Here is a 144,179-nt window from a genome sequence, read left to right on the forward strand (position 1 = left end):
AGCACTATATTAAATAACAATAATAATTCTTTATATTTGTATAGTGCTATTCTAACTACTCAAAATGCTTTACACAATGAGTGGAGAGCCACTTCATCCAGGTGGATGCAGCACATTGGTGGTGGTTGATGTCACGACAGCCACTTTGCACCAGTAAGCTGTTAGGTGGTGAAAGGTGTGAAATATTACATTAAAATTCACCTCTTATGATATGTAGTTCTTTTTTTTTCTTAACCATGGATTGTCCTTATTTTCTAAATATGTGATTTTCAATGACTGTGAAAATTAGTTGGTTTGTCTGTGATTTCTAAACAAACACTTTCTTTTACTTCTAAACACTGCAGGTTTTCACCAGGGTCCTAAAGTGCATAATTTATTATTTTATTTAAAAATGATTGTGTATTGAAGTCTGACAGAACAAGACATGCCATTTAGAGCTGGGATGCACAACCAACTTCTGTTATCATCAGTTTCTAGCATTGCAAGTTCCAATACTTTAAATTCAATACCAATTGTGCATTAGAGAGAATACACATAGCTTTCCTTTATTTGTATTCAACAGCTAGTATAGCTTAACATTTAATTAGCCTTTTTTGTGTTTCTGTAATAATACCAGGAGGACAAACAAAAATGTTATGTTAACATAATCTCTTAAGTACTTATCAAAAAGTGTTTCATGCAAATTAATATCACATACCTTGCAATGTAATTAATGTGCCTTTTACCTACATATAGCACTTTGTGCTAAACTGAAAACATCGCACGGCAACATGTTATTTTCATAATTTTAATCGTTTACCGGTACCTTAAAATAACTGGCAAGTGTGAAAAGAATATTTACAAAGCCCATGATGTATGTAACAAGGAAATGAAACAGAAGAAAAAAGCAGAGACACAGAGATACTAATACTATTTACCTGCACTTCTACAATATTTCTTTGTGATGAATCTGCTTATTGGACTCTTTAGATTCTTTCCATTTCACTTTTGGAATTTTTGATTTTACTGTTTCTCTGTAAACACCATTTTGTGTCCTGTTTGTTAGATGTTCACCTCATTTTGTGACTACAATAACCATATTTTTTATGACCATATTGTCAGGATTTCAATTGAACATTATCTGATTTAAGATGATGGCAGGATGTAACCGAATTCCAAGCATTTGGAATTAAAATTATAATAACATCTTGTGCAGTTAGAAGGAGATAAAACAAGTTAGTGTTAAGACCTTTTTGCTACATTTCTTTTGACTTTAGTTTTTTTATGATTTGGCATTGTTGATCGGTCCAGATGGCTTTCCTTACTTCTCCGACTGATGCTTGCGCTTTGACTACATTTCTGTTTGCCCCTTTTGACACCTCACATCTGTTGGTCATGTTTGTCTCTCTTTATATCATCTGGACACTTTAACTTTTCAGCCAAGTTTCTGTAGATGGGTAAATAAAAACATTTATAGACCTTAAATTTATATTTTCATATGTGACCAGATTTAGCAGTCACATAAAATGGTTAATCAGCAGGAGACAAAGAGTACAGATAAGTAGCAAATGCTCCATGTGAAGCAAGATCATTAGTTTAGTCCCCTCAGGGGTCTTTTACTGAAAAATTAATTTTTCTAATGTATACAACACTCACAGATTCTAGTAATCCAGGTACATTATAAATTTGCAGAGGATATTAAAATTGTAGTGATAGTAGATATTATGTAGCTAACAAAATCAATTTAAAAAGATCTGGATAATCTTTAAAACTGGTTGAGCACTTAGAAGGTGCAGTTTAATGTAGAAAAGTGCTATAAACAGGCAAAAGGCATATTTATTATAAATACAAAATGGGAGACAATGACTTACAGGTGGTAACCACTGAAAAGGATATATACATTTATGTTGACGCAACATTCTCATCACCTAGGACTTAAAATAAAGCAATTAAAAATGGCAAATAAAATGTTAGATAATATTATAAACACTGTACATAAATCAAGAAACATTATGCTCAAATTGTTATGAGGGACAGCCGGCATCCTTATGCAGCCGGGATACCCAAAAACTGGAAGGATGCGGGAAGGTAGCTTCTGTAAGGCACTAACTTCCCCAAACCACAAGGTGGTAGCCCCCCTAGTTTGCAATGGTGCCCCGGATTTCCACAGGGCATCATGGGACTTGGTGTTTGCCAGCTGCCAGGGGATGCTGCAGGAACTGGGGAACCCTATTTTGTTGGGCTCCCATTTCACCCAGAAGTCCTCCCCGGCCAATCTATTAAAACACCTGAAGTACTCCCAGGTGCTACAGAAAAGAGGCCAGCTGTCTCAGCTCCATGAGCCACAGTCAGGAAGAAGGAGGACAAAGCTCGCAAGGAGGAGTGGAGAAGGCAGTGACCAGTGGCAAAGAGAGCGAAAGTTGCAGAGTGCAGTATTGTGATTTATTGCTGTGCTTTGTGACTGTAGTTGTTAAACATGATTTAAAAGAAAACAAATTGAAATTAGGAAGAAATATTTTAAAACTATATATATATATATATATATATATATATATATATATAAGCAAAGCAGTAAAACAGCAGTAGACAGACAGACAGACAAACAAACAATCAGAGAACAGATGCTATCTAACCTCCCCTACCTAATGGTCTTATACTAAACCTTAATTGAAGTTAGTTGAGACCAATTGCTAACAATGAGTTCCCACCTGTTACAATCAGGTCAAGTCTGATTACAATAAATTATAAGCAAATAAGTAAATTAGTTAATATGATAGAGCCTGAAGTCATTAGAAAAGCTGAAGAGTTGATAGACTATGGATCAATTCCATAGTATCTGTCAACAATAGATTAAAAGACCATGAATGTAAATATATGAAACTGTAATCAAATCTCAACAAGAGAATACATTTCTAGCAAAAATAATGATGGATATTTCTCTAGTAAATTAGCTAACACTTAAGGATTTGGCAGTTAAAGTACATGAGGAAAGTTCAAAATATTCTGATCATTACATTACTTTTCAGGGTCAGACTGTAAGACAAAGTAAACAGCAAATGATACGGTACAGACAAGGTCTCTACATATCTTGAAAGCTAATTGTCTAAAGATTCTTGTGCAAAATAGGGCCTACTAAAACTACTGGAAGTTAGTTAACTGGTGTATTGCTTAGGCAAAACAAAATTGTCATTCTATATATCCATTCAACAAGAAATGCATGCTTAAAAAATACATGAGGGGCAGCTTAGAAAGGTAGAAGTGCAACAGAAGGGATTTTCTGTACTTGCAAAGAATCAATCTTGACGCACAAACAAAGAAAAATGTGAAGCACACCTCTAGTTTCAAAGCAAACAAAGGATCAAATAATCATTCCTAACCTGTCATTAGAACCAGCTGGTGTAGATTTGTTTAAATTTAACATCATTTTTTTTTACAATGGAAATTGATTAATCTATATAATTTTTTTATTTATTTTTGTTTTTATTTTATTGATTTTATTCAAAGAAAACAACATTCCATACACTCCAGTCATTTTTAACAAGCTAGAATTCAAATCCCGGCCTAGAGAATGAGAGGAGAGCCAACAGAATGAGTAATTTTTTTAACAACAAAAAAAGAAAGGAGGATATCTCTTTCCCTGATATAAATGCTTATTATAAGACTTCATTATTTAGATCTTGCCATATTTTTAAAAAGTTTTGAACAGATCCTCTAAATGAGATTTATTTTTTCTAATTTCTAATAGTATAGAACATCAGATACTTAATGAGCTCTATATTATTTTTAAATAGATGAACTACCCAGAAAAGAACTACATTAACAAATTTTATTATAAACCACATTAAATGTACCTTTGCTAGATATGAGATTTCAAAGTTTGTAACCAATGACAATGTTCAATGCTTTAGCCATAAAGAGTTACAGCACTCTGCAGAGCATTATAATTTTGAGCATATTACATCTAGCCCATGACATCTTAAATCAAATGGTTAAGCTAAGAAAGTTGTCCAAAACTTAAAACAACTTCCAAAGAAAACTTAAGGCTGTAATTTGGATGCCTACTTAGCTCTAAGGAGTTATTGAGCTAGTCCTATTGATTGTGGTAGATCTCCAGCTGAACCTTTAATGGAAAGAAAGCTATATGCTACTATTCCTTTTAATGCAGAAATCAGATCAATTAAAATTAAAGCAAAAGATCAATTGCAACGAATCAACAAGATACCTGCAACCCCTGCTGAAACATGATGCACTGAAGGTTGAATATGCTAATTTATGGAACAGTCACAGTTCGCTAAGAACTTAATCCAAAATTATACACAGTAAAAATTGAGCATGGACAGATAACCGACATGAAACTTAAAAACACAAGAGACATTCACAGAACAACAAAGCACATAAGAAATTTCAAACTCTAAACTGTGTGCACCAATACCATTATAGTCATCAATAGCGTGGCAAAGTACATGTTGCAAAGAAACTGAGATTCTTGCTCTACGGACATTTATAAGACTACATAAAAACAAACAGAATGAATCTGAAATGTTAGTTATATTAATAAATGAAGGGTATGATAACAGATAATATCGAAGATGTGTCTGTTATTTGGTAAAAAATGTGGTATCGCAAGTAAGGAGATATGATACTTAGAAATACATGTTAACTGTGGGCTGTCAATAAAGAAAAAGGGATCAAGTTGTGTTTAGAAAGACATTGTATCACAAGGTTGTTTGAGTTATCAAAGAAATGCCAGGAACCAGCTATTTTAAAAATCATTTTATGGACTAAACTATTAAAGAACCTTATAGACACCTGGCTTTAAATTTCTGAATTTCTTATTCAGTTGCTTTTTATGCAAACGAGTTTAGAAATGACATATCATAGAACTATCAGAAAATCAATATTTGGCTCCATTCACCTTCCATCCATGACATTTATTAAATAGTCTATAAATAGGTATAGATTACTGTAACTATCAAATTTTATTTTGGAGTTTTCCATTGATCGGTCACTAAAATTATTACATTCTGTGTTTGACACAGTACAAAACAGAATTGTTCCTCAGGGAGAACTTTAAAGAAAGTTCAATAGTTGAATAATGATAAGGTATATCATATCTAAAAATTTTTCTAATACTGATATAATATGAAAAATTTATAAAATATATACTTTATTTTTTATTTAAAGCTTTTAATAATGAAAAGTTAAATCTTGCAAATAACCTTTCTTTTGTAAGCTTTGTGTAACTTCTTGATGATCCCAAATTCTTTCTGAAGATAATGAGACACTCTCTGAATGTCTGTGAAATTCTGCCCTTTTTAGAGGAACAGTTCATTCAAATTGCAGAATTTTCTTAGACTAGAGCCATGAGGAATACATATTTACACAGTGCATGTAAATTCTTTTTTCAGTATTCTGTTAACTGGTTTTGATGTAGTTTAAATAGAATACCTTAGTTCTATGTAACCTGCACTGGAAAAAGAATTGCAAAATCTCATCTCAGCAGATTCAAATTTGAGCTGGCCAGCAGTATAAATTAGTGCAAGGATCTGCAGGTTAATAACAATTAATATTTTTTGTGTTGAAAGCATAAGTAATAATAATTTTTTTTACTCTGTCCACAACTTCCTTTGAAGTAGCAAAAAAGTATGCTTACAGTGCATGTAGTTTCAAACACTGAATTGACGAATAACAAAAAGTTTAAGTATCTAAAGAGCATAGAGATTCAAGAAAAACCAGGCACTGTATGTTCCAAATATAATTTCTTTTTATGCATTCTAGACATTGCATTTTTATATTTTAAGTGTGTTCTAGGTTTTGTTCTTTTCTCTTTTTAGCACTGTGTTTATTTGAGTTTGTTACAAGATATTCGTATATTTAGACGCATACATTAACAAAGTAAGAACATGGGCATCATGTATAATGCCTTGTGTAAAATATGGCATACAGACAAAAGTAGAAATGTGCATACATACAAAAAAATTCAGATGCACAAAACCATGCATAAGCCAACTTCCACGCACTTATGCTCCATAAATTCCAGTCAGCATGAAATGTAACACACGTGCCTATCACCCCACCCCAACTCCTCCCAGAGTTCCGCCCCTTTGAATATGCAAATCAATATAAATAGCCTCATATGTTCTGGTTTTGTGAAAAGACAAAGGCAAAAGCACAGGGAAAAAAGAAGAAAGGTAACTGATTGAGTGCATTTAAAGCTCTTGGGATGAAACTGTTTCTGAGCCTTGAGGTATGTGCAGGAAAGGCTCTGAAGTGTTTGCCGGTTAGGAGAAGTTCAAATAGTCTGTGCACATGGCTGAGTGGATTTCATGCAAATGCTGGTGGCTGTCCTCAGGCAACTTGTGCTATAAATGTCCTCCAGGGCTGGAACTTGTATTCCAATAATCCTCTCCACACAACCCCGCCATACAGCTTTACATATAATGGGTTAAAATACTCTGAGTGGTGCACTAAGAGTAACAATGCTAAAACAGCTATGATTTTTGGAATAGCTTGTCCATTCCATGCACCATTATATTGCTACAGGTTGATTACAATCAGGTGCCCTAAATTTATAAACACTATGGGGTTAATTTCATCGTATTTGATAAAGCCTGTATCATAAATGTGACTATAAGAAAGACGCTTGGTGCTGCCAAGCAGAAATGTGCATACGCTAGGGGGAAGGCTGCTGTGAAAATGTGTTTGGCTTTACGGCAAGTTTAGTTTTTATACATCGCAATGTGAGCAAGAAAACAGATGTACACAACATGTTTGTGTATACGCACCATTTATACATGAGGCCCCAGGTGAATTAAGTAAGTTTTTATGTGCTTAACCTATAAGGTCTCCACTAATATCTCTTTTTTCAGGCAAGCACTAAAATCTTTCCTGAAGTTTTTGTTTCTGTGAGGTTTTCTGTCAGTCTTCCAGTCACAGCATAAAACATAAATGAGCAATTTTGACAAATGCGAGCCAAAGTGAATTCAGTGGGGAAACTTATCACTATTGTAAATTTACCAGATATAGCTCATGGGGAATAAATCCTTTTCCACTTTTGCATAGTATTTTTCATAGCCATTTTTCTGTTATTCCTTGTTCTTGCTGAAGTGATCATTTTAAAGAAAAATACTAACTGCCCTATGGCAGCCACGGTAGTTTGGTACTGCCTCTTTTTCTGTCGTTTTGTGTTAAACTTGTTGTCACCAACAACATAAACACGGGAAGAGCTTTTAAATATTGGTCACAGTGTGCCTCCTGAAGTGACTCCAGACATCATAATTACATTTGTGGATCTTACAACTTTGTTGATCACAGGTGCTCATGCAGCTAAACAGGTAGCCTATTGGCAAAGAACCAGAGGGCGAAAGAGCTGGTGTTTTTGTTCGATTCAGGAAGGAAGGACTACAGCAAACTTTGCCTGGAATATGTTTATCGATAATGCTTTCACTGGCAAACAAAGTTGGTGAGCTGCAGCTGTTAATACGTACTTATACATATTATGTGTTTTGTGCTTCACTGAAACGTGGCTGAAGGACTATATTCCTGATTTTGCATTGGCGTTACCCAACAAACTTTAAAAAAAAAAGTGTGTTTCTACATTAATCAAAGAGGGTGTAACTATGTGACAGTTCTTTTGAAATCATGCTTTCTCAACTAAGAATTGCTTATTATAAACTGTAAGTCAGTTTATTTACTATGGCAGTCTCCACAGTGATTCTGGTCGGTGTTCACTTTTGCCCTTTTGGGTGATTTTTATCATGTCTGTTTTAACTAGGTACTTCCTAAATATCAACAGCATATAAAATGAAAATATTCTAGATTACTGCTATACAGATGTTAAGGGTGCTTATTGTGCCTTCTTCCATGTCCCCCTTGATAATTCTGACCATTCTATGATTCACCGTATTTCTGCTTACAAATAAAAAGCTGAAAACTGTAAAACCAGCCAAAGAACAGTTTACAATTTGATTAACAAGGCAATAAAGGCGCTTCAGGAATGCTAACCTCCAACAAACATGAATACAATGATGCTGTAACTTCATATATTAGTCTTTGTGAAGATGTTTGTATTACAATGAAAACAATTGTGAAGTTTAGCAATGATAAGCCTTGGTTTACCCCAGTGTTCAGACAGCTGTGCCAGGACAGAGTGTGCTTTCATATTTGACAATCGTAAAAAATACAAGAAACCTAAGTACTTGAATTTAATGGAGAAAGGGATTAAAGTGTGCCAAAAGAAAGTACTTTGATAAGTTGCAGGAACAATTGTCTGCAAATGACAGAGCATCAGTCTGCAAAGGCCTTAAACAGGTCACTAACTACAAGAAACAAAACATTATACAGTTCTGGTTATCCTAGTTTAGCTAATCAGTTAAATCAGTTGTATGGTCGTTTTGAAAGACAATGGGACCTACATCTTCCTGATGGTCTCACTGTTACTATTCTACATTTCTCTTTTTTTCAGCTTCCCTCTCCTGTCATCACTGCAAAAGGCATCTGCAACTTATTCAAAATGCAAACTATTAAAAAAGCTGCACACTCAGACCTTATTTGCCGATATTTTCAACCAATCTTTTGATCTGTTAACACTGTTTCAACCTGCTTCAAGACCTCCATCATCATTCCAGTAGCAAAAAAAAATCAAAGGCCACAAGACTGAACGACTATAGACCAGTAGCTTTAACCTGAATGGTCGGCAAAAGACTTCCTGGATCCATTTCAGTTTGCATACAGGGTCAACTGGTCTGTGGATAATGCAGTGAATTTAGGTCTGAGCTTTATTTACCAAAACCTTGATAAATCAGAGACATATATGAAGATCTTATTTGTGGACGTTAGCCCTGCTTTCAGTACAATCATCCCAGAGTTCCTAGATAAGACACTGCATGAAAAGAGCTGTATCTCGACAAATATGGTATGGGAAATCTCCGCTAAATTCTACGTTTGCCAGATGTACGAGGTAGAGTGCTTGGAAAGGTAGCATGCAAAAGGAAATTTTGTGAGACCACCAGATACTTTACGTATGTGGATGTATGCAGGAATCGGTGGAAGTTTCAAGGAATCCTCACAGCTAGCAATGAGGTGTGATGGCTGTGAGGTGTAAGAGCCTTTCATATGTTAATGACTATCAGGTAGAGGTGTTGTCTTTGTTATCATAGCCGGGTGGGGGGATTAGCAGTAGGCTGCATACTGCTCTTCCCGAAGAGGCTATCCAGCGTCATGATGCGCTTGAGCGCAAGTTCGGCGAGCAAAGACCGTAGGAAGAGTCAAGCCATGCGCTTAAAAGAGTCAAGAGGGAGCATAATGTGGGCATTGCGGTAAGTTGAGCTTTATGTTAGCCGACAATATAGTAGAAAATTATACCTCGCCAAGTTAGCCTAAGTTAGCACTTGGCTACACATCTCCTTTTGTTTCTTGCGTCTAGCTTATTTAACAGTTTGTCACGTCCGAATTATACAATGTTGTTTGAAAATTCTTTGTTTCCTATGCATGTATGCGTGTATCTACTAAAGCGTTTTAATTCAATGTTACAGGAAGCTGTAAGGCATCTCCATAATTCGGAAAACAGCCCGCATAAATATGATCCACAAACTGGGTAAGCAGTGTTTTTTTTTTTATATGCTATGTATGGGGTTTTATGTAATCATTTTAAATGTAATTAATGACACTACTCTCTTTCCACACAGAATAAGTTCACCTCATAACCAGGCAGTAATAACATATCTGCTGGAGGAAATGAAGACGACTTTTGCAGATGCAGACCCTGAGTGTATAAAGGGTAATTTATACACTTAATATTTGTATATAAAGGGGAATTGTTATTATAATTATGTTCATGTCCCCTTTATTGTTGTCCCTCTAATAATTTGAATTGGTTTTGTCACTTATATGAATTATTTTTTTATTCAGCATGCTGTAGGACTTACTATGAGACATTGCGGAGTAAATACTCTTTGTCTCAGCCAGGAAAGTCCCAGCTAAGAGACTCCATTAAGATAGGGGCTAAAAACCGACAAAGGAAAAGACAGTAAGTGTAAATTTATATATATATATATATATATATATATATATATATATATATATATATATATATATATATATATATATATATATATATATATATATAGAGAGAGAGAGAGAGAGAGAGAGAGAGAGAGAGAGAGATATAAAGTTTGGTACATCTCTGGGTGTTTTTAGGGGTTAACATATGGTGTGTTTTGCAGTTGCTGGAGTCCAGGTCTAGAGTCATCCAAATAGATGCAGATTCAGAACTGTGGCAGACTGCAATTCTGGACCTGATGTCCGATGAAGAGGATGCCATCGTTGATGGAAGACTGGTGTGGGTTGTGAGGTCTCCACCTCACAGGAGCCCACAATTGTCTGAGCTTTGCCAGCAGCTTCAGTCCAGATTGGAGGTGGATATGCACTATGCTCTTACGCTCTCAGCGTGTAAGAGCTGATGGAATCGGGCAAGAAGAAGATTCATTTTTGGAACTTTATTAAGCACTGGTGCATGTGTTTCTTTCAGTTTGTTTCATTGCTTTTAATTTACTTGCACTGTCATATTTGCACATTTTTTTCTCCATATTTTCAGTTTTTTCTTATTCTTACATTGTATATTTATTAGTGTTTGGTTTTATTTTAATAAAACATTTCTGAATCAATTTTATTCTCATTTTTTAAATGGTGCGGGGATGTATAGTACAGTGGGGGTGGGGTGGGAGTGTATATGGTCCGTCTACATACCTGCCCAATAACCAATCAAGTCACTAAGCTATGAGGGCTTGGGTTGGGCTAAATAAAAAGTCTGACCAATGGAAGTGTTTTTTTTCTTTTTTTTTTTTTAAATCAAGCAATCAATGTTGAGATAAAAGACCAATGTAGAACAGCAGAGTTGTGCAGAGGTGTAAAATGCAAATGGTTCTTGAGGTGTGAATGTCTCCTTGAAAGAGCCTTGAGTGGATTATTTGCCATGGCAACAAATGGCTGTACCATGGAAGAATCCCTCAGCAAGATACATCCAAATTGGTATCAATCCGGAAGTATCCTAGGTTGGTGGAATTTGATGTATACTCTCAGTGGTACTTGTAGATACTTCCAAAAATCAGTGGTGTATACAGGAGTTTCCTAGTACAGATACACCTCTTTTCATGCAGTGAGAAACTCACCCAGTTCAACCTGTCTGGTTCAATTTGTCTTTTGGATCACATACTTTCTTACAGATATTAAACAGTATGTGTGGTTGGGTATACATGTCTGACCCTTTAACCCTTAATAATGGTACAATGCAGGGATGTGTCCTTTCCCCACTACTCTTTTCACTTTATACAAATAACTGCACCTCTAGTGATTCATCTGTCAAACCTCTTAAATTTGCAGATGAAATCACACTAATAGGCCTCATTTCAAACAAGGATGAGTCCATATATAGACAAGGGGTGAAATTTTGACATTGTGGTGCAGTCATAATAATTTGAACCTTATCATTCAAAAAGCCCAGGGGATGATCATAGATTTCAGGAAAAAGTCATCTGCTCACCTATCACTTTCCATAAATGGCTAAGCTATTGGGATGACAGAGTCATTTAAGTTTCTGAGCAATGTGCTGTCACAAAACCTTAAGTAGGATAGTAACATTCAACATGTATTATTAAGAAAGAAAAAATGTTTTTTTTTCTTCAGCTGAGGTAATTCAACCTCCCTCAAGCAATATTGGTTCAATTCTACCTAGCCATCATCGAACTCATTCTGACTTCATCTCTAACTGTCTGGTTTGATGCTTCCTCTGCTCAGACTAAGGCCAATTTGCAGGCATTATCAGACCCTGTGAGAAAATCATAGGCTGTAACTTACCTCACATTCAAGTCCTATATGAGTCCAGGGTAAGGAAGAATGCCACAAAAATATTTGCTCACCCAGAGCATCACCTATTCCAAAACCTTCCCCTGGCATATGTCTTTGCGCAGTGAATGCTAAAACAACATTTCACTTAAACAATTTTTCCCATGTGTAGATACTCTGACTAATCAGGTCTGAGCTTCTACTCAGTATCTATGTATACCTGCACACTAAACTGCCTACACATTTTAATCCCACTGTATCTTTGTTTTTTTGTATTGTCCTAGTATGTTGCACCAATACAGTCAAGACAAATTTCTGTTACACAATAATGCACCTGGTCAATAAATAAATTCTGATTCTGAATTCCCAATTTATATTTAAGCAATTCTATCATATAACCACTTAATGGTTTTTGGTTAAGTTGAAAAGGTTCAAGTAATTGATTCTTTTCTTCATGATTTATACTCTGCGGTCCTGGAATCAATTTAACTCATTTCTAGACTTTGGTTGGCATACATATGCCAATTTTTGAAACCATGGACATTTTGGTCTTGTCTGTTGCAAGAGATGGACGTCTAAAATATTGCCCTTCTTGCAATCTGAGATATCCTGTATTTAGTCAACCCATGAGGATTTCATTAAAGGTATATCCAAAGCATGATCAGGAAAACAAGGGGTCAGAAAGAGAAGGGAAAGGTAGCTAAATGTATATCACAGTTTATGTTGGTTTCATGTTCATGTTATGGTCTGCAACAGACTGTTGGAAGAGACAGGTGAAGGGATGTATCAGCCAGGATCTCACACTGTAACGTCTGCTTTAGCCAACAGCAAATGTGGAAGCAAAACTTTGATTGAGGTGGGCAATGACAATTCTTCGATCTCAGATGGGACACCGGTACCAAGTATGGCCTCTTTATCCCCATTGTCAACAACTACCAACACCTATTGTGAGTCAACAGAATCTACTCCAGCAGGATATGTAACTCCGCATTCGGAAGAAGGAAGGAAGAAAATATGAGCTGAAGGTTACTTTTCCTTGCACATGTCATAATGAACATGCCATTTGAACTATTATTTTTATTCAGTTTTATTCTTGGATTCTTGAATCAAAAAAGTGATGTGAAGGTCTGTGGACGAGGAAAAGTAACATCCACCATAGACACTGCAATGTCTGTTTGCTGAATAAGACACGAAGATGAAATGACTGAGCTGTGTTTGAATGTCTGCTTTTATCCCTTCAGCGCTAACTTTTATAAGTTGTCAAGGATGCCAGCGGCCACGACCCGGCCGGGACGCCTTGGAGGACCGGAAGTGGGCATGTGCCCATCTGGGATCACGTGGGGGCCGCCTTCCTGATTGCTTTCGGGCCACGGGTTCAGGGCATGGAAGCCCCACCCTGTAGGGGCCCGTGGTCACCACCAGGAGGCGCCCCAATGCATTGGGGACCCTGGACCTCAGCACTTCCGCCACACCAGGAAGTGCTGGGGGGAAGAGAAGCAGGAACACCTGGAGAGCTTCCGGGAAAACAACCGGCACTTCCGCCACACTGGGGCGTGTCAGCGGGAGATTGCCGGGTAGCACCTGGAGCTCATCCAGGTGCGGATAAAAGGGGCCGCGCCTCCCTACATTCAGGGTGAGAGTCGGGAGCGGAGAGACTGAGCTTGCTGGAGGAGGCAAAGAGGTGGCCTGAAGGTGAAGAAGGCATTGTGTGGCCAGGACTTTTGGGGTTTTGTGGTGCACTTGTGTGATTTTATTAGTGTAAATAAACGTGTTGTGGGTGAAATTAATGTGTCCGCCTGTCTGTGTCCAGGTCAACTTCCACAAAGTATAACAAATTTACACCAGTCGTTACACACTCAAATTAGGCTATAACATTAAAAAAGTGTCTGTTTAATTATGTGTTCAACATTTCTTGCCTCACATTTCCTGTCATCCTACATTTACGCAGATTGTTGTAGACAGAGAACACACATGAAATGTATGTATTCTAAATAACAATATATTGTTTACCCTCTAAAATTCCAGACAGCTCACACCCAGATAAACAGACATGATCTAGGAGACACAGCTGTGTCGGTGGGGGATGGGATAGCAGGCTGCTTGCGCTGACTGACACATTTGCAAAGCATCAGTTTCGAGGAAATTCAAGGTGGCCCAGAATTACGACTTTTTTCGTAGGCTTCAGGGATTCTAGTGTTAAGGAAGAGAAGCTTTTATCTGTTGGACTTCTACAAAGTACATGATATTTCTAAATGTTTGGAAAACATCCAGGATTGTAACACTTACAGAACTGTATATATGCAATGTCCTTGTATCGTATGAACAATTATACTTCAAATTTAATTTCCTATCAACACAATTTTTCCACTACTTGAAAATCAGAAATATTGCTGCTAAACAGAACCTGCCCGATTTTCTCACTTACACTTATTTCTATTCCAAAAGAAATATTGATCAGTCTTGACGACTCAGATAGGATCTCCACATTTTAACATCCCTTCCTTTTAAAGATCCCAGAGCACAAGGGGGAAAGGATCTTTCACCTAATATTTCACAAAAGGACTGAAAGGTAGTCATTCACAGAATACACTGTAGTTCCATATGCATTAAGCATTCAATTATCAACTTAAAATATTTTATCAAACACATTTATCTAATTTAAAACTGTATCCAGGCCAAGATCCAACCTGCGAGAATTTCAGTTTAGCTCCAGCCTCACTGGGCCACAAGTTTTGGGTGTGCACCAAATTAACATCAACCTAGATAAAAATCTTTGAATGCCTATCAGACAACCTTGATGTCACAATCACTCACAGCCCATTAACAGCCATGTTTGGTGTACTCACAGATTGTAGTTCCTTTTAATGTCCTACTAGCACATATAAATCAAAGGGTAACTGATGTTCTATACTGTTTGAACTTGGAAAAAATGAAATTCTCACTTAGAGGAACTGTTTAAAATGTTTTAAAATATGGCAAGATCTAATTAAATAAATTAGAATACATATTAATATATGGGAAAAGGACAGTCTCTCTTCTTTGTTGTGTTTAAAGATTTGTTGTTGATGTTGGCTCTCCTCTCTTTCTGTTGGGTAGGGTTGAAATCTGGCTGTTAAGTTTAACTTGATTGTATGAAATGTTATTTTCTTTAAATAAAATCAATAAGTAAAAAATAAAGAAATTATGGGGACCAAAGCTGCACACAGTATTTCACAGGCCTTACAAGCATCATAAGTTTGCTTGACTTATACTTGACACAGTGGGCTATGTAAACCAGTATTGTAATAGACTTCTTAATTGATTCAGTATATTGCCTGATTATGGAAAATGACAAGTCCAGTAAGACTTATTAGTCTTTTTCACAATATGTATTTTCAAAGTTCCAGATCATTTATGTAGTTCCATTTGGTTGTTTATATTGTTTACTGTATGTAAGTCCTAACATTTATTTACATTAATCTTTAACTGACACATATTTACCCATGTCTGAATTATGTCCATTTCATTTGTAATGATTTTTATTAACTACAATGTAACCATAAATCATTCTGGTTTAGAATGAAATTCAGTGTTATCTTGCTTGTTAAATATATAATTTATATAAGTAAAAAACAATAGTGGCTAGGGATCACAGCACTATTTTTATTTATAATCCTTGTAACTCTCTTTCTGCAAAAAGATTATTTCATTTTTATTACCTATGTGGTATTATGACTTTGCTGTTCCTGTGTTATGCCCTTTGTTGGCTGGGATTGGCTCCAACAGAACCCCATGACACTGTGCTAGGATATAGTAGGTTGGAAAATGACTGACTGTGATTTCAATGTTTCAATATTTTTTCTTTGAATTTATTTTTTTTTACTTCAGAGAATATGTTGTTAAAGTTGTTTCCTTAAATTGAAGTTATTTTCATCTAGTAGTATTTTCTACCATCTTATTTTGTTCTTTACCATTGCGCCACATTTCTCCTGGATGCCACTATTTTGTGACCCAACTGCTAGCATGCCACCAAGAGCTGCTAGGGTCATGCTGGATGACATAGCCAACACAACAAATTAAAAGGAGCAACACAGAGACTCCAGTGTACAAGTCTTGTGGATACTTTACAAATTCCTGGTATAAAAATTAACTTAACTTAATTAACTTATTTAATTTATCCTTTGGTATGATAAAAGATTGGTTTAAATTGTTGTTTTTGACCAGTGCTTTGTTTGACTGTGTTTTCATTTCTGGAACTTTTCCATCTTAGCTTGTACCCCTTGCCGTTGGCTCAACACCTGGAATCTTTCTTTTCCCTATATTTCAATTTATGTTATACTTTTTATTTATTATAAACTAGTCAAGGCCATTTTGCTACTGCTAAAATACTGTTATATATGTAATATATATAATATATTATATATATAATTCACTAAGGCAAGACAACCATGAAAAGCACGCCGGAAGGGGCGTGGATTCACTAAGCCACCGACAAGTGAGACACCTATGGCGCACGAAGATAGGAGCCACGCCCACCAACTCCATTGGATACGACAACTCGCAAGGCCACGCCCACCAAGTCGGACGCGAGGACACAGAAAAAGTGGCGTCATTTATATTCGTCTGTCGTGGAGGCCACATGCGGTGCAAGGCAGGTTAATGTCATGCACCTCCGAGCTACGTTGACTGTTCATAGAGGCATGTTTCTCGCGGAGGTGAATCGCCATATGCAGCATATGAGGGGTATCTCATGGGATCTTTAAAACAATCCTTTACAACTGTGGTTAAAACACAATGAAGTAAGCAGTCTTTAAAAACCGAGTTTTCAGTTACAACGCATGACCGCTTGCACCATAGCAAACTGTTTTACACACTACATACAGCAATTCGCAACCGCGACAAACATGCGTCTTCTTAGACGCTCCTGCAGGAACACAGAAGACGTTTTCCTACCCACCAACACTCCTTTTCACCGCCCGCGTCTACCCTCGCTCTCTAGGCATTCACACTGCCTGCCCATGTGCCCGGACGCAAAAACTCACCGACCACCCAGTTAGCCCCTTTCGTCTGTGCTAGGAGTCCACATGCACGCCTAAGCCACGTTGACTTTTCATTATTCTTTTCGGTTTCGACACCCGACCGCGTCCACCATGAAAAACCATGCGAAAGGAACAACGAAGCCCGCCCAGAAACTCTACCTCCTCCCACGTGCTCAGGAACGCACCTCAGACCACTGCCCGCCAAATCAAACAGCTCATCAAACACATACTCACTCGCTTTGGTCTGTGCTGTGGTCCACGTTGACTATTCTTTTGCCCTCCATGGCTGCCGCTTCAAATGTATTTCATGGAAACAACAATTCTTTGAATGTTATGGAAATTCCTGCTTCAGGTAACTGTTTGTTTCTGTCAGTCGGGTTTTTTTTGGAGAAATGTCATTGAGAAACTGTTGCTCTCAAACTTCGTGACATGGCTCTTGGCTTTGTTTGCCAACATTGGGATAACCGGTGACGTGGTGTCCGTTGTTCTTAGTCACAGAGGCATTGTTATACAGTCTGCTCAACAATACGCTGATTACATGAATACGTCCGGACTCTATGGTGCAGCGTGTCAAACGGTTTGCGAGGGGTATCCCATGGGATCCTTAAAACAATCCTTTACAACTGAGGTTAAAACACAATGAAGTGAGCAGTCTTTAAAAACGGAGTTTTCTGTTACGACGCTCCACCACGTGCTCCATGGCAAACTGTTTTACACGCTACATAAAGCAATTCGCATCCGCGACAAACATGCGTCGTCTAGATGCTCCTGCACTTTGTTCACACCCCCTTACTACCGTGGTCAGGTGTCTTGGTGGATTATATATAGAAAGGCAGCCGAAACCGCACAGAGCAATGAAAAGTCTACAGTTCCATCTTTTCATTCACTTTCTGTTGTATCCTCAAACCCTCCCTTTGTAGATAACTGTGTCTTTCCAGAAGTGTTCAACCATCAATAAATAATTATGCATGACATTGACCGTGTGTCTACCCGGCGTGGGTAAGCCGTTGAGCCCATTCGGGCTGCAAACCGTGGAATTCCCACTAAGTGCGACTCATACGCTCCCCAGGGCCGATCCTGGCGACGGGCAAAAACGTGCCCCGCACGTGGGCGGCCAAACTCAAAGGCGGCCGTTGAGGAGACGGGCAGCAGCCGGCAACGCTGCGACCGGCGGCTGTCCGCCTTTGAATTTTAAAGTCTGAGGGCGGCCGACGACCATAGCAGCGGCGGCGTTTGCAGTGTGCAAAGTTTGACGAAGTTGCGTGTGGCGTGTATTGTAGTTGATGCCTATTAGGGACTCCCACACATAGCGATTTGCTCGCGAGCGGCGAAAACCTTTGATGGTCGCCGGCTCATCGCACGCTCTGTCTGAACGGTTCCATTGCTTACCATGTGTTTACGACACGCTCTCTAAATGTGTATAGTCCCTTAGTCAACGTTCAACTTGCATGTTTCATAGTTGCGTCGCGGGCGATAGATTTCATGTGAGATGCGACGTTCCTCAATGGGATTGCGAGTCAAGACAAGCGGCAAAAGACAGCGGGGCTGCGGCGATCTCTGAATTGACTGTCACTGTGTGCAGAGCTGCCTGTCGCTTAGAACGATTAAATAAACCGCTTTCTAATCTAGGCTGTTTTTTTCTATAAAATTAATCGTTTGAAATTAAATTTTATTTATACATCCCGACTCTAACCATAACACCGTCTTAATCCTGTTTGAAGTAGTACATGTAATAGTAATATCCGTCATATCATAATAGAAAATAGGTACGTAGGGCGGCGAAACCACATTCGCACAAAGGCGGCCGTCTACCCAGGATCGGCCCTGACGCTCCCACTGATTGCGTCGCGACAAACATGCGTCTTCTTGGATGCTCCTGCACTTTGTACACACCCTACCCCCCGCCACGGACGATTGTGTGTTGGTTCGTTCCGTGCATTGTTACAATGTTGCTTTTCTTGCCGATTTATTACATTACCGATTTTTCAAATGTTAATTTTCTCCCTGTGCTTAAAATTCATTAAAAAAAACCGGCCTGATTATGCGGCGTATGGTACGCCGCGGGTTGGCTAGTATTATATATAATAATAATATAATAATATATAATAATATAATATAATATATAATTATATGTAATGGCTCAGAGATGAGCAAGTTGCTCAGTAGTCCATGGTGGAAAAAATGAAAATTTGGCAATAAAAGGTGCCTGTGCAAAAATATGGTGCTTGTTGGGAGAGGCCTGATAGAGAGCACTTAATCTGCAGGCACTTTGTAGGTGTTTCTCCAATGCTTTGTTCATCGGTGTGTGGCTGTGGTGAGTCTCAGTCACAGACTTGCGGTAAATGATGTTGCCTCTGACCCCATATGAGCTTTGTGGGGTGCAGCCAACAATGTGATTGTTCAGGTTGTACTACAGGTAGCCAGGAGCATAAAGACCTGCATGGGAGGAGTTAAGGTAGATTGGGATGAAGGTGTTAGTGGCTGAGGAAGGAGGTGGTAGCTTTTGTTGAGGAATAATTAGTGGTCTATTTAAGGACCACCTACCACCAGTGTCTTAGTGCTGCATGCATTCCTGCATCTCCCACAGAGTTGTTACACTGGTATCAGTGATGTGATCTGAACTTTGCAGTTATTTGACTTGGTGGCATTTCACAGCTGTGCTTTCTTTCTTTCTTGTAATTTAGTTTGTCTGTTTAAGCTAAGCAGTAAATAACATACTCTACATTTACTATATTTACACATTTCATATAAGTATACCTTAATTCTTTTTCAAAACTGATATGATACAGGGACTTTCTCCTGATGTTTGAAATGTTTTCAGTGCACAACTGCGTAAAACATCTTTGTGAGTCTTTGTGCCAGAAAGATAATTGGCAAACATTTGTTTTTCCAAGCCATCTGCAATTTGACAGGATTTTTTTTAAACTACCACATGTGAAGCTAAAATTTTGCAGGAACAACATTTAAAATAATCTTATAATGTGTGTTTCTGGAACTTTCCTATAATAATTAATGGGTATAATGATATACTACATATATTTTGATAATTGTAAATAATATGATGTTTATTTCTAACAGGCAACTGATTAAATGTGTAAAAAATATGCTTTGTTTGTACTTAATGTAGTATTAAGTTTATTTTAAATTTATTCTACTCTGAAGATGAAGATCTGAGATGATGGAATTTAGGCAGATGTCTCAGCTGTCCACAAGACCAACTCCATCAAATCCCATCATGTGAATCATGAAATCTACGAGGTTTGATTAAGGAATAACTGTGTTAAGTAGAATATTTAGTGGGGGTTGGGCAGACAGACTATTGGCATTGGAACCCCTGCAGGTTTTTTTTTTCCAGCCCAAATTACGTTTTTTTTTTCTTTTTGGTTTTTATGTCCTCCTGGCCAGCTGACCTTACCTTGCTGTGTTGTTATTTATTCTTTTAATATTATTGCTTATTTTTATCTGTTTTCTTTTCATGTAACTTTCTTTTTGTCATCTTGTAAAGCACTTTGGTCTACATTGACCATGTGCTATATAAATAAATGTCATTGTTCTTATTATTCTTTACTGTTTTGTGGCAAAATTAATCAATTTTTTGTTTTGCTAATGCATTGTTTTTAATAGACAAATTATTTTGGAGTGGAAAGGTACATTTTCTTCTATGCTGAGTAGAAAAAATGTATTTTTGTTTTCTTCTAGGTTTAAAAGTCACATTTGAACAATATGGAGATGAAACTCAAAAAAGGAATTTTTGCTGTAATTAGCTTTGCAGAATAAAACTATTGTCTCTACACATCATTTACCACACTGAAGAAGTTTGGTTAACTTGTTTAATTCAGAAATTGAGAAATGGAAGTGTTAATCTAGAAGAAACATAAATAATACATAAAAGAGATAAATATTAAATCTGCTCATAGTATCCCTTACTGTTAGACAGTATACAGCACATGTCAGAGTAAAACCCTAAAATGAACATTACACATACAGACAATGCATTGAGAGTCTTGAACAGAAAACAGATGGATGAGCATTAAGCGGATAAAAACAACTTTGCATCTTCCTGCCAAGTTTCTTCTGACAACATCATCTGATCCTATTCACATATTTAAATCAACTGCAATACAACATAAGACCAACAGATGGCATACAGAAGTTAACTGATAACACAACCCCTTGACTTATGTAATGTGAGACTTTTTGCTTTGTGATCAAAAAGCAGGTGGGAGCTGTAGTTGAAATATGCAGCAGTGTAGCTGCATACTGAATACAATTTAAAGGCAAAGCTGGAAAATACTTAGGCGTGTACTGAATCTTTGCTTTCTTAAACTATTCTAAAAATACATTTAGAACAGTTATTAAGTGTTTTAAAACCTATATTATTACTTTGTATTATTTAGTAAACAGGAAAGACATTTTTCATAAATATTTTATTGTATTTTTCAAACAGGAAAGTAACAATGTATATAAAATCAAATTTCTAAACAAGAATAAGTTTGTATAACAGTATTTCAATTCTATCCCTAATCCTAAAATACCTCAAGCTTCCATGGAGGAAAAAGGAGAGGATTGAGAGTGGGGGCAAGTAAGGGGCCATAACTTTTAGTGATGTTACTTAAAAACTGAGATCTATGGTTTAAGGGAGTCTCTGCGTCTCAAAATGATCCAGAACAAGCAGCCAAGTTTAAGAAATTTAGCAGTTGATGCAATAACTATATATATATATATATATATATATATATATATATATATATATGGTTTAATCTAGCCACAGAAATTGTATCAAATCCCTGATACATTGAGAGACAGCTTGCTTTTGGTCCAGTAGAATAAGATGTCTTGCAGGAGGACATACAAATACCAGGCATTAAAATTGTGTTATTGATAAGGAGAGATGATATAAAGATACCTGCAAAAATGCCAGTTAGGGAAGGCAGACCCATAACTAAATGGAAAATGCAAAAATTCCCTAATTTAAATAATATAGCATGTTTGTGAGGGTAGGAAGTGCTAAGTCATATCTGTTGTATGTTCAGTCCATATGCCTTTAATTCCATGAAATCATTTGTGACACAATCGGAAGAAAAGATAACTCGAATGAGAATAAATTCTCATTAATCGTATTGACTTGGTGTTGCAACATCCAGCTACTACAACCCTTTAACTGCAGTATATACAGTGCAAGACAGTGGTAATGCCAAAAGTGATGAGTAAATCATATGTGGAACATCTTTTTAAAAAAAGTAAAATTCAACCACAACAATGAAGTCTGTATTTGATTTAGGAGGAAACAAAGGGAGCTGGATAAATTCTGAATATCGAATTTTCAGATATCTAAACCATTGTGTAATAAATAATGTTTCATTTTCAGTTGATCAAACGATAAACTGATACAAATGTATATAAAATTGTGGGTTTGTGCCAGTTCCTGAATGCTTGATTGCAAAGGGAATAAGGAAACAACTACAATTTAGAGGGGAAAATGAGAAGATGGACTTGAAGCCAAACTGTTTTCTAAACTAGATCCAGATATGATGTGGTACTGAACTATGGGGCTTGACATAAATTATGAGAAATTTATAAGTAAAAAGTAACTGAAGAAAGTTAGGAGATTGGCAGAAGTAAGATTAGTTTTTTAACCAAGCTAGATTTGACCCAAATGATTGTTTTGGGTGCCAGTACAGAAGATTCTTAGTGTTTACTGACCAATTAACTTGGAAAATATTAGAAATCTGAGCCAGAGGTTCTAGGGCCTCGTAGTCCAGCTCCAACCTTGAGTTTTGGCCCCAGAGTCAAGATCACATTACGTAAACGTATGCTCCCTGACAGTTCGTCAAAGACACTAGTGTCCACAGGGGAGATTTTATTAAAGGATTACTGCCAAGAGGAAGACAGGCCTGAGATCACAGAGCTTTGAGAGAGGAAAGGGGGGAAATCCAGGTGAAACAAAGAACGTTATGATTTTATTAGGAGATGGAATAATTAGGTGGAGAACCCCCTAACAGAATAAAACACCCGTGTTTTTGCAACAGGGACATTTGAATGAAAGTCAATCTATGTTGTGAACAAGAAATTTAGCCAAGAATAGTACTTGAAAAATGTCACAGTGTAGAACACTGTGTTGGTGTGTAATGCATAAACTTGTCATTCTACTTTAGTGGAAAAATATGTTTAAAGAACAGAACCTGTGGTCGACAAAGGTAATGGCTGTTCTGTTTAAGTGTAGTGTACAGTTTCCTGACATAACTTATGTCTACTGTTTTCCTTAGAGATTAAGGTAAGTGGAAATAAATCACAAAGCTAAGTCTGGCCCAACAGAGTTTACAGAGCTTTGAGACGGGAAAGGAGGGAGATTCAAGGTGAAACAAAGTACATCATATTGGTATTAGGAGGTGAAAGAGTGGGTAGATAACCATGCATAACAGAATAAAATGCCTGCCTATTTACAACAGGGACATGACAAGTAACTGTGTGTTTTGCTCAGCTGATGTACAGTAGTTTATTGTGTATTTATATTAAATAAAACATTTTTTGAAATCTTAACATTTCATTCAATCCCTTAGAGACCATCAGGTATCATTCTTTTCCTATCATAATAAATTTTGTACAGATATTGTCAGTGGGTGCTCATGTCTGGAAATATAGGCAGATATCCAACCAGGACAAAAACATTGATGTACACGGACAAGAGAAAAAGAATGTTAAATTACCTAAAGAAAATGAAATCCATACTTATTGGCTTGAATGGTGTAATGCTGTGAAGGAGTGCTCTTTATAGTGTCTAAGAAACACAACCCAAAGTAAATGACCAAATTGGGTTTTTCCTGGAGCCACAGTCTTATAAGGTTTATTCAGTGCTGTAGAATTTAAAGTCTTATTCTCTAAAGAGTTAGGTGGCATTATGGATTCCAAACAGAATGCTAGAGGGACACTTTTTTCACCTGTAAAGGAAAATTGGTTCAAAATTTTCCTTGACTGCCTGACCATTTAAGAGAATATCAGGATTCAGTTGTTTAGGAACACTTGGAGTCATTAGAGCTCTTTAATCTGTTAGCTCAAATCAATTTGAAGAGCTCCCTTTTCTTTTTCTGATTGTTTCTAAATAATACATGCAATAATAGAGTACAAATGTTGAAGGACCACTAGACTCGAGATACAACCCAGCCAGAATGACCTATATTTTTGTCTCTTTTGGGATTTGTCTGTAATGAATGGAGTGGTAGAACGTGAATTTCAGGAACAGTACATACCCCGACACGGAAAGTAGCAGTGTTCCTCAAGGCTGATCCCAATCGGGACACCTGCAGGGTTACATGGAATTGGAATGTGGAAGTGCGGTCCTGTTGGGGTCTTTGGGTGTTGCCAGAGGGTGGTGTTGGGGGAGGACAATTCTGGTTTCCCCATGACCCGGAAGTGCTCCCAACATGCAGTGCAGTGACACCTGAAGCAGTCCTGGGTCTTGCTTGAAAAGGAGCCCATCGCCTCACATTGTGGAGGCAGAGTCGGTAGGCAGCAGGCGACACTGTTGGAGGAAGGAGGAAAAAAATCAACAGAATTTTATATTGATTATTTATCTTTTGACAGGTGAAGTGGATAAATAAATATCTTTCATTTAAATCCAGAATTGTGTTGGGCATTACTGTGACCGCGGTTTGGGGCTCAGGAACACCCCCTGGTGGTTACAAGACAAGTAACTGGAAAGCACCAAGGCTGTTTGCTGTTGTCTGACCAATGCATAATTATAGTGTTGGAGTGCTGTTATGCCCTTTTATACATGTTCAAAAGTGTTTTTATTTTTGTATTATGGTCTCAGTTACTAATATTTTGTAGGTTTTGATATACAAATAAACTCACTCTTGTAATATATAATAAATTACAGTATTGTCACACAGTTCATAATTACAGAAGGATTGAAATAATGTCAGATAATTAAAGGGGTTTGAAGAAATATTAGTATATAATTGATCATTGATTGTAGATAAATGTAATTACTGTTTCACCATCTCATTATTGAAAAAACAATAATGCATAACTAAAAAGCAATATTTCAGTATTGAAATTCAAGATATGCATAGCCTAACTCTAGTACTGTGGAAGACAATGCGCTTAAAGAAAATATTCACACTAATCGACAGGCATGAATTCAGCAACATGTACAAGAATAAGCTCTTGATGAACTTGGATTTCACTCATAATTGTTTAGTGCGCCTCCAAGATGGGTTTTGTCTTAGAGCATCTTTTTATGAAAGAAATGGACAACTAGATAGATAGAAAAATGGATCAGGCCATTTAAAAATCTGTTCTTTTAAAATAGGTTACAGAGTGTGACCACTAGGGGCTGTCTCAGCTCATCAAAACTAAAGACAAAACAATAATTTGTGAATTTGCATGTTCCAAACAAGCAGATTGCCAGGAATCCTGCTCATTACACCAGTTGTATAAAAAACAAGTATGAAAATAAAGGGCCAGGATTTCAGGCTGAAAGACCTCTTTGTTTGCAAAATTCAGGCAAAAAGTAGAAGTTGTTGCAGTGTTTGCCACAAAGGTTGGTGGCTGAAATGACAGTACCTTTCTATTTTGGTGGAATTTAGAGAGCAGGATGCAGGGCTTCGCTGAGGTTAAACATACCTTTCCAATGGGGAGTCCTCAGAGCTGTGGGAGGAAGTGGAATTGTGTCATTAACTGTGTTACCATAATCTTATTACACTCAGTGCACCATGGGAAGAATCCCTGTAAGAGACTCACCAATCAGCCATGTGCAATGCTAGTGTTTTATTATTATATTCATGACGCTTGTGTTTATCATAAAGCTCAGTAGCTGATACATACTGAGGTTAAAAATAGGAAAATATGTTTTTCCATTTTCATTAAGTCAGTATTTTAAAGCTAAGAAAATTTGTCTTAAGACGTTTTCACATCCCTACTCTGTTTGCTTTTTTCCAAATCAGGGATGATTTGTTACTTTGTTTCAATTTCCAGTTTGTTTCATTGCATTTCACACTGCCAATTTTTAATGCAAGCTAAAGAGATCAATAACATCCCTTGGGTATGTCGTGGATCTCTTTCAAAGGGCAGAAACATTTAATGTCTGGGCAAAAAGTATCATGGAAGGTAGATGATACCTATTTTTGCAGACCTCAACTTTTTCCATAATTATTTATTTACTAAATATCTCTCTATGAAAATATTTAAAAGTTATGTTCTAAAACATATGGTACCAAATGGGCATGTTTGAAATAGATGAGTATACAAAGGAAGGCAAGTTCTGCTGAAGGTATACACTGATGTGCTTCAGTTTTATGATGGTTGATTTGTCAGGTTTCATTTAATTGTATGTTGTTGTTTATTTACTCTCCAGTAATATGAAAGTATCCATGATGTACACTAACCGGACACTTTATTAGGTACACTTGTTCAACTGCTTCTTAACGCAAATAACTAATCAGCCAATCACACAGTAGCAACTCAATACATTTAGACATGTAGACATTGTCAACAAACTTCAAAGTTGAAGTTCAAAGTGAGGATCAGAATGGTGAAGAAAAGTGATTTAAGTGACTTTGAACGTGACATTTTTCAGAAACTGGTGATCTCCTGGGATTTTCACACACAACCAACTCTATGGTTTATAGAGAATGGTCCAAATAGGGAAAATGACGTTCACTGGGCGAAAATACCTTGTTGATGCCAGAGTTCAGAGAAGAATAGCTGGACTGGTTTGAGCTGATGGAAAGGCAACAGTAACTCAAATAACCATTCATTACAAATGAGGTGTGCAGAACAGCTTGACTGAATGCACAACACATCGAACCTTGAATCAAATGGGCTGCAGCAGCAGGAGACCACACCAGGTGCCACTTAGCTAAGATCAGGCAACTGGGGCTACAATTCACACAGGCTCACCAAAATTGTACAATTGAAGAAAAATGTTGCCTGGCCCGATGGTAGGGTCAGAATTTGGTGTCAGCATCATGAAACCATGGATTCATACTGCACTGAATCAATGGTTCAGGCTGGTGGTGGTAGTGTAATGGTGCGGGAGATATTTTCTTGGCACATTTTGGGCCTCTTAGTACCAACTGAGCATTGTTTAACTGCTACAGCCTACCTGAGTATTGTTGTTGACCATGTTCATCCCTTTATTACCGCAGTGTACCCATCTTCTGATGGCTACTTCCAGCAGCATAATGCACCATGTCACAAAGCTCAGATCATCTCAAACTGGTTTCTTGAACATGACAATGAGTTCACTGTACTCAAATTGCCTCCACAGTCACCAAATCTTAATCCAGTAGAGCACCTTTGGGTTGTAGTGGAATGGGAGACTTGCATCTTGGATGTGCAGCCGACACATCTTCAGAAACTCCATGACACTTACATGTCAAGGTGGAACAAAATCTTTGAGGATTGTTTCCAACACCTTGTTGAATCTATGAAAAATTATGGCTGTTCTGAAGGCAAAAGTGAGTCCAACCAAGTACTAGCAAAGTTTACCTAATAAGATGGCCGGTGATTACAGGTTACCTCAAGGCACATGCCTACTGTCGTAACTCGTATAAGTATTTGTTAATAATGTTCATTTTAAATGTTTAATTAATATTTAGTACATGTGTCAAAGTTACTGTGTACACACCATGCCTGAAAAGTGATGTTATTGAGAGGACACCCCACTATAATTCGGTGGTTTGAACATTCATCTCATAGAGCACTTCTGTTCGTTTCTCCCCATCTCTATATGTGTTTTGATCACAAGTACCCAATTTACACTTTTTTTTCATTGATCGCACAAGCGTGAGGCATGTATCAGGTGCCAAGAATGCTCTGATTGCCTGGTAATTGTGTGAGTTGTTCTATGCGAATTGTGTCACATTTGCACCTTTGTACCATTTTCTTTATTTATTTTACCTTCTATTTTTTTAATGCTCCATGCTAGCCTTCGACCTACTTTAAATAAAATTTGATAATTTCAATAATTACTGACAGCAGACACTTAGCATAACTACTACCGCATGCACAATTTCACCTGGTGGTGTGTTGGATCATATTCATATCTCATATAAACCACTCCAGGGTTCGCTTGATACTGCACCTAGGCCACCATTTCCTCAGTTTTCAGGGTCTCTCAGTTGTTTTGCTCCACAACCAAGTGTGATTGACATGTTCATCTGCCTAAACGAACCAGACTTTCAGGAAAACCAAGGTACCAAACAAACTCAGTTTGAAAACATCTTAACTTAATGTATGTGCATTTTATTATTAGATATTATTGTTTTAAAAATACATTTTGAAATTGACGTAGTTTTTATTCCGTGTATGTCAGGGGTTTCTAATATGTGGGGAAGTGAATATGCAGTTTTTTAGAGGATGAGTTTAAAAGCTGCTCAAGAAGAACATGCAGTGAACATGGCTTGTGAGGTTTAGATACAAAGTGCTGATGGCAAGTGTAATACTGTGTTATTTCTTGTTGTTAATGCATCAGTTTACTCAGTCTCCAAGTTGATTTCAGGTGAGTTTGCCTCTGTATTTGTTTTTTTCTTGGTGTGGTTTTCTTCCAAGGAGTCCAGTTTCCTTCAATTGGTCAGTGGCATGCAGCAGGTTTGACTACTAAGTTCAAATGTATGTGTCTGTGTAGACTTGAAACTGCCAGAATGAGATGAAGCTCCACAAGACCACGCACTAGAGAATTTGAGGAAATAAATCAACGGTTATAAATATATGTTCTTGTTAATGTATTAAAGTTTGTGAAACACAAAAATCTTTTGCTTGTTGTTCTGAATAGTATTTAGTTTTTCCAACCAGACACCCTCACATCATTGCTTTATGCAAATGATGTTGCCCTCTTTGCCTCTTCTGATTGTGACCTTCACTACACACTTGAATTGTTCACTACCGAGTGTGAAGCTGCTGGGATGAGAATCATAACCTCCAAATCTGAGGTTATGGTTCTCTCTCAGAAAAGAGTGGATTGCTCTCTTCTGGTGAGAAGGGAACAACTGCTCTTAGTGGAGGAGTTCAAGTATCTTGGAATCTTGTTCATAAGTGACAGAAGAAAGGGGCGTGAGATCAACAAGAGGACTGCAGTGGCCACAGCTGTTCTGTAGGTGCTGTATTGGTCCATGGTGGTGAAACAGAAGTTGAGCCTAAAGGCAGAACTCCTACTTTTACAGGTCGATACACATCTCTGTCCTCACCTATGGTCATCAGCTGTGAGTAATGACCAAAAGATTGCATACAGCAAAATGGGGTTTCCTCGCAGGTTGGCTGGGCTGAAACTCCATGATAGAAAGAGAAAATCAGCAATTTTGGAACCTCTTCAGAGTACAGTCATTGCTTATATAGATCAAGAGGAGCCAGTTGAGGTCGTTTAGGTATGTCATTAGGATGCTTCTTGGATTGATCCCCCTAGAGCTGCTCTAGGTATGCCCAACTAGGTAGAGACCCTATGGCAGACTCAGGACACTGTTGAAGTGTTATATCTCTCGGCCGGGTTGGGAAAGTCTGAGAATTCCCCTGGAGGTGGATCTGTTGCCGGGGACAGGGAAGCCTGTGCTGACCTGCTTGGCCGGCTGCTGCAATGACCCTCACCAGGAAAACAGGTGAGAAGATGAGATAATATGAGATAAGATTTTTAAGTTTTATTAGGGAGCAATTCAAGTAGTTTTAGTTTCTAGTAGTATTATACTGTGGTGATTTTGTAAGTGTAGCAAAAATTAGTTTTGTGAAGTAAAAATATAAATGAAATAATTCTAGCATTTTTGATGTACATTGTATATTTCTTGTTTCAGAACCAGGTTAACGTCAGTGCGGAAAACTACAAAATAATGTATGAAGTTATAGTTGAATCTCTAATACAAGAAAACAATACACTTTTGGAGACTTTATTCTCCCTTAGTCAACATGTACCAGGATGCATATCCTTCATATGGTCTTAATTCCACCATTGTGGAAATTCTGAATTCCAAATATTGCCTTCATGGAGTTGGTCATTATATGGAATTGAATACTGATAGTGTGTGAGACAGAAGACTATGGTGATCAGTTAGGGGTCAGCTGAATTTATTTTTAATCAACCATTATACATGAGCTAGGTTTGAACATACTGGCTACCCAAAATAGCATGAAAAATGTTTAGTCCTGTTAATAACTGTAGACTCTTTGTAACTAATAATATAAAGAAGAGATAACTTACAAAGGCTCTGGTCACTAGGAGAGTTAAATAAATAGAAAAATGTTATGTCAGCATTAAGAAACATGGATTCAAGGTACGTTCTACAATTCAACTAAAGCAACAGTCTTATAGGTTTCATTTTACCATTTTTAAATTTCTGTTCAAAATGAGTGATTTAATTTAAAAAATAATATTGCACATCAACACCATTATTTTTCAATTAATGATCATGAATCATGAATTCAGAAATCCAAAAGTGCTCTTTAGTTTGAGTCACGTCTGTGATCTAGATCTATGACAAGGATTTCAATAATAAGCAGGAAAACTTCAACAGCAAAAGACTTGTCTACCAGACATTGTAAGCTGACAATCAGGCCTGTCAGCTTGGTAATTTGTTTTAACAAATCTGAATCTCATCATTCCTTGCAGAACAAGGCTAAAGCAATTTGAATCTATTTCACGGTAAGTACTTGTAATCAAAAACCGGAATACTTACTTTACTGAAAGGGTATCTTTTTTTTGTCTCGTGTGACTAGGAAGGCTGTTTTCTTGCTCCTCACACAGAATGCTTATTTTTAGGTAAGAATAATTTATGGCATCAGCTGTCTGAAATGAATTTTCTATTTTTTTAAAGCCCACTTTCATGCTTTGGAAAATTTTAATTTCCTTAAAGCATAGTTATCTATTACCTATAGCAATAAAGTGAAAAACCTGATCATTTGACAGGATGATGCAACTAAAGGCACAGTCCTGTTTAAACCATTTAGGACATTTGAAAGGACAGTATTGCAATAAAAATGTAAATAATACTCCTATCACACACATTATTTATACAATTAGAAACTGACAGGGTTAAAGTAGAAAATTAGGACAACTTCAAGTCAAAGTTAGGATGACTAGTGTCAATCTATATTAATTTAACTTCATGGATAAATGACTGTTATCATTACAAGCTCTCCCTAAATTTTCCACATTCCAAACAGGACTGTTTTCACACTGGACATAATCCCAGGTAATCTTTAATGGTACTTACATTGTCTGCAAATAAAATGTTTAATGAATTTTGCCTAAAGGGTGGTGTGATATAGATATTTTGGCCATGTTAACTGTTCACTTCAAACAACCATAGCCCCCCTATTAAAGAAGGGAAAGGGCAACAATGATCCAAGTTCCAAATAAAGCTGATTCCCAACTAAGGTACAACCTTTGATATCAGACCACTGTTCTTTAACAATGATTACAATTATATTTCTAGATGGTAATAGGATTTGCTGATAAAAGTAATTGGTGATTCTTATTATGGTTGCCTTTATGTCAGTATGATTGGACTATATTTAATGAAATCTCTTTTTAAACTAAGACTTCTAATAGAACAAAAGGGAGGAATTGTAAGGGGAAACAAAATGCTTGAAACTACCTGCATGTTAAACTGTGACATCCAGACTTTACTTGTGCCAGCACACTTTATATTAGAAAACAAGATCATATATAACATTTAACTGTGTTTGTTATTTTGCTTGACTTCTCACCGTTTTGTTCTTAGATAACAGTTTAAATATGAGTATTCTTATTTCTTGTACCTAGGACTTTTAATATGCTTAACTAATTTGGGACTTTACATAATACTTAATTCAGAGGTGTATTTCTGGGGTATACCATTTATCTAAGGCGATTGGTGAAAATTAAAATATATTGAAATGTGTTATGTAAATGAACCTTACTGATAAAGGAAACTTCTCTGTTAGGGTTCTTTAGTATGCCATGATGCTTTGAATTTCACATATAATGATGACATCAGACTCTTCTTTACTTAGTATTTTCTTCAACAATGATGGATAAAACACCCAGAAGATTTAGTGACACTTTCAACTCTCCACCACTTCTGATTTGGTCAGCTAAAGATGTGCTATGATAATCCACAACAGTGCATGTGATAGATGCTAATGTTAAAAAAGTTAACTGAAATTTAATGTTTTTTGTGCCACAACACTGTGACATCCCAGCTTGAGCCCCGTATTTTTTTCAGAGAAGAGCATGTCACAAAATTCTGCTACAGTAGCCAAACTGCCCTGTCTAACAGCAAATCACTGATGCCCCACACTATTGAACAAAAATAAACTATTTGATTCTGTGGCTTTTGTTGTCCAAAAGTATTCACAGCAATTATTTAGTTAGAAGGGCATTTATAATCAGTTAATCAAGCTTAATCAAAATTTAAAAAATAATTTTAAATCATGCATCATAGGAGGCCATCTAGCTTACTTTGATATTTGATTCACCCAGAACTAAAGGTTTCCCATGTGTGCCCTTTTTGTTTATGACATATATCTTGTTGTGAACACTGAGCAGATCTCCATGTTCACCATTGTGTACTTAGAGAAAGTGTTTGCACATTTTTCATAAAATTTAATTCCTATTATGCTGTCCTCCTTACTTTTACCTTATGTCAAAGTTTATAACTGGACAATTGTGCATCAACAATGTTACTAGGAGGGAATGCATAACACAGTAACACCAGATGACTTAGGGTAAAACTTAATCAATAATTTAAAACATTTTCAAGGATTGGCTATCAGGATAGGCTTAACAATGTCCATATCTAATACTAAAAGCAGATGCAAAATAATCATTTATCATTGATTGCCACAGATTATTACTCAGTCCATCTGAAAGGATTTGACGTACTTCATTTGTATAGATGGATAAGAAAATTCTCTCTAGGCGTGCACATGCAGGTTCTTACCACTATCCTGTCAGTACGTACAGTACCCTTTAAATGAGTTTATTTTTCTCCAATAAAATGCAAGTTCCTATTGTATTTCAAACCTATCTTATTTAAGGGCAGTGTTCTTATTTTCCCTAGACTAAGAGCTGAGAATCAACATAGGATAGGGATGTATTGATAAAATCTATCCATCCATCCATTATCCAACCTGCTATATCCTAACTACAGGGTCACAGGGGTCTGCTGGAGCCAATCCCAGCCAACACAGGGCGCAAGGCAGGAAACAAACCCCGTGCAGGGCGCCAGCCTATTGCAGTGATAGAATCTATTGACTGAAAAAACTGGACTAAGATACATTTTATCCCCCTATAACCTTGGCAAGATGGCAATAATTCTCCAAAATACAGCTATGTATAACTACATGTAAAGAATCTGATTCAATCATAAAATCCCTTGACACTACATACATATAATTGAATAGATTCAACTGATTGAAGGACTTTATAGACCATATGCTTTACTGTTAATGATATCTGATGTTTATTCACTTGTGTTGATTAATTCTTAACAAATACATTTTTAATTAAATTGTTGAGCAAATTTAATTCAGTTTGCTTAAGCGAACAGATATTTTCTAAGTCTCATGTAATTACAAAAGATTTTATTGACTGGAAAGGCAACATCATTGTCTATAAATAAATGAACTGCACACCAAAGCCTGAATGTAGCTAACTAATAATCAATGGAGCCTGGTAGTGAGCTTTGGGCTGCAATCAAAATATACTTTCATTTGATAGTACATCATTGAAAAAAATATCTTGACTAAAGTAGAATAAAAATACAGTGGCAAGGGTTTTGTATGCAACAGAGCATCTTAAATAACTAAAACAATCTCAATAACCCCAATAACTGATAAAAAATTTTCTTGTCTTTTAGTTTCACTTTATTAAAATGTGAAACTAAATTAAAATGAACTTTAAAAACATATTTTCTGCTCAGCCTTTATGCATTTGTATCTAAGATAAATATAAGTAATAAAATGTCACATGCCTTTTTTTTCTTTATGTTAGCATTTCAGATGTTCCTAGGCTGGTTAATTTTGTTTTTGCTTTGAAAAAGTACAGCCACACTGCCTCCTATATGTGGGTTACATGACATCTTTCCTCACATTTAATATTTATAGTATATGGAGGATAGAACTATCTCTGCATTTGTGTTTTTGGTATGTGCTAGCTATGCTTTAGATTACAGTAGATTTGCCAAATATGCTTGTAAATATTAAAGTTTTTTTTTTCTGGTAGTAATATTACATTTATAGAGCAGGTATTAAACATTGTTTTTGGTAGGTTCTATATAAATATAATTAATTATTATTATTATTATTTTTATTATTACAATACAGTAAGTGAGGTTTTCCCTCGTGATCTATTAGAGAGAAAATGTAGATATATTTCTTCCATGATCTTGACATTACACATTGTAGTGATTTAAGGGGGAAAATAGCTGTTTTACATCATATCAGGTTCAAGCAAACCATGGGAATTACTTTAGTTGAATAAGCAACATTTCCCTAATAAAAGTTGCATAAAACAATTTTATTTTTATACTCTTCTTGCACCCTACCAAAATTTGTTGATTTCAATCCCACATCTGCTTCACGCACTAGCCTCTGTATTAAGATACAAATATCTGATCTATTCGTTTTAAAATACGGGTTTTTATCAGCATATATTCTTATTATTACTTAGTATTAAGTGCAGCATTTGACACCATTGACCATTCTATTTTACTGCACAGGCTAGAAAATGATGTTGGGCTTACTGGCCCCGTACTCGCTTGGTTTAGTTCTTATTTATCAAATCGATTCCAGTATGTACAGAAATGTGCAGACAGTACTCCATCATTATACACAGAAGTTCAATTTGGTGTCCCGCAGGGCTCAGTACTGGGACCTTTACTGTTTTCAATTTACATGCTTCCACTGGGATCTCTCATTAGGAAACATAATGTTAATTTTCACTCGTATGCAGATGACACCCAGTTATACCTTTCATTTAAATCAAATGAAGTTTCTCCGATGTTGTCTTTAATTAGTTGTGTTAGTGAATTAAAGGAATGGATGAATGAGAACTACTTGTCTTTAAATACAGATAAAACAGAGATGTTAATTGTTGGAGGGAATGACGCTGATCACAGCAATATTTTGTCGTCATTTAACTCAGTTGGAATCCCAATTAATTTTACTGAATCAGCCCGCAATCTAGGAGTTATCTTTGACTCTAGCATGTCATTTAAAGCGCATATTACAAAGTCGTCCAAAACATGTTTTTCCATCTTAAAAATGTTAGGAAATTAACGCTTTCTAAATAAACAGGATTGTGAGAAATTAATTCATGCATTTATCTCTAGTAGGATTGACTACTGCAATGCGATGTTCACTGGCTGTTCAAACTGTTCTCTATACAGCCTCCAGTTAATCCAAAATGCTGCTGCAAGAATTATTACAAGAACAAGAAAATATGAACACATAACCCCAGTTCTTAAATCTTTACACTGGCTCCCAGTTAAGTTCAGGGCAGATTTCAAAATCCTCCTTTTAACATATAAAGCATTAAATGGCCAAGGTCCGCTTACTTGTCTGAACTTATCATGACATACAAACCTGCGCACATTAAGATCTCAAGATGCCGGTCTGCTTAGGATTCCAAGGATTAATAAAATAACAGTGGGAGGTCGTGCTTTTAGTTACAGGGCCCCTAAACTGTGGAATGGTCTTCCTGTTTCCATAAGAGATGCCCCTTCAGTCTCAGCCTTTAAATCCCGGCTGAAGACTCACTACTTCAGTTTAGCATATCCTGACTAGAGCTGCTGATTAACTGTACATACTGCATCTCTGTTGTTAGTCATTAGCACTATAACATAAGTAACATGATAATTACTGTATATTTGAATACTAACCCTCACCTATTCTGTTTCTTTTCTCGGTACTCAAATGTGGCAATTGGTGCCACGGCCCACCTGCCAAGTTGTTTGCCTGCCTATGGTAAAGTCATCCCTGATGGAGGATCACAGGAATCATGGGAAAGAGGGGTCCTTTCATCGGAGCAACGTTTCAGCCGTGGCATGGCCAAATGGGGAGGCAGCTAGATGGATGAGGTCTCCAGGACTCTAAAAATATCCAAACCTAATTATGTCATATCATCTACTGTTAAACCGTACTTCTAAAATTTTTATTATTATGCTGTCTTAAGGAATTGTTCTGTTCTGTATATTGTATTGTATTGACCCCCTACTTTTGACACCCACTGCACACCCAACCTACCTGGAAAGGGGTCTCTCTTTGAACTGCCTTTCCCGAGGTTTCTTCCATTTTCCTACAAGGTTTTTATTGGGAGTTTTTCCTTGTCTTCTCAGAGAGTCAAGGCTGGGGGGCTGTCAAAAGGCAGGGCCTGTTAAAGCCCATTGCGGCACTTCCTGTGTGATTTTGGGCTATACAAAAATAAACTGTAATGTAATGTAATGTATTACTAGGGCGCTATCTGTTTATGTTTTATTGTGCTTAATTATTCTTTTTTCTCTCTTTTTTTTCTTTTCTAATTATTTCATTTCTATCCTAAATGAGACTGTTCAATATCATACCCTTGGTTTATTGTTATTGCTATTACTGCATTAAGACTTGTTATGCTTATTCTGGACAAATTTTTAACACCATCCCCCGGGTTTATTATCTGGGTGTATTATCTTAATGCCCTAAGATTGCTGAAGACTATATATAATTTAAGTGCACAATTTTTTTAGTCTATATTGGTAATAGATATCTCTATCTTTTAACCCTGTCTCTGGGTATGTCAGAGGATTGGGACTGTGTGAAGTGGGTTTTAGCCTCACTTGGGGAGGCAAAAAGGGAGGGTGGGGGTTAAGGGGGGGGGGGAAGGAGAGCAGGCTTGATCTATACCTAATCTATCCTCTTAATCTTTATAATTATAACTACCAACGTAATACAGTTTTTCTCAAATGCTAAAACACAAAAGCCAATCCTCTAAACCAAATGACCAGTTGTCTAAACACATTTACTAAATCTAGCCATCATTTTCCAATATCATAAACACATTTCACATGAAGACACAATTCACAAAACACAATCCTCCGTTCTCATAAATCTAAACACATTTTTCCTTGCTAAAACACAAGTTGCAAAAGAACTCTGCTCATATTCTCAAATGAAAGCACATGTGATGCAAAATGCTTGCCACAGTCAACAATATTTGAACACAATGAACACACCTGGCGTCATTCATTACACACAATAACTCAAAATTGAAGACACTTGTTGCTAATGCTGTGACCACATGTATAAAAGCAAGTTCAGAGTGCACAGTTTGCTGGAGATTCCAGACAAACACAATGGATGAAGGCAGAGTCAGGGGAAGAGGAATTCGAGTCAGAGGAGGAAGAAGAGCTGGCCATGGAAGAAGAGGAGCAGGCCAACGAGGAAGAGGAGCTCAAATCAGAGGAGGAAGAGGAGCAGGTCAACGAGGAAGAGGAGGAGGCCAACAAGGGAGAGGAGAAGGTCCAGGAGGGAGAGCAAGACAACCTCGCACCATCATTACGGACGAGATGCGAGCAACAGTCATTGACCATGTCATTGTCCATGGCATGACAATGGCTGAAGCAGGACTAAGAGTCCGTCCAAACCTGAGTAGGTTCACCGTGGCCACCATTATCAGGGCATTCAGACAACACAACAGGTATTGTTGCTTTCTTTGTCACAATACAGTTTTACAAGCCTGTGAAAGTAGTCTATTGGTTTCAAATCAGTTGTTATTGTAAAACATGTCAATTGGCAACACATGTTTCTTTCTTTAGAGTTGAAAGAATGCCACATAGAGGTGGGAGGGTTGCCATATTTACAGCGGCACAAGAAGCCCTCATTGTAGATATGGTTCGTGAGAACAACCTCATCAGACTCCGGGAGATCAGAGTCAAAGTCATTGCCGATAATGCCAACTTTGAGAGCATTGATGATGTCAGCTTGGCCACAATAGACCGAGTTCTCCGGCGCCAAAAGATGCGGATGAAACAGGTCTATAGGGTTCCCTTTGAGCGCAACTCTGCGCGACACAAAGACCTACGTTACAGTATGTGCAAGTAAGTATACATCCATGTTCACAGTACAGTTAGTGGACATACTGTGTTGCTCAGTGGCCTACATTACTTCTGGACAATACTGTGCTACCTGATTGACTGTTGTTCTGAACACCTGTGCACTTTCACATTTTAACAGAGGATATTACAGTTGGACGCGATGGCCAGACCTCATGAGTACCTTTTCCTGGATGAGGCTGGCTTCAACCTGCAGAAACGAAGGCAAAGAGGCCGTAACATCATTGGTCAAAGAGCCATCACTGAGGTTCCTGGCCAACGGGGGGGGTAATATTACTCTTTGTGCGGCCATGGGTTCGGAGGGGCTTGTCCACCGGCATGCTGTCCTTGGGTTTACTACACCCAACGTCTCCTCACCTTCCTAGAGGAGCTAAAAGACATTCTCCTGGACCGCCAACAACACCATCCTGGGCCCGCACATCACATTTATGTGATCATTTGGGACAATGTCCGCTTCCACAGAACAAACCAAATCAGAGAGTGGTTCACCACCAACAGTAACCACTTTTTACAGTTTTTTCCAATTGCTAACACACTAAAATCTAATGTAAAGCTCAACTGCAAAAACTGACACTCAGAGAGCAAAATCTCTCCTCACATTTGTTATATTCAAAACACAAATCACACCTTTGAACACAAAAAGCAATTAACTTGACTTCTTTTGCATTAGAGTGTGCACACTTTCCTACAGAAAACACAGGAATCTGACAGCAATAAACTTTTAGCCATTTCTAAACACACCCATTCAAAAAGCCACACCCATGTACCAATTAGGCTAAAACAAGTGTCACCCGGTCAAGCACCTGACTGCTTATTAGTTAACTCAGCAATCAGAATGTGAGAACTATAAAACTCCACAGATTTACCAACGCTAAAGAACAATGGAAGCTGGAGGGAGAGGAAGAGATGGTAGAGGTAGAGGTAGAGGAAGAGGTAGGGGTGCACAGAGAGGTGAAAGAGGACAAAGACAAAGAAGACAAGCACTTTCAAATGAAATTCGGGCAACATTAGTCGACCATGTTATAAATCATGGATTGACAATGAGAGAGGCTGGACAGAGGGTCCAACCCAACCTGAGTCGATTTACTGTTGCCTCTGTCATCCGGACATTTCGGCTTGAGAACAGGTATGTTCTGTAACACCCACTCTGTACTGTATATATACAGCAATTCAAAGTATTCTTTACTTGTACAATACTACTGCATAATCCTCATTAGAAACAAGAAAGGCTACATACCAATATATACATTGTTGTCTTCTCCAAGGACTGAGAGACAAGTAGGACGTGGTGGAAGAGGTCGATGTTCACAGAGGCACAGGAGGTAGAAATCATAAACATGGTTTTGGCAAATAATGCCATAAGACTTAGGGAAATTCAAAGCCACATCATGAGGGACGACACAGTTTTGGCAACATTAGGCAAGTTGCCTTGTCTACCCTTGCTCGTGTTCTCCAGCGACACCAAGTACGAATGAAACAGATATACCGGGTTCCTTTTGAGAGGAACTCCGAAAGAGTCAAAGAACTGAGGCACAATTATGTGCAGGTAACTATTATCAATCAATCAATCAACATTTATTTATATAGCACATATTCATACAAAAATGTAGCTCAAAGTGCTTTACAAAATGAATAGAGAAATAGAAGACACAATAAAAGATAAACATAAGTCAACATTAAGTAACATAGAATAAGATTAAGGTCCGATGGCCAGGGTGGACAGAAAAACAAAAAAACTCCAAAGGCTGGAGAAAAAATAAAATCTGTAGGGGTTCCAGACCAAGAGACCGCCCAGTCCCCTCTGGGCAATCTACCTAACATAAATCAAACAGTCCTCTTTGTATTTAGCGTTTTCATGGAAGGACCTGATGATGATGGTCACGTAGACTTCTGGCTTTCAGTCCATCAATGTTGGTGCATCATGATGCTTTGAGTAGGTGGTGGTGGCGCAGGCCGCCACCACAAAGAAACCGGAAAAAGAAACAGAAGAGAGAGTAGGGGTCAGTACGGATTTTAGAGCCACCATGAATAGTTATTATGAAGAATTGAACATACAGAGTATCAGTATTAAGTTAAAGTGAAGTTATAAAAGGGCCATGTTAAAGTAATGTGTTTTCAGCAGTGTTTTAAAGTGCTCTACTGTATTTGCCTGGCGAATTCCTATTGGCAGGCTATTCCAGATTTTAGGTGCATAACAGCAGAAGGCCGCCTCACCACTTCTTTTAAGTTTAGCTTTTGGAATTATAAGGAGACACTCATTTGAAGATCTAAGGTTACGATTTGGAATATAACGTGTCAGGCATTCCGATATATAAGATGGAGCGAGATTATTTAAGGCTTTATAAACCATAAAGTCAATCCTGAATGACACAGGCAACCAGTGTAGTGACATCAAAACTGGAGAAATGTGTTCGGATTTTCTTTTCCCAGTTAGGATTCTAGCAGCTGCATTCTGCACTCGTTGCAAATGATTTATGTCTTTTTGGGTAGTCCTGAGAGGAGTGCGTTACAGTAATCTAGTCTACTGAAAACAAAAGCGTGAATTAATTTCTCAGCATCTTTCAATGATATAAGAGGTCTAACTTTAGCTATGTTTCTTAAGTGAAAAATGCTGTCCTAGTGGTCTGATGAATATGCGATTTAAAATTCAGATTACAGTCAACGGTTACCCCTAAATTTTTTACTTCCGTCTTAACTTTTAATCCTAGTGCATTAAGTTTATTTCTGATAACCTCGCTGAATCCATTATTGCCAATTACCAAAATTTCAGTTTTCTCTTTATTTAGTTTGAGAAAATTACTATTCATCCATTCAGAAATACCAGTAAGACATTGTGTTAGTGTATCGAGAGAGTCGGAGTCATCAGGTGCTATTGATAAGTACAGCTGTGTGTCATCAGCATAGCTGTGGTAGCTCACGTTGTAACCTGAGATAATCTGACCTAACGGAAGCATGTAGATTGAGAATAACAGCGGACCCAGGATAGAGCCTTGTGGAACACCATATCGGATATCATGTGTCTTTGAGATTTGATTACCACAACTCACAAAGAATTTTCTCCTGCCAGGTAGGATTCAAACCAATTTAAGACACTGCCAGAGAGGCCCACCCATTGACTAAGGCGATTTCTAAGAATATTATGATCAATGGTGTCAAATGCAGCACTCAGATCTAAGAGGATGAGAACAGATAAATGGCCTCTGTCTGCATTTACCCGCAAGTCATTTACTACTTTAACAAGTGCAGTTTCTGTACTGTGATTTGTTCTGAAGCCTGACTGAAAAGTATCAAGAATAGCATGTTTATTTAGGTGGTCATTTAACTGCATAATGACTGCCTTCTCTAGAATTTTACTTAAGAAGGGTAGGTTAGAAATGGGTCTAAAATTTTCAAAGGCAGAGGGGTCAAGATTATGTTTCTTAAGAAGGGGTTTAACTACAGCAGTCTTAAGACAGTCTGGAAAGACCCCCGTATCTAATGATGAATTTACTATGTCCAGAATATTGTCAATTAGAACGCCTGATATTTCTTTGAAAAACCTGGTTGGTATTGGATCAAGGACGCAGGTGGAGGGTTTCAGTTGAGAGATTATACTATGTAATTCAGGTAAATCTATCCTGGTGAAAGCATTTAATTTGTTTATAACGGAGTACCGGGGCTTTGGAGGTTCTGCAGTGTTGGGGAGATATACTATGTTATCTCTAATATCATTAATTTTTTGAGTGAAAAATACAGCAATGTTCTCACAGGTTTCACTGGAAGTATTCTGGGGGCATTCCTTTGTGTTACCTGGGTTTAACAGACGGTCAATTGTTGAAAATAAGACTCTGTGAGAGTCTGTTAGACTACAGGATGTTACATATAATGCTGCGTTTTTCCAGTACTAAACATAAACCTAAACCACTGCTTATGTAATCTTTTTTTGTTCTCAGACAGTGCTGGAAATGGATTCAAATGTGATCACACATGAGTTCATTTTTATCGATGAGGCTGGCTTCAACCTTACCAGAACCAGAAGAAGGGGAAGAAACAGAATAGGTCACAGAGCTATTGTGAATGTTCCTGGCGTACGTGGGGGAAACATCACAATGTATGCTGCCACCACAGGACATGGAGTTCTATACCACCATGCCATTCTTGGTCCATATAACACAGAGTTGATCCTGACATTTCTGGACAGAATGCGAGACATCTTACAACAGGCAAACCATACGGACGATGAAGGGCAGGAGCACAGATATGTTGTAGTGTGGGACAATGTGGCTTTTCATCGTGCAGCCATGGTGCAAAATTGGTTTGCCAACAACCCACATTTTATAGTGGCTTACCTTCCCCCTTATTCTCCATTTCTGAACCCCATAGAAGAGTTCTTTTTAGCATGGCGGTGGAAGGTCTATGATCGTCAACCCCATGTGCGTGAGGGGCTTCTACAAGCAATGGAGGAGGCATGTGAGGAAATTGACGTAGGAGCTATCCAGGGATGGATAAGACACTCCCGACGCTTCTTTCCTCGCTGTCTAGCAAGGGAAAACATTGCATGTGAAGTGGATGAGGTGCTGTGGCCAGATCCACTGAGACGACATGACCCTGCATAAATCTTGTTTTGTTGTTCATTTGTTTTTTCACTTGTGCATGTTTGGGTTTTTCTGTTGCAAATTGTAGCTAAATAAATTATTTCTTTGAACCTAATTTATTTCTGCACATATGTCTCTGTGTCCAATTCTCAGTATTTGCAGTTCTGACAGTCCCTAAAGATATAAAAGTGTTTTGGATTTTACAGAGTGGTGTTTGGTTGGTTGGAGGAAAAATTTAGGCATGGGACAAAAATGTTTACAATTTGGGGCAAAAGTTTGGTTTTGATAAGTGTTTATATAGTTTTGACTGCAGAGCTTCATTTTGCAGGATATGTGAGGTGTTTTGCTCTTTGGGTGAGGTGTTTTGTGAATTGTGCTAAATGATTTGCAAAAATGAGCCTTGTTGTCAAAATTGTGCTTCAGCAATTGGAAAAAACTGTAAACGTCTGTCTGCCACCCTACTCCCCTTTCCTGAACCCTATAGAGGAGTTCTTCTCATCATGGAGATGGGAGGTTTATGACAGACAACCATACACTAGAGAGAACCTTCTAAGGGCAATGGAGCTGGCCTGTGTTGACATCCCAGTGGAGGCCTTCCAAGGATGGATTCGCCATTCCAGGGTGTTTTTCCCGCGGTGCCTGGCAAGAGACAATATAGCCTGCAATGTGGATGAGGTGATGTGGCCCGATGCAGCTCAGTGACATGATGCCGGACAGTGATTGTGGTGTGTGTGTGGTGTGAATAAAGTAAATAAAAAAACTTCACACCCTGATCATGTTTTCAAGAGTACTGTTGTGTGCAATAGATTCTGTTTTTGCATTGAGTTGTGTTACAGTAGTGTACATGCAGAATTTTCTATAGATTTATACTCTTCATATGAAACTCACAAATCTAAATGCCTAATCCTCTGCAGAGATCTAAGAAGATTCGTTACTGTAAAGTTTCTAAAAATACAGTATGCATTGGCAGTTATGAAACAAAGAACCTTCTCACATATTGAGCATTGTGTTTTCAATTGTTTTGCTGTAGTGTGTAATGATGTGTATAGTGTTTACATTTTTGAAAGCTTCGAGCTGCTCTTTTGGTGTGAAAGTTTGAGTTTTGAAGTGAGAAGGTGTGGTTGTGTTTATGTAGCTTTAGAAAAGGGTGTTGTGTTTAGACATTGGAGAACATGGAGGAAACGTTTGTGAAATGTGTTTTAGCATTTGAGAAAAACTGTAATAAGCTGCATGGCAACAACTCTAGGGGAAATAGGAAATTAAGACTGAAGCTGTCTCACTTCCAGTTAAGACTATAAAATGACATCAAAAACTCAGAATCAGTGTCTCCATGATTGGACAGTTAACTTCGTAAGCTGGAATGTTAGAGGCCTGAATCACGAATTAAAGAGAAAGAAAGTACTCTCTCACCTAACAGGTCTAAATGCTAAAATAGTATTTTTACAGGAGACCCACTTACTAAGCAAGGATCAGTTCCGGCTGCAAAAAGACTGGACTGGCCAAATGTTCCATTCTAGTTTTACGAAGAAAACTAGAGGTGTGAATTCTCATACATAGAACAGTACCATTTGTAGCATCAGATGTAGTATTGGATCCTGAAGGGAGATATTTAATGGTCATGGGACACTTATCTAACTGTAAAATGATTTTGATAAATGTTTATGCACCTAATGTTGATGATACGGAATTTATACAAAATTTATTTGCATCCATTCCCAGTCTGAACATTCATAAAGTTATAATGGCTGGGAACTTTAATTGTGTTCTAAATCCACTTTTAGATAGGACTTCCTCCACAGGGGGAACGCATCTAACACCGCAAAGATAATTACAAAGTTTATAACTGATCACAACTTATCAGACCCCTGGAGGTTTTTAAACCCAAATTCAAGAACATATTCTTTCTACTCACCAGTACATCATTGCTCAAGGATTGATTACTTCTTTATAGACAATAACTTCTTGCCTAAGATTAAATCTTGCAAATACGATGCTATTGTTATTTCTGACCATGCACCTATGATCTTGGAGCTAAAATTACTAAGCCCCATACACTCATCCCGCAGATGACGCCTCAACCCGCTTCTATTAGCTGACGAGAATTGTACGGAATTTATATCCAAACAAATCAAATTCTTTCTAGAGACAAATACATCCCCCGAGATCTCTGCAGGAATACTCTGGGAAACTCTTAAGGCCTTCCTAAGAGGACAGATTATCTCATATCTTTCCCACAGAAATAAATCCGAAGCCAAGAAAGTAGCAGAGATAAAAAGCGAAATTACTAAAATAAATGAAGAACACGCCAGACTACCAAGCGAGAGTCTACATAGAAGAAGGCAGGCTGTACATTTGGAATTAAACCTCTTGACAATTAAAGAAACTGAACAACTAATCTACAAATGCAGACATTATTAACATTATCAAGGAGAGAAAGCTAATAAGCTTTTAGCTCAACAAATTCACAAGCAAGAAGTGCGCAACGCAATCTTGGTAATCACCAACACGAACGGAGATAAAATTGTCGAACACAAAAATATAATGCACACTTTCAGAGACTACTATAAATCCTATATACTACTGAGTTTAAAGAAGACAATACACAATCTAATGCATTTCTGGATACATTACAGATACCACAAATAGACGCTTTTAGTGTGGAGGAACTTGATAAACCTCTGGCGTTATCAGAATTACTAGATGCTATAAAGTTACTCCAAGGCGGGAAAGCAGCAGGCCCTGATGTCTACCCTGCAGAATTTTACAAGAAATTCTCCGCTCAGCTAGCTCCCCTCCTATTAGCAACATTTACAGAAGCCAGAGATAACCAATCTCTTCCTCAAACCTTTCGCCAAGCACTAATCACTGTTTTTCCAAAACAAAATAAGGACTTATTACAATGTGCATCATACAAATAAGTTCATAAAGCACAGAGAATTTATTAATTTAGGTATGTTTACAAGCCTTAAATTTTACGCCGTTTGGCTTGCTCTCTCTCTCAGGGGTGGGGATCGATCTGTTCTTAACTCAATTTTTCTTTTTGTAAAAACTTGATTGCTTTGTATGGATTGCAATAAAATTAATAAAAAAATATATAAAAAAAAAAGATACAAATGTTCTGTCATACATCAAGAAATCATTTAATCTTTGCTCTGATTAAACACTACAAAAAAACTGATTTGCTTGTGTGAAAGAAAATTTTATTGCTTACAAGCTACTAAGGATTAAAAGCTGTTTTAATATAACGGCAAGTTATTCATACAGGCGTCTGTCATAAGATAAGGTGAAGTAAGCTGAACTTGGGTAACTTCCTTTTTTAGGAACATGTCTGTTAGACACAGGAAAGATGACCTTTCCTTCTTTGGGGCCCCTCTCGACTCGTACACAAAAAAAAAAACAGTTGGCCAAGTTGATGAAATGCTTAGATGCTGCTTCATAAGTAAGGAGGTGGGAGGAAAATAAATATTAAAAGCTGAATAGAACCGGAAAACTTGGCTCTTCTGCTTTGCAAAGCATTAATCCATGTACTGATTGAATGAACTATTCTTGTCTTCCTCAGTGGTTACTTCCACACTTGACTCAAAATAAACTTTAATTTTCCTGTATCATATCTAGTACATTGATGTTTTTATGTGTATATTATTGATAAGTATCAATAAAAATCACTACTTATTATGGTGGTAACATTATAAATGTATTTTATGAATCTTAATATTTCATTTTTCTTAAACTTTAAATTATATGTAACCCTCTCAAACAAAGGCATATTACCACTCTTATAAGGAGCCCCAGTAGCGTTTCATGAGACAATTATGTTGAAACAAAATTTGGCTAAAAGTACTCATAGTGTGTCACAGAGGGGATGTGCAACATCGATATGACCATCTGTTTTGTCTTAATTCTCTTTTCTGCAACTTCTTCCAGGGGGTCGAGGAGTCATATTCTTACTTAGATTGTTGATTTGATGGGTCTGTCTTGAAGTGATACTGGTCCAGCACACTACAGCATAGGAACTTGCAACAAAACTTGCAGTGGCTTTCAAAGAGTTAAAGAATATGTAAAGATATTTCATTACCCACATTAAAAGAATGTAGTCTTTTATAAAGAAAAAAACCTTCTCTGCCATTTTTTATATAGTATTCCATGTTACTTGACCAGCACTCAAACCCATCAAAGATTATTTTTCAGTTTTCCTTAGTCTTCTATTCATAGTATATATTTGTCAAATCAGATACTGACTCCCCTATTATATCTATTTGAGATTTAGCAACTTTCTAAATTAAGTTATAATTAATTTAACCTCACTTCTGTTAAGAAGTTTCAATTTGTATTTACTTTCGTACTTGCATTTTTACTTTTACTATTTGTAGGACACTTTGAGCTATGCTCTGCATGAAATTGACCTATAGAAATAAATTTTATTGTTATATGCTAAGGGAGAAGATTCATTTGAACTTTGCCCATTTCTTTGATTCAATTTTTCCTTTAAATGACTTCTTTAACGTACAATTGTATATTACAGATCATTAGTTAATTTCCAAGGTTTGCAAATCCATGTATGCAAGACTACTCAACCCTGCATGCATACAAAACCAGTGGCATGTGATATTCTCACAGATAATTACATTACACAGTTTTACATTTACAGTCTTCTAAAAGTTAAACAGATAGACTCACTTTGGCTGAATGATTTGTTAGCTGAAAGTATTCAGTTTTGCTGTGTCACAGAGAGAATGTGTAACATTGTTTGTAATGACACTCAGTTTTGCTTTAATTCTCTACTTTGTGATTACCTCCAGGGGGTCCAGAGTGTGTACCATAACTAAGCTTGCCCTTTTAATCAGCATGTGAATCAGTGGGCCTCTCTTGAAGTGGTATTACCAACCCAGCACAATACAGTGTAGAAAATTGCACTGCAAATCACAATTTTGTAAATGTGAAGGATGCCACTTCTCACATTAAAGAAACACAGTTTACTAAGGAAAAACAGCCTGCACTGCCTGTGTCTGTTCAGTCGGTCCCTAAGGCTTCAGAAGGTGCCCCTGCCTTTGAAAACATCCTGCATTGTTCCTGTTCCAAAGAAATCAGACTTCTCATCAACCTAATATCACAGACCAGTTGCACTTAATGTCTCACATCATGAAGGCCTTTGAGAAAGTTCCTGGATTGTATGAGTCCTATTGTGGTAGGCCACCAGGCCCCATTGCACTCCAATCTTTTTGGACCAAGATTAGAGTAGAGGATTCAATTATCTCTCTGATCTTCAAAGCTTATCCACACCAGGACAAAGCTGGCAGGTTATTTTTTTTTATTTCTCTGGTGCCTTTAATATCATCCAGCTATCCCTGTTAAGAGGTACACTCAGAGACATGCAGATAGATGAGCCTATGCTTTCCTGCATAATGAACTATCTGTTGAGCCAGAACGCAGGTTGTGAGACTCCAAGTACTGTGTTTCTGACATGAATGTGAGCAACACTGGAGCACCACAAGGAACAATCCTGTCTGTTTTACACTTCACTATGTAAACGTCTGACCACAAAAGTAACACCAGGTCATGACACTTATAGAATTTCTTAGATGATTGAATCATTTATGGGGTGTATTGATAAAGGGGATGTAAAAGAGAATAGGAGTCAGGTGGAGAACTAACATTAGCAAAACCAAGGAACTCGCTATTGACTTTCGCCACATCAAAGAGATTGTGGTACCCATTCAGGGTACATAATACATTTTCTGATTTACTTTGACAGCCTCAGATGTAATAATAATAATAATGGTAAAAGGGCTCCAGAAAATTACAGTATTGCATTACTATTTACATGTACTGTAATATTATGATATCTCTGCAGTAATTAAAATTACTTTTATTATTTTACACCCCTGGGCGGCACGGTGGCGCAGTGGTAGCGCTGCTGCCTCGCAGTTAGGAGACCCGGGTTCGCTTCCCGGGTCCTCCCTGCGTGGAGTTTGCATGTTCTCCCTGTGGGTTTCCTCCGGGCGCTCCGGTTTCCTCCCACAATCCAAAGACATGCAGGATTGGCGATTCTAAATTGGCCCTAGTGTGCTTGGTGTGTGGGTGTGTTTGTGTGTGTCCTGCGGTGGGTTGGCACCCTGCCCAGGATTGGTTCCTTCCTTGTGCCCTGTGTTGGCTGGGATTGGCTCCAGCAGACCCCCGTGACCCTGTATTCGGATTCAGCGGGTTAGATAATGGATGGATGGATGGATTTTACACCCCAGTTATGATCATGATGGAATCAATGAACTCTGAATTAGGTAGAATGTTATGGAACACAATATGTAATTAATCTAGCTCTTGCATCTTCAAGAAAAGGGCAGGACGGTGGCGCAGGTCCCTGCGTGGAGTTTCCCTTTGTCTGCGTGGGTTTCCTCCGGTTGCTCCGGTTTCCTTCCACAGTTCAAAGACATGCAGGTTAGGTGCATTGGCAATCCAAAATTGTCACTAGTGTATGCTTGGTGTGTGTGCGTGCCCTGGAAATTTATTTCCTGCCTTGTGTCCGGTGTTGGCTAGGATTGGCTCCAGCAGACCCCCGTTGACCCTGTGTTAGGTTATAGCGGGTTGGACAATGACTGACTGACTGACTGATCTTCAAGAAACAGTACTTTTAGACCCCAGTTTTAAAGATGCAAGAAAATGTGTGTATGGTGTAACATTCACTTGTGTTTAGAGACTTAATTAATTGCTTTGAAAGTCTGAGTATTTTAACATTTTTAAGTGATTTTATCAAGAGTCGGGTAGTTAAAATTGTAACCTAAATAGCCTTATGTAAGCTAAAATAGCTTTTAAAGAAAGCAGATTCTCATTCAGCTGATGAAAAAATATCATTGATTGATGTCTCATTGTTAGTTGTTGAGGATATTTTACTAATTATAGTTAAAACTTCTTAGACATAGCATTTTTCAAAGCGGATTTAAAATCTCTGTTGAACATGCGCCAACAGCAGCCACAGCACATAGTAACAGACGTTTTATGTTGACTTATGTGTGAGACCATTGCTTTGTGTGCTTTCCAGAAAACTGAGTGTTTTGGAAAAAATATTCAGCCCTCAAAGAGTTAACCCACTACAGTATACAGTTACAGGAGCCACTTCTGCAGACAGCATATCAGAAACAGTTTGTGTTGAGCACTTCTGCACATCATGTTTAGCCCGTGCAACTTTTTGTTTGTTGGCCTCATTAAGTTTATTTTCCCCAGTGTTCTGTTGGGATTTTGTTTTCCTCTCTCAGTAATGTTATTGGACTTTATAATGTCATCCTGTGTTTTACCATGTGTTTAATGTGGATTTTCTGATTGTGTATGTAAATGAATGGCTTAGCAATTTGTTGTTAACACACAGAAGATGTGGATTTACATACATACTTTGAACAGAAATGAAAACATTTTAACATCGACATAAAGGTAAAATTAACCTCATTTACATCTTATAGCTCAAATACAAAATGGAGCAAATTTCATTTAAGAAGGAATATTACAGGATGATTTTAAATGCATTTTAAAATATATCAAATATGTAGAATATTGTATGTTGCCTAAAATTTGACAGAATTGACCATGTAGAATCCTTCATGAAAAATTGTGGTTTCTAATACAGTGCCTATTAATAACAGGAATACTATTATACTTTTTATTTATTTATACTTTATTATGAAAATCTTGCTCAGAAAATTGTGGTGTTATGGGTCCACAGCTCACTGAGCAAAGGCCATTCATTTTAAATAAATAATCACCGCTCTCGCGGCGGCTTAGCGAGGGGCGTTGGGCCATGGCAAGCCGCGGGACGCTCAGTGGTGTGGGCGTTTCTCGCCAAGTGCACAGGAGAGGAACTGCCCACAACCGTGATTATTCCCGTGGCTAATTTGTTACAGCTGCTATGGCCACTCGCATTATTAAAAAAAAGAAGCGCGAGTTGGTTAAGGGGAAGAAAAAGAAGGGAGATCGAAAAAGAAGTAAACGGAGGTTGGGAGCAGGACGCAGGCGAGCAAATCGGTGCAGGAAGAAGCGAGCGAGTGCTCGCAGGCAGCTGAAGGCAGACTGGGTGTTTGGCCAACACCTGGGAGAAGTGGTTGAGGTCGCCCCGCAGTGTTTGTTTTGTAGGGCGGTAGTGACTGGGAAGGTGCAGGACTCTCCGCAGACGGTAGCGGGAGTCGGGACTTGGGACGCAGTGTCCCTAACGTGAGAGCCTTGGCCGTTAAGGGATTTCCAAGTCACTGTCCGGAGGAGCCGACCGGAGCCAAGGATCGGTGAGGCAACTGACAGCAGTAGTAGATGTAAAGAAGGTCAGCTGCAGAGAGAGAGAGCATCTCCCTTGTTGCGGGGCCCTGATGGGTGAAGCAGGAGAGACGCTAGTTTTAAACGAAGGCACCGGGTTTGTCATTTGTTTTTAAAGACTGCTTCCTGATCGTTTTAACCTTTGGTTTTAAAGGATTGATTTTTCTAATGGTTTTACCTCCACGTTTTCTTTTAATGGATTATTTACTTATTGAAGAACTTTGGCACTGCACTATTTATTGAACACACTGTTTTGTTGACCATTTTAATAAAAGTACTTTTGCACGTTGTACCATCCCCTTGCTCAGTTATTGCCTACACTGACTAGCTCATCGGTGACATTACCGACGGTGTTGGGTTCAGGGTTTCCTGTATAGCAATGGGAGCGTGGAGCCAGAACCCACATCGTCACAAACATCAGAAGATATAAACTGGTGAAGTGAAAAACCAATTCCTTTTAAGCTGTTATGTTCTGCACTTGGTGCTACTCCAAGATTTTGTCTTTTCCCTCTTTGGTATTTAATTTACTTTTCTTATGCTATAGTATTCTGTTTTCATTTTACTTCAGTCAGTTGTCTCATTATAGTTAATCACTTTCCTTAAGTGTTTTGCATTATGTTAGTTGTGTCTTTACAGTCTTGTCTTAATTAATTATAGTTTTAGTGTGCTTGATAGTGGTGTGGTGGGACCTCTGATTAGGACACAGGCCCCAGGTTCTTCAAAAATCCTTTACTGCAGTACATGGAGACTATTTAAACCCCTTCGCTCCACTGCCTCAATACTGTGGCATTATCTCATGTTATGTGTTTTTGCTCCATTTTGTTTTTGTGTAGTTGCTCTTATTTTTTTGTTTAGTTTTGCTTGTTTTCTGATCGTGTTGTTTCCTATCTTACTATTTTTGCTTTTAGGCTTTGAAATTACAGATTTGAATTTGAGTTTTGCATGTAAGTTTTTTTTACTACAAAGCTTTTTAATTCAGTTTGCTTTTTTTCATCTTTAATTACTCATTGAAATTCTTAAAGTTTGAATTAAAAAAAGGTTTGTTGATTTATATTATTAAATTGTGATGTTACTTTTTACATTTTTTTTTCCATTCCACAGGAGGATTAAAGTTTCACCTTTTAATGAAAGTATTCCAATCAACTGCTTTTTAATCAACTGATGATTTTTTTTTTTTTTTACTTCAGGTGCAAGGCTAACTAAGTAGTACGTTATGCTTACTTGTAAAGTGGCTACTTAAGAAGGGTTTTGGGAAACACGTGGACAAGTAGCTTGTACTTTATGCATGTGCATCACAAAGTCACTTATTTATCGCTAAGATTATTTGTTTTCTGGAAACGCATCCCTGATACTTAAACTGGACAATTTTGCATCCATATTTGGGATAAACTATAAGATCCAGTTTTGATGGAAACCGTCTGTCTTGAAGAATATAAATATTTCCCAACAATCATAGTAATTATAATTCACTAAGTCCATGGCAAGCATGACGCACGCAAGATATGGCAAGCAAGACGCACGCAAGACAGAGCCATGCCTGACAACTCACAGAGCCCCGCCCATCAACAATTAACTTAGCGGCCGACCATGGCACACAAGACAGACCATGGGATATGCACGACAGAGCCCCACCCACCAACAATTCGAGCGAGAGTGAAAGCATTTGTCAAGAATGTTTTCATTAATCAAGAATATATAATTCACTAAGCAGCCGACCAGGGCACGCAAGAAGCAGCACGCAAGACAGAACATGTGATACTCACTAAGCAGCTGACCAGGGCACGCAAGAAGCGGCACACAAGACAGACCATGTGATACGCACGACAGAGCCCCTCCCACCAACAATTCGAGCGAGAGGGAAAGCATTTGCCAAGAATGTTTTCATTAATCAAGAACGAAAGTCAGAGGTTCGAAGACGATCAGATACTGTCGTGGTTCTGACCATAGACACTGCTAACTGGCAATCCGGCTGCGTTATTTCCATGACCTGCCGGGCAGCCAACCGGGAAACCAAAAATCTGTGGGTTCCGAGGGGAGTATGGTTGCAAAGCTGAAACTTAAAGGAATTGTCGGAATGGCACCACCAGGAGTGAAGCCTACGGCTTAATTTGACTCAACACAGGAAACCTCACCCGGCCTGGACACGGAGAGGATTGACAGATTGATAGCATTATCTCAATTCTGTGGGTGCTGGTGCATGGCCGTTCCTAGTTGGTGGAGGGATTTGTCTGGTTAATTCCGATAACAAGCGAGACTCCCTCCTGCTAAATAGTTACGCAACCCCCGAGCAGTCGGCGTCCAAAGTCTTAGAGGGACGCCGTCTAGCCCCGTCCCTCGCTCTGGGAGGTGGGGGCACGGCGGCGGTCCTCCAGTCAGTCGCATTTATTGTATGTAGCTCTCTCCAAAGTTCCATCTTTTCATTCTTTTACAGTCGTACCCTTAAACCCACTCCATTTGGACAACTGTGTCTTTCAGGAAGTGTTCACCCATCAATACATAATTACGCGGCGTATGCTACTCCGTGGGTTGGCTAGTAGTAATTATTTACATAGGGTAGAGTTTATTGGCATTTCAGGTTTCTTACCAGCAATGAAGGGGACACAAATATAATTATATTCTAACATTTCCTTTATGCTTTGTTGCACATACATATAAAATTTATCTTTAATACTTTAGACAGCAGTTAGAAAATATAATTAATAGTAACACTGCATCAGTAAGGTTACTTCATTGTCAGCCTGGGAGATCAAAGTAGTCCGATTGTCAGAAACCTTGGTATATAAAACATTTCTTTCTTTAAATGTTAGGTTTGTCTAGTTTGGGATTCTAATATTCGAACTATAGAATCACCAGTGATAAACATCACCTTATAATAAGCCTCAACACACATGTACATAAGTACCAAGTACCAGCTGTGAATCTGATTTGCATGGCGAGGAAATTAACTTTAACTTGCATCTCAAGGTTACTCAGGCACACTGATATTAAATTTGTGCTGTAGATTTTTTTTTTGCACTGATTACAGTGGGACCTGGCAGGACTAAAGCTAAATCAGGGATGGATGAACTTTCTAAACTGAGAAATCTTCCAAAATGTATATCTTTCCACCAATTGTTTTGGACAATCATATCAGTTGTTACCATTGTTAGTAAAAGCTATACTATACACACTGCAAAACACACAGCATGATCTTAATGACTAGTGAATGAACTGACTTTGAATGAACGGAAAATTTAGGGCCAAATCCAACTCAAAATGACTGGAACGTTGCAGATGTCAGCAGAGTTCATATATACAGAGTTCATAAGGAACATTTGCACTCTGAAATAATTACAAGATCAATGGGAAATCTTTGATTAACTCTTGTATTTGTAGTACAGTTGTCCCGCAGGGATTTGGTACCAGAATCCCCAGCAGTTACTAAAGTCTGCTAACACTCAAGTCTCTTATATAAAATGGCACAGAATTTGCATATAAGCTATGCACAAACTCTTGTGTACTTTAAATAATTTCTGTACTACTTATACAGTAACACCAAATACAATTTAATAGGAGGCAGCTGAAAGGCTTAACAACTAGTAGTCTCACATTCGCCCAGGGGTGGCGGGATGCACTAACGTTTTTTCTAAGTCTCCTGCAAACCTTTCCCAGGAAATTCCACCAGGAGCTACTGCCTCAGCTCGGGACACAAGCACTTCCGGTCCTGGCCTCGAGGATGACATCACTTTCGGTTCCGGCCACGAGTATCACATCACTTCCCCCAGACTCCCTATAGAACCTCGCTCCCTTCCTCTGGACTTCAGTTCTGTGTCGGTCTATGTCTTGTAAACATTACTCGCTATCCAACCTTTTACTTTTGCAGCCAGGAATACATTATATGGATGGCTGCCCCAAACCTTGCAATGTCTGGTGTCCTTTCTTGTCTAATATGTATATAATTGTTATACTGTAATGGTTATGGAATATTATCAATAAAGAAAATCTGTACTTGTTCAGATGTTCAGTACAGATGTGAGCATCATTGCCTAACTGCATAGTACATGTAAGCAATAATGTAACATTTTCTTTCTTTCAACACTTACAGTTTGCTTTCGCTTAATGGCCTGAAACAGCAATACATAGAGTAAAGCACAAAATATTTAAAATACATGTACATATAGAAAATATAATTATAAAGTGAAAATATAAATTAATTTAAATCCTTTCTCTCTCGCTCTCTCTCCCACACATTGCACACAACACAAGTAGCAAATGAATCAGATGCAAGATGAACAATGCTCAAACAAAGAGTGCTGGAGAGAGACTGAGGAGCTATGAAATGGCAGGAGGGTTTAAGCAAGATATGCCTACACATCATTTCATTCATGTGGATACAGCACAGTGCTAGGTATGTAGCGCATTCAAGTTTTGCTTTTCGGAAGTGTGTGGATTTTTTTTTCTGATTATTTTTGATCCATGCTTGGTTCAACCTGCAGATTCAGAACCCATGGATATGGAGAGCAGACTGCATTTTATTTTTTATAAAGCTGCAACAACGATCCTCCTCATTATTATTAGCATACTAAAATAATAATAATCCTCAGGTTTTGAATGCATTCTTAAAGGCTGATTAAATTCAGCTTAAATGAGCATTCATTAAAACTAGTGTTAAAATATTTTAATATTATCCCTCATTTTTCAATGCCATTTATGAATTGATTGATGACACTTGTCACACTCATTTCTGGCTTGGTAAAACATTAACTGCATGTTGCTATTTTGTTCTCTGCATGTATCGGTGTGAACACAGTAAATACTATCCATGGGTCAATGTATAAAACTATATTTGAAGGTGATTATTACTTTAATTTCATGAAAGTGTGTTATTATATGGGGTAGTCAGTTTATTTCAGGGACCTAAACTAAATGTATATGTTTATAATTCAAAACAATTTAAGGGCAACAATGATACATTTTTGCAGGATTCTAAAAGCCTTTTGAATTGTTCTTGATACTGTAGATTTATTTCTTCTAAATAAATGCAAAATATTACATTCTTTTTCTATTGTGTTAGGATGGATGAAGTCTTCCATTTCAGCAAGATAAGCTTGTGTGCTAGCAGTGCAGTGTAAATTCCATAAGAATCTAATTACAATTGCATGTAATTATTTTCAAAGATGCATATGTTGTTATACAGGAATTAATTTAAAATGTGCTAAACATTTCCTGAAAATATTGATTTTAACAAAACTAAATCTCATAACTAGTGTAGATGAAGACACTACAGTTGTTTAAAATCGTATACTTCAATTTGAATGCATATTTACATTGCCATGTACTTAAATATCTGTGAGACATTTAAAGAACTACCTAGCCTTAACCTTAAACAATGAGATTTTGTAGAACTCATCCAACAGAATTATTACATATAGAAGAGTTGAGTAGGTATCAGTGGCTCTTTTACTTTCCTCAGTTGGATAAACCAATGACTGGTTTATCAAGAATTTCAGTTCCATTTTTCTTTATTTTGTATTAATTTTCTTATTATGATCTGGTGTAATATTGTACCCTTTTAAAAAGTCAAGAGCAATGATGAAAAGCAAATAATTCATGTGGAAGAGTGCTAGAGTTGCTTGTGATGTGTTGCTCATGCCCTTTCTGTTCTGAGCTTTTCTAGAAGTTCTTAAATGCAGGATGCCCAAAAGAAATAAATTAAAACCAAATGTCCAGACTTTTCCTCCGAATGAGATACTGTATTTTTTACTTGCCCAAGTTGATCAAGACAGACACAATTCAATACACCACAACCTGGTGTAGTTTGCTGAGTACTGAAAGTAATTATAATACTCTCCTCTAGTGGTATGGTGTTGTTAGCTATTATGGATGCAATGTGAAGTCAAGAAAGATGACATCTTTTATTGGCTAACTGAACCGATTACAACATGCAAGCTTTCCAGGCAACTGAGCCCCCTTCTTCATTTACTACAGGTTTAATACATAAACTGGAGTTCCCTGTGTTTATATAGACACTAGGACTGAAACAGCATTGGAAAACCTTTAAGTGGGTTATCGGTCAGTTATAAAATGAAAGGTGTCATTTTGCTTGACTGCTGAATACCCTCCTCTTAAACTGTAATATATTGTTTAAATTTTCAAATTTCATTAAAAATAATAGTTTTTTTCTAAGAATTATTATCAGTATTTTTCTTCTTCAGAGAATTTTATTTTAGAATATTAACAATTTCTCCCGAGTAGAACGAGTTCTGTCAAGCTTTTCACATAACTTAAATTTCCCAACTGCATATAAACTTAACACTCTAGATCATTTGCCTTTACTAAAGAATAGATTTCTGTCATTCTTAATTGGCTGATTTCTTCCTGGTTGGATGTGAATAGAACAGAAATAATGCACATCAACTTGCCTATTGTAGTACTTGCTTTTCTTTAAAGCACCTTATTTTTACTTTGAATTGCATATACAGATAATGCCGCATCCAGGTTTTGTCACTGCAGCTGTGAAGTCATTTCACTGTGGTTTCAAGTGACTACAGAATTCAACTTTTTAGTGTAAATGGAACTCTATTGATCCTTAAAGTGCTTCTCAAATAATTTGCAATGCACTTTGCGTCAACCAGAAGAATATAAAAGATCTTGTTTTTCACAATTTACCCAAAGGCAAATCAAATGTGGAAAGCAACACAGCCAAAGTATTGAAAACCCAGAATATGAATAATATTTTCAAGCTTTAATTTCCAACTTTAACACTCAGAATAATTACAAGTGTCATTAACTATACAAGTAGGAAACAGAACATTTCAGCTAAAAGAATTACTTTATGACATTCATTTTTTTACTATTTAGGAAGCAGTTATATTGACAATGCAAAGAATTAATATAAGGCTTTGTATTATTGTGCTTTTGCTGTAGTTGGTCTCTATAACTACAGTAGTATTTTGTCACAAAGATAAATTTATGTTAAGCTTATTTATTTTATATTAAACTTTGAAAACAAAGTATAAATCTAAATTATAATTTTCCTACAGTGAAAATAATTTGCTTTTTAGAAGAAAATTGAAACATTTATCTTTTTATTTTTATGGAATGAAAAAAAATCTTTCATTTAATTGGATTGCTCTAAGCAGGCATATACAATGTTTAAAATATTAAGCATATCATCCCTGTGAAAGGTGCTATATTTCTTTTCTCTTTTTTCCCTCTGTATAGTTTTATTAAGCTATTTACTTGAAACTGTTCAGTGAAGGTTAACTTATTCATTTTTTAACTCCTTAATGTTTTGGGTAAATGTTTTATTAATTCTTATGGAACTTATGTAAAAGGCTGCTGCTTGCACAGTGACTAGAAGTGCATGAATCCTTTCTCTTTTTCTCTTCACTCTGTACACCTCAGACTATAAATATTAACACTCTGTCATGTCACTTGCAGAAATTTATAGATGACTCTGCAATTACAGGTATATGATACTTTGTTTCTTGGATAAAAGAGAATTGTCTGCAATTTAACATCAATAAAACCAATGAAATCGTTATTGACTTTTATCATACCAAACAGCCTCTATATCCAGTCACAGTTCAGGGATTGGATGTAAAGGTTGTCCACTCCTACAATTACATGGGGGTCCACATTAATGACATGTTGGACTGGTCTTGGAAAACAGAGGAACTATTTAAGAAAGGGCAGAGCAGGCTCTTTTTCCTTTGGAGACTGTGTTTCTTTATTGTGGGAAGTGACATCCTTTACTTCTTCTATAACTCTGTGATGGCTAGTGTGAAGGGCTGGTGACATCACTTCAAGAGATGATCACCAAATCAACAATCTATTTAAAAAGGCTAGCTCAGTTATAGGATACACTCTGGATCCCCCTGGAGGTCATAGCAAAAGAGAGAATTAAAACAAAACTGAGTGGCATTATGAACAATGTTATACTGTACATCATCTCTCTGATATAGTTACACTGAGTATTTTTAGCCAATGAATTATTCAGCAGAAGTGTGTCAAGAAGCACTACTGTGGCCCCTTTATACCAACAGCAATACACCTGCATAATGCCTCACTGTGACTGCGACAGCAAAGTCAGAACTTTTCATCCTTTTCAGTCATTCTGGTGTGTGTTCACACCAAGTTTATTAATCTATCTATCTTTGTTACTTTGATCTTGTATGTTTTTTTTCTGTACACTGTGCACCCTTTTTACAAATAAATCATCAGATCCCCCTGTTATCTGTCAAAACAGTTATTCTGTGGAGTGCTTTAAAAATATATAAACAATTTCTCTCTTAACAGGGCATTGTGTATCACGCTAACCAATTAGTCCATCTAGCTTTTAAAGATATGCTATATTTTAGCTCCACACTACTATTTAATATGAATTTGTTTATTGCTGAAGCCTTTACATCCTATGCTTAATAATACTGGAGCTAATAATGATGCATATCTTTCTTAATAATTCTCATTCTTTGTGTTTATTTATCTGAGAAAGTTAAAATGTAGGGAACCTCAATCTTTGGCAATAGAGGGAGACCTGATATGAGCGTTGTCAGAATAATGACCAAAAGACATCATGAAGGTTTGGAACAGCCACCCATATAATATTCCCTGGCTGCAAAATGGGTTTAAATAATTGTGATATGTTCACAAGTCAGAGTACAAAACAGAATTGAAGTCTTTGAGTTAAGATGGTGGTTTTAAAGGCCTGTTAAGGAAGTGATGTCATTTCTAGGGCTGGAACCGGAAATGACGTTGTCTCTGGGTTCGGAAACAGAAGTGACGTCATCTCTGGGGCCAGAACCTGGTGGAATTTCGCGAGAGTGGTCTGCAAGTAATTACTATTACATAGGCCCTTTAGCTGCCTCCTACTCACACGTGTGCGACAGTGTTGTTGTGACAAAACCTTGCTCCAATACCTATATGTTGCAGGAGCAAAGAATCTTACTATAGTTGATGTGCTGCAGCAAATAATGTTGAAATTCACTTTTTATCTCAACTTTATAAACGCAAAGATTTTTTAATTTACATTATGTTCTCCTCTGATAATATGGTAAGCCTTACTATAAACCTTTACAGCTGCTTTTCGTGATAGGCCACAATATGTCCATACAATATTTTCATTGTATCTTGCTCTACAATGCAGCTAGTTAAAAATATTGTTTCATATTGTTTTAACAAGAATATATAATTAATCCATGCATGCCACCTACAACCGCTTCTTCAGTTAAAAAATATCAGAGGCAATTTAGCAAGATGAATTATTTTCACTAAAATAAGTCTATCCTCTGAAAAGAACATGAATAAGTTTGAGTTAAGGCTATAAACACAGAAATCGCTGAGGTCGTATCTGCAATGCTGCCTCCAGGATGCATAGCTAGCTGTTTTGTGCTTGTTGTTTGTTTTTCATCTTACAATTTGTACCATTTGACTTATGAAAATACAATTTTGTAATGATTCATGCTAAAACAACCTGACATCATTGGAAGTGTGTTAATGTAACATAGTGTGAGTCATTGTATGACATTTTTACTTTGAGTAGAAACATAGTCCTGCAACAGAGTTAGGATAATCAGATCCTCTTGTGTTTTTCCTCTTGTATCATGTACACATGATATCCGATATGGTGTTCCACAAGGCTCTATCCTGGGTCCGCTGTTATTCTCAATCTACATGCTTCCGTTAGGACAGATTATCTCAGGGCACAACGTGAGCTACCACAGCTATGCTGATGACACACAGCTGTACTTATCAATAGCACCTGATGACCCCGATTCTCTTGATTCACTAACACAATGTCGGACTTGTATCTCAGAATGGATGAATAGTAACTTTCTCAAGTTAAATAAAGAGAAAACTGAAATCTTAGTGATTAGCAATAATGGATACAATGAGGCTATTAGAAATAAACTGGATACATTAGGATTAAAAGTCAAGACGGAGGTAAAAAGTTTAGGGGTAACCGTTGACTGTAATCTGAATTTTAAATCGCATATTAATCAGATCACTAGGACAGCATTTTTTCACTTAAGAAACATAGCTAAAGTTAGACCTCTTATATCACTGAAAGATGCTGAGAAATTAGTTCACTCATTTGTTTTCAGTCCACTAGATTACTGTAACGCACTCCACTCAGGACTACCCAAGAAAGACATAAATCGTTTGCAACTAGTGCAGAATGCAGCTGCTAGAATCCTAACTAGAAAAAGAAAATCCAAACACATTTCTCCAGTTTTGATGTCACTACACTGGTTACCTGTGTCATTCAGGATTGACTTTAAAATTCTGCTAATGGTTTATAAAGCCTTAAATAATCTCGCCCCGTCTTATATATCGGAATGTCTGACACCTTATATTCCAAATCGTAACCTCAGATCCTCAAATGAGTATCTCTTTAGAATTCCAAGAACAAAACAAGTAAAGAAGTAATTTCTGAAAATACATTTCCATTTGTAATGATGGAAGTTTTGTAATACTCAGTCCTCATGTAGAAAAACTGTTTTGGAAAACAGAACAAGACACATTTTTTAACACTGGATTTTTTCATTCTCTCTTGAAAGCAGGTTTTTTAAAATTGTTATTGCAATCACAATTAATCCTGTTTTCATTATAGAGGTCTGTAGATCGTGTACAGCAGGCAAAGCATTCAAGAATATATTTTTCTAAATTCTTAATAATGAACTTCACTGTGGTGTGAGGATTTCTAAAAACATGTTCCTCGATCCTCTTCTGCTTCTTCTTCTTCCTGTTCATTTTTTCCTACTTCTGTGTGGGGTCGATATGCTTGATCAGCCTTCTCCAAACGGCTCCCTTCTGCACCTCCATGAGAGCCAAGCCCTTTTCCTAACATGTTTCTCGACACCTTAATCAATATTAAGATAATCAATAGTTTGCTTGTAATACTATTTTGTCCTCATATTATATAATTGTTGGGCTACACTAGCCAATTATAGATCTTTTCCAAGACTGAATTTAAAATGAATTCAAGTAAAAAATTTTAATTGAACTCAAATAATGATATGATTTCCAAAGATAATTGGTTGTACCAAAGCCTATTTTGATATACTGTATTATAGAAAAAGGAGAACATTTTGTACTAATTTTAATTTATTATTCATTTGAAATTACATTTTACATCTAAGATGTTAAATGCCTAACATATTTATTACATATCCCAACAAATTTTCTGACCCACATCTATTTCAGGCTTGGAGTCCTGTTTCCTCTGCCAGCAGCTCTGAGCAGAAGGCTGGAACCTTTTATGGGCAATTAACCATACTGAGATTCTGTTTTGCAAAAGAAAATATATTTATATAAAGTCCAATCCATTTTTATATTCAATGTATAACCATTAGAATAGAATTATGGTTTTGGAAATGTGTGTTGAAACGCATCTGTGATGTCAGAATGCAACCACGTGCCATTTCATTTGTTTTAATTAGGCCTAATTCTATTTACATGCCAGATTTGAGTTGACCTTCACATCTTTTTCTGTATTGAGGTCATCACTCTGGTGTTTTTCCTGTTGTCAAGTTTGCTTTCTCCTGCTTTGAAAGATGCGCTAAATTTTTAATACATTCACTTAGAAGTCTGCAGTTACAGTAAAATGGAAGCCTCTCATAAAATTCCCCTGTGGTGAAGAAATTATTTCTTTAAGAATGAAGTGACTGTCTACTATACACAAGAAGCTTTGTGTGCAAGATGCTGAAACTGTTAACAGTTATAAATTTGTTTAGTCAACTTAAATTTGCTATACAGTACATAGTGCTTTCATTGTTCTGGTTGTACTTTTTTAAGAAAAAAAAATACATGCCGAAATCCAGTAAAAAGACTAATACAACTTAAGAATATATATAAAGTTGTATTTTTACAAATCTGTTTTAACAAAATGTGCAATTAAGTAGGTAATTTAGACAAAAATATCAGTTTTTATTGTGGATAATGTGGGCATTTTGGTCATGAGTAAAATTTTAGTAAATATATTGTACCTGCTATTAAATTAGATAATGGTTAGTTTGGTATATAAATTTTAAATCCATCTATATTTGATCCGGCTCAGTTGAGTTCACCACCAGTCCTGCAGCATCAAACCCCAAATCCTTTACAGGGCACACTTACACATACCCAGAATCGTGTAATTCCATTTTATTATACCACCCTTCATTTGAAACTGGGAGGAAAAACAGAGTATTAAGAAAGAGCTCAAAATGGGAGAACCTGCAAATATCTACCTCACATTGCCCAGACAAGGATTTGTACCAAGGATACTGGAGCCATTAGAAAAAACTATTAATCATTACAGCATTGTCATATACAGTTCTAATTAATGAATGTCATGATAGTGGGACACATTCACATATATGGATACAACAAAAATAATTTTAAAGAAATGTAAATGGTAATAAATAACTTAAGGTTTTTAAAAAATAAAAATAAAACTTTTAGCAATCAGTTTTTACATACTCAATCTGGGAATAATTTTAAGACTATCTTTAAAATAATTTCTGGCTTTAGATAAGTTCCTGTCTTATACAGTGCTTGATGCTGCCAGCTTTTGCTTTTTACAGTCCTATAACTGAAAAAGAAAGTTAAAAAATGGATGGATGCACTTGTTTGACATGATTAATGGTAACACATGTTCATAAATAAGTTACCGGCTACCGTATTTTATATAACTGGTCTGTTTATCCTTCCAGTTCCATGCTAATGTGCTTTACTTGAGAATGTAATCTGGTAGAGGAAATGACAATGCTTCTACTAATAAAAACATATTATATAAGTTGTATTTATCCATTGTCTGACTTATTTTTCCTGCACTTCAATATAATGTAGAAGTGGTTGCATTCAGGAAGGAAATAAAAACTAGGCCTTATTAGACAAATATAGTTACTGCCAGAGGTTTATTCATTGAATCCTGAAAAGGTAATGACATTCATTTCATTATCAAAGTTATCATCCCTGTGTTATTTACTTTTGTATTAGTTAATGTATTGATAGTTTACAGCTAGCACTGAATTAATAATTTCCTAATGTTAGCTATATGTCAATGTCTCCATGTATTACTGAAACATAATTTTGGTTACAATAGAAAAAATAGTGTCCCTGTGGCCTCATTGTGGCAGTATTTACTATTTTTCTGATCTCTTCTTTGCAGTAATTGGTTTTATTTGCAGAAACATTTTTAATCAGATTATTTAAAATATGGCAGCATGGTGGGGTCTTGGGTTCAATCTCTGCCCAGTCATTGTTCTTGTGGAGTTTGCATGTGTTACCTGTGTCTATGTGTGTTTTTCTCAGAGCACTCTGTGTTTTTCCCCACATGTTAGGTTAAGCAGTATCTATAAAACAGCCCAGTATGACTGAGTGTTCTGTAATGGACTAGTCTCTGTCCAGGGTTGGTTCCCACTTTACAACCGATTCCTACAACCCAAAACTGGATACAAGGGTTAGGAAATGGATGGAGGAGCAGAGATTTTAATAAATCTTACATTATGTCTTAATTATTTTCTGCATGTGATAATGCAGCAGACTAAATCATACTACAGTTAGTGTCACTATTGCCTCACAACTTTGGGCACTTTAAGTAGATTCCAGCTTGGGTTACTGTCATTGTCGTGATTATCCTTTCTTCTTCTGTGTGCATGGCAATTTTGCCAAGTACTACAATTTCTTGTTATATCTCAAAAAATGGGCTTGTTAATTATTAACTCTAATTGACTGAATGCTTTTGTGTACCAGTGTCACTGAGCCATGCCATGGCCTGGTGTTCTATATTGGCTTATGTCTTGCTTGAACCAACCATGGAAAGCTGTAATATTGTAACAGAAAAAGTATGATTAAAAAATGGATGAGTTGATGAAAAGGCAGATATAATTCTCATATCTGCTCTTATCTTGCTCAAGATCAGTGAGATAGTTGTTTTATAGCGTGGATTTGTTGATAGCCAATTTAGACCATTAAATTTCACTTGTAATAGGAACTGATGAAGGAATACTTTTCAATATAGTTTTACATGAAGATTGTTTATATGATGTGTTCCAAAATTTTGCCTAGCCTGTCATTTTATTCAGTGTGCTGGATCATTAAGCAACCAACTCAAGTATGCAGATCTTTGTGCTCTCCTGTCATCAGAATTTGGAGCTGTTGCTCATGTCAATGGTATGCTCCTGTGCTTTCTAATTAAGGCATATATGTCAGTAATGGTTGTCTGTTATTAAAATAGCTATCAAGGAGGTAGGGTGGTCTACTTATAGCTAAGTGCTTGAATTTCAGTCCCAAAAGTTTTTATGGAAATGAAAACAAATCTGAAAATATTTTTAATAACTTATTGAAAACAATTGTTTTTTATTGTATGCAACATGCACATACATTAGACAATGTTTCTCTTTCCACCGCAGTTTCAACCAGAAGACCAACAAGGATACCTAAGTCCTCCCACACTGCCCAGAGTTGGCCCCTTCTTCCTCAGATGCCATAAAAGCAGGTGTCCCCAGAAAAGATGGGGTTCATTTGGACCTGAGTCATCAACGAGGACAGAGATTCTGCTGATGGATCTTTTGTTAAAGGTTTTTGCAAAGCTTAATCAAGCCACCTTTGTTTGTGCCTGGGCAACTGTTTTGTGTTTTTTTTGCTTTACTGATTAAGCAGAGATTAACATATTATTCCCAACATTCCTTTTTGATTCCCATGGTCTGTTTCTCAGTATATATGTATGTATGTCTATTGTGCCACATTTTTTCTTTGGAGGACCTCCTCACATTCTACATTGAGGTATGTAGTGACCAGCTGAGACGAGAAAGGGTGCTGTCGCTAACCTTCTGCTCTCCTTCTTTCCCCCCAGTGCCTAGAAGCTGCCCTATGATGGAATTTAACCCTGTTCCTTCTGGTCCAGCAGCCATAAAATCCTGGCTGCCCCAGGAGGAGTCGTCATTTATTGACCTGACCTACCGCCAGACTGAGCTCCTCTAGAGATGACTTCATTCAAATCCTCTTTTTTTGTTAGTTTTCGCGTATTGAAAACACGCCAAAGAGCTTAATTTCTTTTGCTTTGATTTTCTTTTGCCCATGAACAAAAGGATAAAAGGGATGACCTGGTTGGTGCCCCAAACTTTCTTTTGCTGTCTGGAACACATGTCTTTCCTGCTCCCAGCCACAATATATACTTTTATATACTAGTATGTATTAGAATTAGAACAATCTAGACGAGAACAGGCCATTCAGCCCAACAAAGCTCGCCAGTCCTATCCACTTGTTTCCTCCAAGAAAACATCAAGTCGAGTTTTGAAAGTCCCTAACGTCTTACTGTCTACCACACTACTTTGTAGCTTATTCCAAGTGTCTATCGTTCTTTGTGTAAAGAAAAACTTCCTAATGTTTGTGCGAAATTTACCCTTAACAAGTTTCCAACTGTGTCCCGTGTTCTTGATGAGCTCATTTTAAAATACAAGTCTCGATCCACTGTACTAATTCCCTTCATAATTTTAAACACTTCAATCATGTCACCTCTTAATCTTCTTTTGCTTAAACTGTAAAGGCTCAGCTCTTTTAATCTTTCCTCATAATTCAACCCCTGTAGACCTGGAATCAGCCTAGTCGCTCTTCTCTGGACCTTTTCTAGTGCTGCTATGTCCTTTTGTAGCCTGGAGACCAAAACTGTACACAGTACTCAAGATGAGGCCTCACCAGTGCATTATAAAGGTTGAGCATAACCTCCTGTGACTTGTACTCCACAGATCGTGCTATATAACCTAATATTCTGTTAGCCTTCTTAATGGCTTCTGAACACTGTTTGGAAGTTGATAGCTTGGAGTCCACTATGACTCCTAAATCCTTCTCATAAGGTGTACTCTCGATTTTCCGACCGCCCATTGTGTATTCAAACCTAATATTTTTACTTCCTATGTGTAATACTTTACATTTACTGACATTAAATTTCATCTGCCACAAATCTGCCCAAGCCTGTATGCTATCCAAGTCCTTCTGTAATGATATAACGGATTCCAAATTATCTGCTAATCCACCTATCTTGGTATCATCTGCAAACTTAACCAGCTTGTTACTTATATTCCTATCTAAATCATTTATATATATTAAAAATAGCAGCGGCCCTAGCACTGACCCCTGTTGAACACCACTCTTAACATCGGCCAGTTCTGATGAGGTTCCTCGCACCATCACCCTCTGCTTCCTGTGTCTGAGCCAATTCTGCACCCATCTAAAAACATCACCCTGAACTCCCACTTCTTTTAACTTGATGCCCAACCTCTCATGTGGCACCTTATCAAATGCTTTCTGAAAGTCCAGATAAATAATATCATAAGCTCCACTTTGATCGTATCCTTTTGTTGCCTCCTCATAGAATTCCAACATGTTAGTAAAACACGACCTCCCTCTTCTGAACCCATGCTGACTGTTCAGAATAACTCCTGTCCTTGCCATGTGTTGCTCAATCTTATCCTTAATAATTCCTTCCATTAATTTTCCTGTGATGCTTGTTAAGCTTACTGGCCTATAGTTGCTTGGATCTGCCCTGTCACCCTTTTTATATAATGGGATGATATTTGCCATTTTCCAGTCCTTTGGAATCTCTCCAGTGCACAGTGACTTCCTAAAAATATGTGTCAAGGGTTTATATATGTACTCACTAGCCTCCTTAAAAACACGAGGATAAATATTATCTGGGCCTGGTGATTTGTTTGATTTCATCTTATTTAATCTGAGCAGCACTTCTCCCTCTACAATTTCCAAATCCCTCAGTACCTCCTTAGTAGTTGCATTTACCTCTGAGAGATTATCCACTTGCTCACTTGTAAACACCTCAGAAAAATGTAAGTTTAGGGCATCTGCTATTTCATTGTCTGTATCTTTTAATTCCCCTTTACTATTCCTGATGAACTTGACCTCCTCCTTAACTGTTCTTTTACTACTAAAATACTGAAAGAATCTCTTGGGGTCTTCTTCCGCCTTATCTGCTATATTCCTCTCCAACTGTCTTTTAGCCTCTCTGATATCCTTCTTAATGGTTGCCCTCATTTTCTCATACGCGCTACAGTTCTCTTTGCAGTCATTAGTCTTATATGCCTTATACAGCAGTTTTTCCTTTGCAACTTCTTTTTTAAATCTTTATTAATCCATCGTGGAGTTTTTTTTAGTTTCCTATTACTTCCAAATTTAGGTATGTATCTGTCCTGCATTACATGTAAAACATTTTTAAACCTGTTCCACTATATGTATGTATATACAGTATGTATATATATATATATATATATATATATATATACATACAGTAGAACCTCGGTTCACGACCATAATTCGTTCCAAAACTCTGGTCGTAAACCAAAGCAATTTCCCCCATAGGATTGTATGTAAATACAATTAATCCGTTCCAGACCATACGAACTGTATGTAAATATATATATATATTTTTAAGTTTTTAAGCACAAGTATAGTTAATTAAACCATAGAATGCACAATGTAATAGTAAACTAAATGTAAAAACATTGAATAACACTGAGAAAACTAACATAGTGCTACCAACCACTGGCTAAAAGCACTTTTTTAATGAGTTTTAAGCACAGGGAAAAAAAATTAACATTTAAAAAAATCCGTAATTTAATAAACCACCAAGAAAATTAACATTGCAACAATGCACGCTACAAACCGATCGCTGGAAACAGAAGTGAAAAAAAAATCAAGCCCAGTGCATTCTTTATCTGCCTTCCTACTTTAATGTGTCCAGCTCTCTCTCACGCTGCTTCTGTGTATGTGTGCCTGCGTCTTGTGCTCCCTCTGTGTGTGTGTGTCCTGCTCTGTCTCACGCTGCCTGTGTGTGTGCGCGTGCTGCCTGTGTGTGTGCGAGCATGCTGCCTGTGTGTGTGCGTCTGTCTCTCTCTCGTGCTGCCTATGTCTGTGTGTGTGTGTCGCTCGCTCACTCACTCGGAAATGCACAGGGAGAGACTGAACATGTACAAACTGAAAGGGAAACTGGCTTGTTTGTATACCGAGTGTGTGGTCATGAACCGAGGCAAAAGTTTGGTGAACTTTTTGGTCGTAAACCGAGTTGTACATGTACCGAGACGTTCATGAACCGAGGCTCCACTGTATATATATATATATACTGTATAGTGAGGAACAACATGCAAGGACCGACATCCAAGCTGGAAATGATTGGGGATTCTTTCCTGATTTGGACGCTGATAGCATGGAAGGATAGGGGAGAGTAATATATTTAGGTTCTTCTCTAACATACACTAGGTGGCTGCATCCCTGTGCTTTGGTACCCATTTGGACACCTGCAGGGAATGCTGAGAAATGTAGTCTGGTAGCACACACCTGCTGGGGTATGTGGGTGCCACTAGGGGATGCAGCAGAGAGATACACTCCCTATTCTTTGTAGCTTGGCACCAGAAGTATTCCTTCTCTTCCATGAAAATGACTGCATTGTCCAGGCAGTCAGAGCTAGGAGATAAGACAGGCAGCACTCACCTAGGAGGAGTAGCTATAATGCGAAGAGAGAGAGAGGAGAAGAGTCCCATTGTATAATTGTTATACAGATTTATTTTGTAATCAAAACCTTTTTGTTTGTGTGTTTGTTATTGGGGTTCAGGGCTCTCTGGCACCCCCTAGCTTTCACAATGTATATATATAAATATTTGCAGCTGGAGATCCACAAAGGGAGAAAATTCAGACCAGTGGTCACCCTAACCCTAATAGGTGGACCATCTTACAACTTGTCAAAAAGACTTTTCCAGTCATTCAAACATTTAACTTATAACTCGGAATATTCTGTGAACAGCGCCGAGTTGGCCATTGCCAAGGACAAGGTCATGGTCTCATTTTACGTCGTGTCGCTGTATACCATGATTCCAATTCATCTGGCTACAGAAACACTATTAATTCGACTGGAAAGTGACCCCACCATAGAGACAAGAACCAAACTGTCCACTAAAGACATAATGCACCTAATATCACTTTGCCAAAAAACTCACTTTCATTTCAATGGCAAATACTACATTCAAAAAGAAGGCATGCCAATGGGATCGCCGTTATCAGGACTTCTAGTGGAACTGGTAATGCCTCGCATACTTAAAAGCCCTATTGATTTTTGATTGTTTGCTTTTCTTTCTCTCTCTCTCGCTGACATTCTCTGCTCCTGACGCACACTTTGAAGAGGAAGATATGTTTGCATTCTTTTAATTGTGAGACGGAACTATCATCTCTGTCTTGTCATGGAGCACAGTTTAAACATTTGAGTAAAGGGTGTTATTTCATGTCTAGAGGGCTGTAATAATGTTAGATAATGTATTTAGAATGTAGTAAACAGGTTTTCTATGCTCTAACTTCGAAAATATTCAATTTATAAATAAAGAATCCTACTTTGCGGAAATTCATTTATCGCGGCAGAGTCTGGAACGGATTAACCGATGTGATAAGAATGAGTCGGAGACATCATAAAGATTTGGGGAAGCCACCCATATAATTGAATCGGCTGCAAAAGTAGTTGTAAATAGCACGATGTGCTTAGTTCGGAGTCCAGAACAGAACTGCCTGTACTGAGGCAAGATGGCAGTTTTAAAGGGCTGGAAGGGAAGTGACGTCATCTATTCCGGAACTGGGAGTGGTGCCCGGAAGTGATGTCATCCTTGGGGCCGGCAACAGGCGGGATTTCCTGGAAAAGGTCTGCAAGGGACTGAGAGAGATAGTCAGTACACTCCGCCACCCCCTGGCCTGGCGTAGAATTACTAGTGTTTAGGCCCTTCAGCTGGTTCCCATGCGCATGTGTGTGACACCGCGATAAACGAGAGTTGACTGTATGTTCGAATGGTATTTTAAAATGACTAAAAATAAAGCATAGGAATGCTTACAAATAAGATAAATTCAGAGTATTTAATTTAGTATGTAAAAATGAATACAATTATACCAACACATCTCTCACACACACACAAAATCTGCATAACACAGTCGAGGAAATCAAATGTTGTATGTGTCTCTTAAATAATTAAAATACAATATATAGACTGTAAAAGAAACCTAGACTTTAGAAACCTAGACTTTCCTAAAAACATGTTCACAGTGGCCTCTTTAGACAGTATTATAATTCAGTGCAATCGTTGCAGTTCAAGCAATTATTATTTTATTAAAGAATATTAAAGTATACTTTAAAGAGAAAATACAGATGGGTATGAGGACAGTGCTGCACTACAATAAAAGTTTTTTTGGTAGTAGCAGAGTAATATCGCAACATTTGGCCTCTAAAACAAAATACAGAAGAAAAATTATAAATAAAATTGAAATTTAAATTAAAACACTCAAGGGAGAGACTAACACAAAGAACAAACAAGCTATAAGTAATCTGCTATACCTTTTTGGACACACAGGTTTTGCAAATTGTTCATTCAGTAGGGTGGTTTGACCTGTTACCCTCCACAGTGCCACACTAAGCCACATCTTTACATCCCATCTCTTTCTACCATAGCCCCTTTCCCCCCTCACCAGTTGTGCTTTACAGCAGATTTCCCCTTTTCTACAGAGAAACTTGACAAAAATTTCTGATACATTTCAGCTTCTCTTTTGCTTTTTCTTGGGGGTGGGTTAGGGGTTGGAGAGAATGATAGTAATGCTATTTCTATTTTATCCCTTATACACCAATAACTATTAGTGACAACATAACAATATGCTTCATAGCTGCATCACTTGGCAATAATATGAAATCTATGTCAAATTTATCATACAGTATGTACAATGTACTACCTTAACCTAAGACTACAAATAGCAACAAAAGTTCAGAAGAAATACTTCCATGACCAAAAAAATTAACCTTGTGAGTTGGAATGTCAAGGGTCTCAATCATGAGTTAAAGAAAAAGAAAGTACTCCCACACTTGACAAGTCTAAGTGCCAAGATAGTATTATTACTGGAGACTCACTTATTAAGGATGAGTTTTCTGTTGCTAAGAGAGTGGTTTGGCCAAATTTTTCAATCTGTCTATCATATGAAAACTAGGGGAGTGGGAATCTTAATACACAGAACTATCCCATTTATAGTGTCAGATGCATTATCTGATTCTGAAGGGCGATAAGTCATGGCAACGGGCAATTTATCTTATACTAAAATAATTTTGATTAATATGCAGATGATAAAGCTTTCTTCCAAAATGTATTTGCATATATTCCTAATGTGAACAATCACACAATTATAATGGCCAGAGAATTTCATTGTTCTTTTTTGCTTTTTCTGTCATGTTTCTAACTGATGCTGCCTCTCTTAAAGCATTGAGGTGTGTTTAACTTTGGTTTCTCCCATATTCTTGCAGGTGGGTGTGTTTGCCATGGACAGCCTTTTGCCAGCTAGTCACTCCTTTTATTCAATGCATTTTTTCTGTTCATAAGGAAGTGGTAAATTGACAAGCAAAAGGTGAATGAGTTAGGTTAATTGACAACTTGACATTGACCAGATAAGGAAAAAAGTAAACATCTGTGCAATCAAATAATGGAAAAAGTGGGTTCAGAACATATAAACCGTTTTATCCATTTAATTCCACTTTAAACAAGGTCGAAATGCCCTCAGCCTTATTTTAACTTCACTGTATTTATTCTTATGAGAGACCTACAATAGATTAATGCTCCAGAACCTTCAATTGTCTGTAGCCTAAAGTCCCAATTTAACATTAATCTCTTTCTCCTTCTGTCCTTACTATGTGTACTATGTGTGCTTAAGAGTGCAGCTGTGCCTAGTAATTAGAGATGAATGCACACCTGCTAAATGTGTGTCTTTGTGTCTGGCAGTGGCACTGTAGTACTGTTAAATGTAATTTAATAAATTCAATAATAAGACACATGGCAGTGTCTTAACCTTCTTTTAAGCAGATGCGGCTCTAAGGTGATATTTGATGTACTTGTAGGTTTTTTTTTATGGCACAAAGAAGCCTTAGTTCATTTTGCTTTCACTCCAATTGTGTTCTGAGTTCACTCTCTGACATTTACATTGCTCTCATCCCAATTGCACATTTGCCCTCACTCTTCTCAACTCTGTACTCACAATGTTACATTTGGCTTAGGTCCAGAATCACTTCTGGCATCATAATTCAAAATAGTTTGAATAATAATCACATAGTAGCGTCTTTCTTTTATACAGGTATAGTTCAAAGATAATATTAGAAGAGTTTCTAGTTCCAAGAAGTGCAGTTTATTTTGCCTTCACTCCAGTGGTGTTTTGAGTTGAATCTCATTAGTTTATACTTTTATCACACCTGTACTGACAACACAGTTATTTCAGACTTCAGAAAATCCATGATGCCCTCAAACAGTGTGAATTAAACATTGGTCCCTAGAAATGCACATAAGCACATAAAAGGTTGATAAATGATCACAATCAACTCCTTCCATCAAAGTTAATCTCACAATTTGATAACACTGGTCTACAAAACTTTTTTTATTTGCCACCATGAAAAAATCCACATGTTCTTTGTAGATTTGAGGGTCATAAATTTAAATCTGGCAACAGAATTGTTCCATCCCATCCAGTTTTTGAGAGATAAAGATTTAAAATAAGAAAAGACTATTTTAAAGAATATTAAAAAAAAAATATTAACAATATATTATTAAAATTTATTTAAACCTGACTAAATTATACATTTTTTAAATAATCATTTCTTACAAAAAAGTAGACACTTGGTGTTTTTTCCTATTATACTTCTTCGAATGTGTTTGACAATGGAATGACCAACAGTTGTCTGCTAACATAGATTTAGTCCACTTTCCACTGCAACATTTTCCATTTGAGTGATTTCCTGGGAGAACCTCTCCCAATGTTCATCAGAGGCTGCTCTATTGCTCTTGGGGAAAAATCTGAATGAGAATGTAGGAAATTCATTTTTAAACATATGTTGCACACTAGTGAAGGTAGTAAAAGAAAAGCATCTCAACTAGTTCCCCATCATTTTTTCCTTTGTATTCTGAAGAGAATTGTGAAACATGCTTTTTTCAGTAAAGGAAGGATATTATTTTACTTGTTTGCTTACCTATTACCTGGACAAGACAATGGACTGATCACCCCAACCTTGTTTATTTCTCTAAACACCATTGTCACACACATGTGCATGGGAGAGAGCTAAAATACTCAATTTCATGTAATTACACACCAGAGCAGAAGATGGCAGTGTTCTCTAACTTCCTCTCCCTTTCTTCTGCAGACCAGCTGAACGAAGTCCCGCCTGAGCATAAAGCCATTAGTTCCAGTCCGTATGATATCACTTCCGGTTCCACCCAGGATGATGGCTCTTCTGACCCCACCTATTCTGACATCATTTCCTCCAGCTATTTTGCAGGAATAAGAAAAGTTAAAAAATGCTAAATGATAGCAAAAAATGCACAGCAAATGCTTGCTTTTGCACATATTGGATATCAACAATGAGTAGAGAAAATGTGTACAGTTTAAAAAAAACTTTTTTTAAATTCAGCATAGAATTTATGTGCCGCTAACCCAAATTTGAATTACTTCATACAGAGCCTTTAAAAATAAACAAATGAGCGATACAAATTAAAAAGCATTTGGCAAAGAGTAGTCTTTCCTCATAGTTTATACTTTTGATTTCTAGAATTAGCCTAGTTTCTCTTATCTGTCCTTTGAATAGTGCTAGTTTGTCTTTTTGCAAGATAGATATACAGGTATAGATATAACTTTATTTGTTCCCAAGGGGAGATTTGACTTTTTACAGACGTTCTTTAAAAAAAATTACATAATTAAATAGATAAGTAATTAAATAAATAAATATACACATACACTTTCTACGTCCATTCCTTGAATAGGACATAGAGGTTGTTTGGTGCAGTGAAAGTCAATAACTAGTTCCTTGATCTTGCTAATGTTAACATGCAGGCAATTCTCTTTTTGTACTAAGAAACAAACTTTTTCGCTTGACTCCTATACTCTTTCTCATCCCCTTTATAATTATAACCCATACTGCAGAATAATCTCAGAATTTCTACAAGTGATTTGGCCTTGTGTTATATTTATAGCCTGAGATGTACACAGTGAACAGTAAAGAAGACAGGACTGTTCCCTATGGTGCTCTGGTGTTTCCCACATCCATATCAGAGACACAGTCCTTGATTCTCACAACCAAACTTCATTATCCAGGACACCATAGGCTCATTCACCAGCATATCTCTTGAATTTACCCCTTAACAGGGATGGCTGGATGGTATTGAAGTCGCTAATAATCATGATGTGAATATGGAGACCAAAACTGTACAAAAATGCAATCATGTTGATTTTGAATTACAGTGTAATGTATTACTTTGCCTTTTGGCAGAATTATTTATATGAACATTGAAGAATATCTCTTGGTAAGTGTTTTAATTTTTGCACTATAAGAAAACTTTGTTTCCATTTTTTGAACTACACAAAATCATCACAGGATAGTGAACTTATTTCAGTACAGAACAATAGCCTTCTCATCTATTTGCATAGTGTAAATTTCAACAATTTATTTATAAAGTATATTGCAACTACTTCAGCCATTTCATTTCATTTTATTAGTTTGTAATCAGATACTCAAGTGAGTACTACACATCAACTACAAAGTTAATCTCATTTGATGTAGTAAATTTCTGATGTGCTGGAGTTGAATCGAAGCATCTGATATCCCTCAAGTGAAATACTTATGCTTTTGTAGAAGCAAACAAAAGACACAGTTGTCTATATGGTAGTTCCAAGTATTGACACATTTCTGAAATAACCGTGTGCTATTAGTGATATTTATACAAACAAAACTAACAATGAATACATTTAACCAAATGTTTTAGTACAAAATAATGACACAAAGGAAGAAAGTGTTTCTTAACTATGCAAGTGCCTTTATAAAAAAAAAATGCATAATCTGACACTGCACTTGAACAGAAACTTGTAATTACATTTTCAGAAAAATGTGTATGAAACAGTCTGCTGAAATATGATGTAACTGAGCCTAAAAGAGAACATCAGACACACCTTTTTCCAGTTTAGACTGTCTAAATAGCTATCTAGGCTTAGTTCCTTCCTGAGAAAAAAGATCTTTAAATGCCTGTTCATTGTTTTGTTCTGGTTATTGCTTAACATTTTCTAAAGATTTTTACAAAGTTGGCAGCATTGGCCTCTTAAATCTCTCTTTGCATAACAACAGACGGAGACACCACTATTTAGTAAAGACACCACCATAACAGCATTCATAAAGGTAAAAAGCTTGCCATCTGATTCTACTCAACTGCCTCCAGTACCAACATGGAAAAGCAATGCTCAGTACAACTTAAAATAGGAGAAAATTTAAATACTTTCTACAAGGAACAAAATAACATTAATTCAATATGCAGTAGACCTTTTATAAATGCATACCTCAGCTAGCACTCTACTTAATGTAATCCAAGTAACTAGTGTACTCTCTTAACCACTGTAAACCTTCTGACCATCCTTTATTTATTCATGTATTTGTTTAGTTAGATAGATTGATAGATTATTGTAACTCCCGCTTGGCAGGTGCCCCTTCAAATATTATATCATATCTCCAGTTAATTCAAAACTGTGCTGCAAGATTCCTTACACGGACCAGCAACAGTGAGCATATAAAACTCATCCCACTTTGCCTCCACTGGCTCCCTGTGTCTTACAGAACTGTATATAACATTCTATTATTTACCTATAAAGCTTTAAATGGCCTCCCACCAGACTACATCAGTAACATTCTCCATCACTATGCTCTTGTTCACCCACTAAGATCCTTTGATTCTGGATATCGTCTTGTGCCCCACACTATCCTGCACTCTATGGATGACAGAGCTTTTAGCTGTATAGCACCCAGATTTTGGAATGACCTCCCAAAATAAATTGGATCAGCTGACTTAATTCATTGCTTTAAAAAACACATTAAAAATGGCTGTTAAGGAAGGCTTTCAACTTAACCCAACTCTCTGCCCCTGGGCCGGTTCTAGACAGGCATATATGAGGGGGCAGACAGAAATGTGAAGGGGGCACATGGTGACGATGGAGGCGGGAAAGGGGTGGGGGTGCTCTGGATAACTGTTTTTGTCATGTAATTGGATTGCACTTTGTCAGGCCTCTACCCTAAGACCGGTCCAACTTGGGTGTCCCACCTAAAGGCTAAGATTACTAGACTCAGACTACTTTGTAGAACATGAGAACAGATTTAGAACAGAAAATTTGAACTTTTTTCTTCTTTTTTTGTCTTGTTTTAAGCTTGTTTGGTTTGTAAGCAACTGAACTCTCTGTTTGCAACTGAACAGCTCCGCTCTCCTTTCTCCTCAATCCACTCTACAACAACAGTCTCCTGTTTCCCTTTGCAAACACTCTTCCAAATTCATCCACATCCAAGTTATTTGTTATGGACTTCTCATGGGCCAAGATCACCAAATTCCTCTTTCTTTAATTTAACATGGTGTGATGATAGGGGTTAGGACCCGTGACAAAGTGGAGAAGGAACTCTCACACGATGCTGAAGACACACCAATGACCAGGGCTGTTACATACAATTTATGCAACTCAGGAAAGGCTTCCTTGTACTCCTGCAGGAGTTTACACACAGTGGACAGGTCTGCTTCCTTTGAACATTTTTTGACCAGCATCTGTTTTGCCACAAGAACTTCAGCTTTCAGACTTACAACATCTGCTACAGTGCCAGCCATCACAGCCAGAGGGTGCAACAGGATGGGATCTAGAAATGCGCTAGATTTGGGTGCAAGACTAGATGTGGCTCTCATCAGGTCAATATTCTTGTGTGAAAATCTAGTTTCCATTTCTGAAATGGCCCTGTCAAGGATTTGAGCAGGGATCTTTTCAGAGACTGATGGGGGGAAATGGTAGGGTCACCAGAGTCTGTATGGCCCAAAGTTGAGAGCACAACACTTTGACCCAGGTGTTTGCTCATTGTTCTCCTTCTCTTTGTTGGATGTGACTCATCCTCAGCAGGAGATGACACTCCCCAACAGTCATCCTCATGGATGTTTTTTAAGGAGTCCATGCTGCACTAACAACCTCAGAAGCACTGCACAGATCAACTGACTGAGACTGTAGAATAGCATTTGCTGGTTTCAAGACACCAAGCACCGCACTAGGAACTTTCCAATCTCAAAGAAGTGATGCCTCTTAATTTGGCATAGCAGGCCTGATGCCTCGTGCACAGGTCAACTGCAGCATCATCATCCTCTGTCATCTCAGATAGGATACTAAGGATTTGTTCTTGATTGTCCACAGTGCACCTTGTCACCTCACCTCATAGTGACTTGTCCATCTGATCTCAAGCAGCCTTTTTAGACAAGGTGCATCATGTTTATTGAGCACATAGTGGTGGTGAAAAAAGTTGTAGAGTGAACTAGATAGGCTAAAAAATCTTTTTGTACACAGCTCACTCTGCATGGCATGCAGAACCACTAAGTGCAGTTGGTGGTTGTAGCAGTGGATGTATGGGACATATCTGTCAAGCTTCTTTTGGAGCAGAGCTTGTACCCCACCTCTAACCCCATCATAACACTGGTTAAGTATACTGTCAGCACTGTAGCCAGCATCAGAAAGGTGTAACAGCATCTCAGAGGTGATGTACTCTGCATCAAGTTGTTGCAAGTCAAGCAACCCAATAAGATGCTCCTCTGGCATGGAATTTCTGACAAACCGTATTATCACAGACACATTTTCCACATTGCACCTATCCCTGGTCCCATCACTTTTGAGGCAAAACCCTGCAGAATCAGCACTTTCATATTTTTCCTGACCTTCCAAGCACCATGTCAGCCAGTGTTTGGATAATTTCATTTTGGATATCCTTAGATGTGTATTTTGCATTTTTGGGACACCCTTAGCAATGCTTGCTAGCTTCTCATCCTTCTCTAAGGTATATTCCATCAGTTTTAGAAAAATACCTGAAGCAATGTCATCATCATTACCCGCTGCATCATGTCTCAAGGTTTCTGCAGTCCCACAGAGCCCCAACTCATTTACACAGAGAAACCTTATAGCACTACCAATACTCTTGACATAGTAATGTTTTTTCAAGTTGTGTTTTACCAACCAACATTGAATCCACAGTACCCCCTGTGGCCTCTCTGCTTTTATGCTCAGTCCAGATGGTTGAAGCATGCACATGGTTGTGGCTGGACACATGCCTCTGTAGCCCCTTGTCTCGATCAAGTGCTGCTTTCCAGTTGTTAAAACCAGTTAAGGTAAAAACTACATCCCTCTCATTAACAGTGCTGCCATATTTCCGACAGGGGAAACAGAAGCATGCGCCCCACACAACAGAGTACTCCAGCCATGGTCGTGTGCGGTACCAGGCAGGATTGAATGATCTTAATGTTGTACCACCAAATACACGTTTGGGGTAACTACCCAGTATTGGCTGGGATGGTGTATTACCATTTAACTTACTGGGTAGCTGAGTGGGTTGCTTTGGGGCAGCAATTGTTGGCAGAGGTACAGGAAAAGCAGTGCCTGTTGATGCCACAGGAGTAGACATGCTAGTTGCTGTCTCTGATCATTGCTACTGCTATTGGTACAGGCAGGGGCAGCGTCACACTTTTTAAAAGCTTGGGAAAAGGATGCATCTCACAGCATTAACTTTCCCTTTGTGAACTGCTGGAAGCTGGGGAGGAAAGTAATTAAGCTTTACTAAAATCGCTGTGATTACATCAGTATATGAAACGAGAAAACTGTTGAGTGCAGAGTTGAAAGCTGGGGCGGGGCTTTGTGTCGGGTCTGACAGACAGACACGGGTCCTCCAGTCGGCTCTATGCAGCAGCAGTGGTGCTTGTGGGATCGAGAAAGAAACACTTCTCTACCAGGCTGAAACTGTGAGAAGAACAATGGACTAGTCCCCCATTGACTGTACAAATATAGATGTATTTTTTAGTTGTTGTTAATTATCTCACGAGTCGCTATGACTTTGACAACAGAGATTTGCTGCTTCCTCAAAGCCTGCCGCTGTTGCGCAGCCCTGCCTACTGAGAAACCTGACACCGGGTCATTTGCATACTAACAGTGATTGGATGTTTAGCTGGGGGGAGGGTGAGTGGGGGATCTCTGCGGAGTGCTGTGTGAGCTGCGGACAAACAGTGCACGGAGGGAAAGAGCGAACAAGAGGTGAAACCTATCATCTCATTTGTGCCTTTTCCATTGGATTTTTCAGCTACTGTAGTAAATCTTGTCCATATTCAGTTTGTGGGTAATCTATTATTTTCTCTCTTAGCTTCTAAAAGTTCGATTTAAGGGGGCAGGATGTTTGTTTAAGGGGGCACTGCCCCCCCTTGCCCCAGCGTAGAGCCGGCCCCGCTCTGCCCCTTCTTTCAGTTTACATCTATATCCAGATGCTTAGGGAAATTTGTGTGTGTGTTATGTCATAAATTATGTGATTTGTTCAGGCATTTCTTTTAGTATTGAATTTAGCATCACATTCTGGTTTATTCTATCTTTTATTCTATTTAATGTTTTTGCATATTGTGTGCTTATTTGTTTATCGTTCTTTGCGGAAACTATTTGTATCATTTTGTTTTAAGCGCCTTGAGCATGGGAAAGGTATTATATAAAACATGTGCATTATTATTGTTTATTATTAGAGATTGATAGCAATGCATTTGTCTCAAGTAGGAAATGCTGGAATGGAAACAAGAAACAAATCAGCCATGGACTGATTGACACAACATACATAACTATGCACTTTTACACTGGCTTAATTTAGAGTCATTAGGCATTTTTTCCAAAGGAGTTACCATTTCTGGTGTTTGCTCTGCACCTGCATTATACAAAAATAAACTGAATTGAACTGAATGTTATGCCAAATCATGACACCCTGCCATCAACCCCATGCCCACACTAACCCTCTGCATGTGCTTAATCGTGAACACACTGTTTTAAAAGTTCTGCCTTTAAACTGGTGATATTCCCATTAGTCTTACCTCTTTGGCAGTCAACTCACAAAAATATACCTCAATCATCATGAGCACATTTGTGTTTGTCAAATCTATCATAAAATAATTTGACTTTTTTGCAGGTGTACCATTTACCTACTTGGAACTAATAACTGTCAGATTAGATGTATAGAAAAGTGTTTTATGTTACTTTGTATTATTAAAAATAATTATTATTTTATGCTCAATTTGGTAAACACAAAAGCTCTTTTTATTTGAACAGACTTAAATCTGTCAGTGATTTAAGTAAGACCAATGGGCATATTGCCACTTTGGCAGGCAGAATTCTTAATAAGGTGTGTTTACACAAATATGTTGGAATTAGTTTAACTACCTGACAGTCTGACTTCTCTCAAAAATATGATTAATGGCTGTATATGAGCAAAAAATACTGTAATCATGGTTGCTAATGTATGGTGACGCTCAGTCCAAGGCTTATTTTTTGGCTTACTTCAATTCCTCCCTAGCCTTAGAGGGTGGTAGAATGAAAACAGACAGTTACGCCAATTTATCATAGTTGTTCAGTGGAGGACCTGGAATTTTAAAGTACACAGTCGCAGCTAATCTGTCTTGGTGTACATGCACCCAATGTAGAAAGGAGTGATTTAATAGCTTTTCTTTAATTAAATTAGAATGGCATTATGGAGGCTGAAACCAAATTTGAATGTTATAGTCCCTTGTTTTGAGGTGTGCTTCAATAGTTATACAGTATATAATGATTATTAAAAGCTTATCTGCCTTTTTAAATTAATAAAGAAATGAACTTTTCCAGTACGCATTTGAGTTCTACTATCAAAATCTCATCAGGTGATAATCTGCACAGCTTTTCCTGTTCAGAACAGTGTGGCCTCTACTAGAAAAGATTGTAAAAACTAAACTAGGAGAAGCATAAATATTGCATACATTGACATTATTAATAAAAACCTGCAGGTTTTTCTTCTTAACCATATTCTCATCAGATATATCAGAAGGGGTCAAAGAGTACTCCTGCAGTACCATATTTAGTTCATTGAAACTTGAGAATATATCAGCTAAAATGATAATTCTACTAACCATACCAGATTATCCAATAGACTTGCCTAGTGAAACTTGTGCTCATGCAAAAATATATACATCTCAAAATGGACTTCATAGCACCTTATACTAGTACTTCATTAGTACGTTAATCCTTGAAAACCATCTCACTTCATAATGGAACAAAAGCTGTGCAGGTTCACTACCCATTTCACTACACAGTTATACATTCATTGGATGAGCCTTGATAAATTTTATAACTTTGACAGCAGAGTCTACTACAGATTATAAACCTCAAGTAATTCCTTGACAACCAAGGCTTCCTGATAGGTACTGCAGCACATCCACTTCACATCAGGACAACCTGTCTGATTCAAGAAGATACATTGCCCAGGCAGCATTTGCACAAACTCTAATGCATATTGACAGCAAATGCCACTCTCTTCAATAAATGCATCCATAATCTGAAATATATGCTGTTCCATAGTTCATGATTGTGACAGTTTACAGAACAGAATAAATTCATTGGATGAGCCCTTAAACTTACATCTAACATAAACTGTTAAATTGGCAACATCTATACAGATGTACTGTAAGCTGTAAAGATTCAGGGTCCAGTCTCTCAGGAGGTTCATATCCCACCGTTGCCACCAAATGTGACAATGCAGGTTTGCTCCAGACTCCCATCCAACCTCTGGGAGCTCTTGAACCCGACACTGTCGATAGTGCGAGTGAGAGGGAGTGCTGCTGCTAACTGTGTTGTCATACTTTACCTCCAGAGTACCGAGAAACCGCCATGTAAGTGCAACTGAATCTGCCCCTTCCAGCCCCAGAACCATAAGAGCCCAGCTGCCCAGAAGGAGACATCACAGGAGAGCAAGAGAGACATAATTTCTGCAAGCCTTAATAAGAAGCTTTGCTAGAAGCTGTGTAGAAGGCAGTTTTTTGTTGGAACAGCAAAGGGCAACATTTCTGTTAGAAATCATGCCATCAAGTGTAGTTTTATTTTGTTTTGGAAGTAAATGGGGACAGCTATGTTGGCACACCAACATTTATCACAGTTATTGTCCCATTATTACTTCATATGACCACAATAAGTAACAAAGTAAATCAAATAAGTTACTACACACCTCTGCCCATGAAACATTTATAACTCCACTTTGAGCTGTTCCTCCTTTTTAAGCTGAGTCTCTGGGTTTAAATCTGCCAATATTAGAAGATAAGGGTTGCTGTAATACATTATGTAAAGGTCTGTTCAGTTTTGTGATGGCAGGAAGAAAGAGATGTAGCCAGTATGCTAATATTTGACATTTTTAACAAGTTTACTTTCAAAACAATATAATCATTTGAAGAAACAAGAGCAAAAGTTTTATTAAAAAATGTTGATGGACAGATTGCAATTAACAAGAAATTAAGGGCTGATGTTATTACCAAGTAAAGACAGATTGTAAGGAGACTGCTTATATATAGGGTTAAATATGGCTGAATAATTTATTATATGTTTATAATGACATGTAAAAGATGTGATTAAGTTTGCAGTCAATAGTAATTTCAAAGCCACAATAGTAGTTCTCTAATGCAGTGTCCCATCTCCTCTGTGCTGTCTCCTTCTATCCCTTTGCCTTACTCTAAAATGGCCATTTTTACCAACATGTTTGATTGATTTTTATTTTTAACAAGAGCTAGCTCATTTATCTATATATATAAAAGCCAAATACCACTGACTCACTCATGATGAAATCTCCCGAACCATGAGAACGTGGGACTTGAAATTTGAAATGTAGGTTACCCTTGTCCCATAGGTGCTCGCTAAGAAACGGTTTTAAGAATTTTCCTGGCCCAAGCATGAAATTTATTATAGTTTTTTAGACCAGTTTGTATGTCTGTGTGCTTTTCACGAGAGAACTACTTAATGGATTTAGATTGTGTTTTTTTCTATAATTTGCTTGAACATTCCGTTGATTTTGCAAGTTTCTCATAGCTCTAAGTATCATAGTTCGCTTGCAGGAGCGATTTATAAGCGCAAATCTGAGAGAGACTCATCAGGGGGCGGGGGGAAGAGTGACGTCAGGAGTAGAGAGCTGGGCTGGGCCCTCCTCACTGTCCTGTTTCACTAATACGCAGGCGAAGCTGCGGGGAATGGCTAATCTTAAATATATCCTAAAATGTTTCACCCCATTAAATGTCAGCTCAGTAAGGCATAAATAGTGTTAACTATTTTAAGTAGATGTCCACCCTATTCTTTTAAATGGTATGTGTAAAGTGGGCAGTTAAATAAGCCAAATTAACAACTGAAATGTTCATTGCTAGTTAAAGAAAATGGTCTTGATGTTCTATAACTTTATATAGAACAAAGGGTCAGTAGTCTAATTTGGTTTAAGTTAATAATGAAATTACTTTTGTGCCTGGGCAAGGATACAAAAAGTTGATATTTGCTTATATGCAAATAAAAATGTGCCATTTGCAGTTTCTTCAGTGTTATTTAGGTGAGTCTTAAAATAAATGAATGCACAAAATATAAAAATAAAAATATGAAAAAGCTTTAATAGGCAATTCATTTAGATTATTACATTTCTATCTACAGTATAGATTTTTTACCTGTTCTTTGTCTTACAATATGTAGGTGTATTTATCTGAAGTTAAATTTACATGCAGTACATATTTCTACACTAATATAAAAATACTGACAAGTTAGATGTTGCCAAGGATAAGGTGATTATATATTCACCAATTTTTGCTTAAGGAACAGTAAGTTTCTACTTCTAGTTTAACATGTTTCAGAAAATTAAAGATATTTTTAATACACTTAGTAAAGGTTTTTCTTTAAAGGCAATTATTCTTTGTTGATTAGGAATTTTTCAAATTTTTTTAACTGTTGCCAGATGCAATTATTTGTTCGTTATTAAAAAATGAACTCTCACTTATGGTTGCATGAAATCTTCAGCTTCAAAAATTAAAGTGTAATATAAAAGTACTGTTCTGTTCCAATATGTGAAATTAACAACCTGGCCTTTGAATTAAATGGGAGAAGGGACGGGAGACTCCTAGAAAATATTTGATTTAGTGACTAGCCTTTGCTAACAGGTATTTATTTATTTAAAAGCTTTTGAGTGCCAAAAATCTAATAATGGTCTGCACATCTCTCATACAGATAGAACTTCATTCTTCGGTTTATTTTCATTTAGAAGTGAGCAATAAACACATAACCTTGCAATAAAATCAGCAAAATCTACCACCATCTGGTTCTCTGTTAATTTTTTTTTACTTTCCGGATGGGTAGAATTCAAAAGACATTGCAAAATATGAATAATTACATATATATATATATACAGTATATTAGTTACATTGTTGCAATGATGCAAAGAGATCTTTTTTGTCTCTTACTCAAAGAATTAACACACTTAAACTAAATATATGAAATATTAAAAATGGAATCCACTCCAATTTGTATGCAATTTGCTTATTACTTAAGATCATTAGCAGTCCCTGCTACTGGGGGAAGAGAATAGTGGCTGTTATCAAGAAATGTATCAAATGCAGTTTTATTTACTATTGTACAGTCTGGTGACTATAATTACTACTTTTGTGTGTGTGTGTGTGCTTTCTTTTCTGTTATTCGATGACAGGCTAACTTGGACTAACTTTACAGCAGCCACCTGTAATGTTTCAAATGTGAAGAAAGCTAAATCCTTCCATAGGTGACACATTTATGTCCTGTTAAATGAAAGCTTGCAAAAGAGCTTTTTGCCTTGGAACCACAGGAGGTTTTATTTTTCCAGCATCCCATCAACTGGAATTTATATTTTCCTTTCCTCTGTTGCCATCTGACCATAGTTTCTGTTATTAAGCTGGATTTTTTTTTATTCTCATTTCTACTGTTTTATGTAACCAGTTATAAACAACTTCTTTAGCTTTACTTTCTTTTGTAACTCTGTTGAGCTCTTATAATTGTTAAATGCTTTCAGCTACTTGCATCTATGAAAACGTGTTATATAAATAAACATTGTAGTTGTTACTAATACTCATGTATTTATGTCCACCAAACTATCTTTAAAAAAAGTTTAAAATGAAACAGCCATAACTACTGAGGATGACATTCAATTTAAAATCAGGACCAAGTATATCATAATTAATGAACTTTGAGCTACTGTTTGTATGAAAATGTGCTATATAAATAAATGTTGTTGTTGTTGTAATGCAATTTGCTTTTAATACAGGTGACACAGAGGCATATTGTCCTGGGTTATCTATTATCTGGTTGTTGTCTGTGTGCATTTTCACACTCTTCCTATGTTTTTTTTTCTGTATCTCCCAAAATGTAAGTATAAATTTCACTGGTGATGCCAAACTGGCACCGTGAGAGTCTGTTTGTGCATTCCTTGTGGTGGGATAATGGCCTGTCTATGGCTGTTCCTCTACTTGTGCTCACTGCTGCTGAGATAGCTGTGAACTTAAATGGGACTAAACAGGTTTGAGAATGTGAGGACGTGTGAATCCTTTTAATATGTATGTTTTCAAATTTATTCTGTTGTTTCTTACGCATTATATGTATTATGAAAATATTCCCCACAGTCCTGTAATTACAACACTTTGTGAGATGTACTTGTGGCATATGCTTTAAGAAAAGTCTGCATTCTTGTTTGTCCCAGTGTAATTGCTGCCAACCATCTTAATTTTTGTAAATCCAATTATGAAAGGTTGCACCTTCCCTTTGTGACTGCCCAGACAGCCACCATTAGCAATGTGGAACACTGAAGGAGACTCCCTCTATCCACTATGCATAATGTCATATCCAGTATTAGTGTTGCAAGAATGGCAAATTGTCCATAGTGTTACTCTCAAAGATACTCTTGCACATGTAAAAAGTAATTTAGCACAGAGCCAATCTCTGCTAACCCCACTAACAAACAAAAAAAGAAAAGAAGAAAGGAGTGAAAAGCTTGGAATCAAAATGTTTTATTGGGTGATCCATCAACCATGAATAATAAGCAAATGAATAATGTAATCAGGCTATGGCAGATATTTTTTATATCTATCAGTAACTAGATTTAAAAGTATATTAACATATGTGTAATAGTAAAGTTTACACAAAGAAGACAAGGTTTGCTGTTGTTGCAAGGTTTGTTTTTTTAATCCAGTTATCTTTTCATTAACAATTTGAAGGAATCTTTATCTTGTATAGTTTTATAGAGATAAATGTTTAAATCTCAAACGAGCTGTATCCTACAGAAGCCCACATATCAACCACTGATCTATAGAATGTATAAAATGTCACCAGGTAAGAAAAAGCAAAACACATATAAATGATAATAAAGATCAGACAATAGAAAACATACACCTTTGAACATTTTTATTTAACAAGAAAAACTGCTACTTCACAACTCCATTGATTAAGGTTTGATTTTCCTCAGCCTGTGTCAGGCTTGCATGTTTCCCTCATTCCAGTGTGATCTTCCTTTGCGTATTATAATGTTGCTTTTTCACAAAAAAAGAATGTTACAAGTTACATTGGCAGCATCTCTAAACTAACTTGGTATGTGTGAGCATGAGTCAAGTGCATAAATCTGTCCTACGATGAGGGGGTTTGGTTTCATTCTTATGCCCCATATTGCAGCTCCATTTAATTCAAAATTCTGCTGCAACAGTCCTTACACGAGCCAGAAACAATGAGCCCATAACACCCATCCCGTTTCGCCACCACTGGCTGCCTGTGTCTTACAGGAGTGAAAATAAAATTGTATTATTAACCTACAAATTTTTAAATGGCCTTGCACTGGGCTACATTAGTTACCTTCTCCATCACTATGCATCATTTGCCCACCAAGGTCCTCTGATTCTGCCAATCTTGTTGTGCCGCACACTAACATGCACTCTATGGGTGACAGGGCCTCGGGCTGTATAGCACCCAGACTTTAGAATGACCTCCTGAAATTAATAACATCGGCCGACTCCATTCATTCTTTTGAAAAGCAACTTAAACCACATATATTCTGCCTCCTCTTTCAGTCTTACTCTCTGTCCTGTCACAAGAGTATTTTAGCATAGTACATAGCAATATGTATCTGATAATAGAAGAGAAGTGGCATAGCACAGTTGAGAAGGTGAGATGGCACAAATGAGCGGCGATAGCAAACAGCATAAGAAGCATAGTAGGAGATATTGCAAAATGCACATGAAGAATTTGGAGGTTCCAATATACAGCCACATTCATATATAATGCTGGGTAATACAGGCGTAATTGCCCCAGAGCTGCAAGCCAGATGGGTGTAAAATCAGATCATTTCTCAGTCATTAAGCACATATAGAAGGGATCAAGAGAAATCCAGTATATCCTTTATAATCAAGAAGGGACACCATCCCCAGCTTTTAGATCACAATAGTGCAAGGAAATGTTCATAAGACTTGTCTCATGAACCACACAAAGATGCAGTTGTCGCCGAGGCTGTGAGCCCAGTCAAGGCAAAGTCCATAAAATCTATAAATATAAATTGAAATCAGTACAGTGTCAGATGCATCCATGAACTATACATACAATAAAAAGGTGAAAAAAGTGCAAAAAGTTTAACACAAATTTTTAATAAGGAGGAGTGGCAGCAACTTGCGTGCACCAGCGTCCACTAACTTCATCTTTTGTATTCTGTAATATTTTTGTTTTATTATTTTTTGTGACACAAGAAATCAACTAATGAGGTACATATCCTGCAACACATTAAAAATACTAACAGGAAATTGATTCAGTCATAAATTAATTCATTACTTTCTGTACCCCTTTTGTCAAACTCAAGATCACAAAGCCAGGAGACTATCCTGGCAGCATTCAGCATAAGGCAGGAACCAACTTTGAACTATAAGGTCAGTTTACAGTTACCAGTTAACATAATTTATGTGTTTGGGATGTGAAAGAAAAAAATAAAGGCCCAAAGAAAAATCCGTTCATGCACTGGTAAACCAATGGTATTTCTACTTATTGTATTTCTTAGTAGGTGTTAGTAAAGAAAATAATAAAAATATTTACTGTAAAGAAATCAAAGCCTTCTCTCAGTAGTATGGCAGCTCATGATGAATTTTAGGGTTTTAGGGTAACGTTAGGATTATACGGAGCTGAAGTCTTTTCTGTATCATAAAATTTGTAGGTGAAATGGAAAATAATTGAAAATGGCAATGTCTAACTAAACACAATAGTAATGGCAAATGTTAGAAATGAGTCTGAATTGATAAAAATGTAAAAATCTGAATAGTTATTTCATAGCACAGGAGGGTCCAAAGGAGAGGAGGATCTATATATTCCTAGAATGAAATAGAGCACATAATGACATTTGAAACACTGTTATTTAAAAATTGGACAGGCTGCATAACTATACTAGATAAAGTACATGGATAAAGGAATTGGGCAAAGAATCTTAAGAAAAAAAAAAGAAAAATTAGTCATTCTAACATTTAATTTTTTGTTCTCTAAAAATTTAGAGCTAGTTTAGGATTTCTTTCGGGAGTTAAAGGAGCAATTGAATTTGAATGATCATATTTGCATGAAAATTATTTTATAGAGTATTTTGCATTCAGTAGTGTAGCTATTTGGTGACATGAAAGGAACATGTGCTATATTCGATGATCCTTAATAAAGCTATGCACAGAGAAAAGCACTGCCCCAGGGAGGAAAGTGTTAGTAGAAATGGTGCTGGTAGCTGGAGATGAGATTGCTTTACAAGGATATACAAAATTGATAGTTTTTTATATGAAAAAGCAAAAAAAAAAATACAAAGTGTTCTTGAAATCTCAAGTATGAGTTGCTTCTAAAGATGTTTTTATAGTGTATAGAAGGGCAGCCACATCTGAGGACAATTTAAAGACTAATCCATCATTCAGTAAATGCCCATTCAGAGTAGTGTTTTTGTTGCATTTAACATAAGGTCAAAATGCCATCTCATTACAAAAAGCATTTCAGTTTAAGTCAGTTTATTCTTGTATAGCACTCCTCTTTGAGCTAAAGATCAGACCGATTGCTTTTCTGATTAAATTTCTAAATATATGTGAAGTACAATGTATTACAAAATTACATTTAAATACTGTATAGCAACACACATATTAAGGTAAAGGTATCAAAATCAAAGCAACATAGTTGTTTCACAGTTTCAATAGATGGAGCTGGAATCCTGGCTTACTCATTATCTTTATTCAATTTGCACATTCTTCATGTGGCTCTATTTTGCTTTTCTGGCTAATCCAATTTAATGTGCTAGGTTAAGTGAAACCATACCATATATGAATAACTAAACCATACCATGGTCTGAACTTGCTTAATTCTTCTCATGATTACAGGGTTTATGAGCCTATCCTAACAAACTTAGGGCAAAAGGCAAGTACAATGAGCGAGCCCATTGCAGACACATGGGGAAAATATGCAAACCCCACACAAGGAAGACCAAGAAAGTGAACCCTTGTCTCCGTACTTCAAGACAACAGCACTACCACTGTGCCACTCTGCATTTGAATAAATCAGAGACTTCTGAAACCATAAAGATGCTGTAAACCTTAACTTGAGGGATTTTTTTTTACAATTTTAGGTAAAATTACTTGTTTGCACCAGTTCAAAATCAGTCATACATAATTTTTTTAAACAGAATATTGAGATCATAATTTGATTTTAATTAAGTCAGATCTATCTTTAAAACAGCTTATTTAAATAAACTTCTAAGAGAAATACAACCTATTCCTTCAAAATGTTGACTGTATTCTAGCTTTACATGGTTTGCATAGTTTTGTTATTAATAATTGTTTCCTTCTATTTTATCAAAATATATAGTAAGATAAAATGGTATATAGTTATTAAGATTGACCCTGCAACTTCTTCAAAATAATCGGACAAGGTTTGTGTACCTTCTAAACTATAGGAATTTCCATATTATTCACTGATTTAAAAAAAATATATATGTTAGGTTTACATATAGAATCTTCAGCTTCCTTGAGCACTTTTGATTAAAATGCTTTTGTGATATATTGTTAAAGTTATTTTAGTAGTACATCTCTCAACTCTTGAGACTTGGGGTTAGGGTCACCTCTTTCGTGTCAACCAAGGAGGTTGGAGTGAGGAAGGTCATCTTCTGCCAAAACACATCAATATTTGGGAGCACCCTGTCAACCTGTGTGAACTCAGAAAATGGCTTTTAAACTAGGTGAGAGAAAGAGTTGTACCCCTCTGAGCGATCTTCAAAGCATTTAGTTTATTATTACATTCCGTTTTAACTGCTGGTGGTTTTTGACTTGGCGAACACTACAAAAAAATACATAAATTGAGTACACTCAGTTTTTCCTTTTTTGTATATTTTATTTATGCCTTCCAGTTTGTGATGTACACTTCACCTACACTTCTCTCTCTGCCATCTGACATTTCTGCTTTCTCGTTGTTCCTCATAAGCCTATTGGTAATACAGTACTGAGGTTATTTCTCTGGTGAATTTTAACAGACAAAATTATTCACAGATTCTCTCTTAACTCCTCAGACATCTGCTGGGGAGTTCTCTTAAATTTCATATTGTTTCTAAATTTTGAGATTATTTTTTCCTACATTGTATGTAATATACAACCATCCTCAACCATCTCCACAAGAGAAAATTGCCAAAGTTTATTTATTTTGGACTTACTGCATCTAATATTAAACATTTTTGTGTATATGTTTTGTCAAAAGACTGTTGAAATTCTTCAACTTAAATGTTATCTTAGAAAATACAGCCTTTATGTAAAAAAAAAAAATCAGTTATGCTGATATACTGTTGACCATTTACGTCATTATAAAACACTAAAGTCTGTGTGTGTCCAGTCCCTCCATGCAATCTGATTGATCAGTTTGTCTTTAGTGACGTGATTGAAAGAGGAAGTATGAGACACATGAGGAGGAGTAAAGGCATAGGAGGCACACTGAGAGTTGCCTTTAAAAGCAGACAGTAGCTTAACAAGGCATCTCAAAAAATTGTTTGACAGAAGAAGCCCCAGTCAAAATAGGTTCAGTCACGTGAGGATACCGAGAAAAGTTGCTGAAAATACAAGAGCAAGAGATATCAATTTTAAAAAAATGTATTCTATTCCCTGTCTTCAATAGCTAACATGGCTAGTGGCATTATAAAACATAAGCTTTATAATTTATTAAACTGCCAAGCTCTGCTCTTAACTGGTTTATTCATAGTTTTCAAATCATTTTTATTATGTACAGAGATGTAATGACAGGGATGAGATGAATTATTTTTTCTGTTTCATGTTACTACCAGGAGATTGATGTATAAACTTAATATTTATTTTTATTCACATGATGATCACACTCAGCTGTATTTATCAATGCAATCAAATGATGCTTCCTCAGTTTCAGGTTAAATTAAAAAATGTATTATTCAATGGATCACAGTATTTATCTTAAAATCAGGAAAAAACAGGTTATTTTATTTTAGAGTAATTTTTTAAAATAGGAAAAACTGGTGACACAGCATATTAGTTCCTTTGGATGCTATGAGAGAGTGCACCTGCATGCAAAAGGGCACTAGATGCATTATTGTAAACATCTGCCAGAGATTCCGTTTATCTTCTAAAGCTGGATTTGTATATTTTGTAACTGGCTGAGTGCAAAAAGTGGGTATGTTAGGATGATCTAAACATAGCAAAAAAAAGCAAAAATGTGGTATATACTCGCAGCACTTAAGTAAAACATGATACACATAACTCTGTAATGCAGTATAGAAAGAAGGGTACTGGCTGTGTTCTACACCTACTTTATGACATCAGTCATTCTGCTTTTAGTTTCTGTCATATCCATTCAGTGTATTTCTGGCAGACTTGACACTTTTTTGGTAAATGTACAATACTTTAACTTTGAAATCACACGTTATAGACTGTCACATGAAATGGTCTGTGTTCAATAAAATACAATGTGCTATGAGGAATCCCTTGTAACAACATTACACCCCTATAGTAGAGTAAGCAAGAAAGTATTACAATGCCCTTTTTTTAAACAAATCATAAAAGGGATGGACAAGCACATATGTATACATTGCAAAGTATGAAAGAAATGAAAACATAATCATAACCTTGCAAGGCTTTCCTTAACAAGTGTTACACCCCTTCTTCACACCTCTAAACTTAATGTACACCTTCTTATCTAAGTCGGGACTAACTTTCAGGAATGTAGTTGAGTTGATTAAGTCTTAAAGCCACCAAGTTACAATGCTGTGTATTGACCCCTGAGTTCATATCCCAGATTATTGACCACCAAAGTTCTCCTTGGTTCCTCTCCTTTCTTTTGAGGAACAGGCGCTTCTTCTTAAAGGCTGAACTGTAAGCTGGGATCGTATGCCACCCTATGTTGCCCAGCTGTTCACACTTCCTGTTAAACACTTTGTGGTCTCACCCTTTCTTTACTTAGAGAGGTATACATCCCTGGCAGCTGCTTGGCTACCTGGGGCAACATTTTATCTTTAATCCCAGCCTGTTGCCTTCCTTATCTAACTCTCTCCCTCTCACTTTCTTTCTTTCTTTTCTTCATTGGAGGTCCCAGGTGTTCTCCTTTTGAGATAACCAATAAGCTTACAGGACTTAGAACCCTAATGACATCATTATTAACTGAATGGCATCTGTACTGACAGTAAATTAAGTGAGAATAGAGGTACATAGAGAGAAGTTTCATGGGCATGCAAGTAATGTCATGGAATCAAATTATGGCTACACTTTAGGGCAGAAACGTATCTAGCAAATGTAGTTATGGACAAAAGTTCAACAACAACAACAACATTTATTTATATAGCACATTTTTTATACAAACAGTAGCTCAAAGTGTTTTACATAATAAAGAATAGAAAAATAAAAGACACAATAAGAAAACAAAATAAGCCAACATTAATTAACATAGAATAAGAGTAAGGTCCAATGGCCAGGGGGGACAGAAAAAACAAAAAAAACTCCAGACGGCTGGAGAAAAAAATAAAATCTGTAGGGATTCCAGACCATTAGACTGCCCAGTCCCCTCTGGGCATTCTACCTAACATAAATGAAACAGTCCTCTTTGGATTTAGGGTTCTCACGGAAAGACTTGATGATGATGATGGTCACGTAGACTTCTGCCTTTTAATCCATCCATCATTGTTGGAGCATCATGAAGCTTTGAGTAGGTGGAGGTGGCGCAGGCCACCACCACAAAGAAACAGAAGAGAGAGTAGGGGTCAGTACGGATTTTAGAGCCACCATGAATAGTTATTATGAAGAATTGAACATACAGAGTATCAGGATTAAGTTAAATTAAGTTCAATTGAAGTTATAAAAAGGCCATGTTAAAGTAATATGTTTTCAGCAGTGTTTTAAAGTGCTCTACTGTACTAGCCTGGCGAATTCCTATTGGCAGGCTATTCAAGATTTTAGGTGCAATAGCAGCAGAAGGCCACCTCACCACTTCTTTTAAGCTTTGTTCTTGGAATTCTAAGGAGACACTCATTTGAGGATCTAAGGTTACGATTTGGAATATAAGGTGTCGGACATTCTGATATATAAGATGGGGCGAGATTATTTAAGGCTTTATAAACCATAAACAGAATTTTAAAGTCAATCCTGAATGACACAGGTAACCAGTGTAGTTACATTAAAACTGGAGAAATGTGTTCGGATTTTCTTTTCCTAGTTAGGATTCTAGCAGCTGCATTCTGCACTAGTTGCAAACGACTTATGTCTTTTTTGGGTAGTCCTGAGAGGAGTGCGTTACAGTAATCTAGACGACTGAAAACAAACGCGTGAACTAATTTCTCAGCATCTTTCAGTGATATAAGAGGTCTAACTTTAGCTATGTTTCTTAAGTGAAAAAATGCTGTCCTACCGATCTGATTAATATGCGATTTAAAATTCAGATTACAGTCAACAATTACCCCTAAACTTTTTACCTCCGTCTTGACTTTTAATCCTAATGTATCCAGTTTATATCTAATAGCCTCATTGTATCCATTATTGCCAATCACTAAGATTTCAGTTTTCTCTTTATTTAACTTGAGAAAGTTACTATTCATCCATTCTGAGATACAAGTCAGACATTGTGTTAGTGAATCAAGAGAATCGGGGTCATCAGGTGCTATTGATAAGTACAGCTGTGTGTCATCAGCATAGCTGTGGTAGCTCACGTTGTGCCCCGAGATAATCTGACCTAACGGAAGCATATAGATTGAGAATAACAGCGGACCCAGGATAGAGCCTTGTGGAACACCATATTGGATATCATGTGTCTTCGAGTTGTAATTACCACAACTAACAAAAAATTTTCTCCCTGTCAGGTAGGTTTCAAACCAATTTAAGACACTGCCAGAGAGGCCCACCCATTGACTAAGGTGATTTCTAAGAATATTGTGATCAATGGTGTCAAATGCAGCACTCAGATCTAAGAGGATGAGAACAGATAAATGGCCTCTGTCTGCATTCACTCGCAAATCATTTAATACTTTAACGAGTGCAGTTTCCGTGCTGTGATTTGTTCTAAAACCTGACTGAAATTTATCAAGAATAGCATGTTTATTTAGGTGGTCATTTAACTGCATAATGGCTGCCTTCTCCAGAACTTTACTTAAGAAAGGCAGGTTACAGATGGGGGCGGCACGGTGGTGCAGTGGTAGCGCTGCTGCCTCGCAGTTAGGAGACCAGGGTTCGCTTCCCGGGTCCTCCCTGCGTGGAGTTTGCATGTTCTCCCCGTGTCTGCGTGGGTTTCCTCTGGGTGCTCCAGTTTCTTCCCACAATCCAAAGATATGCTGGTTAGGTGGATTGGCGATTCTAAATTGGCCTTGGTGTGTTTGTGTGTGTCCTGTGGTGGGTTGGCACCCTGCCCAGGATTGGTTCCTGCCTTGTGCCTTGTGTTGGCTGGGATTGGCTCCAGCAGACCCCCGTGACCCTGTATTCGGATTCAGCGGGTTAGAATATGGATGGATGGATGGAGGTTACAGATGGGTCTAAAATTTTCAAGAGCCGAGGGGTCAAGATTATGTTTCTTAAGAAGGGGTTTAACTACAGCAGTCTTAAGACAGTCTGGGAAGACCCCCATATCTAATGACGAATTTACTATGTCCAGAACATTATCAATTAGCACGCCCGATACGTCTTTGAAAAACCTTGTTGGTATTGGGTCAAGGACGCAGGTGGAGGGTTTTAATTGAGATATTATTTTTTGTAAATCGGGTAAATCTATCCTAGTGAAAGAGTTTAATTTGTTTATAGCAGAATGCTGGGGTTTAGGAGAATCCTTAGTGTTGGAGGGATATACTATGTTATTTCTAATATCATTAATTTTTTGATTGAAAAATACAGCAATAGCCTCACAGGTTTTACTGGAAGTACTTAGGAGGCATTCCTTTTAGTTATCTGGGTTTAGTAGGCGATCAATTGTAGAAAATAAGACTCTGGGATTACTAGCATTGTTATTTATAATCTTAGAGAAATAGCAGCGCCTCTCAAGACGGACAGTGTTATTGTATTCTGTTATTTTAACTTTTAATATTTCATAGTGGATAGTAAGTTTAGTCTTCCTCCATTTACGCTCAGCTCTGCAGCATGTTCTCTTTAAATCAGACACTCTTTGGGTCTTCCATGGTATAACAATGCTAGAAGATTTTTTCACTGTCTTTTCAGGTGCAACTATGTCAACAGCAGCTTTCACTTTAGTATTAAATCTTTCCACCTTACTATTTACATTATCCTCACTATTATAGTTGGCACTCTAAATGGAGTGATTGCTTAGAATGCTTGTAAGTTTTAAAGCTGCTGCTGAGTCAAAGAAGCGTTTTTTAACAATATGCTTCTCATGAGTGTTTTCTCTCATTATTTCTATATTAAAAAGTAGAAGAAAATGGTCTGATAGACCAATATCAATGATCTGCTTTACATCAACTTTAAGTCCTTTAGTAATCACTAAGTCTAACGTATGACCTGCATAAAGTGACCTACACATAAAGTGTAGGCGGATTTACGAGCTGCCTCAAATCAAAAGAATCCAGGAGGTTCATAAATTCTTTTACTTTTAGATCACACTGATTATCTATATGAAAACTATTAGGAGTGTGTCATAGTAATTAAAATTGACATTAAGTCAAAGAATTCCTCAAAAAAAGACGCGTTGAATTTTGGAGTTCTATACACGGATAATACTAGAACTTGAGAATCTCCATGGATAACAACGGCGAGATCAGCGAACTTACCAAAACTGACATCTTTACATTTTAACCGGCTCAAGTAAATGTTTGCCAAGCCTCCCCCCCCCTTTTTCCCTGGCGGTCTGCACGAGTAAAACTGTAATCCAGAGGCGCAGATTCGATTAAAACAGCCGCTCTGTCTGAGTTAAGCCACGTTTCACTTTTATCACTAATAAGATCGTTGATAAAAAAACGTTTTGTTAGTTAAAGCTCTAACATTTAATAGTGCCATATTTAATGTTTCGGAGGTGCAGAGATGAATACTATGTGCGTTATTGCTCTGTGTGTATTTTTTGTTTAATCTGTGATCTGTTTTTATAGTTTTAATACATTGTTCCTCTAAAATAGTAATTTTAATTAGATTATTGGAATTTATGCCGTATTCCCTAGATTTGCTACGTGCATTGAGATTGCTTATTACAGTATTAATGTTGTGCACTTTAACGGAAGATTCTATTAAACACTTATCATGTCCTAGCACAACAGTATCATTTCGGAAGGGGTTAAGAGCAGAGATAGATAGTCAAGATAAACAAATTACCTTCGATATGTTTTCGGAGAGGACCCGGGCGCCGAAACTGTGATGCAGGCCATCATGCTTGAAGAAATGCAGCCTTTCCAAAAAGAGATTCCAATTGTTGATGAAACCGACGTCTTTCTTCTTGCAGAAACCCTGTAGCCAGTTGTTCAATCTTAGCAGACGACTGTAGTACCTGTTGGATCGTCTGACGAGAGGTAGTGGACACGAAACGAAGATCTTTGCCGATGGGGTCCTCTCCTTCGTGACTTTAATAAAAGCTGCGAAGTCAGCCTTGAGGATTTCTGATTGTTGGTGCCTTATGTCGTTTACGCCGGTATGCAAAACGATTGCTCCAACTGCCCTCTCCTTGTGCTTCTCATAGACTGCTGGCGCACGTCTCATCACTCATCATCAATTTCTTATTGTGTCTTTTATTTTTCTATTCTTTATTATGTAAAGCACTTTGAGCTACTGTGTGTATGAAAATGTGCTAAATAAATAAATGTTGTTGTTGTTATCACAACATAATATAAAACAAAGTAAGACCTAGACAATTATACAGAAATTACTAATACGTACAGTTAAGAGGAAATGTAAAAAGACACATTTGCTAATCCATCTGTGAAGTTTTTAAAACAATTTGCATCTCCTTTAAGTGTTTTAATTGTCAGGTATAAAACAATGTATATTTTCAGCCTGTTACAAAGCTAAAGGAGGCAGAAACTGTTCTAACATAGCTAGGTATAAAGTAGAAAACAACCCTAGACAAAATGGCAGCCTATGACAGAGTGTACTCATGCACATTTGAACATCCTCTCATCCTCAGGAGTCAGCAATAAACCTAACATACCAATCTTTAAGATATGGCAGAAAATGCCAGTACCAATAAACTCCTGGGGCCTCAGTTATAAATTTTGCTTACTCCCAAAAAGGCTTGAAATGTGCGTACATAACTTTCCACACAAACATTTATACAAGAAAACTTGAACATGAACATACTTTATATTTACGGCAACTCTGACCTTTGTGTACACAACATTTAGGGGAAATTGGGAAATGATAAAAACCTTGATCAAGCAGGGAAATGTGGGCAAATCAGCTAAATGACTACTTGCACACATAATAATTCATATCACTGATCTTATATTATAAGCAACGCTGACGTGAGGAACATATTAAAGCTTAAAAATGATGAATATGATGCACAGACTGCATTTTAGTTCATTTTTAAGAGGGCCAATGCTACATATTTGAACTGAAAAACATTTTTGGTTTTTCATCAGTTTAATTGGCTACATGTTGATACTTCTCAGGGAACTGGCGGACAGGTCAGGAATATCTCAGTTAATCTTCTCTCCGACATGCGTCAAAATTCACTTTGAAGCAGTGTCTGGTTTTCTTGAGTAATCAGAGCACTATAATGCACTCATATTGCCATAAGGGCACCTAGCGAGAATTAACCTGTTTTTGTTAACGTTAAGCACTAGTCATCTGTGATGCCAAGATGAGACTGCCTATTGTCATGACTGTTCTGGCATAATTTCTCCACCATTGCACGCACACTCTGCAGGTGACTGGCAATCCGCTTGCTCTCCAGAGATGGAAGATTTTTTCTTTCTTTTATTTCAGTCATGGTGCAGCTGGCCCTCACAGCATTAACAGCAACAGTAACATGTTGCCATTCAACATACAGGTATTTGCTGACACACATGCTTAGGCCACCAAATAAATGTTCTTTGTGTCTCTGCTTTAGAGATGAGAACTTCTGTCTTATGGTACTGGATACACCATGTAGGAGTCAAATCTACCAGCCAATGAAGGTCTGCACCATTGTGACTGCATATGTATGAAGTTGATCAGCATGGACCATATATGGTTGTTTCTGGGTGTAACTAGTTGGGGTTTGAGGCGTGTTTATGAATGCATATTTACAAGATGATTGTGATTATTAAAGGATAAATTGCATAGAAACATGTACACATTGGTTTCTTAATAAATCGTATTTTTTTATTTTCTCTGATAACTAGCATACATGTATTTTCATGCTCATGTGGTGCCACAACATATGCATTCATGAAAATTCAGAAGAAAATCTTCATATATATTCATTACAAACATAGGTTAATTTTATTCTGATTAATTACAAATAAAACTATCTATGCAATAGATCTCTCTTTAATTAACTTACCAGGTATTTATGAGTCATGGTAGTAATTAAATATACGGTAATGAAAAATAATATGCTATGAGAAAACATATTGATAAGCACATGCAAGTAAGAATTTCACTGTACTCTGGACACATGACAGTTACATGTAAAAGGCTATGAAGATAATAATAATAAAACAGGTAATCTTTTTATAACACCTTTATGCTAATTATATTACTGCACATCTCAATTATTTTACTTTCCCTTTTAAAGTCTTTCAAAATAATACTTAGGTCTCTTTGGAATAATAATCTGCAAATGATTTATTTTATTAAATTCATACACACATTCAGTCATTAAATGCAAGTTCATTGTTTTTTTTCTCCTAATGTTCTAATATATTTAACAAGCAACACTTCATTTGAAATAATGATAATTATTATATTTAAGGAAAAAAATGTTCTATCTCTAAAACATGATTTATTAATTTCTTGATGTTACTGTGCATCTGTGTGGTATGAAATGACGAAGGGGGTTACAATGAATGCATTCAATTTGTCTGCAAAAGATAAATCATTAACATCAAGGGACAAATTGGTGGTGCACAGTAGACATATCACATTGCATTTTTGATACCCTCAATTTTCATTAGAAAACTACATGTTCCAATTTACAAGCATTTGACCCTAACCAAACTAATCAAAAATAGCCCACTTTTTAATGAGTATTTTTTTATTTCATATACCACCTCATCAATCTCAGTTGTCCATTAATTGTAGTAAATTATAAAATATTCTAAGAACTCAAATCTTTTCTTTAGAGAAACTTGCACAGTCAATGGAATCTTACATCATTCACTACATGTAACTAGTAAGAGGTTTTTTATTCAGATTTATCTGTACAAATATTGACAGTGAATATATTTCATTCAGGACTTTAACACATTTTATTCAGAAAAACAAAAAGTATGCACTTCCCCACAGTACTTATAAGTAGGGTATAGTGTCCAAAAGATATTGGGATAAATTATACTGTATTGCCTGTTGAAATTATGCAGCTTGGTGGTTTAAAAGGCACCTAGTTTTATAGGCTAATGGGAACTCAAAGGTACATGAACAGCGAGGGCATTTAGTGGAGCTTTAGCTTCACACGCCTATGTTTCATTTGTGTGTGTGTGTTTGTGTATTTATTATATATATATATATATATATATATATATATATATATATATATATATATATATATATATATACACTCACCTAAAGGATTATTAGGAACACCTGTTCAATTTCTCATTAATGCAATTATCTAATCAACCAATCACATGGCAGTTTCTTCAATGCATTTAGGGGTGTGGTCCTGGTCAAGACAATCTCCTGAACTCCAAACTGAATGTCAGAATGGGAAAGAAAGGTGATTTAAGCAATTTTGAGCGTGGCATGGTTGTTGGTACATCACATGAACTGGCTGTTCATCACAATATGTATATATACTCAGCAAAAAAAGAAATGTCCCTTTTTCAGGACTGTGTATTTCAACAATAATGTTTTAAAAATCCAAATACAGTAACTTTACAGATCTTCATTGTAAAGGGTTTAAACAATGTTTTCCATGCATGTTCAATTAACCATAATCAATTAATTAATATGCACCTGTGGAATGGTCGTTAAGACCTTAACAGCTTACAGAAAGTAGGCATTTAAGGTCACAGTTCTAAAAACACAGGACACTAAAGAGACTTGTCTACCACTGTGAAAACACCCAAAGAAAGATGCCCAGGGTCCCTGCTCATCTGCGTGAACGTGCATTAGGCATGCTGCAGGGAGGCATGAGGACTGCTGATGTGGCTAGGGCAATAAATTTCCATGTCCGCACTGTGAGACGCCTAAGACAGCGCTACAGGGAGACAGGAAGGACAGCTGATCATCCTCGCAGTGGAAGACCACGTGTAACAACACCTGCACAGGATCGGTACATCCGAATATCACACCTGCGTGACAGGTACAGGATGGCCACAACAACTGCCCGAGTCACACCAGGAACACACAATCCCTCCATCAGTGCTCAGACTGTCCGCAATAGGCTGAGAGAGGCTGGACTGAGGGCTTGTAGGCCTGTTGCAAGGCAGGTCCTTACCAGACATCACCAGCAACAACGCCGCCTATGGGCACAAACCCACCTTCGCTGGACCAGACAGGAGTGGCAAAAAGTGCTCTTCACTGATGAGTCACGGTTTTGTCTCACCAGGGGTGATGGACGGATTCGTGTTTATCGTCAAGGAATGAGCGCTACACCAAGGCCTGTACCCTGGAGCGGATCGATTTGGATCGATGGCTAGGCCATTTCCCCCAGAAATGTCCAGAAACTTGCAGGTGCCTTGGTGGAAGAGTGGGGTAACATCTCACAGCAAGAACTGACAAATCTGGTCCAGTCCATGAGGAGGAGATGCACTGCAGTACTTCAAGCAGCTGGTGGCCACACCAGATACTGACTGGTACTTTTGATTTTGAGCCTCCCTTCATTCAGGGACACATTGTGAAACATTTTTAGTTTATGTCTCATGGTGTTGACTCTTTTAGTGTTCATACAAATATTTACACATTAAGTTTACTGAAAGTAAAAACAGTTGAAAGTCAGAGGACGTTTCTTTTTGGCTGAGTATATATTGTGAAGGATGGGGGACGGCAGCTACTTTAGGACACTACCTCCCCCTAGATGGCACGTTAGATGGCAGCTTCCCTGGACTGTAGCAGTACCCCAGATTCCTGCAGGGCACCATGGGACATGGAGTTTGTTTATACAGCCCTGCTGGGTACTATGAGTGCCGCCAGGGAATGCTGTGAGACAAAGATGGGAGGCAAAGTGCTCGCCTAGCCTGGAAATACTAGAAGGTCACAAGAACAGAAGCTCAGAAGTACTTCCGGGCTGAAGAAAAACTTAAATTCTCTATCCGACCCGGAAGTGCTGGCAAGTCACATGCTCGGAAGGATGGAAGTACTTCTGGGTTGAACACTATTTAAAAGACTGCAGAAGACCCACCAGGTAAGCCAAAGTCGGCTGGATGTGGACAAAGCTAGCTTGGAGGTGTGGAGGAGAAGGAATAAAGAGAGAGAGAGAAGACAATTGTGCTTTGTGTTTATTACTTACCTGTTTATTGTGGCTGTGGTACCAGGTGGGCACTCTATAAAGAAGAAAAGAATTAAAATATCTTCTTGGTGCTTTTACCCTGTGTGTCTGTCTGTGGGGTTTGAGGTCCTAAGTCCAAAAGCCTAAACAATCACAACACACTGCCAATCAATAATATTGCATACAGATAAGCTCTTAGTTACATAGTAATTCTTCTACCTGATTAACCAAAGGCAGTATAACTGACACCCATTGTCTTACGAAATTTCCTGGACAAAGTCACATAACTCAGCTAGTTAAATTATATATTCTATTTTAAACAAAAGAGACTAAAGGTCTCCATGTCTGTAAGGTTAATGGAGGCAATTACATTTTAAAAAGATCTCAGAAGTGCTACATAGGGATCATGAGTGTAAAGACACCAGAAATAGCTTGTGGGAGCTTTAGCCTCACGTTCTGATAACTAATGTATGAAGTCCCAGTTCTGGTCTAGATCTGATTTTGGGGCTTTACAAGAAAATGAACCTAGAAGGAGATTTAAAGCTGTCTCAGCACAGCTAAAACCATTGGATGAGGCTACATTATACTTTCCCTTTGTTTAATCCTCTCTTATACTTGAGAATGTAATAAAAACACAGTTTTGAAAATAAGTGTGTGTCTTGGCCAATCCTGTCAAAGTACCCAATAACTCACACTGAAATATTTATATTAAAATAACTATTGTATATGTTGAAATACAGTATCTCAGAATGTATAATAAAAAGTAATTATATTTTAAGTGACTGACAGTGGTGGAGTCAGTTTTCTGCCCAGAAGTTACACCATCACTCGTTGTCTGTTGGCTTTACACTATGGAGAAATGGTTACTGATGTTTAATTTTTTTAGTGTACTTGCATCTTCACATTGACCCCAAGACAATAAAAAACAAACATCGGGTACTTTATGTTGAACCAGGACTGGAGGGATATTCAGGTTATCTGTCTCCCTTTCCCAGACTAAGGGGGTGAGATATGTAGAGGTAATGGTGACTTTAAGGCCCATTAAGGTTTACTCTGTAGTTCCAGATCTCTGGTCCTAGCACCTGGTTTTGAGACTTTAACACGTTTGGTTACCTGTTTCAGGCCATTGTCTCACTGACCTGTATTTCCACTTTCCCTATTTAGCTCTTCAATGAAACACCTAAGGTGACACCTCCACCACCTGAACCTATGAGACCAGAAGGGCCAAATTAATATTAAAAGCATTTAGCAAATTTATTAAAGCACAAGAATAAAATGCAAAATTAGAAAATTTATAGAAAAAAATGATATTCTTACAGCAGTTTAGCAGCAATGACCCATAGAAAGTTTCCTTTCTATCTTCAAGATGATTCTGCCCTATTACAAATCTCATTCTGTTTATATAACATATATTTGTGCCATAGTGCCCAGATCCTCCAATTAATTTATTATATTTTGTTCCACCCTGGACTTTCCCTTCCTGTTGTGGTGTACCACTTCCCTTTAGTCTGTTACTCAGAAATTAATAGTTCAAAAGTTCGGTTCCTTGTGCCTTAGTTCACAGGGAGATATGGTCTTTAACTGACAATGAAACCTTTATGTTCAGAAAATGACTCCATTTTTAAATTTCTCAAATTGACAGTTATATTATCACAAGTAAATTTTAGGATTTTTTTATCTGAGTCTACCAGCCCATCTCTGGCCCAATCTAATTTTTAGGCTGAGCTTTTGCTAGTGGATCAGTGTAGTCTAGATTCATGGTAACTTACTTTCAAAAATTTTTACATTTAAGAAATATGAACTACAATAAGCCATAGAACCTCGACGACTGCCAACTAAAATTAGTACATTAATGATGTTATTTTAATATCTCTTGAGTTCCAATATAATCTATTTTAGCCACCACAAGTTGGGTTTGATTTTTAACACTAGTATTACCAAAGCCTACGAAAAAACTCGTAAATCTGGCCCACCTTAAATAACTTTGTACCTCTCCGCCAGCGTCTTTTTTCTATTAAATGTGTCGATAAGCACAAGCAGCATGCAGCTTGCTATACCATCCCCCCCACTGCCACAGAAAGGGCAAGAAGTTTTCCCAGATCAAGCCTTGATTATCTTGGAGTGAAGTGCTGGAGTTTTACAGGGGAAATAATAGATTGTTATTTGCCATACATGCATTTCATGTGTGCTCCGTGTCTACAACAATCTATGCAAACACATAGTTAAAACAGAAACCTTTTCATGTTTTAGTAATAAATGACAAAATGTAGACATGAACTGCATCATGTGTGAAGCCTGACGTCCAAATATCAAATAAACAGTTTCACAACAGGTGCAAGAGCAATATGAGAGCTCCCATGGTACAGTGGTAAGAACTGCTGACTTGTAATCAAAAGGCCACAGGTTTGATTCTGGCTGCCTCACAAATTTACCGTTTTGAGTAGTGAGCTGCTCTTATTGTTAATATTATACAATAAAAACATACATTTCATTTCGTCTGTAACAGCCAGTGTAAATTTATAGTACAGTGGAACCTCGGTTCATGAACGTCTCGGTACATGTACAAATCGGTTTACGACCAAAAAGTTTACCAAACTTTTGCCTTGGTTCATGACCACACACTCGGTATACGTACAAGCCAGTTTACCTTTCGGTTTGTTTGTGTTCAGTCTCTCCCTGTGCATTTCCTGTGCAGCGAGCAAGAGAGAGACAGTAAGAGAGCGCGACACACACGTACACACAGGCGTGCGAGAGAGAGACATACACACACACACATACATACACACACACACACACAGGCAGCGCGAGAGAGAGTGAGACACACACACACAGGCAGCGTGAGAGAGAGAGAGACACACACACACACAGGAAGCTTGAGAGAGAGAGAGACGCACACACAGGCAGCGCGAGAGAAAGAGCTGGACGCATAAGGTAGGAAGGCAGTTAAAGAATGCACTGGGCTTGATTTTGTTTTCACTTTTGTTTACAGCGATCGGTTCATAGCGTGCATTGTTGCAATGTTAGTTTTCTTGGTGGTTTATTAAATTACGGATTTTTTCAAATGTTCATTTTTTTCCCTGTGCTTAAAACTCATTAAAAAAAAGTTTTTTTAGCCAGCGGTTGGTAGCGCTATAGCACGAACTATTGCAGTGTTAGTTTTCTCTGTTGCTCAAGGTTTTCTCAGTGTTATTCAATGTTTTTACATTTAGTTTACTATTACGCTGTGCATTCCATGGTTTAATTAACTATATTTGTACTTAAAAACTAAAAAAATATATATATTTACATACAGTTTGTATGGTCTGGAATGGATTAATTGTATTTACATACAATCCTATGGGGGAAATTTCTTCGGTTTACAACCAAATCGGTTTTGGAACGAATTATGGTCGTGAACTAAGACTCCACTGTACTTGTAAAAGTTAGCGTTTTTTTTTTCACTGTTATTCTCTCAGTTACGATCACGGTACAACCCCCCCGCAACCAGTTTTTATTTGAAACTGGGAATAACTATAGATGTGAGTGGTGTTTTGAGACAATGGAACTGGAAATTATCTGATCTCATTGTCACTTGAATTTTTTTTTATTCAGTTTTTTTTTAGTGTTCTTGCTCACGCTGAATTAGTATACACCTTATGGTCCAAGATATCAAAGCCGCACTGACAAAAAACAGAGACATAGGTATATATGATATTTGGAATAATTCATTTTATAACCTGTATAGTACATTTCGGAAAACATTGTGGCACTGATGCAGCATTATTCATATTATTCATATTCGTTCGAATACCTTCTTGCAGTTGTAATCAGTGACCATGTTTTTTTTTTTCCCCAATCTTGCCCAATCTCCACATTTTGGTGCATGGTGGTGTTTTATTTGTACTCCAGGACATGCAGAGGAAAGAATAGTACAGATAGTATGCTTTGTTTCCTTTTACATTGACTGACTGAGTTTGCTGTCGTGGGGGAAGCGGTTATCTTGGAACAGAAGCTTGTCGATGTTGCATCTTCTTTTTCTTTTTCCATCACCTTTTATTGTAAGAAGTGATGACAAAGTTCCTCTAAAAGGTGATCAAAAAACAGTCTTCTTTACTGGCTCCAGTCCATGCCTTGCATAGTAAATGTGCATTGATTGCCGTCAGGTCAAGCATGTTGTAGCACACACCAACCTGCTCCTGCTCACACTTAATAAATTCACGACTTAGGGTCCATGATGTCAACGCACCACCGGGCAAATAAAAATAAAGAGACAAATATATGTGACATTTTGAAGAAATCATTTTATGACCTGAATAGTACCAATCAGAAAACATCATCGCTTTAACGTTTTTTGACAGTACGGCTTTCACATGATAGACCATTAATGTGCATACTAATTCAGCGTGAGCAGGAACACTCAATAAAACCGAATAAAAAAATTCAAGAGACAATGAGATAGGAAGAAGGCAGATTCACATGCGTTTGTGTGTCAGCTTTTATTAATCCAGATTAGAGATGTAGTATGTAGGGAGGTAGCATGTATCATGATCGTGACTGAGAGAATAAAAGTGAAAAAAAAACCCTAACTTTTACAAGTACTATAAATTTACACAGGCTGCTACAGACGCAAATCAAATGTATCTTTTTATTGTACTGTATAATATTAAAAATAAGAGCAGCTCACTACTCAAAATGGTAAATTTACGAGACAGTCAGGATCGAACCTGAGACTCTTGATTACAAGTCAGCAGTTCTTACCGCTGCGCCACTGAAGCTGTTGTATCGTTCTTGTACCTTTTGTGAAAGTGTTTATTTGATATTTTGACTGCAGCCTTCACACATTGTAGAGTTCATGTCTAGATTTTGTCGTTTATTACTAAAACATGAAATAGTTTCTGTTTGAACAATGTGTTTACATAGATAGATTCACTCCAAGATAATCAAGGCTTGAGCTGGGAGAACTTCTTGCCCTTTCTGCGGCGGTGCTGGGATGGTATAGCAGGCTGCTTGCTGCTTGTGCTTATTGACACATTTTCAAGACAAAAGACACTGATGGAGAGGTGCGAAGGGATTAAAGGTGGGCCGGATTTATGAGTTTTTTCGTCGGCTTTGGTAATTCTACTGTTAATTACATGATACTCTAAATTCCATAAAAGTTTATTGTTATGTTAAGGTTAGCATGAAAGTTTGCTGTGTGAAACATAACCAGACAAACTGGAGTTTAAAACAAAATAACTAATCATCTCTTGATTTGGTTTAAATCAAATAGACAATTAGTGTGAAAGTGCCTTAAAAGTTACATACACCACAGACTGAATAGCAGTGCCAAAGAAGAACAATACATTAAAGCTGCAGGTCAAGTAATATAAAAGCACTCCTCTGAAACCACCCATATAGTACAACTGTAGATCCCAGAGGAGGGTAGTAGGTAGAATGTTGAGGAAAAACAAGGGAGTTTAATGAAGCTAAACAGGCATATATACAAAAAAGTGTATTCTAAAAGTGATTTGCAAAAACTCAATATGAAAAACACTACAACATTTTTAATGTGTCTAGAATAATACAATACTGACATAACCATAAGATGAAGCACTCATTGTTTCCACACAGTGGACCATCACTTTACTATCTTTAAAGGAGATATTTTTTGTTATACATAATGTATGTGTTACATTTGAATTCTAAGTTTTAATTTTTCCAAATATTAATGGATTCCAGGATGGAACTTTTCTGTTGTAGAGGGATAGTTATATATCACATTAAGACATGTGAAAGACAATTATGATTTAAACAGTAAGAGGTGAACAGAGTGTTTATCTATACTAATAAAAGGCAAAGCCCTCACTGATTGACTGACTGACTGACTGACTGACTGACTGACTCACTCACTCACTCACTGACTCATCACTAATTCTCCAACTTCCTGTGTAGGTGGAAGGCTGAAATTTGGCAGGCTCATTCCTTACAGCTTACTTACAAAAGTTAGGCAGGTTTCATTTTGAAATTCTACACATAACGGTCATAACTGGAACCTACTTTCATCCATATATACGGCCATAGCCTGCAGCTCGGTTGCCGTGTGAGGCGGAGTTGCGTCCCGCATCATCACACCTCCCATGTAATTGAGTGCCTGCCCATATAAGGTAAATATTCGCAGGTGAAAGACTGTGCTTAGCATATTCATAAGTGCAACTACTGCGAAAACCCTCTGATGCTGAACAAGCCTTTTTACACAATAGGAAAGCAAGGTGTAATTTGTATGCCTACAACGAATACTATATTCGCGAGATACAAGTTTACTGAGAGGACGCAGGGTATAAACGAGACTTTTGATCACTTTCTAACTGAGTTAAAATTGCTGGTGAAGGGCTGTGCTTATGCAAATGAAGATGAGATTGTCAGGGATAGAAGAGTGTTTGGCACAAACCGAGCTAAAGTGCGAGAGAAACTTTTAAGTGCGGGGTCTCAGCTAAAATTAAATAAAACCGTGGACATCGCAAGATCGCACGAGATATTCGCGAGATACGAGTTTAATGAGAAGACGCAGGGTATAAAGCCTCGATGCTAAAGACCTGGCGAAGTCATGGAGAACATGGAAGGATGAGTTCAGATTATACACAGTACTTGCAATGCCGGAGGCAGAGGAAAACACTAAGGTCAGATTATTCCGTTATTTTATTGGAGAGAGTGGCAGAGAATTGTGTCAGGAGCTGACCGGTGATGTAAGACCTGATGAGTTAACCATGAGCTTGATGATACGTAAATTTGATGAAGATTACAACCCGAAAATAAACAAAACTGTAGAGAAGTTTAGATTTTTTTCAAGAAATCAGGCAAGGGGAGAAAATATAGGCAACTACATCACAGATCTAAGAGTGTTAGCAGGCACATGCAATTTCAGGGAGATTAAAAGTTCCCTTATACGTGACCGAATTGTGCGGAACTAGTGATGCAAGTTTGCAACAAAGATTACTGAGAGAAGACAAACTGACTTTAGAGAGGTGCATGCAAATATGCAGAGCCACAGAACTGTCGAAGGAGAACAGCAGAACAGTCACATGGGCTTTCCTATTCTATACTTCTCCTAGTGCATCTCTCTAAACCCTCTGTTCGGGAACATTATCATAAGGCTTAACAATCTTATTGTTACACCTTCTACGTGCTCCCAACCATCCTTATTACGGAGTCTTCCTTGCTTTACCACTGGCTGCTTCTTTCCATTCACCTTCCTAGCTCTTTAGTTAAACAGTTTTCCTTCTCACTTTTCCGCTCCTTCGATCTCTTCTGCCTTTTCGTTCAAAATACGCGCCTCCTTGCCTTTTTAAAGTCCGTTCCCTTTACGCCACACCATGGTACGCTTAGCACAAGTTAATACCGAATGCCTGTTAAACATCTTACATTCACGAGTAGCGATTTGGGTAGTGAACACTTCGATGAATGAAACCTGTTATCTTTACAACGGTTGACAAACACGGAATGTAACTTCAAAACAACACGTCCTCCAAATACGAACCTGATTGAAAGAAATAATGATAATCAAATCCTTGATGACAGCAACACTCATAACAGTGACAAAACAATTACATTGACAATCAGGTTATGTTATTTTTAAAATGTTTCCTTTTCTTTTTCATAACTTCTTTAACACACTACTTCTCCGCTGCGAAGCGCGGGTATTTTGCTTGTCTATAATATTTGATATCTTGAGAGAGAGAGGTTGGGAGGAAGCACTGATAGCGTGTTGCTGCACTCAGCACATAACAAGGTGGGTGACACCTCAGCACCTCACTGGAACAGAGTGAATTTTTTTTTTTACAGTAGCTGGGGTGCCAATCTTGCCACTAACCCCCAAGTTTTCCCTGTAAGTTGGAGGACCTGTTTGTAGGGCTGGATACAGATTAATGTCATAACCAGGACAAAGAAATTGCAGGTTAAGGGCCTTGCTCAAGAGTCAATTCTGGCGTTTACGGGATTTAAAGTGACAACTTTCTGGTTGCTGGCACAGATCTCTAGCCTCATAGCCACCATCTTGAGATATTCATGAAATTTGCCTATTGAATTTGTCATAAATTAATAGCTGGGATGTTGAAAAGTCTTGATTGACTTTTTTTTTTTTATAAATGTCCAAAAATATATATTTAATAGTTTTAATTAATAAAATATAATTATCCAATGGTAGTTATATAGTGGAGCCTTCAGTTTTGTTCAGTATATAAACACTACTCTAACATGTTACCATAAGGAATGGCACATTCCTATTTTTTAAAGTATTTCATGGTATACTGTGTATTTTTGCTAATTTTACCTTGTACCACATCAAACAATATATCTGTACTGGTAAAAATGCAGAAATTAAATACCTAAAATTGAATCGATGTATGAACCTGAGAAACAGATGGGAGAAAGTCAATCAGAGCAGACTAGATTTTCTCCCTTCGATTAAACAAACAGGATTAACATTTGGAGCCCTAAAGTGAGGTGTCAAACACATGAGTCTTCCTGACATTAATGCTAAAGAGCATCCAGAGAATTCAGGACAAGCTGAAAGAAACGTTTTTCGTTTTATGAAAGGCAAAATACTCCCGAGACACACATCAGATTACCAAGTTGAAACCTCTCATTATGTTACTACAAATGCTCACATGTGGAATGATCACTGAGATTAAAAAGCTGTAAGAAACTGACAAGCCGAGCGTTGAGTGAAGGTAACAGTAAAAATCTGACACTTTCAGCCTTAAGCAACTTTTCTGCTTTTTTTTGTTTTTACCTTATCTATACAAATGCATTCACTATGAACTCCTTAAGGGCTGGTTGACAATTAATTGCCTGTAATCATTCCTTGCTGCATAGTGCAACTATTAATCTCAATAACACTGTCAATATTGACAGTAAAAGTAAGCTTAATTTAAATTCTGTCTTGTACTTACCAGGATAGCATCTGCTAAAAATGTGAATCTGCAAAATCTTCATAATGACAATTAAAATAATAAAAATAGGGAAAAGAATAAACGCATAAAAGCTTAGCCATTAAAACATGCACACACACATAGCAGGGATGATTTTAAACTGGAACACGGAACAGAAATGGGATGTGTTCAACTGTGTTGACTTTGTAAAAATTAATTAATTTAACATATTTTTTTTTTACTGACAACTTATTAGGCCTTGAGCTTGACTGCTTTAGAAAGATGCTTGGAAAAAAAATCTCTTCAGCCAAAGATATAGCTGGCAGTCATACTCACTGGGCATTCAGGAACAATTTTAGTCACAATGCAGCAGCTCCTGGTAGAAATTATTGCTTTCAGCAACTTGATCCTAAGCAGCTCTGATGATTCCCTTTTTAACAATTCAGTGCTTCTCACAGTAATGGGACCTGAAACATGTAGCTCTGAGGCTCATTGCTTCCTCTGCTGTACCAGAAGAGCCATGGTTTCTTCACCAAAATGAATACCAAGCCTATTTATGTATACAGTTAACCTCAGTTTATCCTGTAATATTAGTAACTTTGAAAAATATCGTGTACTGCTTAGGTGATTTTCAGCATGGAAAATGCCACTATTTTAAATAATGTACCTACACTTAAATGTTTGATTGCTAAAATGAAATGCGGAACTTATAATGAAAATCGCTGTCATGCCAAAGACAACACCTGACATTTTGGTGAAAATTATGAATAAGATCCTAGTTAAGCCCTAATCAAGCAGTCACTATTTGAAATTGTTACCAGATACCTTAGCTGTTGGAGGGAAAGTTGTGTGGTTTTGTGATTGGGAATGCCAAAAACAGCAATTGAGGTGTATGCTGGTTTAAATTGCTTTGTATTTCATCCTTATAATTGAACAGAGGCTCACAGGGCTTATGCAGATTTACAAACTGGTCACCAAGAAGTTCATAATCACTTAGTGTACATACCCACATATATCTCCTTAGATGGAGAATTAGAGAAAGATTCACAAATTTAAATGAAAATGTTATCTAGGTCATTCTAACCAAGGATCCGACAAATGAGAGATACATCCAGTTGGCAAAAGAAGAAAGGAGAAATGCTAAATTCCACTCTTAGAGAAAATGAGCTTTTGAGGCTTCCATAGTCCATTGAAATAATCTGGTTGACTTTGCCCAACTGGCCTCAATACCTCTTATGGGAATCCTAGAATATAATTTGGCAAATACTGTAGTTTATATTGAGAGAGTTAAGTCCCATGTAGTATATGCCAGAGCGAGAAGGAAGACTATGCCAGTTTGAGGGCTTAGACTGCTTATCATATAAATACATGGCAGAATTACTTGTAAGCTGGCATCTGGTCATTTATGCTGAACAAAATTGACCATGCATTTCATATAGCATGTCAGGGTGGTAAGTATTAAAAACCTTTCAAGCCCACCACTTCCCTTTTCACCTTTACTGACCGTACACTCACTTTGATCTTTCTGTCCATGTTATGTGACAGGGGTTTAATGATACATGTGAAATGAAGTCATAAAAGGTTAAAGTGATTCAGAGGGTGCAGTATTTTCAGCTGGCAAATATTCAAAATAATTCAATTTATTATTCAGTCTGCTGTATTTTTTTTCTTTTTTTTTGCATTTTGCACCTTAGGCTTCCACATTTCTTACCTCTGGACTTCCATCTCCCCATCCCTATATGTATTTTCACTCTTTTCCTTTTTTTAAAGCATAACCGATGATAATTTAGCAAAGTAAATGCTGTGCTTGTAACATTTAATATGTATAATGGATTTAGCTTCCATGTTATTTCCTTTTGCAGTTGCCAACTTATGCTGACCACCCTTTACATTTATTTTTTAAGTGCAGTATACACTTTTTGTATAAAATGCTATATTAAGGGCAGCATGGTAGCGCAGTGTGTAGCGCTGCTGCCTCGCAGTTAGGGGACCTGGGTTCGCTTCCCAGGTCCTCCCTGCGTGGAGTTTGCATGTTCTCCCCATGTCTGCATGGGTGTCCTCTGGTTTCCTCCCACAATCCTAAGACATGCAGGTTAGGTGTTTGGCGATTCTAAATTGTCGCTGTGTGTGTGCGTGCGTGCGCACCCTGCGGTGCCCAGTGTTGGCTGGAATTGGCTCCAGCAGACCCCCGTGACCCTGTAGTTAGGATAGAGCGGGTTGAATAATGGATGGATGGATGATATATTAAAATAGTGTTTGCTATCAAATGCTGTTTAGAGAATAAAGACTCATTGAATCATGTATCTTACAAAATACTACATATCAGAGGTGTCCAGGTCCTGTGACTTTCTTAATCAGTAACTATTTTCTGCTGTTAACTGACTTAATTTCCCTTCATTTTAATTGTCTTTTTTATTAAGACTCAGTCCCCTGAACTGCTTTTTTTTTTTCCTTAGATGGCAGCCAAGCAAAAATTAGATGTGAAGTGAGCCAGCAGATGACCAACCAAGTCAGGGCCTCAAACTCCAACCAATTCCGCTTATTAATTAGAAGCCAATTTGTGTTGTTAATTAAGCCCATTGTTTGATTCCATGCCCTGCTGCTCTCATTCTGCGTCAACAGATATTTCCAAAAGTGTTGATTTTCTTTTTTCTAAGACCACAGTCAAAATGTTTTATAAATGTGAACAGATCAACATTACTGAGAAATTCACCTTTCTTTATTTTCAGATATTGTATGATGGACGGTGGTCAGCCGGTCACCATGTGTTAGCTTGTTTCGTACCTTGTTCCTATGAAAACCTGCAATTACAGTACTGTAGCCCTTCAGGACTGAAGTTGGATGCCCATGCTATATAGGATCATAACACATTACAATCAGATTTATTCATCTGTGTATGCATTTTCTACTTTGCTTATAAAGATCTATTCGATTTAGTCTTTGAGAATATACTGTACAGAAGCGTAGTTTTGGTTTGACACAGAGGTGTAATGGATATTACTGCTGCGATATCACTCCAGGTATCTCCTAGTATGGTGGCTGTGTCTGCATGTTTTTGTGTGTTTGCCTGGACTTTCTCTGGTATTTCTGCTTTCTCACACATTTTAATTATATACAGGTTAGAATGAACAAAAAAATGCAGTTACATAATTAAGAAATTTTACAAAGTATAAACAATAAAAATGAGCAAAAATGTTAAACCTAGAGGATTAAAAGTACCTGCAGTATCAAAAAAGTAATGAAAATGTTAAGAGGGAATCTGATAAACAATAGCTTTTGAAGCTAAGGCAAAATAAAATATGTTCTCTCCAGGAATAAAAATTAGTAAAGAGAATTTAAAAAGCCTCAGTGATGCACTGGGAAAAATTACTGAATATAATTAAGTGTTTGGAATGAACAGGAGCTTCACATCAGTTCCTCCTCACCATCCCCTCCTACCTGTGATTGTTGCTAAGCACCACCTAATATTTACAATACAATACAATACAGTTTATTTTTGTATAGCCCAAAATCACACAGGAAGTGCCGCAATGGGCTTTAACCGGCCCTGCCTTTTGACAGCCCCCCCAGCCTTGACTCTCTGAGAAGACAAGGAAAAACTCCCAATAAAACCTTGTAGGAAAATGGAAGAAACCTCGGGAAAGGCAGTTCAAAGAGAGACCCCTTTCCAGGTAGGTTGGGCGTGCAGTGGGTGTCAAAAGTAGGGGGTCAATACAATACAATATACACAACAGAACAATTCCTTAAGACAGCATAATAATAAAAATTTTAGAAGTACGGTTTAACAGTAGATGATATGACATAATTAGGTTTGGATATTTTTAGAGTCCTGGAGACCTCATCCATCTAGCTGCCTCCCCATTTGGCCATGCCACGGCTGAAACATTGCTCCGATGAAAGGACCCCTCTTTCCCATGATTCCTGTGATCCTCCATCAGGGATGACTTTACCATAGGCAGGCAAACAACTTGGCAGGTGGGCCGTGGCACCAATGGCCACATTTGGGTACCGAGAAAAGAAACAGAATAGGTGAGGGTTAGTATTCAAATATAATTATCATGTTACTTATGTTATAGTGCTAATGACTAACAACAGAGATGCAGTATTTAGTAGTCACCTGATGGGAAAGTAGGAGAAATTAAACTGAGAAGCTCAAAGGAGGTGTTTGCTTGAGCATTGTGTACTGTTTACCTCTCCATCCCCTGGGCTTCTCAATTTCATGAGATTTTTTTGGTTCTTTGGCGGTTTTTGACTTTTTTTTATTGAGTGTTCTTTAACCTGCCTCATTATGACCATCTGCCTGACTTTTGGGTTTGGTCAGACTTTTTACCCATTTGGTTTTGTGTTATCCTTTAAAGTTAACTATGTTTGACCCTGTGTGCTCTTTTGCCAATTCTTTGCAACACTGCCACCCCTACCCAAACTGGGCCCTAAGCAGAATCTTCTTGGTGTAACCACCCACCCTGCATCTCCCTGAATCCACTATACTAGTATGCCTTGTAACAGCTTTAATTTGAACAGTAAATATACAAATGCATAATAAATAAAAAAGAACACATAATAATTTTAACTGTAACTTTTAACATCAAATACAAATAGTTTTTTTGAAATAATCAAAACTTGAAAGTGAATATTTCGTGGTTTAGTCATCACACGACAACTTCTATGTGAGGTCTGAGTTGATGCTGATGATAGCCAACTTGCTTATACGTTCTTGTGCTATGGATGACCTCAGATATGTCTTGATGGCCTTAAGTTTTGAAACACTGGTTAACTGGCAGGGTTGCTGCAATCCGGGGAGGGCTACCCACAGATTTGGACTTCAATGGCATTTAATAGGAATGATATACAAATTGATTTATTTCCTTTATAAATAAAGGTCTTATTAGTAATAATAATAATAATATAAAAGTCAAGTCAAGTTGGGGAGCATGCACTGGTACAGTGTATTGCCACACCCACTACACAGCGAAACAACTCGGGATCCCGGTTTGCAACCCCCCCCAAGCAGACACACAGTCCATTTCCACACTCCGGAAATGACCCTCTATCTGCCGCAGCCAGGTGTTATGTGGGTGACCCTTTGGCCTGGTCCAGACACTCGGGTCCCCAACAATGAGGATCTTATGAGCCGGATCACCCTTGGGGAAACTCACCACATGGCCATAGTGTTGTAACTGACACTCCCTCACAATGCAGGTGATGTGCCTCATTCGATACAAAGTCAAACCTACGGTACCCAAGGATTTTCCAGAGAGACACAATACCAAAGGAGTCTAGCCTTCATCTCAGGTCACTGGATAGCGTCCATGTCTCACAACCATATAGCAAGACAGGAAGAACTACTAATACACAAAATACTACTACTACTAATAATAATGATAAAATAGCTGGTACTAATACTACTACAGAACCTGCCAAATAACATTACTTAATGCAAAATAAAGCTGAATATTTCCAACCAGCCATCCATTATCCAACCTGCTATATCCTAACAACAGGATCAAATCCCAGCCAACACAGGGGGCAAGGCAGGAAACAAACCCCGCGCAGGGCACCAGCCCACCACAGGGCGCACACATACCCACTCACTAGGGACAATTTAGAATCGCCAGTGCACCTAACCTGCAACTCTTTGGACTGTGGGAGGAAACCAGAGTACCCAGAGGAAACCCACGCAGACACGGCAAGAACATGCAAACACCACGCAGGAAGACCTGCCCTGCTGAATATTTAGATATTTCAAATATGAATATGTGAATATTTCTCCTGTAATTATGAATTTACCTAAACTTCATTTTTTCCTACAAAGCAACTAAAACTAAGACAGTAAGTCAGTAATGTTAGCTACCAATAAAATTAACCAAAAGTTGAAGTTAATCTGAGTTAATTGCTCTTTTCGTGTGTCAAAGTTGGTTGCCTGGTGCTTTCTCACAATTCAGCCAATAGCTAACTAGTAAGCAAGACAGCCTTTGTGTCATTGAAATTTACAAATGTGTCCTCAATGCAACAACACTCAGAGCACTTAATATGACAATTAACATTAGAAGACTTTAACAACATATATAGGTCCTGAGGTTTATATGGCTGTAACAAATAAACCTCAACCATGTGCCAGCTTGATACTGTAACACCAGATAATATCCGTTTAAACACTCGATTTCAAAACTATCATACATGCAATATTGCTACTCCTTTATTCCAGTAAACCACTAGCTTTAGTGTAGTGGCATATCATGTGGAATCCTATTGGCCGTCCAGCAGAGGTCCTGAATTGCAGAGATCTACTGAACCTCCAGTGAGCCATATCGGTCTCCTAATCGAGGGGTGACACAGAGTGCAAATTCTGTGTTTAGGAAGGGACAGCTTTGCTTAGCAATTAAAAATGTTTAAGTTGGCTTTTTCGGACCTGCATTCTACTTTTGGTTTGTGAAGCTGGTCAGACTTTATATAGAGGAGGTGAAAGAGTGAGAGTAGTAGTAGTAATGTCACATATACAGTGAAGTTCTTATTTGCAAGTCCGACTAACATGCAATGTGTTGCCACATTCTTGAGAAAATATAAACCAGAATGCTATGTTGATTACGCAAAGAAACAGCTTTTAAGTTTAATGCAGTTATACACATAGTCACTGACAAAGTTACAGTGGTGCATATATTTCTTTTAGCTGCTTTTATTATTTCTTTTTTGCACCATATTACTCTGAACATTTCTTTTCGCTTCTTATGTTTTCACTAAAATTAACATCTTTTCATTTTGTACGAAAGTTCTTAATTATTTAGTTTTTATGCAATTATGTCTTCTTTTCAAGCTTGTTGAGTAGCCCAGAGTGAATATTGTTTGGATTTTAAAGCAGAAAGCTAATTTCCAACCTAATGGGACACCCTCAGCGAGTCATGTGTGACCACACCATAGTGGGTCCTAACAGCTTGGCTTTACTATTTGAAAGACTAGTGCAGGGAAGCTGTGCTGCACGCACAGTTGTTTCTGTATGTGTGTATTATGGCCTCATACTGACTAAAACGGTGGAAAGGAAATAAAATTAGATGTTTCAAAGTTTAAATAGCAAGCCAAAAGTCAAAACGAGGAGATAAGAATCAAATACACAAGTGCCAGGATGCGTAGCAAAAATTTAGCAAAGAAATGGTACAGGGAATTTGTAAGCTAATAATTAAACATGTAACCAGAGCTAAATTGCAAGTCTTAAATTGAAGTCAATGATTGGAGTAAATTTTGCAACCAGCAAGGTCAAAACACAGCTAAAGAACAAATGCCTAGAGTCTGGGGAGAACCCAAAATCTTGGATGATCATGTCACAGCACAGAGCTGGCGTATATATGGCCTGGCTTATGAATTCATATGACGTGACTTCCAAGACATGTCCCCTAACAACCAGTTGACATGTTATGGCACTCATAAGAAAGACAAAATGCTATACCAGTAAAAATGCAGTTAATGTTTAACATTGTTGAAGCACAAAATAAATGTGACAGTGGATTCCTTTGCAGCGTGGTGTGCAATGGATGCAGCAATGGGATTTTTTTATAAACTGCTTTTAGTTTTTAATGAGGTGTACATAGAAATGGATGTATGATGCCCTACGGGTCTCATTTAAATTGTATAATCTTTAGTAGACAAACAAGGGTGATTGTCAATTATCAGCCTGCAGGGAGGCTGGTAGGGTTAATGATAGTGGAAAGATTTTTAATGGCATATGTAATGTTGAGGTCAGTTGTAGGAAGTGGTCAGTGGTTGCAAAGGATTGAGCTGATGGCATAGTGGAGTGATCAGAGAGAGAAAGGAGTGAAAGGAATGGTATTGTGGTGATGAAGCACCGTGATCAGAAGCGAAAGATGCAGAGTGAGTTCTTAATGACTTTAAATTGCAAAGAGCAGGAGAGTAAGTTGAGGTGAAGCAGCAAGTACCAACTGGGAATATGTCTAGGAGATTGTGAGGTAGGATGTGCAGAGCCCTACCGTGAATATGATGAGAAGGAATTGAGAAGGTAGGACAAGCCATCGAAAGTTGTTAACAGTAGCGGATGATGGAAATACCTCTTGCAGTTACAACATGGAGAGGTGAGGTGGTGAGGAACACTAATGTCACAAAGCAATGGCAACAAGGGCCACTAGGAATACTTTAGGGTCCTAATAGTCCCAGAGCAGGAGTTTATACAGAGACGACTCTCACACTGTAATGGGTATACCTTTGGTAATGATTTGTGGACTGGATATTGATGATGATCATCATAGGTTGCTTCTTCTTGTGTCTCCAATGACTCTAGTGAAGGTGAATTGTCCACTAGATATTGTTTCCATGCATCTACTTAAAGATGCTTTTGAAGTGGTTGGGCCCAGCATTTTGGACATTACAAATAGATGTACTAAGACTGGTTCAGTCCCAATCTTGTTTAAAAATGTGCAGCCTTTAATTAAAAAACAAATCTGGACTTTACAGACATGTCAAATTTCAGACCCATCTCCAGATTGCCCTTTCTTTCTAAAATTCTGGAGAAGGTTGTATTTTTATAGCTTAAAACTTTTTAAAATGAAAAGATTTTAAGTATTTCAGCCTGCTTTTAAAACATGCACACGTACCGGTCCCGGTACATAACTACGATTGGACGACGTCACAGCCATGTGTGCATGCCCCTCTGTCATGCACCTCGACATACTACATATCAAATGAAAATTCAGAGTCTTGTCTTTCCGATGATATAAACCATTTTGACACACAACAACCACAGCACTGACACTAAATACTTTTAAAAGTTAGACTTTTCCTACCATTGACTACCTTTGAAGGCTCTCTGCAAGTCAAACATCAATATTTCCGAGCAATATTGATCTCATTCTGTCCGTAAGGCTCCAGGGAATATAATCCAGTAAAACGATTAGGTCCAAAACACACGATAGATCCTCAAAGGGACAAAAACTCCAGAAAACGTTTCTTAACTTGAGACTAGCTCTGACATTTTTTTTCATTTCTATTGGTCATATCAGACGTAATTTGTTTCTGTCGGCAATAACCATGATAAAGCATGTTACACGGAAGTGTTAGCTTCTGATTGACACCTAAGTTGGCCAATTACGATGGGTCTGGGGGGGTGACTGGCGCCTCGTATAGCCAACGAGTGTCACAGACAGCTGAACGATGACGCACAACTCCAAACCCTGGTAGAATCTACCAGTTTGATTGGACGCTGTGAGTGACACTCCAAACTTACAGCCAATGAGCAGCTGAGCACGCCGATATGTAACTTGCCATGCCAACTTGTAAACAAAACCGATCGGAGCTGCGCGAAGCTGGCATTTGTGCCAGTCTGCAGACTTGGTGTGTGGTTGTTTATTGTGATTTCACCAAGTTTTTTTGTAAACGTACAGATAAACGTAAATACACTCTCGATGAAGTAGTAGAGGCATGTACGCGGCGTGACAGTGATGAATCGGACCAGGAGAAGTCTGAGGCAGAGAGCGACATGTGACACGCCCTTGTGCTTTCTGCCTGCTAGGGATTGCTACAATCAGTGGCACATGGAAAAATGCTGAGCTGTATTGTAACAGTTTGTAAAAAATGTATATAGTTTGTGTGCATTTAATTAAAAAAAAAGTAAAAAATAAAATATATATATATTTTTGGCCCATAAGACTTGTTTTGACTATTTTTATATTGAAATGTGTATTTTTATTGTTTTTATTATGGAATATGAATTTCCATAACTAATAGAGTGACACTGTGTGTAGATATAGATTCCTTTAGGTGTAAGCTTTCAGTAGAGCCCTCATTGATATATGTGGGTTGAAGCATTCAAAAGTTATTGCACTTTTTCCATACGTTCCAAAATGTGGATAATGGATAAACCATAGGTCCCTCTAAAAAGCACCTGGACATGCCCACATAAAACTGGTGTAAAATGTCATTTTTACAGGTATTCTTTTCAAATTTGAAATGTGAGTAGTCAACAAGTTATTCTGTTGGTTCATAGTGTGTTTCTGTCCCCACCTACCTACTGCAGCTATAGAGGCCTTTATTTTCACAAAAAAACTTAGGCGAGAACAAAGAAATTCATTTTTTCTGTGAGTTCTAATGTGCATAACTTTTGATCAGTCACACCTACAGTGATTCTGACTACTAAGGGTGAAACTAGAGAATGTTACCTTTACAAAGAGACCAAACATGTGGTTATACTCCAGTTCAATAACAGCAATGATTCTAATTTGGAGAGGTCAAATTACAAGCGATTTAGCAAAAATGACCCTGCTTGATAAGGGGTTAAGGTACACCACAACATGGAGTTCGTAATTTTAAGGGTTCTAAACAATCTCTTGTTAATAATTGACTCTGGGGATACTCCTATCTTGTTGCTGTTAGATCTAACTGCACCATTTGATACAGTTGACCATGACATTCTTATTGCCCATCTTGATCAGTATTTGGGTATACAAGGTACTGCTTTGGAATGGTTCAGGTCATACCTCACAGGCAGAAGCTTTTCGGTCAGCCTGGGCAATTTCTTCTCATTCTCGGCACCTATCCCTCAAGGTTCTATTCTGGGGCACATTATTTTTTGACTGTACAGTACATGTTGCCCTTAGAACCCATTTTTAAAAAAATACAGTATTTCTTTTCATTGTTATGCAGATGATACACGCTGAAACAGATGAAAACAAATTCTCTTAAATCTTTATTGGAATGTCTGGAAGTTATTAAAACATAAACACTTAATTTTCTTAGTCTAAATTACAAAAAAACAGAGATTGTGTGTTTTGGACCTTCCGATCTTACTTGTGCTACAGAAATTAATCTTAGCCACTTGACAACTTATTAGAAACCCTTCACAAAAAATCTTGGCGTGATTTTTGATAATGCCCACAGATTTGATAAACAAATTAACTCCATTGTTAAAGCCTGTTTCTATCAGCTCAGGGTATTGGCTAAGGTGAAGCCCTTTCTTTCTGTACATGATTTTGATGCACTAATTCATGTGTTTGTCTCTTCTAAGCTTGACTATTGCAACTTATAATACATTGGATTTAATCAGTCACCCCTTGCTTGCCTTCAGCAAGTCCAGAACACTGCTGCCAGGCTTCTAACAGGCACACGCTTCACAATTCACACTTCACTGGCTTCCTGTTCGCTACAGTTTAAAATTTTACCATTTGTTTTTAAGTCCCTGAATGGTTTAGCCCCTTTTTGTCTTAATGACCTCCAACACTTTTACTTTCCTTCACAATCACTAAGGTCCTCTGACCAGAAGTTATTGGTTGTTCCAAGTTCTAGACTTAAGCTTAGAGGAGACCGTGCTTTAACAGTAGCTGCCCCTCAACAGTCTACCTTTGTTTATTACGCTAGCACCAAATTTGGTCACTTTTAAATCCTTTTTCCTTAGCTTTTTAAACTTGTTTGTTACTATTTATTTATTGGTGTATTTATTTATATATGTACAGCACTCTGATCAGCAGATATTGTTTTTAAATGTGCTCTATAAATAAAATTGATTTAACGTCTGGGATTTTTTTGGTTTCTTTGGTTTGTTTTAAAGAAACTCAGGTTAAAGAAGATTTTTAAGGATGATTTTTGCCTTCCTGCATTTTACCCATTTTATTCATTGGAGTTTTTGAACATTTGAATTATTTATTGACCTGTTTAATTTATGGATCTACACAATTTTCACAATTAACTTTGTAACCGTTTTGCTTCTTTTAAAAAAGACCTATTTTATGTTTCTGACTTGCTGCTGTGTCCACTTCAGTTTATGAAGTTCCAGGAGATCTGAGTCTTTGGTACACCCCAGCACATTGGCCTCTGACATCCTAGGTCTCTAAAACCCTGAAATTCAATGTCAAAAGAAAGGCCAAAAAACAGGAAAAGTGAAAGTTGCGAATTAGATCATGACATGCACTTCCCTGACAGAATGCATTGCCTAACACCACAGGTCGCCACCATAAACTTTCAGCAGACATGAAAACTTTGTTCACAAGAAAGTTAAAAAAATGTAGCTTTATGCACCCAAGTGGAATACCATACTGTGTATTTTATCAAATGATATTTGAATCTGCTACATCATCACTTTCTGTTAGTGCATGGAGAAAACCATGAGTCCACTAAAACTATGACATGACAATTGTGATAAATTAAACCATTTATTCAAAGGAATAGTCAAAATTGTTAAGCAGAAGCAGATACACAAACAGCCAAACTCTTAGATGCACAAGGGGAATTCTAGGTAGTTGCTCAAGTATTTACAAGTTTTTGTGACTGCCACTACTTGGAGAACTTTTAGATCATTTGCATTTAAAAGTTTGAATATTGTTATGGTATGTTTTTTGTGCTTTTTTGTTTCTTTCTTAAATTTTCAGAATTTTCACTTAGTGATTGTAACCTTCATGTTTTTTTGTCTGTTACTTGAGGCTAGTTGACCTTTGAAGGGTCTTTGCACTATTACCTTTTGCAAATCTATTTGTAATATTTGACCATTTGTTGGTTTAATGGACTTGTCATTAAAACAGCTTTATCAACCAAATTGTTATATTTGTGTGTCAGTGGGCTCATCCTGGTTTGAATTTAAACGTGGGTATATATGGCTACCTGCACTTAGAACAGATAAAGAATAAATCAATATGTACTTGCGTAACAAGTGCATCCTTGAACTAAAGGACATGTCCTACTTTGATAAGCTGAGGGGCATAGAAGGCTGTGTTGGGGCATAATCCAGGTTTCAAACGCATTGATGAAGCTTACCTAGTTACTGTATATACTCTCGGATGAGTTCTCCAGCAGATAAGTCGGGACTTGATTTTACCGTATAATTTCTGGTATTTTATAATGTGGGTCATATAAATTGAATGCGGAAAACTCATGCTATTGGTCCAAGAGATTATCATATGCTGATACCCACCTGAGAGAGTAACCATGGAGTACACTGACTTTTTTTCTATGTATTGTGCCTACGTGACCACACGGTAATACCCAAACTACTCCAAAGCAATGTGTGCACTGATTTGTGGTTTTGTATCTCACACCCTCATACACCTTTATTGTAAGAGCATCCCTTATCTATGATGAAGCGTTTGGTCAGAAGAAAATATGAAGCTGGTTTTAAATTAAACATCATTGAAGTAGCGAAAGAAATTGCTAACTGCCCTGCTGCAATAGGCAAGAATAAAAAATGAAGTGTTGCATTTTTAAGTAGGCGTATAAGTCCAGGTCTGATTTTATGATCGATTTTTTGGGGTTCAAGACCTGACTTTTACATGAGTATATACAGTGGAGGGCGGCACGGTGGTGCAGTGGTAGCACTGCTGCCTCACAGTTAGGAGACCCGGGTTCGCCTCCCGGGTCCTCCCTGCGTGGAGTTTGCATGTTCTCCCCGTGTCTGCGTGGGTTTCCTCCGGGCGCTCTGGTTTCCTCCCACAGTCCAAAAACATGCAGGTTAGTTGGATTGGCGATTCTAAATTGGCCGTAGTGTGTGTTTGTGTGTGTCCTGCGGTGGGTTGGCACCCTGCCCGGCATTGGTTTCTGCCTTGTGCCCTGGGATTGGCTCCAGCAGACCCCCGTGACCCTGTGTTCGGATTTAGCAGGTTGGAAAATGGATGGATGGATATACAGTGGATGTTTTCAGTTAAACGGTAATTTCTGTGGTAAAAGAGTAAGATGATTCAAGATGGAAGTATTGAAGCAATTGTCAACACATGAGAATGTCATGAGAAACTGGAAGTTGAATCCTTAGCAATTTTATCTGGACATAACATTGGGACACCTTAACTTTTTGGTAAACAAACATACCTCACTGAACAAATAGTCATCTTTGTCAAAATCCTTATTTTTTTAATAATGACTCTAAATTAAATGACTAAAAGTAGACATGTTTGCTTTGCAAAAGAATGGTGTACCAACCTGAGTTGGTGCCTGTGCTGCACTTAGTCCTGCCAAGTTAGACCATGGCCACCTTACCCTAATTTGGATTAAGCAGGTTTGGAAATGCATTGACGATGGCTGAAGTAAATGCAGCAATGATTTAAAAACATGTTTCGTTGGCAAGCTTTGTATACTGCATACACTGAGAAATATGTTTAAAATAATGTACAAATCAAATGAAAGAAAAACATAAAATATAAATACAGCATCTATTGGATATTTCAAATATACACTCCATGCAGTTTAGTTTTTTTAAATATTGTTGCTTAAAGTTCCATCCATCCACCCATTATCCAACCCGCTATATCTTAACTACAGGGTCACGGGGGTCTGCTGGAGCCAATCCCAGCCAACACAGGGCTCAAGCCAGGAAACAAACCCTGGGCAGGGTACCAGCACACCTTTTTGTGCTCACACACACACACACACCAAGCACACACTAGGGACAATTTAGAATCGCCAATGCACCTAACCTGCATGTCTTTGGACTGTGGGAAGAAAACCGGAGCGCCCGGAGGAAACCCACACAGACACAGGGAGAACATGCAAACTCCACGCAGGGAGGACCCAGGAAGTGAACCTGGTTTCTTAACTTAATCTTAATCAGCAGCACTACCCACTGTGCCACCCTACTTAAAGTTTCTAATGGTAGTAACCATAAAATAAATAAATAGCATACATTTACCGTGGAAACACAAAATGTCAGATTCCCATATACTTACAGTGCCAGGGACACTACACTACTCTGTTAAGAGTAATTCTTTGTAATAGTTACCTTTCTTTTTATCACCCTGAAAAGAGGAATTCATAGAGTAACTTGTATAAATTAATTTTTGCACTGCAAATAAAGAAAAAGAGCAAAATTTTGAACCATAGTTCTTCTCAGTAACCTTTTATCTGGTCAATGAGACGTCAAAAAAATATTTTCCCTGATCTTTTTTCTGCCTTCTGACTTACCTTTTATTAGTTTCGTTAATTTGAAGATAAAATGCAAGATTGCTGAAGGGATGAATATGCATAAAGCATCCCAACATGAAAGATTTAATCTCTAAAATATTCATTGCATTAACTGTAGGTAATGAACAGAATTACGGAAGATAAAACATATATTACAGACTTTGAATAGAGGTACATTAATTTAAAATGTGCTTTACCAAAGGTGAGTTTTGCCAGCGGAAGAATTACACCTGAATGTCGGCTTTAATATGTGAAATGAATGGGTCACTTGATTTTAAGGAAGTAAAATATTCACATTTTTATATTAGTAACCACTGGTTACTGTGTAAATATCAAACACTGCATTATTGATATTGCACTCTTAAGAAAATTTCAACTTTTATGATATAAAGAATCAAATTAACACCTTTTTCACCTTTAATAAGGTCTTGTAACCATTTTTTTAATAGTATTATTTAAAAGTATTTAATTGAAAAAAATAAATAATTTTTTAAGAAGACGATTTAAAATGAAAAACAAATAAACATTTTGCAAAGATGATGAAGTTAATGCCCAAATATCTAAAATACAAATACTAGTCCTTAATGACCCTCACTGGTAATGCTGGCTGATGAAATTGCTTATCCATTTTCCACTTTTCCATCCTTTTTGCTCCAGTCTCTGGATACCTATGTCTGAACTCACCTCCCAATTCTAAGCCCAATTGGTTACTGGCAAGGGTATTTCTTTAAACATATACAATTGTTTATTTCCAGGGCTGGGAACCACAAACCATGCTGACCTTGTAAGACTCCCAGTAAATCTGGTGAAAACTTTTAGAAACCCATCCATCCATGCATCCATCCTCTTCCGCTTATCCGAGGTCAGGTCGCGGGGGCAGCAGCTTGAGTAGAGAGGCCCAGACTTCCCTCTCCCCAGCCACTTTTTCTAGCTCTTCCATGAGAATCCCAAAGTGTTCTCACGCCAGCCGGAAGACATAGTCCCTCCAGCATGTCCTGGGTCTTCCCCGGGGCCTCCTCCCAGTTGGACGTGCCCAGAACACCTCACCAGGGAGGCATCCAGGAGGCATCCTGATCAGATGCCCTGGCTGAGTTTGTCACCCTGTCTTTAAGGGAAAGCCCAGACACCCTGCGAAGGAAACTCATTTCAGCCGCTTGTACTCGCAATCTCGTTCTTTCGGTCATTACCCATAGCTCATGACCATAGGTGAGGATAGGAACGTAGATCGACCGGTAAATTGAGAGCTTTGCCTTACGGCTCAGCTCCTTTTTCACCACGACAGACCGATGCAGAACCCGCATCACTGCAGTCGCTGCACCGATCCGCCTGTCAATCTCACGCTCCATTCTTCCCTCACTCGTGAGCAAGACCCTGAGATACTTGAACTCCTCCACTTGGGGCAGGATCTCCCTCCCAACCCTGAGAAGGCACTCCACCCTTTTCCAGCTGGTGACCATGGTCTTGGATTTGGAGGTGCTGATTCTCATCCCAGCCGCTTCACACTCAGCTGCGAACCGATCCAGAGAGAGCTGAAGATCACGGCCTGATGAAGCAAACAGGACAACATCATCTGCAAAAAGAAGTGACCCAATCCTGAGTCCACCAAACTGGACCCCCTCAACACCCTGGCTACGCTTAGAAATTCTGTCCATAAAAATTATGAACAGAATCGATGACAAAGGGCAGCCCTGGCGGAGTCCAACTGTCACTGGAAACGGGCTCGACTTACTGCCTGCAATGCGGACCAAGCTCTGACACCGGTTGTACAGGGACCGAACAGCTCTTATCAGGGAGTCCGGTACCCCATACTCCCAGGCCACCTCCCACAGGATTCCCCGAGAGACACGGTTGAACGCCTTTTCCAAGTCCACAAAACACATGTAGACTGGTTGTGCAAACTCCCATGCACCCTCCAGGATTCTGCTAAGGGTTTAGAGCTCTTCCACTGTTCCGTGACCAGGATGAAAACCACACTGTTCCTCCTGGATCCGAGGTTCGACTATCCAACGGACCCTCCTCTCCAGAACCCCCGAATAGACTTTTCCAGGGAGGCTGAGGAGTGTGATCCCTCTGTAGTTGGAACACACCCTCCGGTCCCCTTTTTTAAAGAGGGGGACCACCACCATGGTCTGCCAATCCAGAGGCACTGTCCCCGATGTCCATGCGATGTTGCAGAGACGTGTCAACCAAGACAGTCCTACAACATCCAGAGCCTTGAGGAACTCCGGGAGTATCTCATCCACCTCCGGGGCCCTGCCACCAAGGAGTTTTTTGACCATCTCGGTGACATCATCCCTCATTGGAAGGCATGTTAGTGGGATTGAGGAGGTCTTCGAAGTACTCCCCTCACTGACCCATAACACTGACACTGCACTGCTTCCCCCTCCTGAGACGCCGGACGGTGGACCAGAATCTCCTCGAAGCCATCCGAAAGTCATACTCCATGGCCTCCCCAAACTCCTCCCATGCCTGAGTTTTTGCCTCAGCAACCACCGAAGCCGCATTCCGCTTGGCCTGTCGGTACCTATTAGCTGCCTCCAGAAAACTCAAACTCAATGTCCCCCACCTCCCTCGGGACGTGGTCGAAGTTCTGCTGGAGGTGGGAATTGAGGCTGCTTCTGACAGGGGACTCTGACAGACGTTCCCAGCAGACCTTCACAACACAGTTGGGTGTACCGGGCCTGACCGGCATCCTCCCCCACCATCTCAGCCAACTCACCACCAGGTGGTGATCAGTTGACAGCTCCGCCCCTAAATTCATCCGAATGTCCAAGACATGTGGCCGCAAGTCCGATGACATGACCACAAAGTCGATCATCAAACTGAAGCCTAGGGTGTCCTGGTGCCAAGTGCACATATGAACATCTCTTTGCTTGAATATGGCGTTCGTTATGGACAATCTGTGATGAGCACAAAAGTCCAATAACAAAACACCACTCTGGTTCAGATTGGGGGGGGCATTCCTCCCAATCACACCCTTCCAGGTCTCACTGTCATTGCCCACGTGAGCATTGAAGTCCCCGAGCAGTACAAGGGAGTCCCCAGAAGGTATGCCTTCTAGCACCCCCTCTAGGGACTCCAAAAATGTGGGTACTCCAAACTGCTGTTTGGCGCATACACACAAACAACAGTTAGGACCTGTCCCCCCACCCGAAGGCAGAGGGAGGCTACCTTCTCGTCAAACAGGGTAAACCCCAATGTGCAGGCTCCAAGTTGGGGGGCAATAAGTATGCCCACACCTGCTCGGCGCCTCTCACTGGTGGCAACCCCAGAGTGGTAGAGAGTCCAGCCCCTCTCAAGGAGATTGGTTCCAGAGTCCAAGCTGTGCATTGAGGTGAGCCCGACATTCCACGTCCCAAGAGCCAGCGTCTGTAACCTAGGATCGGACCGCCAAGGTCCCCGCCTTTGGCCACCACCCAACTCACACTGCTCCTGACCTCCTTGGCCCCTCCCATAGTGGTGAGCCCATGGTTCTGTCAAAGCTTCATTTCAATTGGGTAAATTATAAAGTTGTTATTCTTGCCTGGGGACACACAATGCTTAAGCTCACTGCTCCATAGTCCTGATATCAAATCCCAGCCTTGGCACTGTCTTTGTGAAATCTGCACATACCTCAAGTGATTTTAATTTGTCCCTTTGTAAATGTGTGCTTGTCTGTGAATGAGTCTGCCTTATGATGTGTTTGTGCCAGCTTACTAAACTCAAAAACTAACTTTACTTCAAAAAATAAGACACAAGAGTCCAGATGTAGCAGATAAACAAAACTTGCCTGGCCTCAAACTCAAGAAGCAGAATTCAAGGAAATGATTGAAAAAAATATCACAATAGAAGGTGGAGGACTGTAAAATCCCTTGTCCGCAATGACAAAACAGTGTCAAAACTTGAACCAGAAGGAGCCAATTTTTTTTACCAGAAGACAAATCCAAAGTTGGAAAACGTCAGTTCACAATCCAATAAGCTAAATTAAAACAGTTTGAACACCAAGAGATCATAAATAAGCACTTAAGAATTCAGGAAACGTCAAAATATAAATATTTGCAGGACAAGAGGGAGAACCGAACAAACATTTACCAGAGTCTATGCCTTGGCTGCCAGCTTATGGCCTCCTAGTCCATTAAATGGGAATGGGGCCACCCCACAGCTGCATCATTTTTCTGGGGAGAGGAGGCTCCATATTGGGCTCAGTATATATAAATAACATTAATAACTGCTAAAGAACTGAACATTACATTATTAAAAAGTAATAAATAAACCAAGCCACATTCAATAACACTTTAAATGTGAGATACAAGTAAATTCATATGTCATTGAGCCTGTCAAGACATGATATACAATAAAACTAATTTCTCAGTATACAACCACTATAGAAGCAACCAGCTTGCTGGCAATCTTTGCTGCTACATTTCAGTTACCTACTATAGAGCAGTATTTTAGTGAAAAACGATAGAATTTATTTTTGGTGACATCATTTTGCGGAAATTTTATAGATAGACAATCAGTAGTTAAGTCGTCGCAAAAAAGGTATGAAGTTTCTGATATTTTGAAACAATTACATTTGTTGCAAGATGAATACTTTGATGACAACGACAGTGATTGAGAGAGTGACAATCAATTAGATAATGATAAATCTGAATGCTCTGGTAATGATGCAGATAGCTGCCCCAAAGGCATTTCTTCTTAACAAGGTGTCCGATTTGTCATGACTGTCCAGACAGTACTACATGGACATTCTGCCACCCACTGACTGCAAACAGTCGCTAACTACCAAATGAGTTGTGTGTAAAACTGGGGAGAACATGAAGAAACATGTTATATTTGAGGCACATGTGCTTCTAAGCCTGTGCCGTTTCTGGGACTCTCTTTCAAATGGAGACTTTTAGTCATGTTACTGTTAAAAATAAAGTAATTAGCAGTTTCTTTACATTTTTGACAGAGTTACTATTAATAATAAAACTTTTGCTTCCTAGTACATTTCTTTACATTTTTTTACAAGTTTCGATAGAGTTCATTCTTTACCGTATATGTGTAGATATATGCGTATATTACTGCATCATCCTGGTAATAAATGGTCCGGCAATGTGTTGAAATATAATCAAAAATAAACAGTGAAAACACAAGCAGAACAAAATAATATTTAAAAGTGAAAAAAAGAATGCATAAAAAAAAAACAATAGAAGCAGGGCTATTCCATACAATACAATACAATACAGTTTATTTTTGTATAGCCCAAAATCACACAGGAAGTGCCGCAATGGGCTTTAACAGGCCCTGCCTTTTGACAGCCCCCCAGCCTTGACTCTCTGAGAAGACAAGGAAAAACTCCCAATAAAAACCTTGTAGGGAAAAATGGAAGAAACCTCGGGAAAGGCAGTTCAAAGAGAGACCCCTTTCCAGGTAGGTTGGGCGTGCAGTGGGTGTCAAAAGTAGGGGGTCAATACAATACAATATACACAACAGAACAATTCCTTAAGACAGCATAATAATAAAAATTTTAGAAGTACGGTTTAACAGTAGATGATATGACATAATTAGGTTTGGATATTTTTAGAGTCCTGGAGACCTCATCCATCTAGCTGCCTCCCCATTTGGCCATGCCACGGCTGAAACGTTGCTCCGATGAAAGGACCCCTCTTTCCCATGATTCCTGTGATCCTCCATCAGGGATGACTTTACCATAGGCAGGCAAACAACTTGGCAGGTGGGCCGTGGCACCAATGGCCACATTTGGGTACCGAGAAAAGAAACAGAATAGGTGAGGGTTAGTATTCAAATATAATTATCATATTCCATAACACCATCCAAAGCTAATTTCTACCTAATGCTATTAAGATTCCCCTGACTCTGAACTGGATTAACTGACTTTGATAATTGAGCAATAGATGAATTGGTGGACTTTTTTCTTCTTCAAAAAGCCCTTTGTATGTGTTTTGTGAGTAGGGCCTCTATAACACTTTTGGATGTTCTCGCCCTCTCTACTTCTCTCTTTCCTTCTCATTCACTATTCTTGAACCTCCCATATTAAAGCTCAATCAGTTACTAACTGGAAGTGGCCTGTCAAACCCACTTTATGGTTACTTTTCAGTAATCCACAGAGTCACTTCCAAAGTCAAAGATGCACTTTGAAATTATTGGTCTGTCTGGCAGCTTCACATATTACTTTGACGGCTGCAGTACATCATGCAGTCCGTAACTTACAGAAAGGTGTCGTGTTCTTCATGAGATTCTTCTACTGTCATGTAACAGTCTGAGGGAACTGACCCTGCTTGCTTGCTCTTACTTCAGTTATCCTCAAAGCAGCTACATCCATTAAATGTGCATGGCACACTACTGACTGGTTACCCTCAGTGTTTTTTTTAAGGTCTGTTAGTGGTCTTCTGTTATTTTCCAGTTTCCTTCCAGCCACTAGCAACACCTTATGCTTATCTGGTCCAGGCCAGAAAATTAGATGGTGAGTTTCATGAGCTGATACTTGGCTCTGAGGCTAGGGATCTTCAAATCCCATAAATGCCAAAAGTGACTCTACTCCATTGGGCCCTTGAGCAAGGCTCTTAACCTGCAATTGCTCTGTCCTGGGTATGACATTAATCTGCATCCAGCCCTGTAAGTAGGCCTTCCAACTTGCAGGGAACAACCTGGGGGTTGGTGGCACAATTGGCACGCCAGCCACCATAAAAATCAATGGTTCAATTCCATCTGAACTAGTGCGGTGCTGAGGTGTCACCCGTTACATGGCTGCACTCGGGTCCTAACCTGGGGTCCTGTGTTGGTTTGTCATGTGGTGGGTACGGCAATGCGCTGTATCAGTGCGTGCTCCTAACACCATACATGTGAAGGCTTTGTTACTTGATATATTAAGTCTTATCACATTAAATGGCAATAGACCTACAATACTAGCATTAGCCTTAATTGTATTGATCTCCTGCAAGCTACTCAAACATAACTGCGTCTCCACTTCTGCTTGTCTGTGGCAGTCTCTCTGTCTCACTTTGTGAGTAATATCACGCCTACGAGCTGATATCACAGCCATGCTCATTTCTCATTCTCCAGACACCAACTCATTCTGCTAGCTAAAGAATAAATCTTAGCTAAAAGTCAGGGAAAATGAAAGCAAGTGTCACAAGATATTTTTCAAGAAACCAATGACAAGAAGGAAGGACATTGTGTAAGTCTGTGTTCCAGAAGACAGTTCTGTATTTATGCTTCCTCTATAACTCATATTTCACAAGCACATTTGGGTTAAAATACCTTTTATGCTTACAAGGAATGGGAAGTACTTGGGGTGATATTTAATTGGCTGATTAGAGGAGGGATGTTGAAATTTAGCAGAGGGATCATCTTGCTGGCAAAGTACCCCACAGAGTTTCAGTGGGAGTGTTTAACATCCACAGAGTGAAAAATGGCATCGACAGATGGTAAGGGAGGAGGTGGCTATTCATCATCAGCATTTCTCTGCCAGCCTGGAGGTTGTAGTGGTCCAACAAAGTGCTGGCGAGAAATGAATTTAACAGTTCATAAAAAAACTAGTCAGTGTATTGTGTCTCCTTAATTAGTACATCTTAAAATATTTATTTTCTTGTATGTGTTTTTTAAATGAATACTTTTCCTTTTAATAAATGTATTTAGGGCATTAAAGGCTATATAAGGTGTGACTTTTTATCATTTATTGTGCATTCTTTTTAACATTTTACTTCATTCATTAAACAGCTTGGGATTATTTTATTTCATTGAACTGTGGTGAATCAGAGAATCTCTCTTATTCACTCCTGCCAAATATTTCAATGCAGTAAATGTTAACTAGGAATACAGAACAAAGTCATGCTAAGCAAATCATTATTTTCTCATTTTTACAGTAAACTACACAAAATGCATACCTAATTTTTCCCTCTTAGTAACATGGAGCAGCACTAGCAACAATAATAATAATAATGAATAATACATTTCACACTCAAGAATATGTAGTGTTATATCATTTCTTTCTCAGATATGTCACAGTCATCTACTGCAGAAGTACAAGTTGAAAGCGAAAAAGTGTATTTAAAAAGTAGGGCTACTTTTATAAGTATGATGTGAGGTTTTCATTTCATGTAGCCTGTGCTTTATCTTGTTTTAGGTAATAGTTTATAGTGTATTTTTTCTCACTTACCATATGGTAATGACATAGAAAGTAAAAAATAATGGCAGAATCTATTCCTTTCTCTAGAAGCAGGATTTATAAGTAAGGCTCTGGACTTGAAACCACAAGGCTCTTGGTGCAATCCCCGCTTTTGGCATATTGTGTGAACCTGAGCTAAAGATGTCTGCTCTCCACTTGCTAAAAAACAAGTTTCTGAATTTCTAAAGAAATGTATCCTGATCATACCTGTTAAAATTGGCAGAGGTATCCACCTACATAACATAATATATTCTCAAACCCATTTAATTACTGTATAGTATAGGAGACCAGAGCCTATCTTGTTAGATCTCAAAAGCGGAAAACAGCCTTGTACAGGGCCTAGTAATACACACACCTTCACACTGGGCTAATTTGAATTCACCAGGTCAACACTACTGCACTGATGAGAGATGAACACCAGAGTATCAAAAGATAAAAGCACCTAAATGCAGTAAACACCACAAGGACAACAACTACATCTAGAACAATGGATCTTAATTGATGCAATGCTAATCACTGCTCCACCATGCCTCCCCATCTGTGTTGTGTTTTATAATTTGTCAAATTCCTCATGTCTTATTTTGGATGGTACACTAGAACATTAGAAACATATTGACCAGAATAGGCCATACAGCCCAAATGTTTCACTTCTTTTAGTTTGATGTCCAACCTCTCATGTAGATGTATTGTATGTTTTTTGATAATCCAGATAAATATATAACATATGCACCACTCTGATCATATCTTTTTGTTGCTTCCTCATTAGAATTCCAGCATATTAGTAACACAGTTCCAACCCATCTGAATCCATGCTGGCTGTTCAGTTAAACTCCTGTTTTTTTTCCATGAGCTGCTCAGTTGTCTCCCTAATAATTCCTTCCTTTAATTTTCCTATGATTTTATTTTTTATATATGTATCCACTAACTTCTTTAAGCACCAAGAATAAATCTTACCTGGGCCTGGTGATTTGCTAGATTTCTGTCAATTTACTCTAACCATTACTACTGCTTGTAAAATTTGCAAATCACTAAAGAAAAATGCAATTTCAGAGCATTCACTATCTCACTGTCTGTATATTTTAAATCTCTTTCCTATTCCTTATACACTTCACTTCCTTCCTTGACTGTTCGTTTACTACTAAAATACTCAAAGAATCTCTTTGTGTCATCTTTTACCTTTTCTGCAATATTTCTCCCTAAGTACCTTTTAGCTTTCCTGATATCCTTTTTAATGATTAATCTCATGAAAATATTACATGATCTTTTATATTTATAGAGGCCTTCCATTTTAAAATCTTTCTCTCTTGCTGTTACCTATGTTTCTTAAATACGCTTCACCTTAGATTTTGTTCCATTAGCTATGTCTTTTCTCTCAAACAAGATTGATCACAACACTTTTATGGAAGAGCAATGCAATATGATGTTCTAATTAAACAAGCACTATAAAACCTAATAGAAAAAATGTAGTTCATGACGATTCAGCATTAAGAAGTAATGATTTCTTATAATAAGATATGAATCTTTTTCTTATCTAGAGCATTGCATACACATTTCTGGGTAAACGTCTATGTCAAATGTGTCACTTAACAGGTTGGACTTGGGTGGCATGGAGGTCCAGCTGTTAGTTATGCCCCGACACAGCTCTAGCGTCTTCAGCTGAAATCCCAGTGCAGGCACTGCATGTGTGGCACTTGCATGTTCTCCCTCTGTCTAAATGGATTGTCCACTGGGCATCTTAAAGATATGCTTGTTAACCTGTGACATTAAATTGAGTATGTGGCTGTGTAAGATTGTGCCCTACAATTGATGGATGTCCAATCCGGGCTTGGTTCATGCTTTGTAAATGATGCTGTCATACTCTCTCTCCCTGCATATCAAAAACAGATAAGAAGGTTGTACAGTACTTCAAAACAAAAAAAACAAACTTAGAGAATAGCTCCTGATAGACAGAAAAGTTTTATGATATTTATTTTTCATATAAGTGAGCTGTATAGAAGTACCAGTGCTATTTAATGTTCTAGTGAGCAGCATTCATGGTGGTGGACTGAAGTGCAAAATTCTTTATGTGATTTCTATGTGATCTTTTTACATTTAGGTTAGAGTCTATTATAAGGCAGTGTAGCCCAAACAGTTGCCTCAGTGAATGTGTTAATTTATTTGTTTTTTGTATGTTGGCCAGCAATGTAATACATAATAATAATTCATTCACCCTATGGCATTGTTGTTTGTGCTGCCAGGGAGAGTGCTATTCATCACAGAGGTGAAAGACTTGCATTTATTTATAGAATTCTTCTTCGTAGCTTTTTTTAATCATGCAAATCTTTCACACATCCAGGCTTGATTAAGCTGATTATACTATAGCATCTGTAGTGGAGCCAAAAGAAGGAGGGTGGAGGTTTGGGTCAAGGACAGAGTCAATGATAAGATTCACACAGTGGCCCTTCTCTTATTTTTACTTTTTAGATGGTGAGGCTTAGTGTTACCCTATCTGGCAAAATGCCCCCTGCAGCACACAGGGTCTACCAGCAGACATATGGCTGCTTTTTTTTTTACAGGGGTCTTGCTATGTTTTTTCTGTCCTGCTGTCCAATACAGAAAATAAGTAATCCTTTCTGTTAAAGGCACACACAGAAAACACAACTGGGCACAGACTATACTATTCCAAATTAGATTATACATGATGAGTTTCAGGCACTACACCAAACTGTATTATGGCACTCTCATGGCACTCTACTATTACTGAGTTTTCACTTGAACAACTTGGCATTGGATGCTATTTCAGTTCCACAGTGTCCCTTCCTCAAAAATCTGCTGCATTAAGTTTCTAAATGTATAAATCTTTGCATCCAATGTGCTTTGCCTTCCTCATTCCTTAATATCTCTATAATGTAGAGGCAACTGGATTCTGGAAGTAAGGTATTTTGTTTCCTGAAGTTGACCAAGATACATCCCTTCCTCACCTCCTTCAGGACTGTGGCACTGTAGTTTGTCATCATTCATCATTTGCTTTTTAGCAAGGGCAAGGTACCAGACATCTTGTGGTCACTTCTACCATGTTTTGTGAATTGTCTCTTACTTTCGGTAGTGGATCTCTTCATGATAATAATCTTTGTCCTGACTCTTTGACGACTAGTATCTTGGTCTGTAGTTATTGCAAAAATGTACAAGATGCACATGTCCTGTTATTCTTAATCTGGCATTTTATTCTGCACCTTTCCCTCTTTTACCTAAAACTGATTTTGGTTTCAAGGTTTTCTAGGCTTGGCTCCTTTTTTGCTGCCTCCTACAGAAACATAACTTCCTGCATCTATGGCATGCTGCCCTTTTTCCTCTGATAAGACACTGTGTCACTCAGCACCATCTGTGGTGTGGCCTTCTTCTCCTATAGAAGAGGCACAGCTTTGCTTTTCAATAGTTCTGGCACACTGTTTTCCTAGATTAGTATGATAAACTCACTCCTACGCAACTATGGCATGCTATCCTCTTCCTAATTTGAGAGTGCAGCTTAATTTACCCCCTGCTGCAACATGCTGTCCAGTCCTGAACACAATTTTCTTTTTCATCAATTGTGCAATTATGTGGCTTTGGTAGAAATACATTTTTAGTCTTCATCAAAGGTGTGGTACAAAATAAATATTTCTTATTATAGGCAGAACTTATATTTTTATTAAATGTACACCTCTAAATTCTTCTAAAAGTTTGTCTTTTCTGCATGTGGTTTCTACTTGTTGTGTAGCTCCTTCTTATCAGTGGCTAGTTTTCATGCTTAGTCAATTCATATGTATTTTATTCTGTATTTCCAAGTGGTCTTTGTAAGAGTCATGGCTTCCATTGTCCTCTAACATAGGTAGGTTTTACAGTAATTTTTAATCTTGCCTTATTTGATAGTCTCTTTTGCTTTACTAGCCCAATGTGTCCTGCTTGCTTTTTCTTCTTGAGAAGAACTTTTCCTTATGGCAGGTTCTAGTCAGGTACATTTTTTCTCTGTCCAAGCAGTTTTAGTAATCTATTAGCAAACGGTCAAGCCACATACACTTAAGAGAACACTCTAGATCCTCCCATGATTGCTTTTTTTGTCCTTAGCTTAACATCACAACAAATCACAAAGCATCCACTGTCACTCTTTTTCAGTGTAGTAAGCCAACAATCTGTTTCATTCATTTCTGTCTTAACGTTCCAGTTAATGACCTGGAAAGCTAACTTCATTTTTTGCTGCATGGTAATGTACAGTATATAATTTGGGCATTTCTAACTACTTTTCCTATTACTCAGAGATGTGTTATTTGTGGAGCTGTATATCTCATCAAATGGTGTTGTCATTATTGATGTCCATCATAGAAGTACTCTTTGCTAGTCTAGGATGTTCACCAAGGTTTTTTCTACTGTTCCATTCTACTCTTTTGACACTAGTGAAGCTGAGATCAAGTTAGGGATTCGGGGTTGAAATTTCCCGTCAGTCCTACTGTAATAACTGACTGATTCATCAGTAAAGACCTAGTGTAAAATGGATGTTCCACATGTATTTTTTGAGCTTGTCCGTACCAAATAAATAACATTCGACGTTTTGAACAAATCATTTTATGACACGATTTACCTTTATTTATTTACTTACTTCCTAAAGTCACAAGTAGTGTGCAGAGGGCATGCTCAAAAATGTGTGTAATGCCACGAAAAGTGCCTGCTGACACTTTAGTATGCAAGCAATGGCATTCTTGCTCCGATGTAGAAGGGAGCTGAGTCTACCTCTTTTACCGCGCGTCTATGTGAAAACAGCAGTATCAGATGCGGAGGTGGGGTGTGTTTGGGCTCGTGAACGCGTCTGAGATAATAAAACTGATTAAAGAAAAAAAAAAAAAAAACAAAGCTAACCTTTACAAGTATCATAAATTACAAAGGCTTTTACAGACTAAAATCAAAAGTATGTTTTTATTCTAAAATACTAAGACTAAGAGCAGTTTACTTCTCAAAACGGAGTGGTGCAGGATTGAACTCGCGACCTTTTGATTCCCAGACGACAGTCGTGCTGAATCTTTTTAATGAAGTCAGTGAGACATGTGTTTAATGACTTTGTATCATAATTCAGGATAGGTTTCTCTGTTTGGAATTTCAGCACAGACAGAACAATCTTCATCATCAGCAGTTAATTATTTTTTTAAGTAACCAATAAATGCATGTGAGGTAAACTCCGTTTTTGAAATTCTCTTGACTTAAACTTCAAAGTCTTACAATATTTACATAATTCTGACATATCACCTATGTTCATATATTCGATCTCTATTCGCCTTTTTGTTATTTTTCTCTTTTTTTGCGCTAATGCGATGTTTACTTTCTTTGTTTTGACAGTGTTGTTTTTTTCTGTTTTCATATTCTGTATCTTGCTCCCCGCTTTTGTTTCAGTTACACCTGGTCCATGATGATGATTTTTCCTTTTTCGAGTAATAATTTTCATTTGTTTGCGCTACTGCAAACTTTACTTTCTTTTTTTAATACTTTGTAATTTTCCTACTTTCATATTCTTCAACTTTCTCCACATGTGTATCGCGCCAACATTTTTGTTTTTTGAGCCTTTCGAATTCCACTGCTTTCATAATCTCCAAACCTGCTCTGCATGTGTGTAGCGCCAACGGCCAGATTGGACATGCTTTTTTTTTCAGTTCCACTTGTTCCGGGCTGATAATTACTGTCCTTATTTTCTGAATTTGCACCTACATTATTCTTTTTTGTCTCTCCAACGCCTTTGAGTCTCTTTTCTCCACGCTGCTTTCTTCTTCACTTAGTCGTCTAATGACATTTATAACGTGTTGTCCTTATACGTTTTATATGCACTGAGAGCCCTGGATCTGTGTGTGCTCAAAGTCAAAACACGACTGAGTGTGTTGCTGTCCGTGCCCTTATTTGATTGTAAGTAGGTCGTGTCTTGCAAGAATCTCATGTTCTTCGCCATCACGAGATGGTCCTGGGTCAATCTCTTGGCACAAAGTCTCATGTTTAAGGTCCCCGCAAGACGCTCCGTGACCAATCTCTTTAGTCTCGTGGGTCTTTTAAGTGTCTTCCGTAATCTTAATGTGAAGATCACATCTCGCTGCCCTACTGTTTCTCTCCAGGATTTAAAAAAAATTTTTTTTTAGAGAAATAAGATTCAATCATAACCTCAGTTATTTGGAAATCGAAACATCCATACATCCAAAGGGCTGGTCTACAATGACCTAAAGCAGAAGTGGGAAGGGCACTACCTAACTTTCAAGTTTATTATTAGGCGGCAAATATACAGGCCATGAAGACCTGGGGCCTCATGTTTAACACCATGCATAGAATTTACACTAAAAAAATCCAGATGCATAAAACTGTGCATAGGCTAAGTTCCATACCCTTCCACTTTACAAATCCCAATGAACGTGAAATTTAACACATGTACACACAACTACAGCCCCACCCCAACTCCTCTGAGAATTTTGCATATTTTAATATGCAAATCAATATAAATATCACCTTCCGTTCAGTGTTTGTTAAAAGACAATGGCAAAATCATGTGAACAAAAGAAGAATTTTAGCGAATGCAAAGTGGAGGCAAGGAAAAATGTACTATTCGTTCGCACAGTTCCCGAAATAAAAAAGAAGCGGTCAAATATCAAAGTTGACATGAAAAGACAAGTTGCAGTCCACAGTCTGTTAATTCTGTTTCAGGCATTATTACAAATGCTGACTCCTGTGCCGATGATGTGACTCCATGTGGTGATTTTCTTCCTCAGAAATCACTGGGTGACCGTCTCTGCTGACAGACACTGTTCTGGAGTCACAAAATTCAATAGTGGATGATATTAGAGATGTGGCCAATGAATTAAGGAATATGAGGACTGTACTATGTGATATTGACCACAATTTAAATGAATTAGTAAAAAAAAAATGCTGCATTTGATTACCTGTTTTTACATTCTGTTAATTACATTCAAATGTTGTCCAATTTGGCTTATCATTTGGTGGGTCAGGTTCATCATAGCACATCTCTTCAGGTATAAGTAAACCACAACACACTTTCTGTGGACTACAGAGCAGCACATTAATAGAGTGGAAGTGCATCCTATTTATATAAGCAAATTCATTCTCTGAATGCGTTTATAGTGTAGCATCAGCACCGAGTGACACAACAGATTGAGTCTCTTTTCTTTTCATGACTTTTTGAGGTGACTCTCTATCTTTAAAAGAACTGGTTGCTCTTTGCTTGTGACTATATGGAGCCACCATTTTTATAGGTTCTCTAGCTACTGTATATATGATGTAATGGCAGTTCATTGTTTTTGTGATTCATCCCTGGCTGATGTAACTTGTCCAGCGGTTTTGCAACAGCAATGTCCGTGCAGCTGGCCGCTCCGATTACATTTGGAAAAACGGGCATTGCTGCAAATTGTGCTTTGATGTTTCACAGTTCAACCACTGTGTAAGGAAATCTTATACAGGTATATCTGGATGACAATCAGATAATACCATCCTATACGGCTGACATGGTGCGACTCAGTGATGTTTATGAAATACTCAAAGGGTCAACAAGTTCACATTGAAAAGCTCCTGTGCTTAAAATCCAGAGAGTGGACAGAACTTGCAAAGGAGCAGGTAGAGCAAAATTCCTCAAAATCTGCCTTTGTAAAGCCGGCACCATTTCAGAAAACAGCTCCAAGAGGACAGCTGTTGGAAATCAACATCGACCTAGAAGCCAGTGATCATCATCTATAAATACGCACTATGTTATAATTCTTCCATTTGTGATGTTTTCTAACAACACTAAAGCAGCTATGGTACAGTGGAACCTCAGGTCACAATCATAAATCATTCAAAAAATCTGGTCATAACCTGATTTGGTCGTGACCCGAAGTAATTTCCGCCATAGGATTGTATGTAAATACAATTAATCCGTTCCAGACCGTATGAACTGTATATGAATATATTTTCTTTAAAGATTTTTAAGCACAAAAATAGTTGTCTCTCTCTCTCTTTCATTCTCTCTCTCCCCTGTACCGGCTTTCTCCTCCTGGTTCCTGCCTTCTCCTGCAACCTTACGTTCTTTCCTGTTCTCTTCTTTTTCCCTTTAGCTAACTCGCGCTTCTATTTATGAAGAGGACATGGTAGTTGTGGCAATTCCGGATGTGGACTGCTTCTCACCTGTGCACTTAGGTGGGAAATGCCCACATCACGAACTTCTCAGGAACCGCTTCAGCCACACACCACCACGCCCCCTCACTTAGCCGTGAGTGCGGTGATTATTTATTAAAACTGGCCTTTTTGACAGGAGCTGTGGACCTGCTATACCACAGGAGGAAGCTGGGCTGAGAGGAGGTTACAGTTTTGAGGGAGAGTCCCTCTGCGTGATGCACCGAGAACAATGTACAGTACAGGGAGAGACTGAACACGTGCGGAAATCATCGGCACGTACGAACCGGAAGGGAACCTGGTTTGTTCATCACCCGAGTGTGTGGTCGTGAACAGATGCAAAAGTTTGGCAAACTTTTTGGTTGTAACCCAATTTGTACATGTTCAGAGACGTTCATGACGCGAGGTTCCACTGTAGTTGGAGTAGTTTGGCCATTCCATGGACTATTGTATTGTTACAGAATGATTACAATCAAATAAATTAAATTTGTGAATGATATGCAATTAATTTTGGTGTATTTGATAAATCCTGCGATACTGATGCGAATATGAAAAAGAAAGATAAATGACACATAAACAGTAGCACTGCTTTGACTCAGGGTGCCGCCAGTTTTTAAAACTGAGCAGAAACGTGCATATGCAAGATAGGGAAAATGTGCGTGGCTTTATGGCCAGGTTAGTTTTTATACATCTCAAAGTGTGCAAGAAAACAGGTGTATGCAACATTTTTGTGTGTACGCACCGTTTATGTGTGAGGCCCCTAGATATCGACACAAATTCATGAACATACACAAGTCTGGTCTACAATAGAATTAAAATCTTGTAGTATTTCTTTATATTCCCTGCTCTGTGCTTCAGTAAAAACACTAATATTCCAATTGCTCTTCATTTATTCAGAATATGGAATCAATGTAGGAAGCACTTTAAGACAGAGAGGCTCTTATCTGTTCCACGATAACCACTCTTTTCCACCTTCTCAAACATATACAGTATTTAATGCTTGGAAAATGTCTTGGATTAAAACATTAATAGACTTGTACATTGATAATGTTTTTGCACCCTACAAACAATTAAGCTTCAAATTTAACTTCTTATCAACACAATTCTTCCACTACTTTCAAACTAGAGACTTTGCTATTTCTATTTCAGAAAAAAAAGATCAGCCTTGAAGACTCAGATAGCATTTCCACAATTTATAAAAACATGCCAAGATCCAGGGCACAATGGGGAAAAAATCTATAAATTAACATTTCAGAAAAGGAGTGGAAGGCAGCCATGCACAGATTACACTCTAGCTCCAAATGTACACAGTATTCAATTATTCAACTTAAAGTCTTCTATTGTGCGCATTCATGTAGAATAAAACTATCAAAAATATTTCAAAGGCATGATTCAATTTGTGAACATTGCAGTCTAGCTCCAGTATCACTGGTTGCATGATAACAAAT

This window comes from Polypterus senegalus, chromosome 2 (genome assembly GCF_016835505.1).
Source record: "Polypterus senegalus isolate Bchr_013 chromosome 2, ASM1683550v1, whole genome shotgun sequence".
Taxonomy (NCBI): Eukaryota; Metazoa; Chordata; class Cladistia; order Polypteriformes; family Polypteridae; genus Polypterus; species Polypterus senegalus.